General features: G+C 43.2%; 1 protein-coding gene across 1 annotated transcript; it reads left to right on the top strand.

Moving 5' to 3' along the window:
• The first annotated feature begins 49,496 nt into the window (after positions 1–49,496).
• LOC309559466 (cytochrome P450 2G1-like) lies at positions 49,497–126,002 on the top strand. The gene is made up of 9 exons (XM_082262738.1): positions 49,497–49,738; positions 74,790–74,952; positions 79,440–79,589; positions 96,254–96,414; positions 104,057–104,233; positions 111,241–111,382; positions 116,481–116,668; positions 122,214–122,355; positions 125,726–126,002. The coding sequence occupies exons 1-9, from the start codon at positions 49,559–49,561 to the stop codon at positions 125,905–125,907; spliced, it is 1,485 nt and encodes a 494-aa protein (XP_082118864.1). The 5' UTR covers positions 49,497–49,558; the 3' UTR covers positions 125,908–126,002.
• The last annotated feature ends 18,177 nt before the right edge of the window (positions 126,003–144,179 follow it).

Here is a 144,179-nt window from a genome sequence, read left to right as displayed (position 1 = left end):
ATTAATGTCATTTCTGCAGTGACACCAATGCCACCAGGGGAAGATCCCACAATATCAAAATAAATCAAAGTATTCTGCCCCAAATATAACAAAAAAGGTCTTATATTATATAATAGTAATACAATACCACATAAAATAGTAACTAATTACACTGCTATATTAAACATGTACCTTTATAAATATGTATCTTTATAATAAATATGTATCTGTATAAAATACAAAATATATCAAATGTATCACATATGTGATACATGTATTTCATGTCATGTATTTAATAATACAAACCTAAGTCAAAACATGTTCACTTTTTTTTTTTATTCACTTTTTTTAACCTACCCAGAATCATAGGATGCTCTCCAAATATCACCATTATCACAGAATGAATGAACAGGTAAATCTCTGTACAGACGTCCTATTTATTCACAAACTGAAGCATAGTAAACACAGTTTATTTAACATTCAGTTACACATGAACAGAGTAGTGATCACTCACTGTGTTCATTCAGAAAAAGAAGGGGCCATATGACCTGTTAGTGATTGGGTCAATCCCATCCTCACTATAGTTAAGTCTAATCTGTTCTATGTAAGAGAGGAGCCTCCGGGAGTGTCCTTTGCCACTGGAATAAATCAAGTAGTCTGCGTGTGGTACAAAGGACTTCTCGTCTGTTTATATATGGGTATATAGAGAGTTTTTACTCTCTATATAGAGGTGGAACGCAAGCCGGAAGTGAGTTGCTGTAGCGTTCGCTCCGCGAGGAAGACAAGCAACTCGCACCGCTAGACCACCAGTGATGCTGTAATTTTAATTTACTTTTGGAGAAATAAAGACTCTTAAAAAAACGTACTTCACTATTTGGAGCCTTTTCTTCTCTCCTTTACACTGAATGTGGATCTGAGTACCCCGGAGCAGAGAGACACCCCAGGATCTTGGAGGACTGCATAGAGGGGGAACTTCCTTTAAGCCCAGAGTGCTTTACAAGCCTGAAAGGTTCTGGTGCCATACGGCATACAGAACCCACTGCATTTGGTAAGTGATTTAATTCACTCATTTATAAAGAAATATTTACGCTTTGGAAGTGAGGATACATCTGCCATTAAGGACAGTTTCACTCTTATCATTTGGAGCACAGGAATTATCGTATCACTTATTTGGAGCACAGCAGTCACTTTACACCTTGATGGACTCCTTTTTATGATCATATAATAATTTTTGAAACTGAAGCACAAAAGTCACTTTAACACTTTTTTATATGTTAAATTAATTAATTGTTAGTAGTGTTGAGCGAACACGGACTGTATTATTCGTGTTCGTACCGAATAATTGGATTTTTTGTACCCGAACACGGACACGGACACTTTACTGTATGTTCGGGTAAAAATCCGTGTTCGGTCGTTTTATTTCCGGGTTTTGCATGCTTTGGCGCTCTTTTCATGGCGGGCTTTCAACAGCCAATCAACAATCGTTTAACTGGTGTGCCTTAAGCCATCCCAGCCATGCCTGCAAATGTCTCAGTAGCTGTGATTGGCCGTCTGAAGCATGTGACCAAGTCTTTATAAGTTCGAGGCAGCCGCAGCGGCGTCATTATGCTGCTTAGATTCAGGGACAGAGCACACATCAACGTGCTGGCTGCTGATTAGGGAAAGATAGGCAGGAAAAAACCATTTGTGTCCGGATAGAATTGAGGGACAGGTCGGAGTGTTTAGGCAGGGCGAGTTGTAGGCATTTTAGGGATAGAGTCTGCTGAATTATAGGGTCAGTGTCTTCTACAAACTACAATCGATATTGCTGTGTGGGGGGTGGGGTCTGCACTCAATCCTGATCTACGATCTCTTCTCAATCCTGTTAGGGACAGAGTCTGCTGAATTTTAGGGAAACTTTGTTCTACAAACTACAATCGATATTGCTGTGTGGTGTGGGATTGGAGATAGGCAGGTGTCAGTGATCCACATCCATTTTTCTGTGTGTGAGCTGCAGTGAACACAATCTTTTTGGGCTGCAGTGAACACAATCTTTTTGGGCTGCAGTGAACACAATCTTTTTGGGCTGCAGTGAACACAATCTTTTTGGGCTGCAGTGAACACAATCTTTTTGGGCTGCAGTGAACACAATCTTTTTGGGGTGCAGTGAACAAAATCTTTTTGGGGTGCAGTGAACACAATCCTTTTTGGTGTGCAGTGAACACAATCTTTGTGGGGTGCAGTGAACAAAATCCTTTGTGGGGTGCAGTGAACACAATCTTTTTGGGGTGCAGTGAACAAAATCCTTTTTGGGGTGCAGTGAACAACATCCTTTTTGGGGTGCAGTGAACACAATCTTTTTGGGGTGCAGTGAACAAAATCCTTTGTGGGGTGCAGTGAACACAATCTTTTTGGGGTGCAGTGAACACAATCTTTTTGGGGTGGAGTGAACAACATCCTTTTTGGGGTGCAGTGAACAAAATCATTTTTGGGGTGCAGTGAACACAATCTTTTTGGGGTGCAGTGAACACAATCTTTGTGGGGTGCAGTGAACACAATCTTTTTGGGGTGGAGTGAACAACATCCTTTTTGGGGTGCAGTGAACAACATCCTTTTTGGGGTGCAGTGAACACAATCTTTTTGGGGTGCAGTGAACACAATCTTTGTGGGGTACAGTGAACAGAATCTTTGTGGGGTGCAGTGAACACAATCTTTGGGGGGTACAGTGAACACAATCTTTGTGAGGTGCAGTGAACACAATCTTTGTGGGGTGCAGTGAACACAATCATTGTGGGGTGCAGTGAACTCAATCTTTGTGGGGTACAGTGAACACAATCTCATACTTCTGAAGGTTTGAGGGTGCTGCCTGTTCCATACTCCCCCTACTCCTCATCTAGCCTTTTAGGGGTACAAACAATAGTAATTGGGGCCTAGTGTGGTTGTGTACGTGTGATATACATACACTTTTTTGGGATCATATTTTCTATTCCGCTATTTAATCAAAAACCTTTGGGGATCAGTTAAATTGGGGGATAGTCTGTGTTGGTACGTGTGAGAGAGATCCACCTTTCCAAGTTGTTGGGGTTCATCTCATACTTCTGAAGGTTTGAGGGTGCTGCCTGTTCCATACTCCCCCTACTCCTAGCCTTTTAGGGGTACAAACAATAGTAATTGGGGCCTAGTGTGGTTGTGTACGTGTGATATACATACACTTTTTTGGGATCATATTTTCTATTCCGCTATTTAATCAAAAACCTTTGGGGATCAGTTAAATTGAGGGATAGTCTGTGTTGGTACGTATGAGAGAGATCCACCTTTCCAAGTTGTTGGGGTTCATCTCATACTTCTGAAGGTTTGAGGGTGCTGCCTGTTCCATACTCCCCCTACTCCTAGCCTTTTAGGGGTACAAACAATAGTAATTGGGGCCTAGTGTGGTTGTGTACGTGTGATATACATACACTTTTTTTGGATCATATTTTCTATTCCGCTATTTAATCAAAAACCTTTGGGGATCAGTTAAATTGGGGGATAGTCTGTGTTGGTACGTGTGAGAGAGATCCACCTTTCCAAGTTGTTGGGGTTCATCTCATACTTCTGAAGGTTTGAGGGTGCTGCCTGTTCCATACTCCCCCTACTCCTAGCCTTTTAGGGGTACAAACAATAGTAATTGGGGCCTAGTGTGGTTGTGTACGTGTGATATACATACACTTTTTTGGGATCATATTTTCTATTCCGCTATTTAATCAAAAACCTTTGGGGATCAGTTAAATTGGGGGATAGTCTGTGTTGGTACGTGTGAGAGAGATCCACCTTTCCAAGTTGTTGGGGTTCATCTCATACTTCTGAAGGTTTGAGGGTGCTGCCTGTTCCATACTCCCCCTACTCCTAGCCTTTTAGGGGTACAAACAATAGTAATTGGGGCCTAGTGTGGTTGTGTACGTGTGATATACATACACTTTTTTGGGATCATATTTTCTATTCCGCTATTTAATCAAAAACCTTTGGGGATCAGTTAAATTGGGGGATAGTCTGTGTTGGTACGTGTGAGAGAGATCCACCTTTCCAAGTTGTTGGGGTTCATCTCATACTTCTGAAGGTTTGAGGGTGCTGCCTGTTCCATACTCCCCCTACTCCTAGCCTTTTAGGGGTACAAACAATAGTAATTGGGGCCTAGTGTGGTTGTGTACGTGTGATATACATACACTTTTTTGGGATCATATTTTCTATTCCGCTATTTAATCAAAAACCTTTGGGGATCAGTTAAATTGGGGGATAGTCTGTGTTGGTACGTGTGAGAGAGATCCACCTTTCCAAGTTGTTGGGGTTCATCTCATACTTCTGAAGGTTTGAGGGTGCTGCCTGTTCCATACTCCCCCTACTCCTAGCCTTTTAGGGGTACAAACAATAGTAATTGGGGCCTAGTGTGGTTGTGTACGTGTGATATACATACACTTTTTTGGGATCATATTTTCTATTCCGCTATTTAATCAAAAACCTTTGGGGATCAGTTAAATTGGGGGATAGTCTGTGTTGGTACGTGTGAGAGAGATCCACCTTTCCAAGTTGTTGGGGTTCATCTCATACTTCTGAAGGTTTGAGGGTGCTGCCTGTTCCATACTCCCCCTACTCCTAGCCTTTTAGGGGTACAAACAATAGTAATTGGGGCCTAGTGTGGTTGTGTACGTGTGATATACATACACTTTTTTGGGATCATATTTTCTATTCCGCTATTTAATCAAAAACCTTTGGGGATCAGTTAAATTGGGGGATAGTCTGTGTTGGTACGTGTGAGAGAGATCCACCTTTCCAAGTTGTTGGGGTTCATCTCATACTTCTGAAGGTTTGAGGGTGCTGCCTGTTCCATACTCCCCCTACTCCTAGCCTTTTAGGGGTACAAACAATAGTAATTGGGGCCTAGTGTGGTTGTGTACGTGTGATATACATACACTTTTTTGGGATCATATTTTCTATTCCGCTATTTAATCAAAAACCTTTGGGGATCAGTTAAATTGGGGGATAGTCTGTGTTGGTACGTGTGAGAGAGATCCACCTTTCCAAGTTGTTGGGGTTCATCTCATACTTCTGAAGGTTTGAGGGTGCTGCCTGTTCCATACTCCCCCTACTCCTAGCCTTTTAGGGGTACAAACAATAGTAATTGGGGCCTAGTGTGGTTGTGTACGTGTGATATACATACACTTTTTTGGGATCATATTTTCTATTCCGCTATTTAATCAAAAACCTTTGGGGATCAGTTAAATTGGGGGATAGTCTGTGTTGGTACGTGTGAGAGAGATCCACCTTTCCAAGTTGTTGGGGTTCATCTCATACTTCTGAAGGTTTGAGGGTGCTGCCTGTTCCATACTCCCCCTACTCCTAGCCTTTTAGGGGTACAAACAATAGTAATTGGGGCCTAGTGTGGTTGTGTACGTGTGATATACATACACTTTTTTTGGATCATATTTTCTATTCCGCTATTTAATCAAAAACCTTTGGGGATCAGTTAAATTGGGGGATAGTCTGTGTCGGTACGTGTGAGAGAGATCCACCTTTCCAAGTTGTTGGGGTTCATCTCATACTTCTGAAGGTTTGAGGGTGCTGCCTGTTCCATACTCCCCCTACTCCTCATCTAGCCTTTTAGGGGTACAAACAATAGTAATTGGGGCCTAGTGTGGTTGTGTACGTGCGAGATACATACACTTTTTTTGATCATATTTCCTATTCCGCTATTCAATAAAAACCTTTGAGGATCAATTGAATTGCGGGATAGTCTGTGTCGGTACGTGTGAGAGAGATCCACCTTTCCAAGTTGTTGGGGTTCATCTCATACTTCTGAAGGTTTGAGGGTGCTGCCTGTTCCATACTCCCCCTACTCCTCATCTAGCCTTTTAGGGGTACAAACAATAGTAATTGGGGCCTAGTGTGGTTGTGTACGTGTGATATACATACACTTTTTTGGGATCATATTTTCTATTCCGCTATTTAATCAAAAACCTTTGGGGATCAGTTAAATTGGGGGATAGTCTGTGTTGGTACGTGTGAGAGAGATCCACCTTTCCAAGTTGTTGGGGTTCATCTCATACTTCTGAAGGTTTGAGGGTGCTGCCTGTTCCATACTCCCCCTACTCCTAGCCTTTTAGGGGTACAAACAATAGTAATTGGGGCCTAGTGTGGTTGTGTACGTGTGATATACATACACTTTTTTTGGATCATATTTTCTATTCCGCTATTTAATCAAAAACCTTTGGGGATCAGTTAAATTGGGGGATAGTCTGTGTCGGTACGTGTGAGAGAGATCCACCTTTCCAAGTTGTTGGGGTTCATCTCATACTTCTGAAGGTTTGAGGGTGCTGCCTGTTCCATACCCCCCCTACTCCTCATCTAGCCTTTTAGGGGTACAAACAATAGTAATTGGGGCCTAGTGTGGTTGTGTACGTGCGAGATACATACACTTTTTTTGATCATATTTCCTATTCCGCTATTCAATAAAAACCTTTGAGGATCAATTGAATTGCGGGATAGTCTGTGTCGGTACGTGTGAGAGAGATCCACCTTTCCAAGTTGTTGGGGTTCATCTCATACTTCTGAAGGTTTGAGGGTGCTGCCTGTTCCATACTCCCCCTACTCCTCATCTAGCCTTTTAGGGGTACAAACAATAGTAATTGGGGCCCAGTGTGGTTGTGTACGTGTGATATACATACACTTTTTTTGGATCATATTTTCTATTCCGCTATTTAATTTAACTGGGCCTCCATGCGAGACCTGTGTGCCTTGTTGCGCTGTTTTGAGTACTCCACCAACATGGCCAGTGGCAATGACGCCGTTCTCAGCTTAACTATCCCACTTCTATGCCTCCTTGAAAAAACAATTCGGGCGATGATGGAAGAGGATGTGGCACAGGATGAGGAGGAGGAGGAGGATGAAGAGGTAACATTTCCAAGGCTTTCAGGGCAGTCATTCGCAAGGGGCTCCGAGGGTGGGTTCCTGCACACGCAAACGCCAGGGACGCAATTGTCCAGCAGGGGCACAGTTCTGGAGGATGAGGAGGATGAGGAGGAGGAGGAGCTGGAGGAGGAGATGGAACCATGTTCACAGCAGGGTGGCACCCAGGCCAGCTCATGGCCATCACTGGTGCGTGGCTGGGGGGATACAGAGGACACGGACGATACACCTCCCACAGAGGACAGCCTTTCGTTGCCTCTGGGCAGCCTGGCACACATGAGCGATTACATGCTGCAGTGTCTCCACAACGACCGCCGAGTTGCCCACATTCTAACTTGTGCTGATTACTGGGTGGCCACGCTGCTGGATCCCCGTTACAAGGACAACGTACCGTCCTTAATTCACTCACTGGAGCGCGATCGCAAGATGCGCGAGTACAAGCGCACGCTGGTAGACGCCATGCTGCTGGCATTCCCATCTGACAGCGGGGCCACAGTGGAAGCACAAGGCAGAGGAGAAGGAGGAGGAGGTCGCCAACGCAACCAGGGCACCGCCAGCACCGCAGAAGGCAGGGTTAGCATGGCCGAAATGTGGAAAAGCTTTGTCAGCACGCCACAACAAACAGCAGCACCAGCAGCTCAGATGGAACGTCTTAGCAGGAGGCAGCATTTTACCAACATGGTGGAGCAGTATGTGTGCACACGCCTACATGTAGTGAATGACGGGTCTGCCCCCTTCAACTTCTGGGTCTCCAAATTGGGCACATGGCTTGAGCTTGCCCTTTACGCCTTGGAGGTGCTGGCGTGCCCTGCAGCCAGTGTATTATCTGAACGGGTATTTAGCATGGCTGGGGGCGTTATAACAGACAAGCGCAGCCGCCTGTCCAGAGACAATGTGGACAAGCTCACGTTCATTAAAATGAACCAGGCATGGATCCCACGGGACTTTTCCGTACCTTATGCAGAATAGCAATGGATACCGACCTTACCCACCCATTGTTCCATTTTTGCTCTTTCTCACTCTTTTGGGGTGTACCCTCATTTAAAATTTTTGAAAAGAAGCAGTGTTGGCTACCTCGTCCTCCTCCTCAGGGCCAGATTAATGTAGGGGCTATTGGAGCTGCAGCTCCAGGCCCCTACCTTTTATATAGGCCCCGGGTTGGCCATATTCACTGTTACCGCTCTTCTGTCACTTGTAAACACAGAAGTCTGGCTTCTATGCTCGCTTCCCCAGGCAGCACCCTCAGAACCTCCCCACACAGCGTGAAGGCCGGACAAGGAGGGACAGTTGGCGATGCATGGATGTGTTTATGGGCTTCAGAGACAGCATCCCATGTTGAATTAGGCATGCATGGCTGCACCCTTCCTCCTCTGGGTGCATGGCAAGGCACGGCCCTTAAGGCCCTTCAAAATCCTCAGCACCAAGCCCATGATGCTGTTAATCCGGCCCTGGTCCTCCTCCACCGCCGCTTCCACCTACACCGCCCATAGGTGTGCGCAGCCTATTGCATTAAGGTGTGCACCCCAAAGTTGAAATACACATGCATGTGTTTGCCAGCAGGGAGAGTAATGTATCGGGGCCATGTACCTGTAGGCAAGGAGAAATAGAGCAGAGCAGATCCCAGGGAGATCTTTCCCATCTCCTCACTGGCAATGCTATGTGCCCTAGGTGATTAGGGTGTGCCCAGGCACACCCAGCACACCCTGTGCGCACGCCTATGTCACCGCCACATCCACCACCATCTCAACCTCCCTCCTACTCCATATGGGCCTCGTCCTTCAGAGATGAAGAAGAACATTGTTTTATTTTTCTGTTTTTTTTTTGTTGTTTTAAGTTATTTCCCTATCCACATTTGTTTGCAGAGCACTTGCCATGTTCTTAATTACGTTTTGCTGCCATTTGCAGCACTCTAGCCCTTTCCTTTGGTGTTTTAGAGCCATTTTAGTGCCTTAAAGTTCGGGTCCCCATTGACTTCAATGGGGTTCGGTGTCCGGGAAAAGTTCGGTAAAAGTCCGGGACACGGACCCGGACTTTTTTTTAAAGTTCGGCCGAACCCGTCGAACACGGACATCTAGGTGTTCGCTCAACCCTAATTGTTAGCACAGCAGTCATTTTTTATAAATTGTGGACTTTTATCTGCTATTTATATTTATAGAGCGGCATTTATTACATATCACATGTTTTTACTCTCTATATAGTGAATGAATTCAGAGGTTTAAGCAAGCGCTGTATTTGATCTTTTCTTGAGATCATAAACAATTCAACCACTCCCCATATATACAGCGGCTGCTATTTCTATTAACTTAAATTTTATAAAAATTATTTTAACCAGAGTCTATTTTATATTAAATTTAATTATACAAAACTCCTTGGTGCGTGGAATATACTCTGTATATAATTTTCTAGCCTTGTATAAGTCGCTCAAATCCTTAGGCTTGCACATTTTTCTACACATCAACTTAGGGGACAACATGTTCACCCAACATAGACCCAACTTCAGATGCCATTTTGATGAGATAATTAATAATATTCATTTACCTGTCAGTGGTTATGGCTGATCGGTGCATATTAAATTTTAGATTTTTGGTTTAATATCGCTTTACCCACTTACTTTTATTGTATCAAATATACAGTATATGTGTCACGTACCTTGTGGCATAGCCTGACATGTAGAGAGGGGGCTCTCGTACAGCCCTGGCTCTGAGACCACTAACAGAGGCTGCAATAGGTCAGCAAGGTATGAGTGCCTTTAAGATGTCCATCAGCTGCGGCAGTGGGTTGCAGGTGCGTCGCTAGAGTCAGGTCAGATCGCTAGAACAGCAGATGGCAGCAGAGACAGCAGATCCCATATTGGGCAGACAACAGGCAGCAAGTGCTTGACAGGTAACTGGCAGGTAGCAGGTGCAGAACCAGCAGGGTTCAGGGAGTCTGCAAAGCAGGACAGGTGAATAACTGGATGCAAGGTCAGATAAGCCAGGTCAGCAACAGATGGTCCGATACAGGAATAAACGGCAGGCAGAGAATGCTTAGGATACAAGCAACGTAGAATCAGGCATATGAGCAGAAGTCAGAGCAAATCTAGAGATAGGCCAAGGTCAGGGCGGGGCAGGTATCTCATCCCAACACAGGAATAGATACAGGAACATGGGTACATGGGAACATGAGCTGTAGATCACACAGCACTGGCTAATAGAAATTCTGCAGTTTAAATAGTCCCATTGGCACCAACATTAACGACAGGTTCATATGCATTCACAAAAAAGAAAGGAGGGTGCACCGACCTAGTGCATTATCATTAAAACCATTTATTAAAATATTAAAAAGTGTACAGAATACTCACAAAACTGGTGTGGTATTACACACATCAACAAATCATGTACAATCTCCAAGGTAGCCAAGGTCCCCAAAATAGCGAATAGGCATGCAGATGGTCGTATGGGGCTGCTGTGGCTAGGATGACGCGTTTCAGGGGCGAACCGCCTTCCTCAGAGCCAGAGAAATGCTGCTGAGTCACACTCCGGACGGCCAAAGGATAAATGGGAGCTGGCCCCACCTCTTCCTGCTCCGCCCCAATCCCAAGAGTGGGGCAGGGGAGATGGGAGGAGGGGAAAAGGGAGGAGGAGGGGGAAGGAAAAATGGAAAGGATTGAATAAGAAAGAGGAAAAGGGAGGGGGAGGAGAGAGAAAGGGGAGGGAGCATGGAAGAGGGAGGCGGAGACACATGTCCCACCTGGACCAAAAAATCCCACACTCCGAGGCCAAACCAGACTGTGTAATCAGTGACATAAAAAAACAGCAAATGAAACACTTGATCAAAACACAGAGGGGAGAATAAAAGCCAAGTACAACAAATAATTATGCATTGCAGGAGAAAAGTTCACATTCAATACCATAAATGCCTGTCAGTTCAAAGGAATGCTCTAAAACTTCACCTACATACTTTCAATGTAACAGCAAGCATGTCGGTGTCCATAACTCCTGACCAGCCGTGCTGCGGAGACTACACTGTCCATAACAATGGGACATTGAGAGACAGTCAGTACGGTGTAGTGTATGGGGACCCTAGTGGGATCTATGTATGGCGATACCCGAATCCTCTATGGGCGAGGAGCTGTGGTGGGTCCACTAACCGGGACCAGAGTGATGTGGTGTATTGCCGGTCCTTCCCCCTACTCAGACGACCGTGTCGTTCCTTTGGAATGCACGCCAACCCGCACCCGGAAGTGAAAAACCGGAAGTGCGGGTGGATGCGTTCCACTGCGTCTTTCATCACTTCCGCTGTTTCGCTACGGGGCGCTACATGGTCCAACTACCCGCAGACCACTGGCACCGCAAATCTACAGAGAAGATGGGCTGAACGGCACTCGCCCGGACCCGTCCACCTCCCTGAACCCGTGTATTGAATACAAACGTCTATACTCCGCAGCACAACGGCTCAGGATCATGAGCAATGATGACACTGATAGTAATAGGCATATAAGTATATAAATAAAAAAAAAAAAAAAAAAAGGGGAAGAGATAATAAAAATAAAAATTAGATAAATATAAAACATGATATTCATAAAGCATATATATATATATATTTTTGCATCTCGCAAGATCACCAATGGTAGCAATCATTCAATGGCGAAAGCACAGGATGGTCGTTGTATCATTATTATCCACATGAGACCAAAAAAGGGGGGAGGGGGGAAAAGAAGGGGAGGGGGGGCGGCCATCAACAAAGGGTGGAGGTATTAGACTTACATGACTGGCCTGTGTGCATATGCACACATGAACAGACCGCAAATTAACCATGAAGGTAGAGAAGTCACTATACAAACGTGTATAATATGGGAAATTGTATTTATATAGCCAATACCAACTCTTTTTTGCAAAGAGGTATACATATACTGATGGCCAAAGACGACCTAAGAGAACAAAAGAGCACACTAGGGAGTAACTAGCACAGCTACCCAACTCGGATAACTGGACAACAGAAAAAAAAAAAAAAAGGGCGGGGGGGGGAGATTCATACAACCGTGTGAAGCTCAATCTCCTCATTCAAGCTCTTGGGGGCAAGGGACCCCAGGGTAAAAATCCAATAGGCCTCTCTGGTACAGAGCCTTTGATACTTTAGGCCACCATCCAAATCTTTGTTTATGGCCTCTATCCCAAAGACCCTCAAGCCCTCAATGCTACTATTGTGTGCATCCAAAAAGTGCCAGGGAACAGAGTATTTATCTTTCTGGAGGGTAATGCCACTCTTATGCTCGCCAATCCTTACCCTCAAAGGTCTGGTGGTACGGCCAACATAAAGGAGGCCGCAGGGACACAAAATCCCATACACCACATGGGTGGTGCTGCAGTTGATGAACTGATTGATCTTGTAGATTTTTCCATCAATAGCTGCAACATCTTTTTTCCTGTGACACATGTGTGCACACGTGCCACAGTTGTTAACACCACACCTGTAGCACCCCTTTTGATCAAAGACTTGGCCCCAAGCCCCAATTAACCCATTTGTCTTTTTGTCCCTTCTAACCCTACTAGGGGCCACCATGCTTCTAAGGTCCCTGGGTTTCCTAAATATGAGATTCGGGTGTGGGGGTAAATGATCTTTCAAAACAGGGTCTTGTTGAAGAATTTTCCAATTCTTCCTCAGGACCTTCTGTATTACAGGGGTTTGATTATTGAACCTGGTACATAATCTGACCTGCATTTCCCTTTCTGCTCCAGAGTCCTTCCCCGCTTTCACTAAACCTGTGCCAGCCGGAGAAATGTCATATAAGGACAAATATTTTTCGTAGGCCTCTTTTACATGATCAGCCTTATACCCCTTCTCCTCAAACTTCTTACTCAATATTGCTCCTTGTTCCTCATAATCCATTTTACGTGTGCACGTCCGCCTAAGCCTGCAGAACTGGCCGAAAGGGACATTTCTGATCCACTTGGGGTAATGATGACTGCGTGCATGTAGAAACGAGTTCCCAGCACTAGGCTTGAAGTGTGTTTTTGAATAGATCAGGCCTTCATCATCAACCCGAAGCTCAAGATCAAGAAATATAAGGCAATTATCCGAACAGTACGACAGAAATTGTCTCAACTGTTCATCGGATCCATCCCAAATCACCAAAATATCATCTATATAGCGTGCAAACAGGACCAGGTTTGCCCCAAAGGGATTATTGGCCCAGATGAATATTTTTTAATATTTTAATAAATCATATGCATTCACGACTGACGGTTATGCACTCACAAACGGCTGACCACACATCAGCGTCTGCGCACCCGTGTACAAGTTGAGGTTTTATCTGTACTATAGCTAGTGCCTTCCTGACATTATGTATATGTGATTTTCATTTGTGCCTTTAAAATAAAATGTGGCTCTATCAGAAATCTCTGACTCCATTATTACTGTCAATATACTGTATTTCTTCTCTGTTATGTCTCATTTACACACATACAGTCTATGTTCTCTGCCGACAAGAATTGGCACTTTACATTCCCTATTCAACACTACCACAATACTATGTAAGTCATCTCTAAATCTATTTAACCACTTCTGGACCGGATGATTTTCCCCCTTAACCACTTAAGCCCCAGAAGATTTTACCCCCTTCCTGACCAGGGCCTATTTTGCGATTCGGCACTGCATGATTTTAACGGACAATTGCGCGGTGGTGCGATGCTGTACCTAAACGAATTTGACGTCCTTTTTTTCCCACAAATAGAGCTTTCTTTTGGTGGTATTTGATCACCTGTGCGATTTTTTGATCATGCGCTATAAACAAAAAAAGAGCGTCAATTTTGCAAAAATAACATAAATATTAAATAAAATAAATAACAAATAATAAATATTTTTCACATTTTTTTATATGAAATTCCCCAAAAAAATGTAAAAATCAAAATTTTTTAACATTTTCAGCCAATTTGTTTTATGCTACATATGTTTGGTAAACAAAATCGCAAAAAGCGTATTTTGATTGGTTTGCGCAAAAGTTATCGCGTTTACTAACAAAGGGAAAGATTTTTGTCATTTTTGTTGGTTTTTTTTTAACGCGTAATGGCGGCGATCATTATGATCATGACATTTCTACAGTAATCGGTGCTATACATATGCACTGTTACTGTAAAATTACACTGGCAGTGAAGGGGTTAACTTTTTTTTGAGAGGGAGGGGTTATGTGTGTCCCTAGGGGCGTGATTCTAACTGTGATTGGCTCAACGGTCCTACATAGTAGAACCGTATGATCACTATTCCTACACAGGGGAGAATGACAGGCGGCTTGTTTACATTCAGGCGGCGCGCGCTCGCTCCCCAGAGCCTCACAGGCTAGTGACGTATATATATGTCACTTTGCCTGTGAGGGGCTGACCGCCGCAGTATATGTACTTGCGGCGGTCGGCAAGTGGTTAATGACCAGGCCATATTTTGTGATTCGGCACTGTGTTATATTTAAGGGACAATTGCCGGTCATGCGACGCTGTACCTAAATAAAATTGATGTCTGTTTTTTTCCCCACAAATAGAGCTTTCTTTTGGTGGTATTTGATCACCTGTGCGATTTTTATTTTTTACGGTATAAACAAAAAAATAGCAACATTTCTGAAAAAAAATATATATATTTTTCACATTCTGCTATATAAAATTCTCAAAAAAAACATTTAAATTCAAAATGTAACCTTTTAGGCCAATTTGTTTTCTGCTACATATTTTTGGTTAAAAAAAATTGCAATAAGCGTATTTTGATTGGTTTGCCCAAAAGTTATCGTGTCTACTAACTACTGGAAAGATTTGTCATTTTTATTTATTTATTTATTTTTTTACTGGTAATGGCGGCGATCTGCGATTTTTAGCAGGACTGCGACATTGCGACGGACAGATCGGACCCCTAACTGACATTTTTGACACTTTTGGGGGGACCAGTGACATTACTACAGTAATCAGTGCTAAAAATATGCACTGTTACTGTAATAATGACACTGGCAGGAAAGGGATTAACATTGTGGGTGATCAAGGGGTTAAATGTGAGCCTAGGGGAGTGATTCTAACTGTGGGGGGTGTGGCTTGTGAAATGATCATAGAGACCTATGATCCTATATAGAAGGATCATGGCGGCTCTGTGATCATTCCAGGGAGAACGGTCGGCTGTATTTACAACAGCTGACCGTTCTTCTCTCTCAGAGGGGAATGATCGCGGATGGCAGGTGGCAATCAGAGCCGCCTGACCCATGCATTGGCTTCCCCGCTCATGAGTGTGGGCGGGAGCGTGCCACCAGCAGCGCGCACTCGCCCCCTAGCTGCCGGCGCATGACTGACATAGGTCTATGTCGGTTTGCGCAGGAGAGCCACACTGCTGCAGTAAAAAGGCGGCGTGTGGTCAGCAACAAGTTAACCACACCCATTTAAGCCACGCACCAATATTTCATACAGTGTAAACTCAGCGTGCACATTTTCTTTTTCTCTATATCCAGGGCCTAACATTTGATCATGCACACAGGCCCACCGATTTCATAAAACTCCCCTGATGAAGAGCTTTTGGATATTATTTTTATACAGGATTTATATAGTGCCAATAGTTTGCTCAGCTATTTACACAATAAAAGAAGACTGAATAGTTACAAAACAATTCAGCACAAGAATGTTCAGACGGCTCTGCTTGTAATAGCTTACAATCCTAAAGTGAGGTGCAAGAGACACAAAATATAATAATTGTGATGAGATGAGCTGATGGAGAATGTAAAAGTACAGTTTTTTTAGGTGGAGGTGGGATAGGAGAGGTGTGTTTTTAGAGATTACCTATATGCGTACAGACTAGGAGATTTCAGACAGGTTGGGGTAAGGAGTTGCAGAGGATGGGAGAGACTCTGGAGAAATCCTAGAGATGAACATGGGAGAAGTTTACAAAAGAGTCAGGGAGCAGGAGGTCTTGGAAAGAGCAAAGAGGATGGTTAGGGTGATACTTCGACATGAGATTGAAGATGTAGCTGGGGCAGAGTTGTGGATGTTGTTATGAGCAATTTCATTTTATTCATTGGACTTGCAGAAGCTTGTGGAGTTATTGGCAGAGGGGGGGGGGGGGGGGGGAGGCCACTGAGTGGTTACTAAGGTGGATGAGTCTGGCAGCAGCATTTATAAAACTGAAGAGGGAATAGCCTGTGTAAAGGTAAGCCAATAAGAAGGGAGTTGAAATTGTCAAGGTGAGAAATGTTGTGGTGTTGTTGGTTAAGAAGGGGCATATTTTGGAAATGTTATACAAGTTAAGGCAGCAAGATTAGGTAACTGTTCAGATTTGCGAATATAAGAAGAGCTCAGAGTTCTAAATTACACCAAAGCCCGTCATGAGGGGAGAGACTGATAGCTGTGCCGTTGACATTGACTGGAAGACATGGGAGGAGGATATGGGGGTTAAAATGGTTGTAAACCCTTACATATACTCATAAATGACTGGCCTACTCAGATGAAACAAATCCTTCTACATAAATTGTACCTTTTTATCTGCAGTCCTGTCTTCTCTACATTTGTTCAAAGTCCAGAACTTACAAGGTTTGTCTGAGTGTTCAGAAAAAGGGGACGGAGAGCTGCAGTTATACTTCGCAAATCTTAGTGAGGAGAGCTCTAAGATCACCCACCTTCACACGGCACACAGGAACAGAGCTGAGGCTGTCAATTAGCGGGAGATCTCTCCCCTGTCACCTTTTCTTTCTTAGTGTCAAGAAAACGTGTCAGAAGTGACTCATGCAGATTGCAGAGGAATGAAGCAGCAGACAGAAATTGCACTTAGTGCTCTTAATAGAGAAGAGTACACATTACAAAAGAATATGCTTTGTTTATATTTTATGTCTGGGATTTACAACCACTTTAATATGGCTCACTCCCGGTCCTCTCCTGTGACGGGAGATTGGTGACTGGCAATTGCTGATAATTGGGCCTGCACTGTCACATGGGAGCAGAGTCCTAAGCTCTGTGGAAGTTCTAACTGGGATGAACTTGAAGCTTATACAGGCATTTTTCTCCTCACTTTGAGTGGCAAGGAGGGGGGGATGAAGGAAGGTACGCCTAGCAGGTTGGCTTTACCTGCTTGCCGACCACCCTATACCATATTTACTGCTACAGGGCGGCCGCGCTGTGCAGGATCATGTATATATACGTGATCCTGCACTTCTGGGTATCGGGCACGAGTGTGCGCCACCAGCGGCTCGCTCCTGCTGTGATTCTACACAGTGGGAGCTGATCAGTGGGTCTCACAGACCCGATGTCCACTAGCACCCACTAACCGTTCTGTACACAGGCATAACGGTAATCTGCAAACAAGGCAGATTGCCATTCAGTCAGTACAGAAGGCATGGATCCTGTGTTCCTGTAAAGGAGGAACACGGATCCATGCCTTTCACTAGTAAAAGTACCTCCTCCATGATACTGAAACATTAGCTAGGCACACAGTTAACCCTTTGATCGCCCCTGATGTTAACCCCTTCCCTGCCAGTTGCATTAGTACAGTGCATATTTTTAGCACTGATCATTGTATTAGTGTCACTGGTCCCAAAAAAAGTGTCAAAAGTGTCAGTTAGGTGTCCGATTTGTCTGCCTGCAATTAGTCGCTTATCGTCGCCAAAATAAATAGATCAATTAATCCATAAATATATCCCATAGTGTGTGGACGCTATAAAATTTGTGCAAACCAATCAATATATGCTTATTGGGATTTTTTTTTAACCAAACATATGTAGCAGAATACATATTGGTTTAAATTTAGGAAGAAATTAGATATTATAAATTTTTTTATTAGATGTGTTTTAGAGCAGAAAGCAAAAATAGTGTTTTTTTTTTTTAAATTGACATTTGTTTTTTGTTTATAGAGCAAAAAATAAAAAAATGCAGAGGTGATAAAATACCACCAGAAGAAAGCTCTATTTGTGGGAAAATAAAGACATACATTTTATTTGGGTACAGTGTTGCAGTTAAAGTAACGCAGTGCCGTACCACAAAAAAATGGCCTGGTCAGGAAGGGGGGTAAAGTGGTTAAAGTAACATTAAACTTTCATTTTTTTTTCCTTTAAAATAACAAACATGTCATACTTACCTGCTCTATGTAATGGTTTTGCACAGAGCAGCCCTTATCCTCCTCTTCTGGGATCCCCTGCCAGCACTCCTGGCTACTCCTCTTCGGCGAGTGTCCCCATAGGAAGCCATTTCCCATGTGGGCTCGCTCCTAAGCCACCTTGTTTGCGTCCACTGACACAGACAGGGCAACTCAGCCCATCCTCTGCTCGCTCAACACAGAATTTGATTGTCAGTAGTGGGAGCCAATAGTGTCTGCTGCTGTCAATCTGTGCAGTGAGCAGGGACAGAGCCAGGAGAGCCTCGGCTCTCATACACATAGCTAGATAAGGCTTGGGTAAGTATGGTGGGGGGCTGGGGGGACACATGCAACACAGAAGGTTTTTTACCTTAATGCATAGAATGGATTAAATTGATTGTAAAGTCTCGTTTTTCTCCCTATAGAAATAATAAATATGTTATACTCACCTGCTCTTTTGCAGTGGATTTGCACAGAGCAGCCCGGATCCTGCACTTCACGGGTCCCTCTTAAGCTCCCTTGGCCCTTCCCTCCTGTTGAGTGCCCCCACAGCAAGCAGCTTCCTATGGGGACACCTGAGCTGAGTCAGAGCTCCCTGTGTCCATTCAGACACAGAGCCCAGACCTGGCCCCACCCCCTTTCTCCCCTGATTGGCTAGTTGACTTTGATTGACAGCAAAAAGATAATATGCGGGCAGATAGTAATTTTATTAGAGTAAGCACGTCCTCCCCTGAATAGAAGAATTCAAAAAGAAAGGGGGAGCAAAAGAAACGTGATTACTGCGGTGCAAAGAGGTCCACCACAAAATATTCTTTGGTTAAAATATAAAGCATTTTAATATTATTAAATTTAAAATATACCGTATAAGAAGACAATGGCACAAGGCAACAATTGCCATAGCATTATTATCAACAGATAATAAAGAAATTATGTACAAACATAAAAATGGACAACCATGCAATTAAGTCAAAATTGCAGAAAGACGGTGCTCCGAATCATCCCAACATGTTTCGCCTGAGACGGCTTCTTCAAGGGACTTCAAAGTTAGCACCAATCATCCAAAAACTAGTAAACAAAAAACACAAATATAAAAGACAATCATATACTCCGGGGAAACCCAGTATGGTACCAATGCTATGTCAAAATAATAATTTATTGGCATTCAATGTGTTCACCCCCATATATAAGACTCACCCCAATGCTGTTGAACAAAAGGCACCTGAGTAGCATCCACAAAAAGCCTCCTAAATAAACCAATAGCCAAACCCAGCCTAGGTGAGGGAAACAGACTGGAAAACTCTGCAATTGCAGAAGGCCTAAAAGGCACACCGGGCTGCAAATGAACAATGAATTATAAGGAATTACAACTAGTAGTAGGTATATTAGTAAATAAAAAGACAGTAAGTGGTTAAGTAGTAATACACTTACACTTCTTACTAAAAAGATTAAATCACATGAGGGAGCCTGGCTTGTAGCAAAGAAATTCTTGCATAGCAGAATAATCTAGAATTTGAGGTAAATAAAGAGGATAATTAGCCATATAAAATGGAGGAATAGTATAAACAAGACACCAAAAGTATATAGTCATCTGAAATGAAAAAGAAAAAGGACAGTGATGTATAGTTGAAAAGATAGAGTGGATAAGAATATTAATAGAATTTAGCTAAATCATAAAGGATTGACAACTCTTTTAAGGTAAAAACCCCTATGCCTTTACAACCATTTAAATGGGACAGGCATACCTGTAGATGTATCAGTAGTTGGGACATTCTGTTCTAAAACACACATTTTTAAGATAAAAAAGTTGTGCAATCAAGGCAGAGAGTAAATATTTTAGTGAGAGATGAGTGTTTTACTGGTAAGCTCTTATTCCACTGTTTACATACAGTACCTCTCTATATCTGTCAGCTACTGGGCTCCTCTCCAAGTAACGATGATGCCAAAAATGGTACATTCTATGATTCTAACACAAACACAAGGAGAGTATCATGAGGAGGTTGTAGGAAACATTGAAGTCTATAGAGAGATGTGAATTATATTTATTACCATCAAATACTGTGCAGAAAAGTAATGAAACCATTTTCTGTGAGACTGTGTCCAGATAGGATGCGTGGTAAGGGGAGGAGCCTGCATGACGTGGGCATGAACACCGGGAACAGCTGTGGTGCCCACTACCATGGGATGGCAGAGCTCCGTGCCCTAGCTGCACCCAAGTCGCCCTGCCTGGTAGTCCCCTGTGCCTTACCCTCAAACAGACTGTCAGGTGGCCGCATTGCCGTGGATCCCGGGCTCTTTGGACCATTATTAGACAGAGCGGAGAGAATGGTCACACTCGATCGGCTCGTCAGCAGGAGCTGAGGGTTTGAGGGGTGCTGGACGGCCTGGGAGGGGGGAGTTCACCACACCACCGGCCTGCCCCAGGGGATTCATGGCAGGCTTGAACTGGAAGAGACAGCCGACCCTGTAGAGTGGAAACTGGTTGCTGCAGGAGAGCTACACAGAGTTGAAGGACAGGACCAGTGTTGAACCCTGACAGCCATTCCCCTACCACTGATCTAAGCTACAGCATGGTGAGATCTTTTCTTTCTTTTTTTTTTTGTATGGTCTAATTTTTGCTTCTTTTCCCCATCAAACTTATCCTCTCCTCCTTTTTCTGGGGGAAACTATTACCATCTAAGTACTACATCCAATACATCTCTTGCAATAAATATGAACATAAATGACTATTGTGCTGTCATCCAATAAACGCATTTTATACATCTCATGCAACAAATCCGGATATAAATGATCATCTTTCTAAAATCTAAAATGATCTAGAGAGGTGATAGAGCTAAAAACGGAAAACAGAAGTCTTGCCTACAAAATGGAGGATCAAGAAAACATGAATTGGAGGAAGAATTTGAGAATTTGTGGATTACCAGAACAGATTCAAGGTGAAGACTTATTACAGTGATGGCGAACCTTCGTACCCCAGATGTTTTGGAACTGCATTTCCCATGATGCGCAACTACATTGCAGAGTGCATGAGCATCATGGGAAATGTAGGGAAATATAGTTCCAAAACATCTGGGGTGCCAAGGTTCACCATCACTGATTCGATAAAATAATATTTTGTTTTAACCCGCTCTTAGAAAGAGAGGAAGCAGATCAGATAATGATTGAGAGAGTACACCGGCTTAGAAGACCAAAAAACATCCCTGTGGATATCCCCAGAGATGGTGTTATAAGATTCCAGAGTTATTCAGATAAGGCCCAGATCTAAGAGAATCTGAAAAGGAAATCACCCATAAACTATAAAAGTAAAAATATTCAGATTTTCACAAACCTATTCGGGGGCCACGCTAAGAAGAAGGAGGTTACTGAGACCACTTGTGGAATCGATGCAAAAACAGGGAATACGGTATAACTGGGGCTTTCCAGCCTGTTTAATCTGCAGAAGAGATGGCTGTACAGCAAGACTAAGATTCCCTGAGGAAACTCAGGATTTTTGTGGAAAACTGGACATCTCTATACCAAAAGAGGCAACACAAGAGAAACAGTGGCGTTAGCCTCAAAGAAAAAAAACTGAATCTTCTGGAACTGAGGTGCTGGAGGAAGAGGGGGTTTGGGGGGTGAGTTGGCCCGGGGCAGGAGGGGATGGAAGAGGGTAGGACTCTGGAGTGCCCCTTGATTTTTTTCACCTGAGAGGGAGAGAAGGAAGTTCACGAGCGGGCAAGCAGAGCAAAGAAGTAGAAGGTGGGGAGAGCCAATGGGTAAATCTTCCAACTACTTCAAGACCATAAAACGGTCAGATCAACATCATGTCAAGGGCAAGGGGGGGGATTGGGGGGAGGGGTTGGGAGAATTGAAATGGGAGGGGAAAGGGAAAACAAAGTGGTGCTAAGCCCACGGCATTACTAGTTGCTGTAGCCAAACTTACTGAACTTAGTCATATACCCTCGCAGAGGTTTTGTAGTGGAAGCCCCCATTCCTTCATGTGGCCTAGGCTAGGTGAGGGAAGGGGGCAATAAACTGCAGGAGGTGAGAGGGGTAGGGAAGACGATATGAATCTCTTGAAAAGACTGTCATATAATGTCAGAGGATTAAATACCCCTATTAAAAGACATAAAGTACTAGAAAAGCTTAGATGTAATTCTGTTGATATAGTTTTTTTTACAGAAGACATACAGTGGGGATCGAAAGTTTGGGCACCCCAAGTAAAAATTTGTATTAATGTGCATAAAGAAGCCAAGATGGAAAAATCTCCACAAGGCATCAAATTACAGATTAGCCATTCTTATAATATGTCAACAAAAGTTAGATTTTATTTCCATCATTGACACCTTCAAAATTACAGAAAACAAAAAAAAGGTGCCTGCAAAAGTTTGGGCACCCTGCAGAATTTATAGCATGCACTGCCCCCTTTGCAAGGCTGAGACCTGCCAGACTGCCAGTGTCATGGATTGTTCTCAATCATCGTCTGGGAAGACCAGGTGATGTCAATCTCAAAGGTTTTAAATGCCCAGACTCATCTGACCCTGCCCCAACAATCAGCACCATGAGATCTTCTAAGCAGTTGTCTAGAAAACTGAAACTGAAAATAGTTGACGCTCACAAAGCTGGGGAAGGCTATAAGAAGATAGCAAAGCATTTTCAGATGTCAATGATGGAATGTAATTAAGAAATGACAGTCATCAGGAACAGTGGAAGTTAAAGCAAGATCTGGAAGACTAAGAAAAATATCAGACAGGACAGCTTGCAGGATTGTGAGAAAAACAATTCAAAACCCACGTTTGACTGCACGATCCCTCCAAAAAAACCTGGCAGACACTGGAGTTGTAGCACACTATTCCACTATAAAGAGATACTAGTACAAATATGGTCTTCATGGAAGAGTCATCAGAAGAAAACCTCTTCTACGTCCTCACCACAAAAATCAGCGTTTGAACTTTGCAAATGAACATATAGACAAGCCTGATGCATTTTGGAAACAAGTTCTGTGGACCAACGAGGTTAAAATTGAACTTTTTGGCCGGAATGAGCAAAGGTACATTTGGAGAAGAAGGGGCACAGAATTTAATGAAAAGAACCTCTGTCAACTGTTAAGCATGGGGGTGGATCAATCATGCTTTGGGGTTGTATTTCAGCCAGTGGCACAGGGAACATCTCACGAGTAGAAGGAAAAATGGATTCAATAAAATTTTAGATGGTAACTTGATGCCATCTGTGAAAAAGCTGAAGTTAAAGAGAGGATGGCTTCTACAAATGGATTATGATCCTAAACACACCTCTAAATCCACGGGGGATTACATCAAGAGGCGTAAACTGAAAATTTTGCCATGGCCTTCACAATCTCTTGACCTTAACATAATTAAAAATCTATGGATAGACCTTAAAAGAGCAGTTCGTGACAGACAGCCCAAAATTTCAAAGAACTGGAAGACTTTTGTAGGGAAGAATGGGCAAAGATATCTCAAACAAGAATTTAAAGACTCTTGGCTGGCTACAAAAAGCATTTACAAGCTGTGATACTTGCCAAAGCGGGCAGTACAAGATATTAACTCTGCAGGGTAGCAGACGCCATTTTTTTTGTTTTCTGTTATTTTGAAAGCATAAATGATGGAAATAAAATCTAACTTTTGTTGACATATTATAAGAATGTCTATTCTGTAATTTCATGGCTTTTGGAGATTATTCCATCGTTCCTTGGCTTCTTTATGCACATTAATACAAATTTTTACCTGGGGTGCCCAAACTTTCTATCCCCACTGTATATTGCACAAGATACAAATGTGAAAATATATTCAAAACATTATTCAATATGGTATTATGGGGACTTACTAATTAAGAGGGCAAAGGGGGTGACATCTGACTTTGCCAAGGATGTAAGGCTCTCCCTTGAGGGGGGATTGGTCGACCCAAATGGTCGATATATTCTCCTGAAGGGACAACTGCACGGTATTGAATACACCTCGGCAAACATTTATTGTCCAAACAAACCTCCAAAAGGGTACTTAAGAAAAGTAATAGAAAAACTGATCTCCTTTCAAAAAGGTAATTTGTTCTTAGCAGGGGATTTTAATTTCCGCATGGATCCGCCTCTGGATTGTACATCAAGCACGCTGGGGCGATGGGAGGACTTCAACTCAGGAAGGTAAGGAAAAAGCTTTTCCGCTGCCAGTTGGTGGATGTTTGGAGAACCCAACATCCTGGGAAGAGAGATTATTCTTTCTATTCCCCCGTGTTCTCGATGTACTAAAGATTGGATTATTTAATGATAGAACATAGGTTTCTAGAAGCAGTGGTTAGTACATCAACAGTGAGAATGACCATATCAGACCATATGCCCCAATTGTTATGGAAATAAAACTCTCAGGGTCCCATAGAAAAACAAATATCTGGAGATTAAATGAAGAACTGTAACTGGATGAGGAAGTTGGAAGAAGGGGAGAAAAAGAACTGGACCAATATTTCCTTGTGAATGAAACCCCAGATATCTCCTCAGCCACAATTTGGAAGGCTCATAAAGCATATATCAGAGGAATTTTTATCTCAATAGGTTCCATGAAAAGGAAGGAAAGAACTAATAATATAAACAGATTAATAATAGAAATACACAAATTAGAACAGAAACATAAAGGGAACATGGAAGATGGGATACAAAAAGCCCCAGTATTAAAAAGAGATAAATTGAGGGAGCTGTTGGAGGAAGAGACTAGACAAAGCTTTAACAGTCGCTAAGGATAGATATAAATGGAGAAATAAACCAGGAAAATATCTAGCAAGATTAATAAAAAGTAAAAAATCAAATAATTACATAGAAAAAATAAAAAACAGCAAGGGAGAAATGGTTTATTCAACAACAGAAATAGCTAAATCATTCCAAAACTACTATAAAACTTTATACACTGTCCGTCCAAAGGAAACATTTGAAGTAGAACAGTACAGAAAAGATACATGAATATATAAAAGAATCAAAACTGCCCAAAGTAGAAATAGATAAATTATTAGCATTAGAGACACCAATCTCTCAAAAGGAGATAAGGGAGGCCCTAAAGAATTCTTCAACAGGGAGAATCCCTGGCCCGGACGGGTATACTCACCTTTATTACAGTAGATTCAAGGAAATATTGTCCCAAAACTTTGCTTATATATGAATGAGATAGGAGAAAAAGGGGAGATGAGAGTAGAATCACTGCATATAACTAGGGTTGAGCGAACCCGAACTATAAAGTTCGAGTTCGTACCGGACTTTAGGGTTTTTGGTACCGGACCCGAACCCGAACATCAAACTTTATGTTCGTTATCGAGTGCTGTGCGGCAATTTAATGGAGCGTAAAAAAAGATGCAGGGCAGCCAATCCACAAGTGTTTAATGGGCGTGCCCTTAGAAGCCATCACAGCCATGCCTACTAATGGCATGGCTGTGATTGGCCAGTGCAGCATGTGACCCAGCCTCTATATAAGCTGGAGTCACATAGCACTGCACGTCACTCTGCTCTATCTAGTGTACGGAAAGCATGCAGCTGCTGCTTTGAGGGAGAGAATAGGAGTAGGACAGAATCTTTAATCAGAACTTCAACTCAGCGATCCTTCTACATAGATTTTGTTGTGTACTAGGGCACTGCTGCTGCTTTGAGGGAGAGAATATAGGTGGAAGACATAATCTTTATTCTTTAATCAGAACTTCAACTCAGCGATCTACATAGATTTTGTTGTGTGGGTGCAGTGCACAATCTTTTTACCCTGCCCTGATCCCAGTGACAAAAAAAATACTTTTATCCGTCTGTTAGTTAGGTGGGCGGCGAGGGGGCATTTTATGCAAGCTCAGAGCACCAGCATATTCAGTGTGCATTTAAAGCTACATATAGCTATAATTTTCTGGGTTTTTAAAAACACCCTTTTTGGGCTAAAATCCGCAATTTTATAGCCCTTGCTTGCTGCATCTGTACGTGTAGAATTCAAGCTGCTGTCCTACTGTGTTAGTCAAAAAATACCCTTTTTGGGATAAAATCTGCAATTTTATAGCCCTTGCTTGCTGCATCTGTACCTGTAGAATTAAAGCGTTATATCCTGCTGTCATATTGTGTTAGTAAAAAAACACCCTTTTTGGGCAAAATACACAACATACTGTTGTTCTATTCTGCTATTCAAAATACACCCATTTAGGGCAAATAAATTAAATTGCAGCGTTTGCTGCATATGTTACTGTGAGATACACCCTTTAGATACTGTTGTTCTATTTTGCTACTCAAAAAAACACCCATTGAGGGCAAGATCCTAAATTTGAGAAATATGAGGAGAACATCAAATAAGGGACGTGGCCCCGGTTGTGGTGCTACTGGTGGAGCTCCTGTTGCAAGGAGAGGACGTGGTCGATCTGTGCCAGCTACACGCACAAGTGAAACACCTTCCTTAGGTGTGAGTAGGCGACAGAACCTGCAGCAGTATTTGGTCAGGCCTAATGCAGCTCTACGAATGTTGAGGCCAGAACAAGTACAGGCGATAGTAGATTGGGTTGCTGACAGTGCCTCCAGTGCCGTCACATTGCCTCCCACCCAGTCTACTGCTGAAAGATCAGAGTTGGCACTTGCAGCCAATGTCCATCAGTCTTTCACCTCACCCCCTTGCAAATCAGCCAAGCAGTCTGAGGCCCAAGTCATGCAGCAGTCTCTTCTGCTTTTTGATGACTCTGTTAGCATAGTTTCCCAGGGCCATTCACCTAGCCCTGCCCCAGAAGTGGACGAGAATGAGTTCACCGATGCCCAACCACTTATGTTTGAAGATGCGTACATGGGAGGACCATCGCAGCACATCTCGGATGATGACGAAACACAGGTGCCAACTGCTGCGGCTTTCGGAATTGTGCAGATCGACAAGGAGGGCATGGGTGAAGACTAGGTTGAAGATGATGTGGAGGACGATGAGGTCCTCGACCCCACATGGAATCAACGTCATGCAGGTGACCTGTGAAGTTCGGAGGAAGAGGCGGTGGTTGCACAGAGCCACCAGCACAGCAGAAGAGGGAGCAGGATGCAAAAGCAGAGTGTCCGTCCCCTAGAAAGTACGCCTGCTACTGCCCAACGCAGCAAGGGACCAAGCACACCAAAGCCAGCTCTAAGGAGTTGTCTGGCATGGCAGTTCTTCAGACAATGTGCTGATGACAAGACATGAGTGGTTTTCACGCTGTGCAATCAGAGCCTGAAGCGAGGCATAAACGTTCTCAACCTGAGCACAACCTGCATGACCAGGCATCTAAGTGCAAAGCACAAGCTGCAGTAGAGTAGACACTTAAAAAAACAAGAAAGGTCTCTGGCTCCTCCTGCTTCCTCTTCTGCTGCAGTCTCGGCCTCTTCATCCACCTCTGTAGTGACAGTGGCACCTGCCACCTCGCAAACAGAAGGTCAGCCAGCAACACCATCTGGGTGTAACGCTCCTGCGTTTTCTGAAACAAGATGGATTTGCAGCTGCAGAAAAACTCCACTCAGCAGTCATGTAGAGATACGTTGAAATACCAATTCCAACTCCCAAGACTCATCACTGTGGTCTGTCTGATTCAGCATACAAATATACACACTCAATAAGATGTTCCTGGAGTGATAGATGTATATAGCAGTATAGTGGTGATGAGCTGAAGAGACAGGTATGAACAGTGACAATAGGTGAACAGCAGTTGAGAGAAATGTTCATGAGAGTATAGATGGTAACAGGTAGGATGCAGATAGGTTAGCAATTATGTATGGTAGTAGGTGGTAGGATAGCAGATGACATACAGGAGAGACTAACCCAGTGCAAGGATAGATGTTAGTAGGCTCAAGAGCTAGCAATCTAAATAATAGTGCAGATGATAGTAACAGTCCTTAATATGCAGAGCTAGATAGTGTAAGCTTAGTAGGAAGGTAATGGAGGATTCCCCTGCGGGGTACTTATCACTAATAGCAAGCAGTAGTAGAGAGGTTCGGTATGAGCGAGTGATCCGGTAGCGGGATACAGGGATCAGTAGCGAGGTTCCGACAGCGAGGTACGCTTGTAAGCATATGAGCTTCAAGGCAGGTTGAACGAACATGTGAGTGAGAACGCCAGCGGTTGAAATAGCCGCTCTGCGGCGCTCAGTGATGACAGCATCTGTCTTAAAGGTGTATGCGCACCTACCAGAAGAGAATGGTGGGACGCATACACTGAACTGGAAAGTGGAATAAGGGTACCAGAGGTACCAGAACATTACAGTACCCCCCCCTTAAGGCCGGCTCCGGAAGGCCTCTAGAACTGTTTTTTCCGGGTATTTTGCGTGAAAATTGCGAATCAGCCTAGGGGCATGTATATCAGAGGTATCCGGCCAGGTGTCGTCTTGGGGCCCATAGTTCTTCCATCGTACTAGATATTGGAGTCTTCTTCTGTGGATACGAGAATCCAGAATCTCCTTTATCTCATATTCTTCTCCGCCTTCAACTTGTACAGGAGGTGGAGGTGGGATGGTAGGCCTTATTCCTTGGTCATGAACATGGGGCTTCAGTAGCGACACATGGAAGATGGGATGTATCTTGAGGTCTGTTGGTAATGTGAGCTGCACTGCAGCTTTTCCAATAAGTTTCCTGATTGGGAAGGGTCCCAAGAATAGAGGCCCAAGCTTTTTGCTAGGGATCTTTAATCTTAAGTTTTTTGTTGATAGCCAAACGAGGTCCCCAATAGCATACTGAGGAGAAGGTCTTCTACGAAGGTTATAGTACTTTTTTTGTTGACTATGAGCGTGTGAGATGGTAGTATTAAGTAAACCCAGAGAGTCTTTTATTTGGGTAAGATAGTCTGAGGCTACTGGGTTACTTGATGGAAGGATGCGTGGAAGAATAGTGGGATGAAACCCATAGTTCAAGTAGAACGGACTCTGTTTGGTCGTACTGTGGGTTGCGTTGTTGTAGGCAAATTCTGCCAGAGGGAGGAGATCCACCCAATCATCCTGTAGGTATGATGTGTAGCAACGTAAATATTGCTTGATGCACTGGTTGACTCTTTCAGTCTGTCCGTTGGTCTGAGGATGGTAGGGAGAAGTGAGCTTTCGCTCAATTCGTAGTATGTGACATAGTTCTTGCCAAAACTTGGAGATGAATTGTGATCCACGGTCAGACAAAAGAGTTTTTGGAATTCCATGTAACTTAAAGACATGTTTCATCAGTAGTTCCGCTGTTTGTTTGGACGAAGGTAGTCTGCGAATAGCAACGAAATGTGCCATCTTTGTCAGATGGTCCACTGACACTAAAATGGTATTAAATCCTTTGGAAGGTGGTAGTTCTACTATAAAGTCCAAGGACACAACTTCCCATGGAGTCTGGGGTATTGGTAGACTGCATAGTAGACCGGATGGTTTTGTAGTGTCAATTTTGGACCTGGCACAGACGTTGCATGAAGAGACAAATTTTTGTATAGATGTCTTCATATCAGGCCACCAAAACTGCCTGGTAAGCAAATTAAGGTTCTTTGTCATACCCATATGTCCTGCCATAGGCACATCATGTGACAATTCCAAGATCTTGGTGCGCATAGTAGGGGGTATGTAGAGTTTATCGTTGTAGTAGAGGAAGCCTTCTGCATCAGCACTTAGTTGTGGTGGAGGTGAATCCAAACCTATACTGTGCAGAATCTCTTCCTTCAAGGAACGGACAACCCCAATAATACGCTTGTAGGGTATTATAGGAACGGAAGGGATTTCGGAGCAATTATCTTCAGTTAATCGTGATAGCGCATCCGCTTTTTTATTCTTGTCTGCAGGTGTGTAGGTCACTAGGAAGTTAAATCTTAGGAAGAATAGTGACCATCGTACCTGCCGGTGGGAGAGGATTTTGTTAGTCTGAAGATATTGAAGATTTTTATGATCTGTATATATGAGTATTGGTAATCGGGTGCCTTCAAGTAGATGTCGCCAATTCTCCAGAGCCAGTTTTATAGCAAGCAGTTCCTTTTCACCCACTGGGTAATTCACCTCTGGGCTGCTTAGAGATTTAGAGAAGAAGGCGACTGGATGGAGTGGTGAAGTATTCGTTGGTCGTTGGGAGAGTACTGCTCCTACTGCCATATTTGACGCATCTACTTCCAGAATGTATTGGAGGCATGGGTCTGGATGGCGTAGTATGGGAGCAGAGGTAAAGCTTGTTTTTAACAAGCGAAAAGCTTCATTTGCTTCATCTGACCATTTAAATGGTTTCTTAATACTTGTGAGTTGTGTGAGAGGTCTCACAATGGCAGAGAAGTTCTTGATGAACTTCCTATAGAAGTTTGAAAATCCAAGGAATCGCTGTAGTGCTTTGCGGGTGGTTGGTATAGGCCAATCCTGAATACAGGATATCTTACTCATATCCATCTTGATTCCTGTTTTGGATATGATGTATCCTAGGAATAATACTTCTTCTTTATGAAATAAGCATTTTTTTAGTTTCACGTATAGATTGTGTGTGAGTAATCTGGATAACACAAGTCTTACATGTTTTATATGTTCAGACAAGGATCGTGAATAAATAAGTATATCGTCCAGATATACCACAACACAGACATCAAGTAAGTCTCTAAAGATATCGTTTATGAATCGTTGGAAGTCTGCGGGAGCGTTACATAGCCCAAATGGCATTACAAGATATTCGAACAATCCGTATCTGGTTCTGAATGCTGTCTTCCACTCATCTCCATCACGGATTCGGATTAGATTGTATGCCCCTTTCAGGTCCAATTTTTAAAAGTAGGTAGCTCCACGCACTTGTTCAATGAGTTCAGGGATAAGCGGCAAAGAATAGCGATCTTTTACTGTAATGGCGTTCAATTGCCTATAGTCGATAATAGGCCTGAGACTTGAGTCTTTATTGCAGACAAAAAAAAGTCCTGCAGCTGTGGAAGAAGTGGAAGGTCTAATAAAACCTTTTGTCAAATTCTCATCCAAGTATTCCTTGAGATGGGAAAGTTCATCCTGCGAAAGAGGATAAACATGACCAAAAGGCAATTTACTATTTGGGAGTAGATCAATAGTGCAATCATAATCCCTATGGGGAGGCAGTACTTGAGCATTTTTCTCAAGAAAAACTTCAGACAGATCCTGATAGCATAGTGGTGCAATCTCATCTGACACCACAGACAGGATCTTTCCATAAGACGGGAGGTTACACGTACTCTCGCAATAGTAAGAGAGGAAGGTTAGGGTCCGTTTCTTCCAATCTATGGTTGGTTGATGTGTGTGTAATCAGGGAAGTCCCAAAACAATGGGAAAGTGGGGCGAAGATAATAGGTCGAAGGTAGTGGTCTCCGTATGAGACTCGTTAGTGGTGACTAGGAGTGCTTGTGTCTGATTAGTGATTGGGCCAGAAGATAACGGAATACCGTTAATAAGACTCACAGAGACAGGCTTAGGTTTTGAAATAATAGGTACTTTATTTAAAGTAGCAAAACGTATATCGATATAATTTCCGCAAGATCCTGTGTCGATCATGGCCTTAGTGGTAATCCTAGTCTGGTCCCACTGCAATGTCAAACGAACAAAAAGATAAGGGTTAGTAAATTAAGTTGTCAATCCCCCTAGGAGGACATGTGAACACTCACCCTCTTTTTTGCGGACAAGGGGACAGACGCTTATCATGTGATCCGGGGATGCGCAGTACAAGCAAAGATTACTGGATCGTCTCCTGGCTCTTTCAGTAGTTGATAAAGGTGGGCGTATGGTTCCTACCTCCATAGGAGTAGGGTCAACGGCCGAAATCCGAGAAGGACTGGACAATGGCATTCCCATTTTTTCAGCCTTTCTTTCTCGCAGCCTCCTGTCTATGTTGATACTGAGCTGTATCAAAGCATCCAGGGTGTCTGGTAAATCCGCTCGGGCGAGCTCGTCTTTAACGGCTTCTGATAGGCCGAGTCTAAATTGAGTTCTCAGAGATGTATCATTCCACCCTGAATCAAGGGTCCATCTTTTGAACTCTGCTACAAAGTCTTCTACAGGTCTCCTACCTTGTTTCAAGGACCTCAATTGAATATCGGCAGTACTCTGCCTATTGGGGTCATCATATAGACTAGCGAGTTCCGCTAGGAATAAAGCATAGGAGTTGAGAAGCTGATCATTTTTCTCAAAGAGAGAGTCTGCCCAGGCCCGTGGATCACCCGTTAGGTATGAAATAATAGTACAGACTTTGATATGATCAGTAAGGTAGGTACGAGGTTTTAGCAAGAAAAGTAACTGACAGGCGTTTTTGAATTCACAAAATTTTTTGCGATCACCTGTAAACACTAGAGGAGGATTTATTTTGGGTTCAGGGGGCTGAGCAGCGGCAAGTTGTGATAGACGGGTTACCTGCTGCTTCAGAGCCTGATTGTCTTCTTTTAATTCAGAGCGAGTATTAACGCAGTCACTTGTTGTTTTAATTGTGTCACTTGAGTGGGTAAATCTGCTGAATCCATTTTAGGTTCGTTCAATCTGTAACGCTCCTGCGTTTTCTGAAACAAGATGGATTTGCAGCTGCAGAAAAACTCCACTCAGCAGTCATGTAGAGATATGTTGAAATACCAATTCCAACTCCCAAGACTCATCACTGTGGTCTGTCTGATTCAGCATACAAATATACACACTCAATAAGATGTTCCTGGAGTGATAGATGTATATAGCAGTATAGTGGTGATGAGCTGAAGAGACAGGTATGAACAGTGACAATAGGTGAACAGCAGTTGAGAGAAATGTTCATGAGAGTATAGATGGTAACAGGTAGGATGCAGATAGGTTAGCAATCATGTATGGTAGTAGGTGGTAGGATAGCAGATGACATACAGGAGAGACTAACCCAGTGCAAGGATAGATGTTAGTAGGCTCAAGAGCTAGCAATCTAAATAATAGTGCAGATGATAGTAACAGTCCTTAATATGCAGAGCTAGATAGTGTAAGCTTAGTAGGAAGGTTATGGAGGATTCCCCTGCGGGGTACTTATCACTAATAGCAAGCAGTAGTAGAGAGGTTCGGTATGAGCGAGTGATCCGGTAGCGGGATACAGGGATCAGTAGCGAGGTTCCGACAGCGAGGTACGCTTGTAAGCATATGAGCTTCAAGGCAGGTTGAACGAACATGTGAGTGAGAACGCCGGCGGTTGAAATAGCCGCTCTGCGGCGCTCAGTGATGACAGCATCGGTCTTAAAGGTGTATACGCACTTACCAGAAGAGAATGGTGGGACGCATACACTGAACTGGAAAGTGGAATAAGGGTACCAGAGGTACCAGAACATTACACTGGGTCACCAACCATCTCCACAATGTCCCATGCATGGAAGCATTCAGCTCTCTATCTCCCAAACACTGGAGGAAGTACCCCCCTACCCACCCGCAATCCCTGGTCCTTAATGCCAGCATTTCAAAATTCCTGGCCTCTGAAATTCTGTCATTCCGTCTGGTAGAGTTTTAAAAGCATTATGGCGGTGGCTGTCCCACAGTACGTCGTGCCCAGCCGCCACTACTTTTCCAGGCGAGCCATTCCCTTCCCTGCACAACCAAGTGGCAGACAAAATCAGGTGTTTTCTGCGCAACGCTATCTGTGGCAAGGTCCGCCTAACTACGGATACATGGACCAGTAAGCACGGTCAAGGATGTTATGTCTCCCTAACCGCACACTGGGTAAATGCAGTGGTGGCTGGGCCTGAGGCAAATAGCAGTTTGGCGCATGTCCTTCCACCACTAAGGATACAAGCCCGGCCTGGTGGTGTGTGATAATGGGCGAAATCTCATAGCAGCTCTGGGCATAGCCGATTTGACGCACATCCCTTGCCTGGAGCATGTGCTGAATTTGGTGGTGCAGAGGTTCCTTAAAAATTACACCGATATGTCAGAGCTGCTGCAGAAAGTGCGGGCCGTCTGTGCGCACTTTCTGCGTTCTCACCCTGCTGCTGCTCGCCTGTCAGCGCTGCAGCGTAACTTCGGCCTTCCCACTCACCGCCTCATATGTGACGTGCCCACAATGTGGAACTCCACCTTGCACATGCTGGCCAGACTGTGCGAGCAGCAGCAGGCCATAGTGGAGTCTCAGCTGCAGCACGCACGCGTGAGTCGCTCTGCGGAACAGCACCACTTCACCACTAATAACTAGGCCACCATGCGAGACCTGTGTGCCTTGTTGCGCTGTTTCGAGTACTCCACCAACATGGCCAGTGCCGATGACGCCGTTCTCAGCGTTACTATGCCACTTCTATGCCTCCTTGATAAAACTATTCGGGCGATGATGGAAAAGGATGTGGCACAGAAGGAGGAGGAAGAGGGATCATTTCTAAGGCTTTCAGGGCAGTCATTCACAAGTGGCTCCAAGGGTGGGTTCCTGCACCCACAAACGGTAGGTACACAGTTCTGGAGGATGCCGAGGTGGAGGATGAGGAGATGGAGGAGGAGGAACCATGTTCACAGCAGGGTGGATCCCAGAGCAGCTCATAGCCATCACTGGTGCATGGCTGGGGGAATACAGAGGACACAGACGATACACCTCCCACAGAGGACAGCTTTTCGTTGCTTCTGGGCAGCCTGACACACATGAGCGATTACATGCTGCAGTGTCTCTGCAACAACCGCCGATTTTCCCAAATTATAACTTGTGCTGATTACTGGGTGGACACACTGCTGGATCCCCGTTACAAGGACAACATACTCTCCTTAATTCCCTCACTGGAGCGTGATCGTAAGATGCGTGAGTACAAACGCACGCTGGTAGACACGCTGCTGGTGTCATTTCCACCTGACAGTGGGGGCACAGTGGAAGCACAAGGCAAAGGCAGAGGAGGAGGAAGAGGTAGCCAACGCAGCAGGGGAACCGCCAGCACCTCAGAAGGCAGGGTTAGCATGGCCGAAATGTGGAAAAGCTTTGTCAACATGCCTCAACAACCAGCACCACCAGCTGATATGGAACGTCTTAGCAGGAGGCAGCATTTCACCAACATGGTGGAGCAGTATGTGTGCACTCGCCTAGACATACTGAATGACGGGTCTGCCCCCTTCAACTTCTGGGTCTCCGAATTGGCCATATGGCCTGAGCTTGCCCTTTACGCCTTGGAAGTGCTGGCCTGCCCAACAGCCAGTGTATTATCTGAACGTGTATTTAGCATGGCAGGGGGCGTTACCACAGACAAGTGCAGCCGCCTGTCCAGAGCAAATGTGGACAAGCTCACGTTCATTTAAATGAACCAGGCATGAATCCCACAGGACTTGTCCGTACCTTGTGCAGAATTGACATATATACCGACCTTACCCAGCCATTGTTGTATTTTTGATCTTTCTCACTCTTTTGGGGTATACCCTAATTTAAAAATAAAGAAAAATTAAAAACCAAAACCAGTGTTGGCTACCTTATCCTCCTCCACCGCCGCTTCCACCTACTGCGCCACATCCACCTCCACCTCAACCTCCTACTCCATATGGATCTCGTCCTCCTACATCAAGATTATTATTTTTTATTTTTATGTATTTTATGTTATTTTAAGTTATTTCCCTATCCACATTTGTTTGCAGAGCACTTGCCATGCTCTTAACAACATTTTGCTGCCATTTGCAGCCCTCTAGCCCTTTCCATTACTTTTTTAGAGCCATTTTAGTGCTCAAAATTTCGGGTCCCCATTGACTTCAATGGGGTTCGGGGTCAAGTTCGGCTCAAGTTCGGGTCCCGAACTCAAACTTTTTTGCAAAGTTCGGCCGAACCCGTCAAACCCAGGTGTCCGCTCAACTCTACATATAACAGTATTACCTAAAGATGGGAAAGATGCAACTCTATGTTCTAGCTACAGGGCAATAGCGTTATTAAATGCAGATACAAAATTATATGCAAAAATATTGGCAACTCGATTAAAAGAATTAATGGCAGAATGGATCAATGCAGACCAGACAGGCTTTTTCCCAGGAAGAGAAGGAAAAGACAATGGGATAAGAACACAACTGCTATTACATAAGTTCAGAGACCATGACATCCCAGCCCTTCTGCTGTCAATTGATGCTGAGAAAGCATTTGACAGGGTGGACTGGGAGTTTATGGTCAAAACAATAAAGAACCAATGATGATTCAGTGGATAGGAGCACTGTATAGAAACCCATCATCAATGGTAAAAGTAAAAGTGAACGGCAGCATATCATCTCAGTTGGTAATGTGCAACAGGAGGAGACAGGAATGCCCTGTTGTTTATCAGGCAGGAAGGTCAGGCAGGAAGAACACACAATTGCAGCATACGCAGATGACGTCCTGTTTTCTATTAGTAATCCTAGAACAACCCTTCCAAATGTCATTAAGGAGCTGAAGAGCTATGGGGAATAGTCAAACTTTAAGTTAACCCAATAAGGTCACAAATCCTGAATATAGGGCTAAGTAAAAAAGAAAGGCAGGCTTTGCAGAGGGATTTTCCATTTACTTACCATCATTGGAAAACCTGTATCAGGCTAATTACATACCCATGTTAAATGAGAAAAAATCAGACATCAGAAAAACATTGAAAAAATATTGAGCCGCCCATTCTCATGGTTGGGTATAATAAATGTATTTAAGATGATAATATTGCCCAACATACTATATAGATTTCAAATGTTACCAATTGCCATCCCACCAGCTTATTTTAAAACAATAAGAACAATGTTGTTAACTACTACCGGTCCGCGCTATAGCCAAAAGACGGCTACAGCGCGGACTCGAATTTCCGGGAGGCCGTCTTTAAATGGCCTTCCAGTAACAGGCTCCCCGCGCACTTGCGCGCTCGCGCGAGCGCGCATCGGGGAAAATCTGTGTTGGCCGTGTCCCTTGGACACAGTCAATCACAGATCGTGGCGAATGGCCAATCACAGCGGCCTTTCGTCACTTGATCGAGGCATCCAATGAGAGATGATCTCGAATGTAAACATATGAGATCATCTCTCATTGCCAGCTCTCCTTCCTCACATACAGACTGCAGTGTGAGGAGAGGAGAGATCCGTGAGTTTACAGTGTGTGATCTGAGTTGCCCACAGTGTCCACCAGTGTGCCCATCAGTGCCCATCAGTGTGCCCACAGTTCCCATCTGTGCCCACAGTGCATATCAGTGTGCCCACAGTGCCCATCAGTGTGCTCACAGTGCCAGTGTGCCCATCACAGTGCCCATCAGTGTGCCAATCAGTGTCACAGTGCCCATCAGTCTCACAGTGCCCATCAGTGTGCCAATCAGTGTCACAGTGCCCATCAGTGTCACCGTGCACCATCAGTCATCAGTGCCACCAGTGTCACGTATCACCGTGTCAAAAGGGCCTACAGTTCAGTGTCATCAGTGCCATTAGTGTCACTGTGCCAGTGTGTAGGATCACCAACGATGGCAAAGAAATTTTTTTTCAGCCGAGGAGGCCTTCAATATCCTGAGTGTGGACGACGAGATCAACAGGGAGCTCTCTGCTTCGGAATCTTCTTCGGATTCAGAGTCTGACTACGAAGTAAATTACGAGCCGGTCATAAGCAGTGGGACGCAGACAGACTCCGACGAGGAAGAATATTGCGTGCCTACCAAACAAAGGCGTTCTGGTGAGAAGAAGGCAGTGCCATCCACCAGCTCCGCAGTGCCATCCACCAGCTCCGCAGTGCCATCCACCAGCACCACCGTGCCATCCACCAGCACCACAGTGCCTCGGCAAGAAAGGCCAAGTTCAAGTGGGGTGTCACCTCGCCCCCAAAGGGTTAGGACCAACGCCAGCCTTCCCTATGCCCTTCAGAACCCCTTGTGGCTTCCTCCTAACTCAGGAGAAGCCATCATCCCCCCTTTCACTGCTCAGCCAGGAGTCAAGGTTAACACTGAGAACTTTGCCCCCATAGATTTCTTCAGTTTAATTTTTACGGAGGACCTGCTGACGTCAATTGTGGCCCAGTGTAACCTGTATGCACAACAATTTATTCGGAGTAACCCCACGTCATTTTATTCCTGTCCCTTTGAGTGGAGAGACCTAACGGTGGAGGACTTCAAGATCTTTTTAGGCCTCACCTTCAATATGGGACTCAATAAAAAAAATGAATTGCGTGCATATTGGTCAACCAAACCTATCTACCATATGCCCATCTACTCTGCAGTAATGCCCAGGGCCAGATATTTGATGATAATGAGGTTCCTCCATTATAATGACAATACCCAGTGCCCTCCCCGAAATTCCCCAACATTTGACAAGCTTTATAAAATTCGGCCACTTCTAAATTATTTTTCGGAAATATTCCCTCAATTATTTACCCCAGACCAACATGTATGTGTGGATGAGTCCCTTGTTAAATTTACCGGCAGGCTGGGCATCAAACAATTTATTCCCAGCAAACGGGCCCGCTATGGGGTGAAGGTGTATAAATTATGTGACCGAGCCACAGGGTACACATATGCCTTCAAGGTGTACGAAGGGAAGGACACCCAGCTGCATCCCCCTGAATGTCCAGACTACTTGGGATCAAGCGGGAAAGTTGTTTGGGACCTCATTTACCCTCTCCTAGAAAAAGGCTACCACCTTTATGTAGATAACTTCTACATAAGTTTGCCCCTGTTCCGCAACCTTCACAGGAAGAAGACTCCTGCATGTGGCACGGTCAGAAAAAACAGGAAAGGCTTTCCTCAAAAGCTCGTAAACACCAAGCTGAGAAGAGGGGAGACGGCGAGTTTGCGAAATGAGGAAGTTCTGGCTGTGAAGTGGAGGGATAGAAGAGACGTGTACATGCTGTCTTCAATCCACAATGACAACTACGTGGAAGTCCGAAGAAGGAATGGCCCAATCCGAAAGCCAATGTTTGTACATGAGTACAACTTGTTCATGGGGGGAGTGGACTTCAACGACCAAATGATCGAACCCTATCTACCCACAAGACGAACATATCATTGGTACAAAAAAGTCTCAATTTATCTTTTTCATTTGGCCACATACAATTCGTACATAATATACCGCAAGTCCACCGAAAGCCCCCAACCCTTCCTTTATTACCTGGAGGAAATCTTCACTGCCCTTATATTTCCAAACGGCCCACCAGAAAACATGTGATCTGACGTAATAAGTAGACTTTCTGAATGCCATTTTCCCAGTAAAATCCCTCCCACACAAACAGACAAAAGACGGCAGAAAAAATGTAGGGTGTGTACCAAGGCAGGAGTTAGAAAAGACATCCGTTATTATTGTCCCCAGTGTCCTTCCAAAAGGCCTCTGTATAGAAGACTGTTTCCGCCGTTACCATACTTGTCTAAATTATTAGTGAAGTATGGTAAACATAGTCCTCCACCTTCACCCCTTATGCCACTATATGCTCCTGAAATGACCCTGGCCTGTTATTCAATGACGCCTTTGCCTGCTGATTTTGTACATATGTCTGCCTGATCCGGAACTGACCCTGGCCTGTTTTTTGACCATGCTTCTGCCTGCTGATTCTGTTCATACCTCTGCCTGATCTGGAACTGACCCTGGACTGTTATTTGACCACGCCTTTGCCTGCTGATTTTGTACATACCTCTGCCTGCTCTGGAACTGACCCTGGACTGTTTGACCACGATTTTTGCCTGCCTCTTGGAGTAGTGGGATTCATACCACAGGGGTCTCGCATATGTGAGGGGACCAGAATTGTTTTTCTGAATGAAGAAAACACATTTTTTTGTTTTTCTTCTTCTCAGATTAGGGTCTGGATCCCGGAGGCTTCAAAGCGATTTGGGTGGGAGAAGCCTCTACCCCTGTCCCCATTCTATCCCGACAGAGGCCCTACTTCTGCCTGCAGGACTTACTACCATCATGCCTCTGCCTGCCACATGAACTGACCACACCAGCACTGCTCACAATATCTCAGCCTGCACTGACACTGGACTGGTATCCTTGCCTGGAGAATTGCATGCACTGTTGCTGACCAAGTCCCTGCCTGCTGCCTGGACTCAACTCCTGTGGACAACTGCGCTTCTAAAACTACAGGTAAGCTTTTGTTTACCATTTGCTCAGCAAAATGTATTTTGGGGTGTAATTCATGGTAATTCATGGTATGTGCATGCTATGTGTCCCTAGAACACCTGATGGTGTTCTTTGAATTTTGGGCCTCTGTATGTGACCTGACTGCGTAAAAGTCTCACACATGTGGTATCGCCATACTCAGGAGGAGTAGCAGAATGTATTTTGGGGTGTCATTTTTGCTATTTACATGCTATGTGTTGGAAATATCCTATAAATGGACAACTTTGTGTAAAAAAAAAATGCGTTTTCATTTATTTCCACATTTTCCAAAAACATCTGGAAAAAAATGACATGTTCAAAAGACTCATTATGCCTCATAGATTATACGTTGGGGTGTTTGCTTTCCAAAATGGGGAGATTTAGTGGGCTTTTCCATTGTGTTGGTGCTCCAGGGCCTTCAAAAGTGTAATAGGTAGTTAAGAAATGAAAAGTGTATTTTATGCTCCTAGAACGCCTGGAAGTGCTACTTCAATGTTGGACCTCTGTATGTGGCCTGGCTGTAAAAAAATCTCACACATGTGGTATCGCCATACTCAGGAGGAGTAGCAGAATGTAGTTTGGGGTGTCATTTTTTATATGTACATGCTATGTGTTGGAAATATCTTATAAATGGACAACTTTGTGTAAAAAAAATGCGTTTTCATTTTTTTTCCACATTTTCCAAAAACTTCTGGAAATAAATGACATGTTCAAAAGACTCATTATGCCTCATAGATTATACGTTGGGGTGTTTGCTTTCCAAAATGGGGTCATTTAGTGGGCCTTTCCATTGTCCTGGTGCTCCAGGGCCTTCAAAAGTGTAACAGGTGGTCAACAAGTAAGATGTGTAGTTTATGCTTCTAGAATGCCTGATGGTGCTCCTTGCATGTTGGGCCTCTCTATATGAGTAGACTGTAAAAAAGTCTCACAAGTGTTGTATCGCCATACTCAGGAGGAGTAGCAGAATGTATTTTGGGGTGTCATTTTTGCTATGTACATGCTATGTGTTGGAAATATCTTATATATTAAAAAAGAATAGCGCGCAAATGCAAAAGAAATAACTACCAAATCTGAAGACAATCCATAAATAAAAATGGGGGTTTGGTCCCACCATATGGCCATATCGTGCTCAAGCCCACTACTGCGTCAAAGTACCCCATTATCAGTGGGTCCTACACTCTCCATGAAAAAGAGATGAATCCAGCCTAACCCTTGGAGATAATACTCCTTGCTGGGAAGGATGTGCAAATGCACTACAGGGGACTCCTCCTATATCAACTTGATGGTGGACACTGATTGAGTACAGGTGTATGTGGGGGGGTGGGGAGGGTTGCTCAACCTCGATAGTCTGGTCAGATCGAATACATAATAAACAGGCAAAAAATTTGGGGGAGCATACCCATGTATTTCTAAAGCTGCTGCAGCTATGAACCAAAAGACATGTATATTAAAAAAGAATAGCGCGCAAATGCAAAAGAAATAACTACCAAATCTGAAGACAATCCATAAATAAAAATGGGGGTTTGGTCTTATCTTATAAATGGACAACTTTGTGTAAAAAAAATGCGTTTTCATTTTTTTCCACATTTTCCAAAAACTTCTGGAAAAATATGACATGTTCAAAAGACTCATTATGCCTAATAGATTATACGTTAGGGTGTTTGCTTTCCAAAATGGGGTCATTTAGTGGGCTTTTCCATTGTGTTGGTGCTCCAGGGCCTTCAAAAGTGTAACAGGTGGTCAACAAGTAAGATGTGTAGTTTATGCTCCTAGAATGCCTGATGGTGCTCCTCTATATGAGTAGACTGTAAAAAAGTCTCACACATGTGGTATTGCCATACTCAGGAGGAGTAGCAGAACATGTTTTGGGGTGTAGTTGTAAGTATGCATATGCCATGTGAAAGAAATAACCTGTTGAATATGACAATTTTGTAAAAAAAAAAAAATAATAATAATTTTGCAAAGAATTGTGGGAAAAAATGACAACTTCAAAAAACTCACCATGCCTCTTATTAAATACCTTGGAATGTCTACTTTCCAAAAAGGGGTCATTTGGGGGTCATTTGTACTTTCCTGGCTTGTTAGGGTCTCAAGAAATGAGATAGGCTGTCAGTACATTAGGTGTGATCAATTTTCAATGATTAGCATAATAGCTTGTAGACTCTCTAACTTTCACGCAGACCAAATAATATACACATATTTGGGTTATTTTTACCAAAGATATGTAGAAGTATAAATTTTGGCCAAAATTTATGAAGAAAAATTACTAATTTGCAAAATTTTATAACAGAAACTAAAAAAAAAACGTTTTTTTTTTAAATTTTCGGTCTTTTTTCATTTATAGCGCACAAAATAAAAAGCCCAGTGGTGATTAAATACCATCAAAAGAAAGCTCTATTTCTATGGAAAAAAAAGGACGAAAAATTCCTATCGGTTCAGTGTTGCATGACCAAGCAATTGTCATTCAAACTGTGAGAGCACTGAAAGCTAAAAATTGGTCTGGATGGGAAGGGGGTTTAAGTGCACAGTAGGCAAGTGGTTAAATTTCATCTGCCACGGGAAAACACCTAAAGTGCAGTATGTGGCTCTCAGTAGAGATAACTTACAGGGGGGGACTAGGAGCACAAGATATTAAAAGATATTACAGGGCAGCTGTGATTTCACGTATGATAAAGTGGACAAAAAAAAAAATATGGACTAAAGATGGGTCAAGAGTGAAATCACAATAAGCGGAACACAACTGGATAGGAATATATGGATTCCACCAAAGTATAGGGAAATACACGAAGATACACATGAAATGACGAGAGTTGTATACAAAACTGGGAAATGATCCACAGACAAACTAAATGGGAATACAACTCTCCGTTATTATCACTAGAAGGCATAAAATATTTTGCACCGGGATTTGAGAAACAATATGGTATTTGGGTAAAGAATTTGCAGTTAAAAGATATAACACAAAGCGGGAAGATTAGGCCAAATCATAAACTTAACACTAGAGGAGGGAACATTATATTAAACGAATGGAGATATTTACAATTAAACCATTTTGTAGGATCCTTACCTCAGCCCATTCGATCAGAAAAAGAGCTGAAACTTGTAGAAAAGCTCTGCAATCCATTAACAAAAATAAAACATAGTGTGTCTCAGATATAGAGTACAAGATGTTAATGGAGATGGTGGATATAAGGAAAGCTAATTTATAGTAACATCGGAAAAAGAAATAGAAATACACTTAAAATAGCACAAAGTGAATGAATGCTGTGCTAAGAGCCGTACACCGCACCACTTTAGATGTGAATACTATCAAAATGAATTATAAATGCCTATCGAGATGGTATATAACACCGGTAAAAGCCCATAAATGTCACCCAGAGAAATAGAACATGTGTTGGAGGGGTTATAATGTGCAAGGCACAATGCTACATATCTGGTGGGAATGCCCTAAGATCAGGGAATACTGGTTGAAATTACAACATCTCATCAGAAAAATTACAGGTGTGAATATTACAGATGACCCATGGACATGCCTATTCCATAGAACAGATAGATCTTTAAAGCAGTATAGAAATATGATCGCCCCCAAATCTGTTAAATGCAGCAAAAGGGACAATCCCCAAAAAATGGTTAGAGACAGAAAGCCCTACTGTAAGGGATTGGTGTTGTAGAGTTGAATATATATATAACATGTAAAATATGAGTAGCAGAGATGAAGAACAAGCAGATAGTTTTTCTAATAAATGGAGAAAATGGACATATTTCAAAAAGACTAGTGACTATATAGAAATATGGATGGATCAGGGGGGCGCCTAAAGACTGGAGTCTGGTAAACACATATAGTGACATGGGTGAAGGAGCGCTATATAGGGATAAGAAGGGGGGGTCAGGGTAGTGGGAAGTAGGGAGAATTAAGGTGAGTCTGTAACTTGTGGAGCTTTTTATAACTGTTTGTAAAATTGAATTGAAAATCAATTTAAAAAAAAAATAATTTTCTGTTAGGACTTCCATACAATCCATATTCATTTTGGCATTATAATGACACTATATAAACCCCCAAAAATATGTGCTTAGACCAAAATATAAAAAACAGTCAAAAGCTGCTAGCATAGGTTAGTAGATAATAACCAATACAATATGTTCTAAAAAGCAAAGTGAAGCACTAAAAGATTAAATTGAATAAACATATAAGTGATTAAGCAAAGTCCATGTACGGAGGGATTTCCTCTTCACCCATACATCTATATACACTTATAACGTGGTACACGTCTTTTAGCCATGCCCCTGATGACGTCAAACATATGACGAAACGCATTGGGTGGTACCACGCTTAGCGGTCGCTGGCCTGAAATATCGTATGGCCGAAAATGTGGATTTGCTGCAGCCGAATATCTATTCAAGCACATGTTTTCATCATACATGATATGAGTGCATTTTTTAAGTTTTAAATAAACTGTTACCATTAGATATTACACTATGAGGTGTTTACATTTATATGCCTCCTGATACCGTGAGGGGATATGAAGAACCAAGGGTGACCAAGGTCGCCATTATCTATGTGGATGTGTTTGGGATATATTCCCCAAAAGAGTTTTTTGCCCTTTTCATTCATTTGAAAGCCACCATCCTTCAATAAGCTGCCACCTTTACTGCTTTCTTCTCTGGATGATCTGGGGATCTTTTTCTGCCTGCATGTCCCGCTGTACCTTGTGGAGCATTTTGGGAATATCAATATAATGACACCACCAAATAAAAGCACAATCAAAATTTTGCAGGTATCGGGCACACCTTCTGTCAGCAACATCCAATTGTCGGGTGACAGCTGGGAGGTCACCCTCATCACCTGCATCCCAGAAGCAGTTGCACAGCACCGCGTAGTGATGAGGGGGTCAAGCACGGTCCCTTGAGCCCAGATTCTGCAGAAGCCTACTGTAGAATGCCCACGCCATTTCTCTTGAGCAGGATATCACTGGGATTGGTGAACGGGCACTAGCCCATCTTCTTTGGACCAAAGGGCACTGCATGTAGACACCTTTGGCCTATTCACTTTACTAAGCCCTGTAAGGAGACACTTACAACTATTTGTTGCTACATTGAGGGAATGTTGCATTCACCAAACTTGCCAAGTCACATTGGGCCCCTTTAAAAAGAGCTAGCTAAAGACACAAGACCTCTACCTCAAAGGACTACTTTAAATCCCCCCTCACAAGGGGCAGGAACCTTTGGTGCCTAACTAGGCCTGTAACAACCAGGAACTCTCTCTTTTGGAAAACAGAGTCAAAGACTCAAGAAGTTACTTCTTTGAATTGCATCTAGTGCTTGTGATATTACTAAGCTGTGGCGTCGGGAGGCTAAAGGGAGTAGTCTGACTCGAGCTTGGTCATTTTCCTACTCTTTTCGGGCCTGCAATCATAGACCCTGTATTGGTTGAACTCTGTTGGTTACATACCAAAAGGGATTTCAGTTGGCTATCCATTTAATTGTTCTTAACAAAGAGTAGCAATAACCATATCCCTTTACCTGATGCATTTTCTTTACTGTTGACCTTATTTACTGCGGAGCTTTAAGTAAACAAATCCAACTTGTTTACTGTGAATTATCGTGTGTTTGCATTCAAGTTTTTTACCTACAAAAAATGTCTGAACCCAGAGTGTCAGAGTTGTCGAAAGACTTGCAAGGTCAAAGCAACTATTGGGGTGCAGCATTTTTCAGCGGCCCTCACAGGGGTAGCGCTACATATTCAAGAAAGCGAGAAATAGTAAGGGGTACTAGGTGAGGGGTACTAACACCCTAATCAGTCACAGTGCACCAACCCCATGCCATGGAATAGACTCCCCCCTTAGTGGTCCTGCAAATGGAGTAACCAGATTGATTGCAAAGGTATTATATGGGCAATGCCCTAACAAACAAAAATGATAAATTAAAACTTTTTAGAAACGTAATACTGCGGGTAACCCAGAGTGCTATACAATTTAACACTAATCTAACTATGGAAGTACTGCTTCATTCCAGCATGGTTGTGCTGTATAGTTGTATATAAGGCACACCAAAGAGGGCAGGGAGAGAAAAGCGCAAAACCAATCAACAGAGGTAAGGGCTGTGTACATTTGGAACTGCTGTCACTGTGGAGCCGAAGGCGAAGATGGAAACCAGAGCCTTGGAATAGGAACCACCTAGCGTCACTTGTAAATCCAAGAGCTGGGACAGAAATGCATTTCAAAGCAGCCTTGCCTCTTCTTCAACCTGCCACAACTGGGCTACCTAGTGGCCAAAGCAAGGCTCCCTGGTTGCCCCCCTGTTCACTCCCACTCCAGAGGCTGCCTGTTTATCATGCTGAGCAACATTTTAACAATTGTAAGTGCAACTATTATTTTTTTATGTAGCGCTACCCCCTGAATGACCCCTAGATTTTAGGGTGCCCCTATTCCTGCACAGCCAGGCAACATACATTTCTTAACATCTACAGAGAGTCAGAAAACAGTCCATGGGCTTGTTTTTATTGTTTTATTGAGGGAAAACAACTTGGATGGGGATGAGGGAATGTGGGATGCCCAACTTGACACAGAAGAACAACTTGAGGACAAACTTTATTCTCTATGTACACAAAAATGGATCCTGGACTGCACACCCTCCTGAATAATGCCAGTTTTTAGAGGATCAATTGCAGGGTTCCTCTTTCAGAAGCTGTATGTCCCCTTGGTGGAATATAGCAAAGTTCCAAACTGGAAGGAGCTCAATGTCCCCTTGAAAAAAATTCACAAAGTCCCAACACTCACAGAAAGTACCAGCCCACCTGGCTGCCTTGTGTCCCAGAATAGTGTCCCAGAGCAAGGGATTTAGGTTAGCTGTAACACTGTCCCAATAAAAGCATGCTGGATATTGCCTCCTGCTGTGCAGGTCTTCCCATGCTAGACAGAGTGTCTCCTGGATGAGACTAAAGAGTAGTAAAGGTCCTTCTCTTCAGCTTCCTTTCCTTCCTTCCTCAGCTCCAGCCTGGAGGCAGAGCCCCCCCCCCAGCCCCAGGATCCCCTCCCAGGCCTTATGATCCGCAGCACTCCATCTTCCACCTGACAAGGACAACCCTGCTGGCCAGGCTATTCAATATGTATGGCCTGTCTTACTACCCTGCCAGGCCTCCTGCCTGGGGATTGGTCAAACTCCCATAAATATTTATATCCTTGCCTCTGTACCTCGGCCCACTAGTTTCTAGATGTTTCTATGGAGCTCCAGAACCAGGGGGAGGTGCTAGATGTCTGGTCTTCAACGCCTTCCAGCCCTAGTCTGTAATATAGAGGGTGCTATATTAATACATTTGTTTTTTACAGGCTGCATTATGGATTTTGTGCTTCTCTCTCCCTGCCCTCTTGTGTTTATACAGCCATACAGTACACCCATGTTAGAATGAAGCAGCACTTCTATAGTTAGTTTAGTGTTAAATTGTACAGCACTCTGGGCTACCCGCACTATTAAGTTATTAGAAAGTTTTTATTTGTTATCATTTTTGTTTATTAGGGCATTGTCCATCTAATACCTTTGCAATCAATCTGGTTCCTCCACCTGCAGGACCACTGGGGGTGGGGTCTATTCCATAAGGTTGGTGCGCTGTGACTGATCAGGGTGTTAGTGTGGGTGTTAGTACTCCTCATCTATTTTTACTGTTTTCTTGAAAAAAAAAAAAAAACATCCAAATGCCCATTTTACTTATTTGAAGCCACTTTCATGTGACAGTCCTTCTCTTTTCTGTTTACTTCTAGGGTCCTTCTTCAGGTATTCACATCACTGCATGATGTGAACATCTCCTTTTGGTAGAGGTGACATTTCCATCAGCCAGGTCCTCCCTCCAAGCTTCCAGAGGCAGGCGAAGGCATGGGGGCAGCGAGGTGATTAGTGCCCAAGAAGATATCAACCAGGGAAAATGTTTGACCCCCAGGGAACAAAGCGGAAACTTTGACTTTGATCCGTTTCACTGCAGGAAGATTTAGAAAGAGGTGTTTGCTAAAAAATACTATGAAATAAGGTACTTGATGGAAATCAAACCATTAAAATGTTATTTTTAAATAACTGGGCTTAAATATTCAGTGTGCTGTCTTGGACGGGGTTTGCTGGGGCCATTTCAGATTTCCTTTTGCCCAGCCATAGTGTCAGCCGATTTCTGGCCAATTCCAAGTTTCTAGACCCAATGGTAGATGTTTTGCCTACAGAGTACTCTATTTAGCTTTGGGTAGGTGGGCACATCTGAAAGCATTCCAGTATAATGTTCTACAAAGATTCCACAATGATAGACTGGCTATATAACCAATAATTATCTACATAACATTTATTGCAACATAATAAATAACGCAGTTTGTCAAATGTACTTTTACACATTTAAAGTCAATGTATAAGTAAAGTGTACGTTTAAAGTCAAATCCCAATTATGGCAGAGGACCTTTTTCTGTTATCTGAAAATGAAGCCTCTTTTTTAGGAGCAAACATCTCACATGCCTTCTCCTCTTTGGCAAAAACATTCTTTCAAGTCTATGAAATTAAAAGCAAGATATCTCTTGCATATATGTTATATAAAATGTCTAGACACATCCAAATGAGACAGACTATTTGGGTTTCACAATAGTGCTCACCAATTTTAACTCATAGGGCAAATAATGAAGTCTACATACTATATTTCACACTTTGAGCAACCAACCTATCATGCAATTGAAAAGACAAGAACTCACTGCTCAAGGTGGTGGGATTGCCTGATAACTCACACCGGTGCATGCCCCGGCTCGCCTCCGTGAAAACTTGATAAGGGAAAAGGAACTGGCAGCACTCCAGGTTGAGTCAAAATCCAGATTTATTGACTGGACATCGAAATATGACAATCGTGACAAGGTAGATGCGTTTCACACACTGACTGTGTGCTTAATCATGTAATGATTAAGCACACAGTCAGTGTTTGAAACGCATCTGCCTTGTCACGATTGTCATATTTGGATGTCCAGTCAATAAATCTGGATTTTGACTCAACCTGGAGTGCTGCCAATTCCTTTTCCTTTATCAACCTATCATGCAGACAACATTATTTATGCTGCAATTCATATACTGTTTAATGGGGAAAACTTTACCTTCTGTCACCTGATGACCTCCTGTGTTCTAACATGACTCCACTATAGTGGATAAGTAGATCACGGATGCAAGGCACAGGCTCCTGCAGTCAATTTATCCAGCCACTGGTCTGTACCACGGTGCTAACCTTCAGTTATTAGGCTAGAGGTAGTATCAATGGAGCTCCATTAAGAATTACGAGTCACTCTGCCATGATGGCAGATGGGACTTTTAGACTTTCCATTCACAGACCATTAAGCAGTTATGACTAAGGCTGGGTAAGGTTGATACCAAGGTGTACAGTAATATAAAACTCTTTAGACTTAATGTGAACATAGGAATTAGTGGTGTGTTGTCCTATATGTTTTATTGAAGCTAGATGCAAAAACTGTTTGTACTTTAATGCTCGAATTACCTTTTATCTGAGCAGAAATAAAGGCTGTTGACTGTTCTCTTTATGAACTATTGTCTTGCTGGCTGCTGATAATCATTTTATTTTTTCAGTCACTGACTGAACTATGATACAGTAGAACAGATCTTGGCATATGCCCAGTGCACTCCGTGATAAAAACACTAGAACTTCAAGAACTGAGCCACTGCTGAAGGTGGCTCCGACATGGAAATAACAGTGTTGGCAACCCTGGTCCTCATTTTGCTTATCTCTTTTATGTTTATTTATTCAACATGGGATAAAATGTATAGGAAGCGCAATTTGCCCCCCGGACCAACCCCCCTGCCAGTGATTGGGAACTTGCTGCATATAAAGAGAGGAGAAATGGTGAAGTCCTTGAATCAGGTGAGTTTTCATTATATTGTAGAAATGTTGGATTAGTACTTAAGTGAAGGGAATGAAATAAACATATGCAAACCTATGTTAGGTAGAGAACTTTAAGATTTCAGACACACTCATGCATCATTACCCTTTCATAAACTTTATTGTAGAACCAATGAAACTCAGATTTATTCCATGCTTATGAACTAAATGATTGCTTTATTGATATATTAGATCAAAGGGGGAGGGGGGGGGGTTATTTTCCTTGCACAAGATTGGGCATTCTTTGCAAAGTGAAATTTCACCTGATTCACTAAGCCCTGGGGAAAATGCCCATGCAAAGTGTAACTTACCTTGCAAAGTGAAAAGCCTATGTGCCTTTAGTAAATTAAACCCAAAATGTAAAAGCATAAAACACGTACGAGTTTCATCTGTTCTATAATAACATTTGAGAAAGATTAAAGTGTTTGTAAAGTCACATTGCGGATTATGGATTATGCAGTTATTAAAAAAAAAAAAAACCCTGCAAGACAAAGGCATAAGGAGCTAGTATGCATCGCATACTAGCTACTAGTTCATTATGAAATACTTACCTTAAAACGAAGCCCCGACATGGACCCCTGGACACCGCTGTGGGAAGCTGACATGCTCCCTCGGCGTCTCCGGAGCTGTGAGTGGCCGGAGCCGCGATGACGTCACTCCCACGCACGCGCGCAGGATTAATTTTCCGGCAAGTGCCCGGCATGGAACTCTGAAGGTCCGCCGGACCTTCAGAGCGCATGCCCCGCTAGCGTCAGCGGCTGCATGCAGGGCAAATTTCTCCTAAACCGTACAGGTTAAGGAGATATTAATTGTACCTACATTGTACCTTATTATAGGCTTACATATAGGTAAAAGTCACAAAAATTAGTATACTTCCGTTTTAACTTAAATATCTTTTCTCACACCGCAGCTGTGTGGTCATGTGATCCCCCTCCTCTCTCCTTCCCCGATCTATGGAGAGCAGCGGGAGGGGCTGATGTCCGTCAGCAAGCAGAGGGAAGTCACATGACCGCACTGTGGCGATCATTGTGTGTCATTTAAAAAAAAAAACAAACATACTAAATGCATAATCCAGAGGAGATACACGTATTTTTGCTGCATTTTGCAGTGGAATAGTGGCGGGAGGAGCAGGAAGGAGATCGCCTCTGGTCAGCACACACAGGGGGACACAGGAACAGGCAGGATCAACCAGGTATATTACAACATAGAAAGGGACACATTAGATGGCACAAGCACTGTGCTATAGATCATGCCTTAAAGAAACAGGATCCTTTTTTTTTTTAGGGTTTAGGGTTACAACTACTTTAATGACAGTTAGTGACTGAACACTTTATTTTATTACACTTATTAGGGGGATTGCTTGGAGAGGCTTTTCTGATATGCAAGAGAGATGTTTAGGGGGAATCAGGTTTGCATCTCTATGCAATAATAACTTTCTGTAATGGTATTACAGAAATGTATTTCTTCTAATTAATTGCCTCAAGCTATATGTGCATTAAAGTGATATTAAAGGCTGTTGTTTTGTTTTATTTAGCTTTTTATTCTTTTAATAATACATATGTTATACTTACCTGCTCTGTAAAAAAGTTTTGCACACAGCAGCCCGATCCTCCTCTTCTTGGGTTCCCCCTTTGGCGCTCCTGGCCCCTCCAACTTGCCGAGCCCCCCATAGCAAGCCACTTACTATAGGGACACTCGTGCGCGTTTGCTCCTGAGCCGCCTCTGTGTGACCGTAAGACACACAGAGCGAAACTTGGCCACGCCCCCCTCATCACTGGCTGTGATTGACAGCAGCAGGAGCCAATGGCTCCTTCTTCTGTTTCTAAGCCAATAGACAGAGACCCGGAGTGCCACTGCTCTCGCGCACATCACTGGATCTAAATGGGGCTCAGATAAGTATTAGGGGGTTTGGGGGAATGCTGCACACAGTAGGTTTTTTTACCTTCATGCATAGAGTACATGAAGGTAAAAAAACATTCAGTCTTTACAAACACTTTAAGCACATTTTCTTCCATAGGTTAATTAGCTATCTGTGGAGCAAATACACTGAAAAAGATTCCATATTAGACTTCCAACCCTTTTTAACAAAAAGCATTCCTCCACATATTACTGGGGAGACAATAGTAAAATTAAATCAGGTTGGTTACAAAGCAATAATATCACAAGATATTGTACTTTGAATATATATTGCATTGTAATATATATTAAAATTCTACAAAGGAATATATTATACACTATAGATTATGGACCCATAATTTGGCTTTATCTTCAGCTTTGAGTCCGTCTAATCTATGTATCTTGTCATGATCATAAACCTTTTTTAAAGTGTAACTAAATGCTCTTAACCATCAATAATGTTTTTTTTTTTTTTTGTTTTTTTTTACTCCTTATGCTCCTTGCATTAGTAAATAGACAGGAAGGTATATTATATTGGTTTGTTTTAATTGTATTTTTTTTTTTTTACTTCAGTTGCTTCCTGATTTTTGGTAGGCCAAAGTGATATCACAGACACCATCATGGGTCTTTTTTATTTCATGTGGAGGAGGGGTTTTCTCAGCTAAGCACACCCTCCTGCCTGCATGCCTGAGCTAAGGGCAGATTGATTCCAGGAAGTAAATGTTACATGGAACATCTTCCCTTACTCAAGATGGCCATGGCTAGGAAAACCGGGGAGGGTGGGGTTTCAAAGTAACCCCTCAACAAAATAAAGCATGGATACATTGATGGATGGATGAGATTTCTTTGAACATTACAAAAAGTGTTTTCTGTTTATGGTGCTCAGATACTGTTTAGTTCTACTTTAAAGTGGTACTGAAATAATAAAAAATCTCCCCACACTTTCCTCCCTTGCCTCCCTCAATATGGACCAGTAAATAAATGGCAGATCTTGGAGCAAACCATGGCAGTCTTGCTAGTTCTGTCTGGCCAAGGCCTACAGTGAGGGAAAAAGTATTTGATCCTCTGCTGATTTTGTACGTTTGCCCACTGAAGAAATGATCAGTCTAAAATTTTAATGGTAGGTTTATTTTAACAGTGAAAGAACAACGAACAAATCCAGAAAAACGCATTTTAAAAAAGTTAAAAAAATTGATTTGCATTTTAACCACTTGCCGACCGCTCACAGTAATATTACTGCGGCAGTGGAGCACCCCTGGTTCCAGCGACGTAGAACTACGTCGCTGGACTCCTAGTGGTCGGGCCAAAAGGAGGAGAGGCGGCGATCCTCACCTCTCTTCCCCGATTGTCAGGGAAAGTGTAGAAGATCCACCAACTTGTGTAAACAAAGCAGGCGGATCTTCTCTGTGACAGACAGGGAAAGATCACAGGATTTAGCATAGCTGAACCTGCGATCTGTGTCTGTGTCACAGAACCCCTCCCCCCCCACACATCAGTAAGCATGAGGCGTACATTTAACCCCTTGATCACCAACAGTGTTAACCCCTTCCCTGCCAGTGTCATTATTACAGTAACAGTGCAGAAGATTGACACAATTCGTAAGGAAATTGTTGCTGTTCAGATACCTTCCTCCATGCCTTATGCTTCACGCCCACAAGTGCGATCATTACTTCCCTCATTCAACCCCGCCACTACAGCCGAGGTTGCTAAACTACTTGCTAACGTCCACTTAACAACCTGCCCTCTGGATCCTGTTCCCTCGCAAATGCTACGTTCACCTTCTGGCCCTATTCTACACTCTCTAACCCACATCTTCAATCTCTCCCTCTCTTCTGGCATCTTCCCCAACTCTCTAAAACATGCACTAGTCAGCCCCATACTTAAAAAGCCCTCACTGGACCCAACCGATCTGAACAACCTACGCCCTATTTCCTTGCTCCCCTTTTCATCCAAACTCCTCGAACGTCTAGTCTACAACCGACTGTGCGACCACCTTGCCGAGAATAGCCTCCTTGATCCTCTTCAGTCTGGATTTCGGCCTCAACACTCCACTGAAACTGCACTCCTAAAGCTGACAAACGATCTGCTAACGGCCAAAACCAATGGACACTATTCTGTACTCCTACTTCTGGACCTTTCTGCTGCCTTTGATACGGTTGACCATCCCCTCCTCCTCAAAAAACTCCATGCCTTTGGTCTCCGTGACTGTACTCTTCACTGGTTATCTTCTTACTTATCCAACCGCACCTTTAGCGTTTCTTACAATTCTACTTCCTCCTCTCCTCTTCCCTTCTCTGTTGGAGTCCCCCAAGGCTCTGTTCTTGGACCCCTCCTATTTTCAATCTACACCTCCTCTCTAGGTCAGTTGATAGCCTCCCACGGCTTCCAATACCACCTCTACGCTGACGATACCCAAATCTACCTATCCACTCCTCAGCTCTCTCCCTCAGTCTCCTCACGCATCACTAATTTACTATCAGATATATCAGTCTGGATGTCTCACCACTTCCTCAAACTAAATCCATCCAAAACCGAACTTATAATTTTTCCTCCACCGCGTGCCCCTTCCCCTGATTTCTCCGTCAATATCAATGGCATTACCATCAGCCCATCCCCACATGCCAAGGTCTTAGGTGTTGTCCTGGACTCTGAACTCTCCTTCAAACCCCACATCCAATCGCTGTCCAAATCTTGCCGCCTCAGCCTCCGCAACATCTCCAAAATACGCCCCTTTCTAACCAAAGACACAACAAAACTCCTAGTTCACTCCCTGGTCATCTCGCGCCTCGACTACTGCAATTCCCTTCTCATTGGCTTACCTCTACACAGGCTATCCCCCCTTCAATCCATCATGAATGCTGCCGCCAGACTCGTCCACCTCACCAATCGCTCAGTGTCCGCCGCTCCTCTCTGTCAAGCCCTCCACTGGCTTCCGCTCACCCAACGAATTAAATTCAAAATACTTACAACATCTTACAAAGCAATCCACAGCCTAGCCCCCAGCTACATCACCAGCCTCATCTCAAAATACCAACCTAATCGCTCTCTTCGTTCTTCTCAAAACCTCCTGCTCTCTAGCTCACTCATCACCTCCTCCCATGCTCGCCTCCAGGACTTTTCCAGAGCCTCTCCAATCCTATGGAACTCCTTACCCTTATCTGTCCGATTATCCCCCACTCTATTAGCTTTTAGGCGATCTCTGAAAACCCTCCTCTTCAGAGAAGCCTATCCTACCAACCCTTAACAAATGTACCTCCTTTTCTCCATCAACCCATCCCCCACAGTTATTGCCTTTTGTTTCACTTGACCCTCCCTTCTAGATTGTAAGCTCTAACGAGCAGGGCCCTCTAGTTCCTCCTGTTTTGAACTGTATTGTAACTGTATTGTCTTCCTTCACATTGTAAAGCGCTGCGCAAACTGTTGGCGCTATATAAATCCTGTATAATAATAATAATAATAATATTTATAGCACTAATTACTGTAGTAATGTCACTGGTCCCTCCAAAAGTATCAAAAATGTCAGTCAGGGGTCTGATCTGTCCGTCGCAATGTCGCAGTCCCGCAAAAAATTGCAGATTACTAGAAAAAAAACAAAAGAAAACAATAAAAATGACATAAATCTTTCCCATAGTTAGTAAACGCGATAACTTTTGCGCAAACCAATTAAAATATGCTTATTGCATTTTTTTTTACCAAAATATGTAGTAGAAAACAAAATGTTAAAAAAAAATAGATTTTTACATTTTTTTTTGGGGGGGGGGGGGGGAATGTTATATATCAGAATGTGAAAAATATATATATATTTTTTTTTAATTGTCGCTCTTTTTTTCAAAAATTAAAAATCGCACAGGTGATGGTGATCAATAACCACCAAAAGAAAGCTCTATTTGTGGGAAAAAAAGGACATGAATTTTGTTTGGTTACATCATCGCACGACTACGCAATTGTCCGTTAAAATAATGCAGTGCCAAATCGCAACATAAGGCCTGGTCAGGAAGGGGGTAAAATCTTCCGGTCTTAAAGTGGAAAAAAATACACTCATTGACAATTTTTTGGTCAAAGAAGTGTAGCTAAATACATTTTGGCCTAAATATATGACAAAAATTGAATATATTTGATATTTTTTAACAGTCAAAGTAGAAAATGTAAATTTTTCGCAAAATTTTCGCTCTTTTTTTATTAATATCGCAAAAAAATAAAAAGCGCAGAGGTGATCAAATACCACCAAAAGAAAGCTCTGTTTGTGGGGAAAAAAAGGACATAAATGTTGTTTGGGTACAGCTTTGCATGACTGCGCAATTGTCAGTAAAATTCGCACAGTGCCAAGTTGAAAAAAGTGGCCTGGTCATTGAGCAGCAAAATCGTTTCTTGTAGTTGGCCTTTAGGTTTGCACACAATAAGGTTTTGAGGCTGACGTTTGGTAACTCGAACCTTCAGCTCCCTCCACATGTTTTCTATGGGATTAAGGTCTGGAGACTGGCTAGGCCACTCCAGGACCTTAATGTGCTTCTTCTCGAGCCACTTATTTGTTGCCTTGGCCATGTGTTTTGGGTCATTTTCATGCTGGAAGCCCCATTCACGACACATTTTCAATGCTCTGTCTGAGGGAAGGAGGTTCTCACCAAAGATTTGACAGTACATGGCCCTGTCCATTGTCCCTTTGATGCAGTGAAGTTGTCCTGTCCCCTTAGCAGAAAAAACACCCCCAAAGCATAATGTTTCCACATCCATGTATGACGGTGGGGATGGTGTTCTTGGGGTCAAAGGCAGCATTTCTCCTCCTCCAAACACGGCAAGTTGAGTTGATGCCAAAAAGCTTGATGTGGGTCTTATCTGACCACAACACTTTCACCCAGTTCTCTTCTGAATCATTTAGATGTTCATTAGCAAGCTTCAAATAAGCCTGTACATGTGCTTTCTTGAGCAGGGGGATCTTCGGGCCGCTGCAGGGTTTCAGTCCTTCATGGTGTAGTGGGTTACCATTTGTTTTCTTGTTGACTATGGTCCCAGCTGCTTTGAGATCATTGACAAGATTCTCCTGTGTAGTTCTGGACTGATTCCTCACCGTTCTCATGATCATTGAAACTCCACAAGGTGAGATCTTGCATGGAGCCCCAGACCAAGGGAGATTGACAGTTTTTTTGTGTTTCTTCCATTTGTGTTTCTTCCAAGCTGACTGCCTTGTGTAGGTCTACAATCTTGTCCCTGACATCCTTGAATAGCTCTTTGGTCTTAGCCATGGTGGAGAGACTGGAATCTGATTGATTGATTTCTTCTGTGGACAGGTGTCTTTTATACAGGTAACAAGCTGAGATAAAGGGGAAAACCCTTTATCAGAGTGCTCCTAATCTCAGCTCATTACCTGTATAGAAGACAGCTGGGAGCCAGAAATCTTGCTGATTGATGACGGATTAAATACTTATTTAACTCATTAAAATTCAATACAATTTATAACTTTTTTGAAATGTGTTTTTCTGGATATTTATGTTGTAATTCTGTCTCTCGCTGTTAAAATAAGCCTACAATTAAAATTATAGACTGATCATTTCTTTGTCAGTGGTCAAACGTACAAAATCAGCAGGGGATCAAATACTTTTTTCCCTCACCGAACATATATAGTATACTGTCATTGAAGGTTGTCTGGTGGATCTCGTGACGTCACATACAGTAGGTGAATAGATACAGTACGCAACTCACAGTGACTGCATTGTATTTCTTCTGGCACTGAATTTATAATGGTGGATTACATAAGAAATGTAGAACAATAGCATTCTTCAGCTGATAAAATCATTATGATGTATAAGTCATACATTGGCATATGACAATCTTTATGATACATTCATAGGCGTGCGCAGGGAGTGTGCCAGGTGTGCCTGGGCACACCCTAATCAACCCTCATGCGGCGAAGATTCCTAATGCTTTCTGAGCCCATGTCATTTACCGGTCACTTCTTTTTCTGAATGAGCACAGTAAGTGATTGGTACAGATCACTCACTGTGTTCATTCATAATTTATAATTAAAAAAAAAAACAAAAGTTTATAAATCTATCCCCTAGTTTGTAGACACTATAACGTGTGCAAATCAATCAATAGAGGCTTATTGGGATTTTTTTTTTTACCAAAAACATGTAGCTGGAGCTGAATACATAGTGGCCTAAAGTGATAAAGAAATTTGATTTTTTTTTTTTTTTTTAAAGTGTAAAACGCTTTCTGGGTTTTATAGCAGATAGTAAAAAATATATTGTTTTTTTCAAAATTGCCTTTTTTTTTTTTATATAGATAATAGTGTAGCGCAGTCCAGTATCAGAATAAATTATGACAAATTAAAGTACATCCTTAAAAAGCCACAAACATCATTTAAAAACCATATGGTAGTAAACAAGTTCATAAGGTGAAGATATAGATGGTAAGAAGACACACAGTCCACTGGTGATCCGGTGAAATAAATAATAAGTGTGACTTGAGTGCTCATAAAATCCCATCACCCGGCATTCTCTGCCTCTCACCTTCAGAACTTGACCCCACAGGGTCTAAAAGCATGAATCAATCTCCATGATGATCAGCCAAAACGATATCAATAGGACCAGACAAATGCCTCCAGCATAACGATATCACAAAGCCACAGAGGATACTCTTTCCCAAAAAGCTCCAAAACATATGGATAAAAGAGGAAACAATCTAGTGCTCTCTGTTGCAGTAATAACATTTTATTGCTCAAAAAATGATGTTGCACTTACATTGTGTCCCAGTTCAATGGGCATATAGATGGCAGAGCATGCAGCGTGCTGTGAGGTGTCTGGCTTCCGTGTTGTATGGCCGACGGACCGAGCGTCTGGTGGGCGTAGACTTCTTCAGCGGGGAACTGCTCATTTTTTTCCTGCTTTGGATCTATCATGTAGATCATGTAGTGCATGTTCCTTCCTAGTTGGATGTGCTTTGATTGGATTGTTTAGGTAAGCCTCCACAAAAGTTTTGGTAAGTCCAAAGGAGAATGTACAAAGATTGTGCAATCAGTTTGCAATGTGCATGAGCAGATTCAGTAAAGCTATTTTTTTTTTTTTTAGCACTCCTTGGCAGGGCCGCTGATAGGGGGGATCACCAGCCCTCTTGTAGGGGGCCCGAGCACACAGGGGGGGCCCACACAGAGAGGGGGATTAGTGATGGACAACAATTACAGAAATCTTCCTCCAGCACCTGAATCTGATCTGTCCCTCTCCCTGCTATCAGCTTTTATCTGTTGAGAAAGAGACAGTTGTCCCTCACTAATCCCCCTCCCTGTGTGGGCCCCGCTCCCAGCACTTATCTCTGCTCAGGAGTTTATTTGTAAATTGTAACTTTGTTTCTCTCTCTCTGTCTCTATGATCACTGAGCTCCAACCGCCCAGCCTGTATATTTTTCTCATCTCATCTTTAGTGTTGAGCGAACACGGACTGTATTATTCGTGTTCGTACCGAATAATTGGATTTTTTGTACCCGAACACGGACACGGACACTTTACTGTATGTTCGGGTAAAAATCCGTGTTCGGTCGTTTTATTTCCGGGTTTTGTATGCTTTGGCGCTCTTTTCATGGCGGGCTTTCAACAGCCAATCAACAATCGTTTAACTGGTGTGCCTTAAGCCATCCCAGCCATGCCTGCAAATGTCTCAGTAGCTGTGATTGGCCGTCTGAAGGATGTGACCAAGTCTTTATAAGTTCCAGGCAGCCGCAGCGTCTTCATTCTGCTGCTTAGATCAGGGACAGAGCACACATCAACGTGCTGGCTGCTGATTAGGGAAAGACAGGCAGGAAAAAAACATTTGTGTCCAGATAGAATTGAGGGACAGGTCGGAGTGTTTAGGCAGGGCGAGTTGTAGGCATTTTAGGGATAGAGTCTGCTGAATTATAGGGTCAGTGTCTTCTACAAAGTACAATCGATATTGCTGTGTGGGGGGTGGGGTGACTCTGCACTCAATCCTGATCTACGATCTCTTCTCAATCCTGTTAGGGAGAGGCTGCTGCTGAATTTTAGGGAAACTGTGTTCTACAAACTACAATCGATATTGCTGTGTGGTGTGGGATAGGAGATAGGCAGGTGTCAGTGATCCACATCCATTTTTCTGTGTGTGAGCTGCAGTGAACACAATCTTTTTGGGGTGCAGTGAACACAATCTTTTTGGGGTGCAGTGAACAACGTCCTTTTTTTGGGGTGCAGTGAACAAAATCTTTTTGGGGTGCAGTGAACAAAATCCTTTTTGGGGTGCAGTGAACAACATCCTTTTTGGGGTGCAGTGAACACAATCTTTTGGGGTGCAGTGAACAAAATCCTTTGTGGGGTGCAGTGAACACAATCTTTGTGGGGTGCAGTGAACACAATCTTTTTGGGGTGCAGTGAACAACATCCTTTTTGGGGTGCAGTGAACAAAATCCTTTTTGGGGTGCAGTGAACACAATCTTTTTGGGGTGCAGTGAACACAATCTTTGTGGGGTGCAGTGAACAAAATCCTTTTTGGGGTGCAGTGAACAACATCCTTTTTGGGGTGCAGTGAACAAAATCCTTTTAGGGTGCAGTGAACACAATCTTTGTGGGGTACAGTGAACAGAATCTTTGTGGGGTGCAGTGAACACAATCTTTGGGGGGTACAGTGAACACAATCTTTTTGGGGTGCAGTGAACAAAATCCTTTGTGGGGTGCAGTGAACACAATCTTTGTGGGGTGCAGTGAACACAATCTTTTTGGGGTGCAGTGAACAAAATCCTTTGTGGGGTGCAGTGAACACAATCTTTGTGGGGTGCAGTGAACAAAATCCTTTTTGGGGTGCAGTGAACACAATCTTTGTGGGGTGCAGTGAACACAATCTTTTTGGGGTGGAGTGAACAAAATCCTTTTTGGGGTGCAGTGAACAACATCCTTTTTGGGGTGCAGTGAACAAAATCCTTTTTGGGGTGCAGTGAACACAATCTTTTTGGGGTGCAGTGAACAAAATCCTTTGTGGGGTGCAGTGAACACAATCTTTGTGGGGTGCAGTGAACACAATCTTTTTGGGGTGCAGTGAACAAAATCCTTTTTGGGGTGCAGTGAACAACATCCTTTTTAGGGTGCAGTGAAAAACATCCTTTTTGGGTTGCAGTGAACACAATCTTTTTGGGGTGCAGTGAGCAAAATCCTTTGTGAGGTGCAGTGAACACAATCTTTGTGGGGTACAGGGAACAGAATCTTTGTGGGGTGCAGTGAACACAATCTTTGGGGGGTACAGTGAACACAATCTTTTTGGGGTGCAGTGAACAAAATCCTTTTAGGGTGCAGTGAACACAGTCTTTGTGGGGTGCAGTGAACAAAATCCTTTTTGAGGTGCAGTGAACACAATCTTTGTGGGGTACAGTGAACACAATCTTTGTGGGGTACAGTGAACACAATCTCATACTTCTGAACATTTGAGGGTGCTGCCTGTTCCATACTCCTCCTCCTACTGCTCAACCATCCTTTTAGGGGTACAAACAATAGTAATTGGGGCCTAGTGTGGTGGTGTACGTGTGAGATACATACACTTTCTTTTTGATCATATTTTCTATTCCGCTATTCAATTAAAACCTTTGGGGATCAATTAAATTGCGTGATAGTCTGTGTCGGTACGTGTGAGATCCACCTTTCCAAGTTTTTGGGGTTCATCTCATACTTCTGAAGATTTGAGGGTGCTGCCTGTTCCATACTCCTCCTCCTACTGCTCAACCATCCTTTTAGGGGTACAAACAATAGTAATTGGGGCCTAGTGTGGTGGTGTACGTGTGAGATACATACACTTTTTTTTTGATCATATTTTCTATTCCGCTATTCAATTAAAACCTTTGGGGATCAATTAAATTGCGTGATAGTCTGTGTCGGTACGTGTGAGATCCACCTTTCCAAGTTTTTGGGGTTCATCTCATACTTCTGAAGATTTGAGGGTGCTGCCTGTTCCATACTCCTCCTCCTACTCCTCAACCATCCTTTTAGGGGTACAAACAATAGTAATTGGGGCCTAGTGTGGTGGTGTACGTGTGAGATACATACACTTTCTTTTTGATCATATTTTCTATTCCGCTATTCAATTAAATCCTTTGGGGATCAATTAAATTGCGTGATAGTCTGTGTCGGTACGTGTGAGATCCACCTTTCCAAGTTTTTGGGGCTCATCTCATACTTCTGAAGATTTGAGGGTGCTGCCTGTTCCATACTCCTCCTCCTACTGCTCAACCATCCTTTTAGGGGTACAAACAATAGTAATTGGGGCCTAGTGTGGTGGTGTACGTGTGAGATACATACACTTTCTTTTTGATCATATTTTCTATTCCGCTATTCAATTAAAACCTTTGGGGATCAATTAAATTGCGTGATAGTCTGTGTCGGTACGTGTGAGATCCACCTTTCCAAGTTTTTGGGGTTCATCTCATACTTCTGAAGATTTGAGGGTGCTGCCTGTTCCATACTCCTCCTCCTACTCCTCAACCATCCTTTTAGGGGTACAAACAATAGTAATTGGGGCCTAGTGTGGTGGTGTACGTGTGAGATACATACACTTTCTTTTTGATCATATTTTCTATTCCGCTATTCAATTAAAACCTTTGGGGATCAATTAAATTGCGTGATAGTCTGTGTCGGTACGTGTGAGATCCACCTTTCCAAGTTTTTGGGGTTCATCTCATACTTCTGAAGATTTGAGGGTGCTGCCTGTTCCATACTCCTCCTCCTACTGCTCAACCATCCTTTTAGGGGTACAAACAATAGTAATTGGGGCCTAGTGTGGTGTTGTACGTGTGAGATACATACACTTTCTTTTTGATCATATTTTCTATTCCGCTATTCAATTAAAACCTTTGGGGATCAATTAAATTGCGTGATAGTCTGTGTCGGTACGTGTGAGATCCACCTTTCCAAGTTTTTGGGGTTCATCTCATACTTCTGAAGATTTGAGGGTGCTGCCTGTTCCATACTCCTCCTCCTACTCCTCAACCATCCTTTTAGGGGTACAAACAATAGTAATTGGGGCCTAGTGTGGTGGTGTACGTGTGAGATACATACACTTTCTTTTTGATCATATTTTCTATTCCGCTATTCAATTAAAACCTTTGGGGATCAATTAAATTGCGTGATAGTCTGTGTCGGTACGTGTGAGATCCACCTTTCCAAGTTTTTGGGGTTCATCTCATTATTCTGAAAAATTGAGGGTGCTGCCTGTTCCATTCTCCTCCTCCTACTGCTCAACCATCCTTTTAGGGGTACAAACAATAGTAATTGGGGCCTAGTGTGGTGGTGTACGTGTGAGATACATACACTTTCTTTTTGATCATATTTTCTATTCCGCTATTCAATTAAAACCTTTGGGGATCAATTAAATTGCGTGATAGTCTGTGTCGGTATGTGTGAGATCCACCTTTCCAAGTTTTTGGGGTTCATCTCATACTTCTGAAGATTTGAGGGTGCTGCCTGTTCCATACTCCTCCTCCTACTCCTCAACCATCCTTTTAGGGGTACAAACAATAGTAATTGGGGCCTAGTGTGGTGGTGTACGTGTGAGATACATACACTTTCTTTTTGATCATATTTTCTATTCCGCTATTCAATTAAAACCTTTGGGGATCAATTAAATTGCGTGATAGTCTGTGTCGGTACGTGTGAGATCCACCTTTCCAAGTTTTTGGGGTTCATCTCATACTTCTGAAGATTTGAGGGTGCTGCCTGTTCCATACTCCTCCTCCTACTGCTCAACCATCCTTTTAGGGGTACAAACAATAGTAATTGGGGCCTGGTGTGGTGGTGTACGTGTGAGATACATACATTTTCTTTTTGATCATATTTTCTATTCCGCTATTCAATTAAAACCTTTGGGGATCAATTAAATTGCGTGATAGTCTGTGTCGGTACGTGTGAGATCCACCTTTCCAAGTTTTTGGGGTTCATCTCATACTTCTGAAGATTTGAGGGTGCTGCCTGTTCCATACTCCTCCTCCTACTGCTCAACCATCCTTTTAGGGGTACAAACAATAGTAATTGGGGCCTAGTGTGGTGGTGTACGTGTGAGATACATACACTTTCTTTTTGATCATATTTTCTATTCCGTTATTCAATTAAAACCTTTGGGGATCAATTAAATTGTGTGATAGTCTGTGTCGGTACGTGTGAGATCCACCTTTCCAAGTTTTTGGGGTTCATCTCATACTTCTGAAGATTTGAGGGTGCTGCCTGTTCCATACTCCTCCTCCTACTGCTCAACCATCCTTTTAGGGGTACAAACAATAGTAATTGGGGCCTAGTGTGGTGGTGTACGTGTGAGATACATACACTTTCTTTTTGATCATATTTTCTATTCCGCTATTCAATTAAAACCTTTGGGGATCAATTAAATTGCGTGATAGTCTGTGTCGGTACGTGTGAGATCCACCTTTCCAAGTTTTTGGGGTTCATCTCATTATTCTGAAGATTTGAGGGTGCTGCCTGTTCCATTCTCCTCCTCCTACTGCTCAACCATCCTTTTAGGGGTACAAACAATAGTAATTGGGGCCTAGTGTGGTGGTGTACGTGTGAGATACATACACTTTCTTTTTGATCATATTTTCTATTCCGCTATTCAATTAAAACCTTTGGGGATCAATTAAATTGCGTGATAGTCTGTGTCGGTATGTGTGAGATCCACCTTTCCAAGTTTTTGGGGTTCATCTCATACTTCTGAAGATTTGAGGGTGCTGCCTGTTCCATACTCCTCCTCCTACTGCTCAACCATCCTTTTAGGGGTACAAACAATAGTAATTGGGGCCTAGTGTGGTGGTGTACGTGTGAGATACATACACTTTCTTTTTGATCATATTTTCTATTCCGCTATTCAATTAAAACCTTTGGGATTCAATTAAATTGCGTGATAGTCTGTGTCGGTACGTGTGAGATCCACCTTTCCAAGTTTTTGGGGTTCATCTCATACTTCTGAAGATTTGAGGGTGCTGCCTGTTCCATACTCCTCCTCCTACTGCTCAACCATCCTTTTAGGGGTACAAACAATAGTAATTGGGGCCTGGTGTGGTGGTGTACGTGTGAGATACATACATTTTCTTTTTGATCATATTTTCTATTCCGCTATTCAATTAAAACCTTTGGGGATCAATTAAATTGCGTGATAGTCTGTGTCGGTACGTGTGAGATCCACCTTTCCAAGTTTTTGGGGTTCATCTCATACTTCTGAAGATTTGAGGGTGCTGCCTGTTCCATACTCCTCCTCCTACTGCTCAACCATCCTTTTAGGGGTACAAACAATAGTAATTGGGGCCTAGTGTGGTGGTGTACGTGTGAGATACATACACTTTCTTTTTGATCATATTTTCTATTCCGTTATTCAATTAAAACCTTTGGGGATCAATTAAATTGTGTGATAGTCTGTGTCGGTACGTGTGAGATCCACCTTTCCAAGTTTTTGGGGTTCATCTCATACTTCTGAAGATTTGAGGGTGCTGCCTGTTCCATACTCCTCCTCCTACTGCTCAACCATCCTTTTAGGGGTACAAACAATAGTAATTGGGGCCTAGTGTGGTGGTGTACGTGTGAGATACATACACTTTCTTTTTGATCATATTTTCTATTCCGCTATTCAATTAAAACCTTTGGGGATCAATTAAATTGTGTGATAGTCTGTGTCGGTACGTGTGAGATCCACCTTTCCAAGTTTTTGGGGTTCATCTCATACTTCTGAAGATTTGAGGGTGCTGCCTGTTCCATACTCCTCCTCCTACTGCTCAACCATCCTTTTAGGGGTACAAACAATAGTAATTGGGGCCTAGTGTGGTGGTGTACGTGCGAGATACATACACTTTTTTTGATCATATTTCCTATTCCGCTATTCAATAAAAACCTTTGAGGATCAATTGAATTGCGGGATAGTCTGTGTCGGTACGTGTGAGATCCACCTTTCCAAGTTTTTGAGGTTCATCTCATACTTCTGAAGATTTGAGGGTGCTGTCTGTTCCATACTCCTCCTACTCCTCATCCATCCTTTTAGGGGAAGAAACAATAGTAATTGGGGCCTAGTGTGGTTTTGTACGTGCGAGATACATACACTTTTTTGGATCATATTTCCTATTCCGCTATTCAATAAAAACCTTTCTAGGGCAAGATCTTAAATTACAGAAATATGAGGAGACCGTCAAATAAGGGCCGTGGCCTGGGTCGTGGTGCTGCTGGTAGAGCTCCTGTTGCAAGGAGAGGACGTGGTCGATCTGTGCCAGCTACACGCACAAGTGAAACACCTTCCTCAAGTGTGAGTAGGCGACAGAACCTGCATCAGTATTTGGTAGGGCATCATACGCCCCTAGAAGTGATGAGGCCAGAACAAGTGGAGGCGATAGTAGATTGGTTTGCTGCTGACAGTGCCTCCAGTTCCTTCACATTGTCTCCCACCCAGTCTACTGCAGAAAGGTCACAGTTGGCACCTGCAGCTGATGTCCAACCGTCTTTCACCTCACCCCCTTGCAAATCAGGCAAGCAGTCTGAGCCCCAAGCCATACAGCAGTCTCTTCTTCTTTTTGATGACTCTGTCAGCAGGGTTTCCCAGGGCCATCCACCTAGCCCTGCCCCAGAAGTGGAAGAGATTGAGTGCAGCGATGCCCAACCACTTATTTCTCAAGATGAGTACATGCAAGGATCATCGCAGCACGTCTCCGATGATGACGAAACGCAGGTGCCAACTGCTGCGGCGTTTAGCATTGTGGAGACCAACAAGGAGGGCAGGGGTGAAGACTGGGTGGAAGATGATGTGGAGGACGATGAGGTCCTCGACCCCACATGGAATGAACGTCATGCAGGTGACCTGAGTAGTTTGGAGGAAGAGGCGGTGGTCGCACAGAGCCACCAGCACAGCAGAAGAGGGAGCAGGGTGCAGAAGTGGAGCGGCCGTGCCCTAGACACTACGCCCGCTACTGCCCAACGCAGCAAGGGAACGAGCGCACCAAAGTCAGCTCAAAGGAGTTCTCTAGCGTGGAAGTTCTTTAGAAAATGTGCTGATGACAGGACACGAGTGGTTTGCACCCTGTGCAATCAGAGCTTGAAGCGAGGCATAAACCTTCTCAACCTGAGCACAACCTGCATGATCAGGCATCTAAGTGCAAAGCACGAGCTGCAGTGGAGTACACACCTTCAAAACCAAGAAACGTCTCTGGCTCATCCTGCTTCCTCTTCTGCTGCAGTCTCGGCCGCTCCAGCCACATCTGTAGTGATAACGGCACCTGCCACCCCGCAAACAGACGATCTGTCAGGAACACCACCACCTGGGTCACCAACAACCATCTCCACAATGTCCCGTGGAAGCGTTCAGCTTTCCATCTCCCAAACACTTGAGAGGAAGAGGAAGTATCCCCCTACCCACCCGCGATCCCTGGCCCTTAATGCCAGCATTTCAAAATTATTGGCCTTTGAAATGCTGTCATTCCGTCTGGTGGAGACACACAGTTTTAAAAACCTTATGTCGGTGGCTGTCCCACAGTACGTCGTGCCCAGCCGCCACTACTTTTCCAGGCAAGCCATCCCTTCCCTGCACAACCAAGTGGGAGAAAAAATCAGGTGTGCACTGCGCAACGCCATCTGTGCCAAGGTCCACCTAACTACCGATACGTGGACCAGTAAGCACGGTCAGGGGCGTTATATCTCCCTAACGGCACACTGGGTAAATGCAGTGGCGGATGGGCCTGAGGCGGATAGCAATTTGGCGCATGTCCATCCACCACCGAGGATTGCAGGGCGCTTCAGTTTGCCTCCTGTTCCTAACTCCTCCTACTCCGCTTCCTCATCCTCTACCGCCTCCTCATCCGGACAGCGTAACACCTTCACCACCAACTTCAGCACGGCCAGGGGTAAACGACAGCAGGCAGTTTTACAACTTGCCTGTTTGGGGGACAAACCACACACCGCGCAGGAGTTGTGTCAGGAGCATGGAACAGCAGACAAATGAGTGGTTGCTGCCAGCGAGCCTCAAGCCCGGCCTGGTGGTGTGCGATAACGGGCGAAATCTCATAGCAGCTCTGGGCCTAGCCGGTTTGACGCACATCCCTTGCCTGGCGCATGTGCTGAATTTGGTGGTGCAGAGGTTCCTTAAAAACTACCCCGATATGTCAGAGCTGCTGCAGAAAGTGCGGGCCGTTTGTGCGCACTTTCGGCGTTCTCACCCTGTTGCTCCTCTCCTGGCATCGCTGCAGCGTAACTTCGGCCTTCCCGCTCACCGCCTCATATGTGACGTGCCCACAAGGTGGAACTCCACCTTGCACATGCTGGAAAGACTGTGCGAGCAGCAGCAGGCCATAGTGGAGCTTCAGCTGCAGCACGCACGCGTGAGTCTCTCTGCGGAACAGCACCACTTCACCACCAATAACTGGGCCTCCATGCGAGACCTGTGTGCCTTGTTGCGCTGTTTTGAGTACTCCACCAACATGGCCAGTGGCAATGACGCCGTTCTCAGCTTAACTATCCCACTTCTATGCCTCCTTGAAAAAACAATTCGGGCGATGATGGAAGAGGATGTGGCACAGGATGAGGAGGAGGATGAAGAGGTAACATTTCCAAGGCTTTCAGGGCAGTCATTCGCAAGGGTCTCCGAGGGTGGGTTCCTGCACACACAAACGCCAGGGACACAATTGTCCAGCAGGGGCACAGTTCTGGAGGATGAGGAGGATGAGGAGGATGAGGAGGAGGAGGAGCTGGAGGAGGAGATGGAACCATGTTCACAGCAGGGTGGCACCCAGGCCAGCTCATGGCCATCACTGGTGCGTGGCTGGGGGGATACAGAGGACACGGACGATACACCTCCCACAGAGGACAGCCTTTCGTTGCCTCTGGGCAGCCTGGCACACATGAGCGATTACATGCTGCAGTGTCTCCACAACGACCGCCGAGTTGCCCACATTCTAACTTGTGCTGATTACTGGGTGGCCACGCTGCTGGATCCCCGTTACAAGGACAACGTACCGTCCTTAATTCACTCACTGGAGCGCGATCGCAAGATGCGCGAGTACAAGCGCACGCTGGTAGACGCCATGCTGCTGGCATTCCCATCTGACAGCGGGGCCGCAGTGGAAGCACAAGGCAGAGGAGGAGGAGGAGGAGGAGGAGGTCGCCAACGCAACCAGGGCACCGCCAGCACCTCAGAAGGCAGGGTTAGCATGGCCGAAATGTGGAAAAGCTTTGTCAGCACGCCACAACAAACAGCAGCACCAGCAGCTCAGATGGAACGTCTTAGCAGGAGGCAGCATTTTACCAACATGGTGGAGCAGTATGTGTGCACACGCCTACATGTAGTGAATGAGGGGTCTGCCCCCTTCAACTTCTGGGTCTCCAAATTGGGCACATGGCCTGAGCTTGCCCTTTACGCCTTGGAGGTGCTGGCGTGCCCTGCAGCCAGTGTATTATCTGAACGGGTATTTAGCACGGCTGGGGGCGTTATAACAGACAAGCGCAGCCGCCTGTCCAGAGACAATGTGGACAAGCTCACGTTCATTAAAATGAACCAGGCATAGATCCCACGGGACTTTTCCGTACCTTATGCAGAATAGCAATGGATACCGACCTTACCCACCCATTGTTCCATTTTTGCTCTTTCTCACTCTTTTGGGGTGTACCCTCATTTAAAATTTGTGAAAAGAAGCAGTGTTGGCTACCTCGTCCTCCTCCTCAGGGCCAGATTAACGTAGGGGCTATTGGAGCTGCAGCTCCAGGCCCCTACCTTTTATATAGGCCCCGGGTTGGCCATATTCACTGTTACCGCTCTTCTGTCACTTGTAAACACAGAAGTCTGGCTTCTATGCTTGCTTCCCCAGGCAGCACCCTCAGAACCTCCCCACACAGCGCGAAGGCCGGACAAGGAGGGACAGTTGCCGATGCATGGATGTGTTTATGGGCTTCAGAGACAGCATCCCATGTTGAATTAGGCATGCATGGCTGCACCCTTCCTCCTCTGGGTGCATGGCAAGGCACGGCCCTTAAGGCCCTTCAAAATCCTCAGCACCAAGCCCATGATGCTCTTAATCCGGCCCTGGTCCTCCTCCACCGCCGCTTCCACCTACACCGCCCATAGGTGTGCGCAGCCTATTGCATTAAGGTGTGCACCCCAAAGTTGAAATACACATGCATGTGTTTGCCAGCAGGGAGAGTAATGTATCGGGGCCATGTACCTGTAGGCAAAGAGAAATAGAGCAGAGCAGGTCCGAGGGAGATCTTTCCCATCTCCTCACTGGCAATGCTATGTGCCCTAGGTGATTAGGGTGTGCCCAGGCACACCCGGCACACCCTGTGCGCATGCCTATGTCACCGCCACATCCACCACCACCTCAACCTCCCTCCTACTCCATATGGGCCTCGTCCTTCAGAGATGAAGAAGAAATTTTTTTTATTTTTCTGTTTTTTTTTGTTGTTTTAAGTTATTTCCCTATCCACATTTGTTTGCAGAGCACTTGCCATGCTCTTAATTATGTTTTGCTGCCATTTGCAGCACTCTAGCCCTTTCCTTTGGTGTTTTAGAGCCATTTTAGTGCCTTAAAGTTCGGGTCCCCATTGACTTCAATGGGGTTCGGTGTCCGGGAAAAGTTCGGTAAAAGTCCGGGACACGGACCCGGGCTTTTTTTTAAAGTTCGGCCGAACCCGTCGAACACGGACATCTAGGTGTCCGCTCAACCCTACTCATCTTCTTTTTTATTTAACATAGTTTTTTTCTTTAGATTTAGCAGGAATTATGCCAGTTATGTTATATTTGTGTCTGCTAATAGTGATTTTGTTGTAATTTTAGCTAAATATATCTTTCATATTTTCTTGAGGGGGCCCTCCCAGTCTGTATGGGGCCCCGCGATTTCTAACAGCAGCCCTGCTCCTTGGCAATCTGTGGTAATCTAATACACTTATTTGTACCTTATAAACTGTGTTGGTTAACTACTTAAGAACCAAGCCTACATCTGACATTTGTTGCTTACAAGGTAAAATTAGTATTTTTTGCTAGAAAATAACTTAGAACATTAAATATATATATTTTTTAGTAAAAACTCTGGAGAATAAAATGGCGACCGTTGCAATATTTTATGTCACACGGTATTTGCGCGGCGGTCTTTCAAACCCAATTTTATTTTAAAAAATACACTTCACTAAATCTTAAAAACAACTAAACAGTAAAGTTATCCCATATTTTTAATTTTTTTGTATATTGTCAAACATAATGTTAGGGCGAGTAAATAGATACCTGATATGTTACGGTTTAAAATTGCGCACACTGGTGGAATGGCGACAGACTACGGTACTTAAAAATCTCCATAAGCAACGATTTAAACTTTTTTTTAACCGTTACCAGTTAAAAGTTACAGAGGAGGCAGAATTATTGCTCTCGCTCTGGCGATCGCGGCGGTACCTCACATGTGTGATTTGAACACTGTTTATATTTGCAGGCACAACTTACATATACGTTTTCTTTAGTGCGCAAACACGCAGGGACAGGGGCACTTTAGATTTTTATTTCTTATTTTTTTTTTTTAAACTGTCCCCTTTAAAAAAAAAAATAATAAAAATCTGATCACTTTTATTGCTGCCACAAGGAATGTAAAAATCCCTTCTGACAGTAATAGGCAGTGACAGGTACTCTTTATGGAGGGATCTGACCCCAAACCCGTCCACTGCACTTCAAAGTATTCAAAACACCAAAATCTGCATTTTTGAATACATTGGATTTTTCTAAATCTGCGCCGTTGGCAGCCGATTAAACCGGAAGTGAAGTTGCTTCCAGATTATTACATCGGAGACCCGATAAAAGCTTATTCCGGCTTTGTTTTAGAGTCCGACCAGCCAGTGGACATGCCAGCTGCTCGCTCGGGTCTCCCGGTGGGACAGAAGACCCCAGGCGGAGTGGCTGAAGGTCTCCCCGCTTCTTGTGATAATGGCAAAGCCTCGTACACACGTACCGATTGTTGGCCGTGAATTTTCGGCTGCAGCCTGATCGGCCGATTATCGGCTTGTTAGTATGATGCTACCGACTGCGACTTTTCGGCCGAACAAAATCTGGTGTGCATGCTATAAAATTTTTGTTGGCCGTCAACAGAACGGCTGATTGCTCCTCAGTCAGTACAGATTTCGGCAGACAAAAATCAGTTGAGCAAGACTGGGCATGCTCAGAGAAGAAAAAACACACGAAAAGTAGACCAGAACATGACATCACTTCTGCAGTTGGTTGTTGTTGGCCGACAAAATTCGTGTGCAGTCTAGAGCACATTTCAACCGACACAACAACACTGGACAAAAGACGGCCTCGCGGTCGGCCAACAATCGGTGCGTGTGTACGAGGCTTAAGTGGTTACTTAGCCGCATTGATTGTTATCACCTGAAAGCTGACCGTCCGCTGTAAAAAACTTTACTTGGGTGAAGCCTGCAGCTGCATGTCCACAGGCTGGTCGGACTCTAAAACAAAGCCAGAATCAGCTTTGATCAGCTGCAGGCATCACCTCGTTATAACCACTTCAACGAAGTGACTAAGGCTTCTTTCACACGGTCCGCCTTCGCAGGCGGATCCGTGTTGCTCAGCGGGGATCGATCCGCGATCCCCGCTGAGCCGGGCGGATGACAGCTCCGTCTCCGCTTGCAGAGCGGAGAGGGAGGTGTCTCAGCACCCGCTGCCCTCTATGGGGGATGGGAGGAGAGCGGACCGCTTGTCCGCTCTCATCAGATCTGCTCCGCTCCGATTACTGAATGGATGGAAAAATAGGGTTTCCATCCGTCCAGATTTCAGCACAGGATCGGATGCGGATGGCAGCGGGTGTCAGCGGAGGTGACCTCCGCTGACACCCGCTGCCCCATAGAGCTGCATAGAGGATCCGATCAGATCCGCCTAAAAAACTGACAGGCGGATCTGATCGGACCGCCCGTGTGAAAGAGCCCTTACAGGTATGTAGTTTTGTGGAAAGTGGTTAACCACTTGCCAACTGCCCGCCGCTAATATACTGCGGAAGGCTGGCTCGGCTGCCCAAATCACCGTACCTGTACAGCGATCCGAGGGAGTGCTTATGGGGGTAAGCTCCTGCACCCACTAGGCAACTGGGATGCTGATCCATGGGGCCGGCGGCCGTGAGTGCTGCTGGAAACCTGCGATTGCTCTGCGCTCAGAGAAAACAACGGTCAGCTGTTGTAAACACAGCTGACCGTTGTTCTCTCTGAAATGATCACTGAGCGCTTGTGATCCTTCTATATAGGAACACAGGTCTCTATGATCATTTCACAAGTCCCTCCCCCCACAGTTAGAAAACACTCCCCTAGGCTCACACTTAACCCTTTAATCACCCCTAGGTTAACCCCTTCCCTGCCAGTGTCATTATAATAGTAACAGTGCATATTGTAAGCACTGATTAATGTAGTAATGTCACTGGTCCCCATAAAAGTGTTAAAAATGTCAGTTAGGTGTCCGATCTGCCCGCTGCAATGTCGCAGTCCCGCTAAAATTTGCAGATTGCCGCCATTACTAGTAAAAAAATAATGAAATAAAAATGACATAAATCTTTCCCCTAGTTTGTAGACAGGATAACTTTTGCGCTTACCAATCAAAATACGCTTATTGCGATTTTGTTTACCAAAAATATGTAGCAGAATACAAATTGGCCTAAATGGATGAACAAATTAGATTTTTACATTTTTTTTTATTGAGAATGTTCGATAGCAGAAAGTAAAAAATATTGTTTTTTTTCTCCCCCAGAATTGTCGCTCTTTTTTTATTTATAGTGCAAAAAATAAAAATCACAGTGGTGATCAAATACCAGCAAAAAAAAAAAATTCTATTTGTGGCGAAAAAAAGTACATTAATTTTATTTGGGTACAGCATCGCACGACCACGCAATTGTCCGTTAAAATAACGCAGTGCCGAATAGCCGAAAATGGCCTGGTCATTAAGGGGGCAAATCCTTCCGGTCCAGAAGTGGTTATTTGTCATCATATTCTTTTACAACTACACCAGTCACTTGCTGCAAATAACTACATTAAAGTGGTTGTAAAGGTAGAAGGTTTTTTTACATTAATGCATTAGGGTAAAAAACCTTCTGTTTGTAGTCCCCCCCCCCGCCAGCCCCCCATTATGCTTACCTGAGCCCATTCTCGATCCAGCACAGTGCCCAAGAGCAGCAGCTCTCTCTGCTCTCTCCCTCCTCACAGAGCTAAATTGATAGCAGTGAGACCCACTGGTTCCTGCTGCTGTCAATCAATTCTTGTGACAAGAGCAGGGACAGAGTTGTATAAAGTACTCGGAACCCATACTTGAGTAAAAGTACAAGTGCTCGATCAAAAAGTGACTTGAGTAGAAGTGGAAGTGCTCGATCAAAAAGTGACTTGAGTAGAAGTATTAAAGTATTCAACATTTTTTGTACTTAAGTATTGCAAGTAGTTTTTTTTTTTAAATTTTGCTACTCAAGTACTGAAAGTAAAAGTACCAGTAGTTTTGAAAAAAAAATTGCTACTCAAGTACTGAAAGTAAAAGTACAAGTACTGTGTTATGTAGTTATTAAAGAAAGAAGTCAAAAGTTTGAACATGATATTGTTTTTTATTATTTCAAGTGCAGCTTTATTTATACATACAGTAGCTTTTATTTTCGTATGCGCTGATAATACACATGTTTTGAGCTTCATGAAACCTGCCATCTACTGTTCTGGCAGTGGTCATTTTTATAACAGTAACGAGTAACTATGCAGCACAAAAAAAAAATATCGGAGTAGAAGTATTGAAATCATTGAAAAAATGTAGTGAAGTAAAAGTGGAAGTAGGAGAAAAAAATTCTACTCTAGGAAAGTACAGATACCGCCTTTCAGTACTTAAGTACAGTAGTGAAGTAGTTCTACTTAGTTACTATACATCTCTGAGCAGGGACAAGCCGCTCTGTCTCTCCAAACAGGTGCAGACAACACAGCACAGAATCAAGTCTGCAGGTGTGCCACACTAGGAAGTGGATTCCTATGGTGGCATACCAAGAAGAGAAGGAGCCAGGAGCGCTGATTGGTGCCCGAGAAGAGGAGGATCGGGGCTGCTCTGTGCATAATCATTACACAGAGGAGGTAAGTATAACATTTTGGTTATTTGAAAAAAAATACTTCACAATCACTTTTAGTTTAAAACAGATTTTTTTTCTGTCTGTATAATTTCAGCTAAAAGAGAAATACGGCTCAATATATACTCTGTATTTTGGATCGCGCCCAGTAGTAATCCTCTGCAGCTACCAAATGGTGAAAGAGGTTCTTATTGACCATGGAGATGAATTCAGCAACCGCGGCCATATGCCAACAGTGGACAGATTCTTCAATGCATACGGTAACTCCTGGTTTAACTTTTATGCTTTTCTAGCAACTTCCAGTATAGCCTGCTTTTATTTTCCTCATAGAGAGAAAATGTTGATTCAAATGTTGGTTCAAATTGATGAACTACCATAACAAATGCATTATGGTCCCCTTGGATTTCCAACCTCTGTCTTCTAGCTTATGATTTTCATTGCATACATTTTATTACAAATCCTTAATATTGGGGGTTTACTATGACCCTTCCCATGCCCCATACAGGGCAAGATAAAAAGGTCCATTAAAGAGGAACTGCAGTCTGCTCACATGATTCGTAATAAAAACATCTTTGCCATTCTGAAGCTTCCTTCCAACCACTTTGCCTTTATTTTACATGTTCTGTGATTCTGTGCTTGACAAATATGCTACAGAAAACTCCCTTCACTAAAGCCCCATACACACGTACCGATTGTCGGCCGTAAATATTTGGCCGACGACCGATCCGCCGATTGTAGGCTTGTTAGTATGATGCTTCCGACAGCCGACAGCGCACTTTCGGCCGAAAAGAATCTGTCGTGTAGACATTAAAATTTTTGTTGGCCAACACCAGAACGGCCGATTGTCAGTCAGTACAGATTTCGGCCGACAGACAGCAGATTTGCAAGACTGGGCATGCTCAGAAAAGAAAAAAGACAAGGAAAGTTAACCATCACATGACATCACTTCTGCAGTCGGCTGTTGTTGGCCGACAAAATTCGTGTGCAGTCTTTTGCAGTTTTCAACAGACACAACAGCCCTGGACAAAAGACGGCCGATCGTTCGGCCGACAATCGGTACGTGTGTACGGGGCTTTAGTCTGGCTGCCTGTTCCCTTCCTGGATTTACACAAACACTATATATATATATGTGTGTGTCTGTGTAAATCCAGGAAGGGGGCAGGCAAGCAGTAGTATTAGTGTGTTTGTTTGTGTATATATATATATATATATAGTCAGGTCCATTAATATTGGGACATCAACACAATTCTAATCTTTTTGGCTCTATACACCACCACAATGGATTTGAAATGAAACAAACAAGATGTCCTTTAACTGCAGACTTTCAGCTTTAATTTGAGGGTATTTACATCAAAATCAGGTGAAATTTGTAGGAATTACAACAGTTTGTATCTGTGCCTCCCACTTTTTAAGGGACCAAAAGTAATGGGACGATTGGCTGCTCAGCTGTTCCATGGCCAGGTGTGTGTTATTCCCTCATTATCCCATTTACAAGGAGCAGATAAAAGGTCCAAAGTTCATTTCAAGTGTGCTGTTTTCATTTGGAATCTGTTGATCTGTCAACTCTCAATATGAGATCCAAAGAACTGTCACTATCGGTGAAGCAAGCCATCATTAGGCTGAAAAAAAACAAAACAAACCCATCAGAGAGATAGCAAAAACATTAGGTGTGGCCAAATCAACTGTTTGGAACATCCTTAAAAAGAAAGAATGCACCGGTGAGCTCAGCAACACCAAAAGACCCGGAAGACCACGGAAAACAACTGTGGTGGATGACCGAATAATTTTTTCCCTGATGAAGAAAACACCCTTCACAACAGTTGGCCAGATCAAGAACACTCTCCAGGAGCAGTGTTGGGGGTAACTAGTTACAAAGTAACTAATTACAGTAACTACATTACTTTTTTTGGTAACTAAGTAAAGTAACTAGTTACAATACTAATATTGGTAACTACACTACTTTACTAGACTATAGGAACGCGCTTTCCTGCGTTACCCAAGCCGTGCGATACAATCGTTATTTCGAAGAATAGAGAGGGATGAAGTTTATGACTTTTTATTGCACTTTATGTTTTATTCTGTTTTTTCAGGTTTTGTTCTCATCTTTCCCAAAGCCTGTGTTTATACAATAAACTCTATGCAGAAAGAGTGTCATGTATCTTCTTCTACACGGTCAATTAAGAAAGAGGAAAGTAAAGTAATAAGTAGTGAAGTTACTTTTCAAATGCAGTAACTAGTAAAGTAATCTCATTACAATTTACAGAAGTAACTAGTAACTAGTTACATTTTTTGAGTAACTACCCCAACACTGTCCAGGAGGTAGGTGTATGCATGTCAAAGTCAACAATCAAGAGAAGACTTCACCAGAGTGAATGCAGAGGGTTCACCACAAGATGTAAACCATTGGTGAGCCTCAAAAACAGGAAGGCCAGATTAGAGTTTGCCAAACAACATCTAAAAAAGCCTTCACAGTTCTGGAACAACATCCTATGGACAGATGAGACCAAGATGAACTTGTACCAGAGTGATGGGAAGAGAAGAGTATGGAGAAGAAAAGGAACAGTTCATGATCCAAAGCATACCACCTCATCAGTGAAGCATGGTGGTGGTAGTGTCATGGCGTGGGCATGTATGGCTGCCAATGGAACTGGTTCTCTTGTATTTATTGATGATGTGACTGCTGACAAAAGCAGCAGGATGAATTCTGAAGTGTTTCGGGCAATATAATCTGCTCATATTCAGCCAAATGCTTCAGAACTCATTGGACGGCGCTTCACAGTGCAGATGGACAATGATCCGAAGCATACTGCGAAAGCATCCAAAGAGTTTTTTAAGGGAAAGAAGTGGAGTGTTATACAATGGCCAAGTCAATCACCTGACCTGAATCCGATTGAGCATGCATTTCACTTGCTGAAGACAAAACTAAAGGGAAAATGCCCCAAGAACAAGCAGGAACTGAAGACAGTTGCAGTAGATGCCTGGCAGAGCATCACCAGGGATGAAACCCAGCGTCTGGTGATGTCTATGCATTCAAGACTTCAGGTTGTAATTGACTGCAAAGGATTTGCAACCAAGTATTAAAAAGTGAAAGTTTGATTTATGATTGTTAATCTGTCCTATTACTTTTGGTCCCTTAAAAAGTGGGAGGCCCATATACAAAGTGTTGTAATTCCTACACCGTTCACCTGATGTGGATGTAAATATGTAAATACCCTCAAATTAAAGCTGAAACTCTGCAGTTAAAGCACATTTTGTTTCATTTCAAATCCATTGTGGTGGTGTATAGAGTAGGGATGATTGAACTTTTCAAAAGTTCGGTTCGGCCAGAACATCCAAACTTCCCGAAAGTTCGGCCCGGATTTCAGAACCCCATTGAAATCAATGGGACCCGAACTTCGGTAATCAAAAAACACCATTTTGAGGCCCTAAAACCCAATAAATGCCCCCAAAAAGTGCCTAGGGTTCTGGGTCATGCCCCAGGGACTATTAATCACACAAAAAAGTTCTTAAAAATTGTCATTTTTGATAGAGAGACAATTATTGAAAAAAAAAAAAGAGATTTTTTGATTTTGACTTTGGATTTAGTATCTGGGGGGGTCTAAAAAGTGTACCTGTTCTTTGGGTTCTTTGGAGGCAGGCAAAACATCTGAACTTCTGTATAGGGGTATATATATACACACACACTGATGTGTATTTTACACTTACACATATATAGGTGTGTTAGGAGCGTAGCCATATTAGTGCAAATTATTTAATTAGCAAAAGTATAGTGTTCTGCTACTTTCACACCTATATATGTGTAGGTGTGTATATATACCCTTATACAGAAGTTCAGATGTCATGCCTGCCTCCAAAGAACCCCAAAAAAACGCCTGCAAGAACAAACCTGGGCATTTTTTTTTTGGCGCTGGCATTTTTTTGGCACTGGCATTTTTTTTGGCATTTTTTTGGGTTCTTTGGAGGCAGGCAAAACATCTGAACTTCTGTATAGGGGTATATAAAAACACACACTTATATGTATATATACCCATACACATATATAGGTGTGAAAGGAGCAGAACAGTATACTTTTGCTAATGAAATAATTTGCACTAATATGGCTCCGCTCCCAACACACCTATATATGTGTAAATGTAAAATACATATAAGTGTGTGTGTGTATATATACCCCTATACAGAAGTTCAGATGTTTTGCCTGCCTCCAAAGAACCCAAAAAAATGCCAAAAAAAATGCCAGCGCCAAAAAAAAAATGCCCAGGTTTGTTCTTGCAGGCATTTTTTTGGGTTCTTTGGAGGCAGGCAAAACATCTGAACTTCTGTATATGGGTATATATACACACACACTTATATGTATATTACACTTACACATATATAGGTGTGTTGGGAGCGTAGCCATATTAGTGCAAATTATTTCATTAGCAAAAGTATAGTGTTCTGCTCCTTTCACACCTATATATGTGTATGGGTATATATACATATAAGTGTGTGTTTTTATATACCCCTATACAGAAGTTCAGATGTTTTGCCTGCCTCCAAAGAACCCAAAAAAATGCCCCAAAAAAATGCCCAGGTTTGTTCTTGCAGGCATTTTTTTGGGTTCTTTGGAGGCAGGCAAAACATCTGAACTTCTGTATAGGGGTATATATACACACCTACACATATATAGGTGTGAAAGTAGCACTTTATATCTGTAGAAAACCATTTTTATATCTTTATAATAATGTCAACGCTTTCTTTTGGTCCAAAGGGGTAATCCTGAGCAATGGAGAACGATGGAAACAGCTACGTCGATTCACATTGATGACACTGAGGAATTTTGGGATGGGAAAAAGAAGCATTGAAGAGAGAATCCAAGAAGAGGCTCATTTTTTAATAGAGGAGCTCAGGAACCACAAACGTATGACTTTCTTATTCTTTTTACTAAAGATGATGTTAATATCGTTTATTGTTTCAGACAAAACTCAGAATTCTCTGATGCATGTCTCTTGGAAATGCTCCAAGAATAGGCTCTTTGTAAGCTAAAAAGTACCCTAGATTGGAGCCCAGGTCTGGTGTTCTCGATCTCTTAGCTGAGGGGAAATATTTCCAGTGTGATGTCTGTGTTTTCTGAATGTATGACACATTGGAGGTTGGAATGAGCCAAGGAAAAAACAGGCAGCTGACCTAGAACAGGACAATAGTTTTTCACCAATATAATTTTTCATTATTCCACATGACTGGATCTACTATATCTGCTTCTACCTGATCCAGATTGTATGTATTTGAAGAACACTGAATTGTAGATAAAAATGTGATCTAGGATTGCCACATGAAGTAAATCTGTGATGACAGAAATTCCTGCACTCCCTTCACTATCTAACACCCAGACAATACTGATTCTTTATACTACAATTAATACCACTTAGGCCTGGTTTACACCTATGCATTTTTTAGTGCGTTTACAGTTTTGCAGAAACATACTACAGTCCATTTAACATGGTTTCCTATGGGTCTTATTCACATCTATACATTTTATGGAAAGGGCCAGGGACTTTTTTCTGGTATTTGGTTCCATAGACTTCAATGGATCAAAAACATGTATGGAAAAAGGCAAAATGCACCTGGAATATGCAAACTGCAACCTTCATAGGTGTGAACCAAGCCTTACAGTACCTGGGAAGTCCCTAATTTGGAACAATTGTGTATGTTAAGAGTTCAAACGCAACACTAATTTCAAGTCATTGACTCTTCAAGTAGTTTAGCTGAAAGGTGACCCTGGTAGCCTAGAAATATAGCAAATTGTAAAAGATGAAGGCAACGGCAATACCTATATTTATGGAAATTAAACAAGAAAATCTAATTTAGCTATTAATTGAAAATCCCCACCTTAGCAGAACTTCTTCCCTCCTTTTAAGTGTGTTTTTTCAATTGGTATAGAGCACATAGTTCCAAATGAATAGTGAAACAATGGGGTGTTATATGGGTAGTGTGTTAACTGATCGATGTAGGTTTTAGCATGCTACAAGCCATTTCATAGAAAATACTAATAATAGACTCCATTATACAGGATGTCTGCAGATTTGTGGATTCTGTATGCTTTTGTTATTTTGACGCTCATATAGAAGCTATAGGGCACAATTGTTCAGTGTTATTTGTTTGTGTAAATGTATAGCATGGTATGGTATTGTAAGGTGGGGACATACTAAAACATTTAATGTGAAAATGGCTTAATGTAGCTTAATGTGTAATAAAGTGCCTAAACCATAACCAATTGCCCTGAAACTTTGCACAGACTAAGTTTTTAACTGTTCTAATATATCCTAGAAGTTTCATGTAGTTTGGTCTTCCAGGAGGCAAACTGGGGACATTAAGCTTGTTTTTTGGGGAGCTTAATGTGGCTTAACGTACAAAAAAGAGCTTAGATGTTAACCAATTTCCCCCAAACTTCACACAATAGAAGACTCTATTTGTGCTAAGATAGTCTGAAAATTTTAGCTCATTTGGTAAATCACACCAAAAGTTATTCACATTAAGCTATTTTTGTACAATACTAAAACGTTTAATGTCCTTAGCTTAATGTGAAAAGAGCTTAATGTACCAAAATGTGCCTTAACCTCAACCAATTATCCTGAAACTTTGCACAGCCCAAGTTCTGCACTTCCCAAAGCTATCCTGGAGGTTTCATCGATTTTGGTCTCCCACGTGGAAAACTGGGGACATTAAGCTCTTTTTTTGGGGTGCTTAATGTGGCTTAACGTACAAAAAAGAGCCTAGATGTGAACCAATTTCCCCCAAACTTGGCACAATAGAAGAGTCTATCCATTACAACATATTCTGAAAATTTCAGATCATTTGGTAAATCACACCAAAAGTTATTCACATTAAGCTCTTTTTAGCAATCATAAAAACGCATGGCTTAATGTGAAAAGAGCTTAACGTACCAAAATGTGCCTAAACCTCAACCAATTGTCTTGAAACTTTGCACAGCCCAAGTTCTGCACTTCCCAAAGCTATCCTGGAGGTTTCATCGATTTTGGTCTCCCACACGGAAAACTGGGGACATTAAGCTCTTTTTTTGGGGCGCTTAATGTGGCTTAACGTACAAAAAAGAGCCTAGATGTGAACCAATTTCCCCCAAACTTGGCACAATAGAAGAGTCTATCCATTACAACATATTCTGAAAATTTCAGATCATTTGGTAAATCACACCAAAAGTTATTCACATTAAGCTCTATTTTGCAATCATAAAAACGCATAGCTTAATGTGAAAAGACCTTAACGTACCAAAATGTGCCTAAACCTCAACCAATTGTCTTGAAACTTTGCACAGCCCAAGTTCTGCACTTCCCTCAGCTATCCTGGAGGTTTCATCGATTTTGGTCTCCCACACGGAAAACTGGGGACATTAAGCTCTTTTTTTGGTGCGCTTAATGTGGCTTAACGTACAAAAAGAGCTTAGATGTAAACCAATTTCCCCCAAACTTGGCACAATAGAAGAGCCTATCAATTCCAACATATTCTGAAAATTTCAGATCATTTGGTAAATAACACCAAAAGTTATTCACATTAAGCTCTATTTTGCAATCATAAAAACGCATAGCTTAATGTGAAAAGACCTTAACGTACCAAAATGTGCCTAAACCTCAACCAATTGTCTTGAAACTTTGCACAGCCCAAGTTCTGCACTTCCCTCAGCTATCCTGGAGGTTTCATCGATTTTGGTCTCCCACACGGAAAACTGGGGACATTAAGCTCTTTTTTTGGTGCGCTTAATGTGGCTTAACGTACAAAAAGAGCTTAGATGTAAACCAATTTCCCCCAAACTTGGCACAATAGAAGAGCCTATCAATTCCAACATATTCTGAAAATTTCAGATCATTTGGTAAATCACACCAAAAGTTATTCACATTAAGCTCTCTTTAGCAATCATAAAAACGCATAGCTTAATGTGAAAAGAGCTTAATGTACCAAAATGTGCCTAAACCTCAACCAATTGTCTTGAAACTTTGCACAGTTCAAGTTCTGCACTTCCCAAAGCTATCCTGGAGGTTTCATCGATTTTGGTCTCCCACACGGAAAACTGGGGACATTAAGCTCTTTTTTTGGGGAGCTTAATGTGGCTTAACGTACAAAAAAGAGCCTATATGTGAACCAATTTCCCCCAAACTTGGCACAATAGAAGAGTCTATATATTCCAACATATTCTGAAAATTTCAGATCATTTGGTAAATCACACCAAAAGTTATTCACATTAAACTCTTTTTAGCAATCATAAAAACGCATGGCTTAATGTGAAAAGAGCTTAACCACTTGCCTACAGTGCACTTTCACCCCCTTCCTGCCCAGACCGATTTTCAGCTTTCAGCGCTCTCACACTTTGACTGAGAATTACTCAGTCATGCAACACTGTACCCATACAAAAATTGTGTCCTTTTTTTCACACAAATAGAGCTTTCTTTTGATGGTATTTGATCAATACTGGGTTTTTTATTTTTTGTGCTATAAATAAAAAAAGACTGAAAATATCGTGAAAAAAACGCATTTTTCTTTGTTTCTGTCATAAAATTTTGCAAATTAGTCATTTTTCTTCACAAATTTTGGCCAAAATTTATACTGCTACTTATCTTTGGTAAAAAAAAAACAAATAAGTGTATATTATTTGGTCTTTGTGAAAGTTATAGAGTCCACAAGTTATGGTGCTATTCATTGAAAATTGATCACACTTGATCACACCTGATGTACTGAAGGCCTATCTCATTTCTTGAGACACTAAAAGGTCAAGAAAGTACAAATACCCCCCAAATGATCCCTTTTTGGAAAGTAGACATTCCAAGGTATTTAATAAGGGGCATGATGAGTTTTTTGAAGTTGTAATTTTTTCCCACAATGCTTTGCAAAATGAAGATTTATTTTTTTTTATTTTTTATTTTTTACAAATTGCCGTATTAACAGGTTATTTCTCTCACACAGCACATGTATACTTGCAACTACACCCCAAAACACATTCTACTACTCCTCCTGAGTATGGCGATACCACATGTGTGAGACTTTTTCACAGCCTGGCCACATACAGAGGCCTAACATCCGAGTAGCAGCGTCCGGCATTCTAGGAGCACAAATTACACATATCATTTCCTAACAACCTATCGCACTTTTGAAGGCCCTGGAGCACCAGGACAATGGAAACCCCCATAAAATGACCCCATTTTGGAAAGCAAACAGCCCAACGTATAATTTTTGAGGCATAATGAGTCTTTTGAATATGTCATTTTTTTCCACAAGTTTTTGGAAAATGTGGAAAGAAAATGAAAACACATTTTTTTTTACACAAAGCTGTCCATTTATGCAATATTTCTAACACATCGCATGTACATAGCAAAACTTGCACCCCAAAATACATTCTGCTATTCCTCCTGAGTATGGCGATACCACATGTGTAACACTTTTTCACAGCCTGGCCACATACATAGGCCTAACATCCAAGTAGCGCTTTACACAAAGTTGTCCATTTATCCACTTTAAGACTGGGCCTATTTTTGACACTTGGTGTTTACAAGCTAAAATCATTTTTTTTGCTAGAAAACTACTTTGAACCCCCAAACATTATATATTTTTTTTTAGCAGAGACCCTAGAGAATAAAATGGAGATCGTTGCAATATTTTTTATCACACCATATTTGCGCAGCAGTCTTCCAAATGCGATTTTTTTGAAAAAAATTCACTTTTTTTAACTAAAAAATAAGAAAACAGTAAATTTAGCCCAATTTTTTTCCATAATGTGAAAGATAATGTTACGCTGAGTAATTAGATACCCAACATGTCATGCTTCAAAATTGCGCATGCTCACAGAATGGCGCCAAACATTGGTACTTAAAAATCCCCATAGGCAACATTTTAAAAATTTCTGCAGGTTACTAGCTTAGAGTTACAGAGGAGGTCTAGGGCTCAAATTATTGCACTCGCTCTAACGATCGCGGCGATACCTCACATGTATGGTTTGAACACCGTTTACATATGTGGGCGGGACTTGCGTATGCATTTGCTTCTGCGCGCGAGCTAACGGGGACAGGGCGCTTTAATTTTTTTTTTTTTTTTTTTTTCCTATTTATTTTATTTATTATTTTTTTATTTTTACACAGTTTAAAAAAAAAAATGTTTTGATCATTTTTATTCCTATTACAAGGAATGTAAACATCCCTTGTAATAGAAATAGGCATGACAGGTCCTCTTTATTGTGAGATCTGGGGTCAAAAAGACCTCACACCTCACAACTACACTAATAAAGGAAAAAAAAAAAAAAAATTGTTGAAAGAGGAAAAAAAAAAAGCAAAAAAAAAAAGCGGCCCTTTAATCCGGTTGCTAGGCAACGTCTTTTGACGTAGCTCCGGTCCTCCAAGACCATAGAGTTGAGTGAGGGCCATCTTGCCCTCACTCGACTTCCTGTCTCTGAGGATCCGGGACCGGATAGTTTTCCCCGCTGCCGGCGGGTCCGGTAAGCTGGGAAAACGTCTGGGACGCGGCAGGAGGGGGGGGGCACCTCTTCCCCTGCACCGTAAGGGTAATTCCGCGGCGAATCCGCCACTGGGACCACCCTTATCTGAAAGCCGACCGCCCGCCGTTTCAAAAAATACCGGGGTTATGGGGGCTATCTGCTGCCATAACCCCAGTATTTAGCTTTTAATGGCCGACGCATATAGTCGTTAGGCGGTCAGTAAGTGATTGCATGTATATGGCAAACAGGTGACGATGACTGACGGGGTGACAGGTGACGATGACTGATGGGGTGACAGGTGACGATGACTGATGGGGTGACAGGTGACGATGAGGTGACAGGTGATGATGATTGATGAGGTGACAGGTGACGATGATTGATGGGGTGACAGGTGACGATGATTGATGGGGTGACAGATGACAGTCACTGACGGGGTGACATATGACGATGATTGATGGGGTGACAAGTGACGATGACTGATGGGGTGACAGGTGACGATGACTGATGGGGTGACAGGTGACGGTGATTGATGGGGTGACAGGTGACGGGCGATGGTCACTGATGGGTGACAGGTGACGGCGATGGTGCACGGCGGTACTGATGGCAGTCTCTGGTGACCGGTGAACTTTAGGCTATGTTCACATGTGAGCATAGCGATCACGGGCAGAATCACTGCGATTCCGCCCGTGATCCAGAAATCATTGCAAATTGCGGGGCGCCTGTGTGTTGCCCGTGATTTGCAATAGCACCCCAAATGCTGTGCGATGTTGCTGCGATTTCCGCCTGCCGAATCGCGGCAACATCGCGCAAACAACGCATGACGCTCCAAATAAAAACTCTTGTACCTTTTTTGGGCGTCATGCGATGTTTGCGCAATGTTACCGCGATTCGGCAGGCGGAAATGGCGGCAACATCGCACAGCGTTTGGGGTGCTATTGCAAATCAGGGGCAACGCACAGGCGTCCCGCGATTTGCAATGATTTCCGGATCGCGGGCAGAATCGCAGTGATTCTGCCCGCGATCGCTGCGCTCACATGTGAACGTTATGGGTGTCAATTTCTGGGCACTGATGAGGTGACTGTTGGGTGACAGGTGACATTGGGGGGGGCTGAGGACTGTGTGGGGACATTTATTAGTGTGATTTTACTTTTTGCAGGTACACAGAGCAGTAACTCACTATTTCTAGCTCTTCTCCCCTCATACTGGAAACTGTATGAGGAGAGAAGAGCTAGTAACAGTGAGTTACTGCTCTTTGTTTACATTTTGTGATCGGCTGTGAATGGATTCACAGCCGATCACATAGTAAACAGTCACTGTCAAGTGACTGTTTACTACCGCCGGTGACAGCTGTGTTCCTACGGAACACAGTGCCACCGACATGACCGCGCTGCGCGCTCCCGATCGCGCATGAGCGGTCATCTGATGGGCGCCTTCATTGTGATCGGCTGTGTCATTGGAACACAGCCGATCACGTGGGAAACAGCCACGCCCATTGGCTGTTTCCCCCCTGCCGGTGACGGGGGGTGTCCCGGGGACACCCCGACACCGGCAGTGCAGGGCGGCGCGCACGCGATCGCGCGCCTGCCCTGCTTAAAGTGCCGCCGTCATATGACGGCGGCCCAGGATAATGGTCGCTCCGCTCCGCCGTCATATGACGGCGGGCGGGCGGCAAGCGGTTAACGTACCAAAATGTGCCTAAACCTCAACCAATTGTCTTGAAACTTTGCACAGCCCAAGTTCTGCACTTCCCAAAGCTATCCTGGAGGTTTCATCGATTTTGGTCTCCCACACGGAAAACTGGGGACATTAAGCTCTTTTTTTGGGGCGCTTAATGTGGCTTAACGTACAAAAAAGAGCCTAGATGTGAACCAATTTCCCCCAAACTTGGCACAATAGAAGAGTCTATCCATTACAACATATTCTGAAAATTTCAGATCATTTGGTAAATCACACCAAAAGTTATTCACATTAAGCTCTATTTTGCAATCATAAAAAAGCATAGCTTAATGTGAAAAGACCTTAACGTACCAAAATGTGCCTAAACCTCAACCAATTGTCTTGAAACTTTGCACAGCCCAAGTTCTGCACTTCCCTCAGCTATCCTGGAGGTTTCATCGATTTTGGTCTCCCACACGGAAAACTGGGGACATTAAGCTCTTTTTTTGGTGCGCTTAATGTGGCTTAACGTACAAAAAGAGCTTAGATGTAAACCAATTTCCCCCAAACTTGGCACAATAGAAGAGCCTATCAATTCCAACATATTCTGAAAATTTCAGATCATTTGGTAAATCACACCAAAAGTTATTCACATTAAGCTCTCTTTAGCAATCATAAAAACGCATAGCTTAATGTGAAAAGAGCTTAATGTACCAAAATGTGCCTAAACCTCAACCAATTGTCTTGAAACTTTGCACAGTTCAAGTTCTGCACTTCCCAAAGCTATCCTGGAGGTTTCATCGATTTTGGTCTCCCACACGGAAAACTGGGGACATTAAGCTCTTTTTTTGGGGAGCTTAATGTGGCTTAACGTACAAAAAAGAGCCTATATGTGAACCAATTTCCCCCAAACTTGGCACAATAGAAGAGTCTATATATTCCAACATATTCTGAAAATTTCAGATCATTTGGTAAATCACACCAAAAGTTATTCACATTAAGCTCTTTTTAGCAATCATAAAAACGCATGGCTTAATGTGAAAAGAGCTTAACGTACCAAAATGTGCCTAAACCTCAACCAATTGTCTTGAAACTTTGCACAGCCCAAGTTCTGCACTTCCCAAAGCTATCCTGGAGGTTTCATCGATTTTGGTCTCCCACGTGGAAAACTGGGGACATTAAGCTCTTTTTTTGGGGAGCTTAATGTGGCTTAACGTACAAAAAAGAGCCTATATGTGAACCAATTTCCCCCAAACTTGGCACAATAGAAGAGCCTATCAATTCCAACATATTCTGAAAATTTCAGATCATTTGGTAAATCACACCAAAAGTTATTCACATTAAGCTCTCTTTAGCAATCATAAAAACGCATAGCTTAATGTGAAAAGAGCTTAACGTACTAAAATGTGCCTAAACCTCAACCAATTGTCTTGAAACTTTGCACAGCCCAAGTTCTGCACTTCACAAAGCTATCCTGGAGGTTTCATCGATTTTGGGCTCCCACACGGAAAACTGGGGACATTAAGCTCTTTTTTTGGGGCGCTTAATGTGGCTTAACGTACAAAAAAGAGCCTATATGTGAACCAATTTCCCCCAAACTTGGCACAATAGAAAAGTCTATCAATTCCAACATATTCTGAAAATTTCAGATCATTTGGTAAATCACACCAAAAGTTATTCACATTAAGCTCTTTTTAGCAATCATAAAAACGCATGGCTTAATGTGAAAAGAGCTTAACGTACCAAAATGTGCCTAAACCTCAACCAATTGTCTTGAAACTTTGCACAGCCCAAGTTCTGCACTTCCCAAAGCTATCCTGGAGGTTTCATCGATTTTGGTCTCCCACGTGGAAAACTGGGGACATTAAGCTCTTTTTTTGGGGAGCTTAATGTGGCTTAACGTACAAAAAAGAGCCTATATGTGAACCAATTTCCCCCAAACTTGGCACAATAGAAGAGCCTATCAATTCCAACATATTCTGAAAATTTCAGATCATTTGGTAAATCACACCAAAAGTTATTCACATTAAGCTCTCTTTAGCAATCATAAAAACGCATAGCTTAATGTGAAAAGAGCTTAACGTACTAAAATGTGCCTAAACCTCAACCAATTGTCTTGAAACTTTGCACAGCCCAAGTTCTGCACTTCACAAAGCTATCCTGGAGGTTTCATCGATTTTGGGCTCCCACACGGAAAACTGGGGACATTAAGCTCTTTTTTTGGGGCGCTTAATGTGGCTTAACGTACAAAAAAGAGCCTATATGTGAACCAATTTCCCCCAAACTTGGCACAATAGAAAAGTCTATCAATTCCAACATATTCTGAAAATTTCAGATCATTTGGTAAATCACACCAAAAGTTATTCACATTAAGCTCTTTTTAGCAATCATAAAAACGCATAGCTTAATGTGAAAAGAGCTTAACGTACTAAAATGTGCCTAAACCTCAACCAATTGTCTTGAAACTTTGCACAGTCCAAGTTCTGCACTTCCCTCAGCTATCCTGGAGGTTTCATCGATTTTGGTCTCCCACGTGGAAAACTGGGGACATTAAGCTCTTTTTTTGGGGCGCTTAATGTGGCTTAACGTACAAAAAAGAGCTTAGATGTGAACCAATTTCCCCCAAACTTGGCACAATAGAAGAGCCTATCAATTCCAACATATTCTGAAATTTTCAGAATATGTTGAAATGGATAGGCTCTTCTATTGTGCCAAGTTTGGGGGAAATTGGTTCACATCTAGGCTCTTTTTTGTACGTTAAGCCACATTAAGCGCCCCAAAAAAAGAGCTTAATGTCCCCAGTTTTCCACGTGGAAGACCAAAATCGATGAAACCTCCAGGATAGCTTTGGGAAGTGCAGAACTTGGGCTGTGCAAAGTTTCAAGACAATTGGTTGAGGTTTAGGCACATTTTGGTACGTTAAGCTCTTTTCACATTAAGCTATGCGTTTTTATGATTGCTAAAAAGAGCTTAATGTGAATAACTTTTGGTGTGATTTACCAAATGATCTGAAATTTTCAGAATATGTTGGAATTGATAGACTCTTCTATTGTGCCAAGTTTGGGGGAAATTGGTTCACATATAGGCTCTTTTTTGTACGTTAAGCCACATTAAGCGCCCCAAAAAAAGAGCTTAATGTCCCCAGTTTTCCATGTGGGAGCCCAAAATCGATGAAACCTCCAGGATAGCTTTGGGAAGTGCAGAACTTGGGCTGTGCAAAGTTTCAAGACAATTGGTTGAGGTTTAGGCACATTTTGGTACGTTAAGCTCTTTTCACATTAAGCTATGCGTTTTTATGATTGCAAAAGAGAGCTTAATGTGAATAACTTTTGGTGTGATTTACCAAATGATCTGAAATTTTCAGAATATGTTGGAATTGATAGACTCTTCTATTGTGCCAAGTTTGAGGGAAATTGGTTCACATATAGGCTCTTTTTTGTACGTTAAGCCACATTAAACGCCCCAAAAAAAGAGCTTAATGTCCCCAGTTTTCCACGTGGGAGACCAAAATCGATGAAACCTCCAGGATAGCTTTGGGAAGTGCAGAACTTGGGCTGTGCAAAGTTTCAAGACAATTAGTTGAGGTTTAGGCACATTTTGGTACGTTAAGCTCTTTTCACATTAAGCTATGCGTTTTTATGATTGCAAAAGAGAGCTTAATGTGAATAACTTTTGGTGTGATTTACCAAATGATCTGAAATTTTCAGAATATGTTGGAATTGATAGGCTCTTCTATTGTGCCAAGTTTGGGGGAAATTGGTTCACATATAGGCTCTTTTTTGTACGTTAAGCCACATTAAGCGCCCCAAAAAAAGAGCTTAATGTCCCCAGTTTTCCACGTGGAAGACCAAAATCGATGAAACCTCCAGGATAGCTTTGGGAAGTGCAGAACTTGGGCTGTGCAAAGTTTCAAGACAATTGGTTGAGGTTTAGGCACATTTTGGTACGTTAAGCTCTTTTCACATTAAGCTATGCGTTTTTATGATTGCTAAAAAGAGCTTAATGTGAATAACTTTTGGTGTGATTTACCAAATGATCTGAAATTTTCAGAATATGTTGGAATTGATAGACTCTTCTATTGTGCCAAGTTTGGGGGAAATTGGTTCACATATAGGCTCTTTTTTGTACGTTAAGCCACATTAAGCGCCCCAAAAAAAGAGCTTAATGTCCCCAGTTTTCCATGTGGGAGCCCAAAATCGATGAAACCTCCAGGATAGCTTTGGTAAGTGCAGAACTTGGGCTGTGCAAAGTTTCAAGACAATTGGTTGAGGTTTAGGCACATTTTGGTACGTTAAGCTCTTTTCACATTAAGCTATGCGTTTTTATGATTGCAAAAGAGAGCTTAATGTGAATAACTTTTGGTGTGATTTACCAAATGATCTGAAATTTTCAGAATATGTTGGAATTGATAGACTCTTCTATTGTGCCAAGTTTGAGGGAAATTGGTTCACATATAGGCTCTTTTTTGTACGTTAAGCCACATTAAACGCCCCAAAAAAAGAGCTTAATGTCCCCAGTTTTCCACGTGGGAGACCAAAATCGATGAAACCTCCAGGATAGCTTTGGGAAGTGCAGAACTTGGGCTGTGCAAAGTTTCAAGACAATTAGTTGAGGTTTAGGCACATTTTGGTACGTTAAGCTCTTTTAACATTAAGCTATGCGTTTTTATGATTGCAAAAGAGAGCTTAATGTGAATAACTTTTGGTGTGATTTACCAAATGATCTGAAATTTTCAGAATATGTTGGAATTGATAGGCTCTTCTATTGTGCCAAGTTTGGGGGAAATTGGTTCACATCTAAGCTCTTTTTTGTACGTTAAGCCACATTAAGCGCCTCAAAAAAAGAGCTTAATGTCCCCAGTTTTCTACGTGGGAGACCAAAATCGATGAAACCTCCAGGATAGCTTTGGGAAGTGCAGAACTTGGGCTGTGCAAAGTTTCAAGACAATTGGTTGAGGTTTAGGCACATTTTGGTACGTTAAGCTCTTTTCACATTAAGCTATGCGTTTTTATGATTGCAAAAGAGAGCTTAATGTGAATAACTTTTGGTGTGATTTACCAAATGATCTGAAATTTTCAGAATATGTTGGAATAGACAGACTCTTCTATTGTTCCAAGTTTGAGGGAAATTGGTTCACATATAGGCTCTTTTTTGTACGTTAAGCCACATTAAGCGCCCCAAAAAAAGAGCTTAATGTCCCCAGTTTTCCGTGTGGGAGCCCAAAATCGATGAAACCTTCAGGATAGCTTTGGGAAGTGCAGAACTTGGGCTGTGCAAAGTTTCAGGACAATTGGTTGAGGTTTAGGCACATTTTGGTACATTAAGCTCTTTTTACATTAAGCCGTGGACATTAAACGTTTTAGTATTGTAAAAAAATAGCTTAATGTGAATAACTTTTGGTGTGATTTACCAAATGAGCTAAAATTTTCAGACTATCTTAGCATCAATAGAGTCTTCTATTGTGCCAAGTTTGGGGGAAATTGGTTAACATCTAAGCTCTTTTTTGTACGTTAAGCCACATTAAGCTCCCCAAAAAACAAGCTTAATGTCCCTTGTTTGCCTCCTGGAAGACCAAACTATATGAAACTTCTACGATATATTAGGAAAGTTAAAAACTTAGTCTGTGCAAAGTTTCAGGGCAATTGGTTATGGTTTAGGCACTTTATTACACATTAAGCTACATTAAGCCATTTTCACATTAAATGTTTTAGTATGTCCCTGTAAGGTGTCTCTTCATAAAAGATTACTTTTAAAATCAGGGATGTATGACAGAACACAATACCTAGCTGGTTACACTATAAGAATAATATCTTGGCATAAACATTATCTACTATAATACATAAGGGATTGGCCTCTGTAAACATACCTTGTGAGTTCTTCAGACCATAAAAAATGCTCAGTAAATATTTGACTCCCATGACAGAATAAGAAGGTATTTCTTGGATCCAATACAAGCTACAAGTGAAATTTAAAGTCCGAGAACAAATAATCCACCTTTATCCAATCACTGTACTTATACAAAGAACAAAATATTGTTTTTTTATTGGCAAACGAATAAATCATATATCATTTAAAGTATACCTAAACCCTCAGGCCCCGTTCACATACAAGCGACGCTACTTCGCACCACGACCTCCGAGGTCGCGGTGCGACCAGCGCGCCGCGACCTCGGAGCGGCCGCCACGGACTTCATAACATTGAACTCTATGGCGGTCGCCTCCAGGTCGCCCCAAAGAAGCTCCGGACCCTTTTTCTAAGTCGTAGCGACTTGTGTCGCTCCTATTAGAACGGGTCCGCAGCTTCCCTCACAGGTCGCCTTAGTGTGAACGGGGACTCAATCTACACTATATTGTCAAAAGTATTGGGACACCTGCCTTTACACACACATGAACTTTAATGGCATCTCAGTCTTAGTCCGTAGGGTTCAATATTGAGTTGGCCCACCCTTTACAGCTATAGAATATTCAATTCTTCTGGGAAGCCTGTCCACAAGGTTTAGGAGTGTTGGAATTTTTGACCATTCTTCCATAAGTACATTTGTGAGGTCATATACTGGTGTGAATGAGAAGGCCTGACTCGCAGACTCCACTCTGGTGTTCTATCAGGTTGAGGTCAGGACTCTGTTCAGGCCAGTCAAGTTCCTCCACCCCAAAATGGCTCATCCATGTCTTTTACGGACCTTGCTTTTTTGCACTGGTGCGCAATCATGTTAGAACAGTAAGGGCCATCCCCAAACTGTTCGCGCAAAGTTGGAAATATGAAATTGTCCAAAATGTTTTGGTATGCTGATGCCTTAAGAGTTCCCTTCACTGGAACTGAGGGGCCAAGCTCATCCCCTGGAAATACAACCCCACACCATAATCCCCTTTCCACCAAATGATTTGGACCAGTGCACAAAGCAAGGTCCATAAAGACATGGATTGGGGTGAAGGAACTTGACTGGCCTGCACATAGTCCTGACTTTAATCCAATAGAACACCACCGGATGAATTAGAGTGGAGACTGCAAGCCAGGCCTTCTCCTCCAACATCATTGCTTGATCTCACAAACGCGCTTCTGGAAAAATGGTCAAACATTTCCATAGACAATCAACGGTTAATGTATTCCTATGTTGTACCTCGTTTTTATTTTGCTCATCTTTACTTTTGTCCATTGCGAACACAGCACTGTACCTTTGTTTGTAACTTGCTTTTGAAACTAATAAAAACATTTCTGTTAAAAAAAAAAAAATGAAAAACATTTCCATAGACACACTCCTAAACCTTGTAGACAGCTTTCCCAGAAGAGTTGAAGCTGTTATAGCTGCAAAGGATGGGCCAAGTCAATATTAAACCCTACATACTAAGACTGGGATGTCATTAAAGTTCATGTGAGTGTAAAAAGGCAGGTGTCCCAATACTTTTGACAATATAATGGATTTTTCAGTATGTTTGTCATCACTCTGTAGGGTTTTGTTAAAAGAAAATCCCGAACAAATGTTGTCTCTAGGACTTAAACTTCAAAAAAATGGAGTCCCAATGGTGTATAGAAAGATATCCAAACTAAACAAAGAATTTGAAGTAGAAGCTCAACAACCATATTCCATAATTTAACACTAAAGTTATCAAAAGAAAAAGGAAATCTGCAGACCCTATTCACAAAAAAAATGTAGTTTACTTATAAAGAACACATATTTATGACATATTTAAAAACCATGGTGTAAATTTAAAATATCCCGCATCGCAGATGTATTCCACCAATCTATAATGCAATATCACCGAAGATAGATTGCACGGTTTATAAGAAGCACATTTGCTATAAATATATATACATTACTGATTTAAAAATCTAAATATTCACAGATGTGTGCATCAATGAATCCATTTCCAACAGAAAAAAAACTCATAAATGCCCAACAATTAGAGCCAAAGTTTGGGTGCAATGTAAACATATTTAGAAAAACTATTACCAGAAGACAGTACAAGATTCACCATGGGTGAGTATCTGCCAAAGAGCGTCCTTGTATGACTCTGTTCGTTAAAGGCTCTAGTCAAATAACCATTTGGAAGTGATGACATTAAAAATGTAAAGTGGTATGGCAAATAATACTAATATAACTATGTACAATATATTAGTAATTACTCAATTTTACTATGCATTTTGCATTTAAAGTGGTTGTAAACCCTCACATATACCCAATAAAGTGACTGGCCTCAGTTGATACACAGAGATGAAACAAATTTTCCTACATAAGTTGTACCTATTTATCTGTAGTCTTCTCGTTTCTATATCCATTCAAAGTCAAGAATGAGAGTTCAGAAAGCAAGGGGTGGAGAGCTGAAATTACACACTGCAGAACTCAGTGAAGAGAGCTCTGATAGCTGATTGGAGGGAAGGGACACACCCCCTTCACACAGCACACTCAAACAGAGCTGAGGCTTTCAATCAGCTGGAGATCCCTCCCAGTCACCATTTTTCCCTTGGTGTCAGGAAAATTTGTCAGAAGTGACTCATGAAGATAGCAGAAGGTGACAAAAAAGGACAAGAAGAGCGCCTCTAAGCGCAGTAATTTTAATAATGGATAAAAGCACAATAGTACACTGACATGAGATAATGGATAACAAGCTTGTCAGTGCAGTGTATAGTAGTTCCGTGATGTGGTGTGTCTGAGGATCCAACACTGGAGCTGGGATGGTGGTTGGCAGTGAAGAGAGTGCCTGCACTCTTGGTTTTCTGGGTCTAGAGTTCCCCCTTGCCCGCTGGTGACGTCATGCGTTGTTACGCTGAGGTCCAAGCTGGTCAGGATCAGGCGACCCGGAAGACCTTGAGTGCAGGCACTCTCTTCACTGCCAACCACCATCCCAGCTCCAGCGTTGGATCCTCAGACACACCGCATCATGGAACTAATATACACCACACTGACAGACAAGCTTTTTATCCATTACCTCATGTGAGTGTACTATTGTGCTTTTATCCATTATTAAAATTACTGCACTTAGAGGCGCTCTTCTTGTCCTTCTTGGTCACCTTGATCTACAGAGTTCACTTCGCTCCTGTGAAGAGCCTGCCCTTGCTGCATGTAATCGTTTACATCCATCTAAAGCCCATTTATTTCTCTTCATGGACTCACCGAGTCACCTACCCATTGACTTATGGACTATATACAATAGTCTATATATATATATATATATATATATATATATATAGACATTATATAATTTATGTTTTTACTGCTCCTTCATGAGAAAGTTACCTTGAGCGCCATCTATTTTTATTTCCATGAAGATAGCAGAGGAATGAGGCAGCAGACACAAATGACAGTGCTCTGAATAGAGACAAGTACACACTATAGAGGGATATGCTTTGTTCATATTTCATGTCGATATTTACAACCACTTTAAACCCCCACACCAACGTTTAATGTCACTAAACTGTCACTAAATCTTCCCTTTTAGAATCACCGATAAATCCCACCAATCGTCTGGTCCAGTCTGTGTCCAATGTCATCTGCTCTGTAGTATTTGGAAGCAGGTTTGAGTATGAAGATATGAGGTTTCTGAGACTTCTCAATATGTTCAATGAAACATTCAAGCTCATGGGATCCACCTGGGGACAGGTAACTAAAGATTTTGTTTGGCAGAGGATTAGGACTCTATAGCAGAAATGCTGTCCTTGACTTCATAATGTCTTTACCTTATGGAGGAAATAGGAGGTAAAAAAATGTTTTCAACAAGTATCAATTAATTAAAAGTAGAATACCCAGAAAGCACCAGCTTGTAACTTTGCCTCTAAAATTCCAGGCATCTGCTCCTTCGAATAGGTTTACTGTGCAAAAGTTGCTAATACTGTTGTTAACCACTTTACCACCGGAGGATTTTACTGTCGGGGCCACTTTTTGCGATTCGGCACTGTGCGACTTTAACTGACAATTGCGCGGACGTGTGACGCTGTACCCAAACAAAATTGACGTCCTTTTTTCCCACAAACAGAGCTCTATTTTGGTGGTATTTGATCACCTGTGCGATTTTTACTTTTTGCGCTATAAACTAAAAAAGAGCGTAAATTTTGAAAAAATTCTATTTTTCACATTTTTTATATGAAATTCCCCCCAAAAAATGTAAAAATCAAAATTTTTTTTACATTTTTGGCCAATTTGTTTTCTGCTACCTATGTTTGGTAAAAAAAATCGCAATAAGCATATTTTGATTGGTTTGCGCAAAAGTTATTGCGTTTACTAACAAAGGGAAAGATTTTTGTTGTTTTTTTTTTAACGCATAATGGCGGCGATCTGCGATTTTCTTTGTGGGACTCCGACATTGGGGCGGACAGATCGGACCCTTGACTGACATTTTTGACACTTTTGGGGTTACTTACCAGTGACATTACTACAGTAATCAGTGCTATACATATGCACTGTTACTGTAAAAATGACACTGGCAGTGAAGGAGTTAACTGTATTGGAGAGGGAGGGGTTAAGTGTGTCCTAAGGGTGTGTTTCTAACTGTGATTGGCTGTGGCTTGCAGTGTAGGAACAGTGATCAACGGTCCTACATAGTAGAACCGTTTGATAACCATTCATACACAGGGAGAACTGAAAGGCGGCTTTATTTACACTAGCCGCCTGCCTTTCTCCCGCTGTCACGGACAATCGCGAGTGCCCGGCGGACATCGGGTCCACCGGGCACACGTGCGGGGGGGGTCCGTGACCGAGCGAGAGTGGGAGCGAGGTCGCTCCCAAAACCCTTACAGGCTAGCGACGTAGCCCTACGTCGCTCTGCCTGTGAGGGGCTGACTGCCGACGTAAATAGTCGTGCGGCAGTCGGCAAGTGGTTAAAGGAGATCAGTATCCACAGCATACACTTCAATTTTATAACATCAGCATATCAATAAAAACAATATTTATTTTTGATAACCCAATATAAGCTTACTTGGAACATCTCCTTTTATGTTGTAAATTCTGCCTGTCTGCTGGCCATCTCTTTCCACCACGTCCTGGATTTCCTGCATACTTTCCAGCTTCCCCTCTATTTATAAGGTCTACATATCTGTCAGCAACAGGTGTGACCAGAAATGTGTGGACTGACACAGAGAACATTAGACATAATTAAGGTGTAAAGAATATAATTTATTTAAAAATAAGTGAATAACACAAATGTAAACGCACCTCCAGAAAACTATAACTGTGTAAATCCAATCAGATACCCAAACAATAGTGACACACAGGAAACAACTGCTCAAACCAAATATATACAAAACAGGATAAATGAATAGTAATAGTAACAGAGCCGGGTCATACACGGGAGATCAAGCAGAGGGAGCTGGGAGCAAGACAGAACAGAGAGAGGGTTGCAGGAGACAGAGTAAGCAAACAGGAAGGAAGGAATCAGGCTGCAGGGTCAGGGTCAGGATCAGAGTCCAGGATCAGGATACAGGGACACAGGCATGCAGGTCAGGCGCACATGGAGACAATACCAAGGCAGTGAGAAGAAGCATACACAGGGTTTAAATATACTTCCTGCAACCAGCATCAGGTGATGACTGATTGCATAAGATATTCGCTTCTGACTACTGAGAGACACCCGCTGGTGGACACTGGAACTGCAGCTTATGGATCTGGGAGCTACAGTGCCACCAGCAGGTGAGCTTTTTCCTGACAGTACCCCCCCTCTAAGGAGCGGCCTCAGGACGCTCCAAAAAACCCTAGCTAAACCAGTCCATAAAAGACAGTCATTTGCTGCACAAATCCAGAGCAAAAGTTCCTTGTAGGCTGAAGAAGTGCCGGGTTCCAAGCGAGATGCCCCATTGCCAAGATCCAACAATAGGCAAAGTGTCCCACCGCCTGGGTCAGGTGACTGACTGGGTATCCCACCGCTGAGGTCAAGCAACTGGCTGGGTGTCCTGCTGGCCAGATCCTCTGACATGTACAGAATTTGATACTTCAAGTCCCTCAGAACAGCAGGTACCCCATTGCTGGGGTCCCACGAGTTGCCTGCAGACTTAGCCATGGGGTCATGTGACAATACCAGAACTCTGACACAGAAGTGTCTCGCCATAACCAAGTAGCTTGCCTGGTTTCCAGGACTTACTCTGCACTTCAAAAGCCACCTAGGTATCTCTGAGGCACTGGTTACCTGACCCGGGTCCCCTAGTGCACCCAAAGCTGGGGCAAGCGCATCCGGATCATGGAGAGGCACAGATAGTACCCCTCCATTCCCCAGGAGCTTACCATGACCAGGGCCATGAAGGCAAATGCAGCTACTAGTTACCATGGGCATGTCCGGACCACCAGGCTTTGGAGCCATAGGAACAACACTCTGCCAGAGGGACTCAACCGAGGCAACCGACAAACGAATTTCAGGCCAAGCAGGTAACCCATATAAAGCATGCGAGGACTCAGAGCTTTCAAACCCATTAGCAGGTGAACACTTTGTTTTTGCATGACAGTCCAACCGAGCAGCTGGTATTGAGTCAGTAGAACCCGGCTGGGTGGTAAGTAGAAGAGAAGTAAGATCAGGCTGGTCAATGGTAAAAGGATCATCAGACGCATGCTGGACATCAAGCATGGGATCATCAGGCTGGACATCTGTCACCGGATCAGAGGCAGAAGAAGGCAGGTTGTCAGACAGCAGATCCCTAGGGGTAGACGTGTCATCGAGCAGCAGACCATCAGAGGCAGGCAGGTTGTTAGGGACAGGATGTCCAGAGACAGGCTGGGCATTGGGCACCTGCCCCTTTGGCTGGGCAACAGGGACCGAAACTTCAAGCTGGGCAACAGGGACCGAAACTTCAAGCTGGGCAACAGGGACCGGAACTTCAAGCTGGGCAACAGGGACCGGAACTTCAAGCTGGGCAACAGGGACCGGAACTTCAAGCTGGGCAACAGGGACCGGAACTTCAAGCTGGGCAGCAGGGACCAGAACTTCAAGCTGGGCAGCAGGGACCAGAACTTCAAGCTGGGCAGCAGGGACCGGAACTTCAAGCTGGGCAGCAGGGACCGGAACTTCAAGCTGGGCAGCAGGGACCGGAACTTCAAGCTGGGCAGCAGGGACCATAACTTCATGCTGGGCAGCAGGGACCATAACTTCATGCTGGGCAGCAGGGACCGGAACTTCAAGCTGGGCAGCAGGGACCGGAACTTTAAGCTGGGCAGCAGGGACCGGAACTTCAAGCTGGGCAGCAGGGACCGGAACTTCAAGCTGGGCAAAAGGGACCGGAACTTCAAGCTGGGCAAAAGGGACCGGAACTTCAAGCTGGGCAAAAGGGACCGGAACTTCAAGCTGGGCAAAAGGGACCGGAACTTCAGGCTGGGCAAAAGGGACCGGAACTTCAGGCTGGGCAAAAGGGACTGGAACTTCAGGCTGGGCAAAAGGGACCAGAACTTCAGGCTGGGCAAAAGGGACCAGAACTTCAGGCTGGACAAAAGGGACCAGAACTTCAGGCTGGACAAAAGGGACCAGAACTTCAGGCTGGAGCAGTTCGGCTGGCGTGGAAGTAGGCTGGAGCAGATCGGCTGGCGTGGAAGCAAGCTGGAGCAGATCAGCTGGCATGGAAGCAAGCTGGAGCAGATCGGCTGGCGTGGAAGCAGGCTGGAGCAGATCGGCTGGCGTGGAAGCAGGCTGGAGCAGATCGGCTGGCGTGGAAGCAAGCTGGAGCAGATCGGCTGGCGTGGATGCAGGCAGATCGGCTGGTGTGGATGCAGGCTGGAGCAGATCGGCTGGCGTGGATGCAGGCTGGAGCAGATCGGCTGGCGTGGATGCAGGCTGGAGCAGATTGGCTGGCGTGGAAGCAGGCAGATCCGCTGGCGTGGAAGCAGGCAGATCCGCTGGCGTGGATGCAGGATGGAGCAGATCCGCTGGCGTGGATGCAGGCAGATCGGCTAGTGTGGAAGCAAGCTGAAGCAGATCGGCTGGCGTGGAAGCAGGCTGGGGTAGATCCGCTGGCGTGGAAGCAGGCATGGATGCAGGCTGGAGCAGATCCGCTGGTGTGGATGCACAATTGGATAGTGGCAAGATTTTGCAAGTTGGGAAAAACTTTTGTTTCTTTTTGGGTTTTGCCACTGAGGTTCTGCATGTGAACACAGGGCTGTGAGTAGGGGGAGCAGCTGGTAGCAAAGAAAAGCTGGGGGGTTTTGAAAAAGAGGGAGCAGTAACTAAGGAGGATTTCTGAAGGATTGGTGCAGACAGTGGAGAAGAGGTAAGCTTCAAGGAGTTAAAGGCAGGGTAGGTGCAGCAAGTGGGAACAGGGTACTGACATATGGTTGGTAGAAGGGTAAACTGGGCTGCAACTGTGGTTGCTGTGGGTGATGGAGAGAGAGATGTTTGAGCAGGCAGGTGTCTAGCAGTAGGAAGGGGTTGTTGCAAACTGACTGAAGCTGAGTGCAATATATCTGACCATGCTTGTAATAACGGTTGAACAAGATTCAGTTTACACTCTGCCTGTCTGACAAGAGACTGCACTGCATTAATACAATCTACTAGCACCTGTTGGGAACATGCTGAATAGTGCTCAAAGAAATAAGAGGAGTCATCCTCCAATAACCATACCAGTGATTCTACCTGAGCCATACTAAAGGGGGGAGAAAAGTCATCACTTTCTTTAGGAATACTGGACAAAGCCAACTCTGCACAAACTTGAATCAATGGCTGAACATCATCAAACAGCATCCTGCCCTGATCAACTAGGGAATGAGCAAGACGAATGCATTCTAACAGCTGGTCCCTGGCCCACTCCTTTAATATCTGGCAGCAGTATTCCTTTTCCTCTGTCACCAGCAAAGAAAAGTAAATTACCTCCTCAAGATGCATCTTGCCACAAACAACAGAGCTAAGATGGCTTCTCTGTGCAGCCACTTCTGGTCAGGACTGGCCTTGGTATTCTGTCAGCAACAGGTGTGACCAGAAATGTGTGGACTGACACAGAGAACATTAGACATAATTAAGGTGTAAAGAATATAATTTATTTAAAAATAAGTGAATAACACAAATGTAAACGCACCTCCAGAAAACTATAACTGTGTAAATCCAATCAGATACCCAAACAATAGTGACACACAGGAAACAACTGCTCAAACCAAATATATACAAAACAGGATAAATGAATAGTAATAGTAACAGAGCCGGGTCATACACGGGAGATCAAGCAGAGGGAGCTGGGAGCAAGACAGAACAGAGAGAGGGTTGCAGGAGACGGAGTAAGCAAACAGGAAGGAAGGAATCAGGCTGCAGGGTCAGGGTCAGGATCAGAGTCCAGGATCAGGATACAGGGACACAGGCATGCAGGTCAGGCGCACATGGAGACAATACCAAGGCAGTGAGAAGAAGCATACACAGGGTTTAAATATACTTCCTGCAACCAGCATCAGGTGATGACTGATTGCATAAGATATTCGCTTCTGACTACTGAGAGACACCCGCTGGTGGACACTGGAACTGCAGCTTATGGATCTGGGAGCTACAGTGCCACCAGCAGGTGAGCTTTTTCCTGACAATATCCCATGGTACATTGCTGCCTGCAAGCAGTGATTCCTGTACTGACTCCGCCTCCTGAAACTCCTCCTCTCAGTTCCTCTGTAGTTCAGAAGGCAGGCTCTGTGAAATGTGTAACACAGCAGTGCCTATCCACAGGCCATAGTGAATATGTATAATAAAATTCAATGAAATAAATGTGGGTGATCTTCACAAAGAAAGTTTATAAACTTCAAGATTCTTCAGATTAATGGATGCGGGCTGAAAATAATTTAAATACAGTGTTAGTTATTGTATGATTTTATATTTTGACCATAGATAGCTTTAAAAAACTAAACTCCAGGCTGGTAAAAAAAAGAAGACACAAATTAACACAGGCTTGTAATCCCTATTAATGTATTGATAAATTGGAATTAGGAAAACTGCAAGTAACATAGAAGACAACCCCAATACCCACATCTGTATAGGTATGGAAACAATAGAAAAAGAAACAGGCCTCACCATGTAAATGTAGATAAGGACCAAATGGCCACAGTGGGTCTGATGTTGTCGGACTTTAAAGGGTATGGGTTGGCTTGAATGAGCACACATGAAAATAAAATTAAAAACTTTTATTAAATCTTTGGTAAAAACATCAAACTGACTGTCATGAAAATGTACAGACTGTAGATGTCATGATGAAACAACATCCTATATAGTTCAACGCGTTTCGAAATTGAAAAAGAAATGGCTTCTTCAGGAACCATTATAGTGATGTTCCTTCCATATAACAGACAGTCTACTTTTGGCACATGTTTATCCAGTTGATCCAGCCAGCCTGCCAAAGAGGCACCCCTTCCAAATGTTCCCCAAAGTTGGTGTGGATCCACCTAAACCAAGGAGATGTTGCAGATCGGACCAAGCTTTCTCAGAACCAGAGCCGTGGTGTAAAGGATAGGGAAATTTGGAAAATAAATAATGACATGAATGTGGGCCTCTCAGATGGAAGATGGGGACCACCAAATGTCTTCAGCGGTATCGGACGCGCTTCCTGATTGGCCAGGAGGAGGATCGGTGTGACAATAGCAAATTTTTATTCGCTATTGTTACACAATGGGTGGGCTCGGAACGCACTGCTCTGCACCCTGGGTCCACCCTTTGCATCGCCCTATTAGAGCCTCTGGCTCTAATCAGGTGATGCCAAAAAAAAAATCCCCATTGAACTCCATGCGTCCGGTGCCCCTGCATGCAGATTAGGGGGTCGGGAGCATGGATGGGGGGCGGCTCCCCTGCGCCCTAAGTACATCGGCCGCCACTGGTTCACCTACTAATATACTGGAAAGTGACCACTGCACACATACGGTATCACAGACCTAGCTATCTGGCACTGTGCATGTGAGATAGAAACTATTAGACAGAAACTCATCAGTCAATAGGATTCAGAAATACACTCAATAAGTTGTAGATAGCTGTAGTTAAGTTATTCAAACTATTGGAACATAGGAATACTTGCATAATAATCTTTGCTTAGGGAGAACATACAGCAGCAGTAGCAGCCCGGCCCCTGTGTGTATAAGGCTATGTAACTAAGTTCTTTATCTCTCTCTTTGATATCTCCTTCTGGGGTTTTCAAAGCCCTTTGCCAAGACAAGAAGTGTTAATACATCAATTTAGTTGACACTGTGATAATAGCAGCTAACATAGAGGGAAGCAGATTCTTACAATGATCTTTTTATGTAAAACATAAAAAAGCCCTGATATTGTGGCATCACCCTGATCAGATATAAAAATTGGATTATTTTGTCAATTTTCCAGCTGCATGACATGATTCCTGAGATAATGGACTATGTTCCTGGACCCCACCAAAGGATTAACACAATGCTGCAAAAGCTATTAGACTTTGTGTCTGAGAGGGTGAAGATCAATCAGGAAACCTTGGACCCCTTAAACCCCCGGGATTACATAGACTGCTTCCTCATCAAGATGAATCAGGTAAACTTTTACATTTATATAAATAATAATTCTTCTCTTCCAACACCAGAGGGTGTCCCTGAGCTATCTCTTTGTCTACACTAAGCACTGTCCCTAGCAAGCAGATATCATTTTCCTAACCTGCCACTCCCTCAAAGCATATCCAAATGATATAGGATAAATAATTAGGATCCCCTATTTAAAGGCTTCCTTGCTAAAATGTCCACCTGAATTCTCACAGGAACTTGGCATCACATCAAACACCTACAGTACCTTCCCAGAGAAGACTAGCAGAATCCATAACTGGACAATTTCCGTTATCAGACTCCTCTCCCCTTGTAGCATTGGCACAGTACCACGTTTTGCACTACTTGAATTGTATGTCAAGCCAAAAACTTTTTTTTTATAGTTTTGGACAGCGTGGGGTAGGGTTCAAAACCCATCTGCATTGTAAAATGATCTGTGGCTCTGTTAGAGAGATTTCCCTCACTCTCTGTGCTGTTGAGAACAGAAAAATACCAAAAAACTGGCCTTTTGTGTACATAGAAAAAGCCTTACATCTTTGAGTTCAGCCCATGAAAAATGGGGGTAAAAACAAGTGTTGTGTTTATAATTTTGTTCAGTATGTATACAGTAGATGAATTTAATAAAATTAGAATATCATCAAAAAGTTGATTTCAGTAATTCAATTCAAAAGGTAAAACTGTCATCAGAGAAGGACTAATAAGGCAGCAACAAAGATTTGTCAAAAGGAGGTAGGTAATGTGTCACCAAAGGTTGCCATAGTTTCTTTTATTTAAAAATTTTATCTTGGCTGATAGCTTCCATTTTGGCATAAGAGCCGGTTCACACTGCCGCGACCTCTAAGTCGCCTCATAAGGGGCGACTTGTTAGCGCGACTTCAGCGCGACCTTGCACGTATTCAGCGTGACTTGTATGATAGACGACTTTGTACGACTTTGTATTTGGCCAATCAGAATATGATGGTTCTGGGTCATGCTCAATCACACAAAAAAGTTCTTAAAAATTGTCGTTTTTGATAGAGAGCCAATTATTGAAAAAATTATTTAAAAAAAAAATGAGATGTCTTTGGATTTAGTGTCATGCTACAGAGCTGAAACTTCACAGGTACACTTTCTAGACTTTTTCCAAAAAAAGTCATGTCTGCCTCCAAAAATGCCCGAAAAACACCCAGGTGGAGAGAAGCCATATGCCTGTACTACTAAAAATTATAAGATAAATAATCTTTTTTCTCTGGTTCTGGAAATGCTACAGAGCTGAAACTTCACAGGTACACTTTTTAGACCCCCCAGACACTAAATCCAAAAAAAGTAATGCCTGCCTCCACAAATGCCTTATAAATGCCTGCAACAAAAATGCCCAGGTGGAGAGAAGCCATATGCCTGTGCTACTAAAAGTTATAAGAAAAATTATCTTTTTTTCTGGTTCTGGACATGCTACAGAGCTGAAACTTCACAGGTACACTTTCTAGACCCCCCCAGACACTAAATCCAAAAACAGTCATGCCTGCTTCCAAAAAATGCCCGATAAATGCCTGCAAGAAAAACGCCCAGGTGGAGAGAAGCCATATGCCTGTGCTACTAAAAATTATAAGAAAAATGATCTTTTTTTCTGGTTCTGTACATGCTACAGAGCTGAAACTTCACAGGTACACTTTTTAGACCCCCCAGACACTAAATCCAAAAAAAGTCATGCCTGCCTCCAAAAATGCACGATAAATGCCTGCAAGAAAAACGCCCAGGTGGAGAGAAGCCATATGCCTGTGCTACTAAAAATTATAAGAAAAAATATCTTTTTTTTCTGGTTCTGGACATGCTACAGAGCTGAAACTTCACAGGTACACTTTTTAGACCCCCCAGACACTAAATCCAAAAAAAGTAATGCCTGCCTCTAAAAATGCCTTATAAATGCCTGCAACAAAAATGCCCAGGTGGAGAGAAGCCATATGCCTGTGCTACTAAAAATTATGAGAAAAAATATCTTTTTTTCTGGTTCTGGACATGCTACAGAGCTGAAACTTCACAGGTACACTTTCTAGACCCCCCCCCCCCCCAGACACTAAATAAAAAAAAGTCATGCCTGCTTCCAAAAAATGCCCGATAAATGCCTGCAAGAAAAACGCCCAGGTGGAGAGAAGCCATATTGAAAGCAAAGAAACAAAAAAGGGCACACGTATACATATTTTTAGCATTGTTTTGTTTCTGCATGATCGATTTATGTCACTGTGTACCACTAATAATGAGGTCATGAGAGGGAGAACTGTAGTGCTCTAGCCACTCCCCCGGGGGAAGAGACACTCCCACCTGGGGGTAGGGACTGGATCAGTACATCACTACTTAAACCAAGGAGATAGCCATGACACAGTGGCTCTGAGGAAGAGGCTGGGCCTCGAAATGCGTCAGCCGTCATCTCATCAGTTATGAACGATTGTATGGACTACACCCGGACGTTTGAGCAATTGAGCTTGATATGATTTACTTTATCTACGTCTGTGAGTAGCCATTTTTTAATGTTACTTTAATAAAGCCTTCTATTGAGGATAATGCGCTAGGTCGGTGCGCCCTTTTTTGTTTCTTTGCTTTCAGTACCGGTGGACTACCCCAGTCCGATATGGGCAGCAAGACCTAAGCCATCTGAGAAGCCAGTTGTGAGTCCCGTGAGGAGTGTGGTCGAGGGGTTTGGATACCAAGTGCAGGAGGAGGGTGGTCACACCTTATTGTTTTTTGGATTGAAGCCATATACCTGTGCTACTAAAAATTATAAGAAAAATTATCTTTTTTTCTGGTTCTGTACATGCTACAGAGCTGAAACTTCACAGGTACACTTTTTAGACCCCCCCAGACACTAAATCCAAAAAAAAAATCATGCCTGCCTCCAAAAATGCCTGATAAATACCTGCAAGAAAAACACCCAGGTGGAGAGAAGCCATATGCCTGTGCTACTAAAAATTATAAGAAAAATTATCTTTTTTTTCTGGTTCTGGACATGCTACAGAGCTGAAACTTCACAGATAAACTTTTTAGACCCCCCAGACACTAAATCCAAAAAAAGTCATGCCTGCCTCCAAAAATGCCGATAAATGCCTGCAACAAAAACGCCCAGGTGGAGAGAAGCCCTATGCCTGTGCTACTAAAAATTCTAAGAAAAATGCTCTTTTTTTCTTGTTCAGGACCATTTTAATGGAAAGTCGAATCACAAGTCACTTCAAATAAGATAAGGAGGCGACTCCCATTGAAGTCTATGGGACAAGTCGGATACAAGTCGCCTCAAAGTAGTACAGGACCCTTTTCAGAAGTCGGAGTGACTTCAGTAGTGCCAATTAAGACGGCACTCATTGATTAACATTGCTTTTGTTATGTCAAGCGAATTGGGGCGACTTGAGGGCATACAAGTCGCCTCACAAGTCGAGGCAGTGTGAATGTACCGAATCATGGCTTGGTTAATTCTATTTTTGGTTTCAGCTAAAATATGAGCTGGGGACTTCCAGGATTTTGTGATAGTTTATTTTGAAGCTTTAGTGATCTAAAACAAATGTTTAAATTGGTGATGTGATAGACTTGCCGGTCTGGAGTTAAGAAGTGCTACAGAAGGGTCTGGAGGAATAGTAACATCAAATAATTTCGAGATCATAACAAATAAAGCCTTCCAAAATCACTAAATATAATGATGTGTACCTAAATCAGTACAGCTTTGAAAGCAAGACTGAAAAAAACTAGGGTCATACTTCACAGTAGTGCCTATTGAAGGAATTAAGTGCAAAAGTTGGGTTGTGGCACTGCTCTGTATGCACTATAGTGATCAGTGTGCTTGTACAATAAAATCAAAAATCTCAATGCCTATTATTAAATCAAACATGTGCAACATATGCAAATTTTGTGCAAAAACTGTTCCTGTTGTGCAAAAAATAACGTATTGTAGATTATTGTGCAAACTTTGCAAAGGGTGAAAATAAAACTAATGTGCAAAATCCGCCAAAAAAACAAAAAATGAATAACAATAAAAATAATATTAGTTTAGAATATCAGTGGAGCCAGAAGCATATACATTTCCTGGATGTTGACATCTTTGGACATGAGGATAAGTTATTCACTACTATTATATACTTCAAACCCACTGATCGTAACAGTTACTTGCCAATAAATATCGGTCAACACCTCTTTTGGCTAAAAAATATACCTAAGGGGCAGATGATGAGAGTAAGGCGAAACTGTAGTAGGGAGTCCGATTTCTTAGTTCAATCTCAATTAATCAAAGAACGTTTTGCCCAAAAAAGTATATAATAAACACCAGTTAGATAGGACAATACAGGAAGTTTTGAATATACTGAGGTCCGAGTGCCTACAGAATAATAGGACATCAATTTTGAATAATAAAGAACAGTGGGGTTTTATTTCAAATTTTCATACCCACTATAGAGAAGTAGAGGCCATTTTTAAATGTCACTGGCACATTTTAAAAATAGATAAAATACTGGGACTTTTATTGCCTCAGACTCCATCATTTACTTACGCAAAGGCTCCTAACTTTGGGGATCAGGTGGTTAAGAAAATGAGAGACCCCCCCTAGGAAACAGGAAATGTCCTGGGACAGGAAAGCTTTTTTTGCTTGTTGGAAGTGCAATGCTTGTAAGCAAGTGAAGAACAAAATAAGGGGATAATAACAGAACATATAAAATATCGTCATTTTTTTTACCTCCAATACTACACATGTAGTTTATGCTCTGGGTGCCCTTGTGGATCCTTGTGGAGTTTTTATATTAAAAGCAAACGTGTGCACTATGACTGAGATATGAGAGCTGCCATTACTGGCTTCTAGATGAAAATGCTATTTTATACTTCTGAGTCACAGAACAACATAGAACAAATAGAACTCACAGAAAAATCAGAATTCCATATCTCTGTACTTGTTCTACTGAGTCAGGGAAACACTGAAGCCATACGACAGCCAACGAACTAGCATTTTCAAATGAAAAATTTATAGTGCCAGCTCATATATACAGTATTTTTCCTATGACAGGTATACTTTATTCTTTCATTGTTTATTGTGTTCTATGTGTAGTGCTACCTCTGTAGCAGCCACTCCTTAGAATGGGTCAACTATTCTTTGCCTAAACCGCTTTATGAACTTCAGTCTTTAAAGCACACTAGGTGGAGTGTAAACAGCATGCAATATCACAGAAAATCACTGAAAGTAATACTTAGTACCCATTAGTAGTAATACATCAAAGAAAACAAGCACTAAACCAGTTCGTAAAGACAAACTTAATATATTGTCACCTGACATGCTTTATAACAAATTAAGCATAGAAATGGATGAACAACTGTAATAATACAATTTAGCATACAGGGTCATTAGTAATAAGAACTAGAAATAAAATGACACGGAGTGTCTAGATCAGTAAAAAGAGTATCAAGGTCACATAAAGTGCAGCAGTGGGCAGTAAAGAAGCTTGATTTATTGAACACAGAAACTATACTGCCAAAGTGCCTTAGTGGCCCTATGCTAGGCCTAGACCGACTGGATGTGAATTGTCCATAGAAATTAAGGAAACGGGAGAGAGGGACAGAGTGGGCTTGTAGTATGGTTTTAATTTAGGGGCAGTCCTTATGTTGTTCTTCTGCCAGCTATAGTTGGGGCCTTTTAAGAAGCGTTGGTGCACATAACAACAGTTTTAGTAAACCAGCATGTAGTAAAGATGCAGTAATGGTGCAGCATAGGTGCAGTGATTCTACAGTAAAGGTTCAATTTCAATGTACTTTATGTCATGCCTCCAGTAACACAGTCCCTTTTAGTGGTGTAAACATTGGGCAGTGCCATCAAACTAGTCCCTGTAGTGCAGCTGTTAACTCTTACAGTGTCTCGACAGAATTCCTCTGGAGATTTAGCAGTGGGAGGTAGAGGGTGAGAGGGTGCACTAGTCTCCTTGTGGCAATGCTGCAGACGCAATCGCTGCGGTCTATGCTGCCTCGAGTGCCTGCGTTGGTTTGGCCTATCAGCAGTCTGGTCAGTATCTCATCACTTCCCTCAGTGCAGAGAGGGAGAAGTTTTTAGAGCAGTCTGGTAAAAGCTATTCTACCACTCCCCTTCCTCTTCAATATCTTATGGGAACTGTATTGTAAAGGTCCTATTCATTGATTCATGTTTCAAACTACAATTCGCATGATCCTTAGCATTCTGCATAGAAGGCCATAGGCTTTCCTGACTATAGTTCACCCTCTGCTAACTGGAGTAGATAGTGCAACACAACATTCAACCTCAGGGCCGGGACAAGGGGTGGGCAGGAGATGCAGCTGCCCGGGGGAATGTGGTATCATGTGAGGTGGGGGACACCACAAAGAGATTGGGAGGGAGAGATTTGTGTTGGAAGGGGCAATTTGGGGTGTGGCAAGGGGCAAGTTTTGTTCTAGAAGAGAAAATTTGGGGGAGGGCGTGCTAAGAGTTGTGATTTAGGAGAATTTGTGTTAGGAGGGGATGGGGGGAGAAGATTTTTGCTAGAAGTGGGGATTTTAGTGTTAGGAGGGGGGGGTTTGAAGTGGGGGGAGCAGATGTGTACTAGGAGGGGACATTTTAGGGGAAGAGTATTTCTGTAAGGAGGGGATGAATTTTTTTTTAGGGGGGAGGGCATTTGAGCTGGGAGGATTTGGGGAAAGGGGGGGGCAAAAATGTGTGCTGAGAGGGGGGTATTTCAGCAGGGGGCGGATTTGTACTGGGGGGGGGATTTATGCTTAGGGGGTAAGCATGCAGATTAGTGCTTAATTTTTTTGGGGGAGTGGAGATTTTTGCTGACACATAATGATCACATATCTGGGGGGCGCACTTTGATATGTTCGTCCTGGGCTCTAGATGACCTAATCCTGGCACTGTTCAACCTAACAGCAGAAAATGAAAGTAAACTAATTGTAAAGAGTGAGATGTCTCCTTCTCCATGTTTCTTTAGTCCAGCACCTACATATAACTGTTCTATGCAGTAATTTATAATGTGTCTTAAATTAACTCTGTATTTCCAGGAAAGGCAAAATCCATCTTCAGAATTTAACACGAAGAACCTGTTATTGACCGTCCTCCAGCTGTTTTTTGCAGGAACAGAAACAGTGTCTAGCACCCTCCGTCACGGTCTTCTTATCCTTGTTCACTACCCTGAAATACAAGGTAAAATGTGATCATAGCATTACAGGTCTGAACCTGGCTTTATATAAAGTGTACAGTCTAGGCATGATACTTATAGCATAGTTATATTGGTCCAGCTTGGATCAAGATATGCACATTTCATACCTCTGATACTACTGTAATCGCTGCAATCCTCTAGGTCTTGTGATGAGTCGACTCCCGACTCCCTTCTGCATAGTGACAACAAGAGGTCACCCTGCACTGCTATCATTCATAGAATTTATTTTTTATTATTTTTTAAATACCATTTTTCTGATTAAACAAGGTAGAGAGTGATGTCACAAACTTTACCACATCCAATCAAAGAACATCTTGTATTCATTGACAAAATGCAAGGCGTTCTGTGAATGACGGCAGTGCTTAGCGAGCAGCCACCTGTGGCCGTGTGCAGAAGGGAAGCTGCTAAGCACAGAACCTGAAAATGCTACAGCGGATGGCATCTTGGCAGTAAATCAGCAATCATCTTTCACTGCTCTAAACTTTTTAAAGCACAAACCTTAAAGGGTAACTCCACTTTTGTTGAGAAAAAATCATTCCCCTCTGGGTGATATATGTACATTGCAAGGATTTTACCAACCTTTGTTGCAGATTCCTACCTTTTGTTATTCTGAAGAAATCACTGTTTGTTCCTCTGTGCTTCTGTGATGAGTGAGTCTAATGGGAGTGGTTTCATAATTATCATTCAGCTGTGGCAGCTGCAGAGCTCTAATGAGAAAAGCTGCTGGGTCTGCATCCCTTTAGACGTGTTCCTGTTGGGAGGATCTCACCAAAAATTACATTTTTGTTACAGGAAATGCCTAAAATCTGACTTGTATCTTAGTGCAGACTTCTGGGAAAATCAGTGAGCCAATCACACAAATAGGAAATGATGTTTCTGGGGTGTGGTCAGTATACACTCTGTGTACAGAACAGCTCTAAGCAGTCATATTGCATTGCATTTTCAGAAAATTAAAACAGCTGCAGATTGAAAACGAAAGGTCATTTTTTAATAACATTCAATTACAATATGATTTGTGTCACAATTGTATACACTATATTGTTTTTTCTTGTTTTGCTATTTTTTTCCCCATGAAAGTGGAGTTTCCCTTTGCAGTTGAAGTTTAGGTATGATTGTTATAGCGTAGTTTCTTCAGTCCAGCTTGCAGCAATGCAAGTATGCATACTTCATACCTGAACGATCCCTGTGGAAGCTAAAAAATCACTGTAGTAGTCAACACTACCACAGTGATAGCAGCAGTCTTCTGCATCCAGTATCAAGCAGTTGCCTTTCTGCATAATAACCATAGGAAGGAGGGGTCCTCCATTCTGCACTGCCCCTATTCAAAGAAAGCCTTGCATTTTTTTCAGTGAACACAAAAAGTTTTCTGATTGGATGAGGGGCAAAAGCAGGGCAGTGATGTCAGCATCTAATGGAGTCTTTAGGACCTTGTAAGGATACTGCTAATGAGCGTAAAGTGAATGGCAGTGCCCACTTTATCCAGCAGCTATGTGGGCTTCTAAAGAAAGACCCTCCCTCTCTACAGCAAAGAAGACTTGGACCCTGGTGCATGGTATGACTGCCAATTCAGTTAAAGTATAACTCAATTCAGAGGCATAACTACAGGGGTTGCAATTGCAACCGGGCCCCATGCTCCAGGGGGCCTGTGCGGCTCCCCTGTACACCTGGATAGGAGGAGTGGCAGGGGCAGCATGTAGAGAAATCACTGTCCTCCCTTTTCCTCCTGCAGGAGGAAAATGGAGGAGATTGGTTCCTCTGTATGCTGCCCACTGCCACTCCTCCTATCCAGTTCACTTGTGTTCTTCTGTCTCTGGGCCCCTTTGTGCTCCCCTGACCCCCCCCCCCCCACTGTGCTCCCCCCTCTCCTGCCAGCTGCTGCAGGGGATGTGTCACAAAAGAGAACCAGGAAGGGGTCGATAAATATGTAATTTACCAGCTCCTTCCTTTTCTGAATGGACAGAGTCATAGTCAGTGACATTGTAAAAAAATAAAATAAAATGATAGAAAATAATACAATTAAAATACCAAAAAATAAAAACTACTGACACCAGTGGGTGAACTTCCAGGATCGCAAAGTTCACACTTGTAATTGGGCCCTGGCATTCCACCATCGTGGGGAGGCCCCAAGATGGCAGGAAGGGGGCCCCCTGCAGAACTTGTGAAAGGGTCTCGGTGCGGGACCATAATAAAGGGCCCCGCAATGAGAGTAAAGGGCCCCAAGATTCAGTGGGAAGAGCCCCAGGCTTGAAGGGAAGGGCCCCGACCAGGGGTCCGGGGGGCCCTTCATGGTTTCTTGTACCGGGGCCCTGGAGGTTCCAGTTATGCCTCTGACTCAATTTTTTTCTATTGGTCCAGGTACCCACAAATAAATAAAAAAATATTGCCAATGGTTGATAACCCCCTTCATGCTCAAGCGCTGTCCCTGACTTCCTCCTCGGTCAAGTGCCAGAGGTCCTCTTCTAGGCAGAATGACACTCTTACATTTTGCTTGTTGTTCAAAAGGAGCAAAAACTCATCTTTTTCAAACTAGTTGAATATCCCCCTGATGGCCCCTCTAAGGACTTAGGACCAGGGCTCCTGAGGCACTGAGAGCAACCAGCCCTATCCTGCATGGAGACAGGGACAGGAATATTCTCTACTTCCACTAGTGTACTAGGAAGGTTGCATGTCACATGGTACAGCACACACAAGGAATATGAAATGTTGGGTTGAGATACTCTTTAAGAAAAAGTAAAGGTGTGTGTGTGTGTATATATATACATATATATATATATATATATATATATATATATATATATATATATACATATATGTAGCAAGGTTTCCAGGCCTATGGCCTGATGTGGGTCTGCCATTAGTACCGGTAACCTCTCCAGCCCATGTGAGCTGTGACCCTGGGTGTGATAACTGAAGCAGCGACAACTCTGGCATCTTTGTTTGTGGTTTTTTATTGGAATTAAGGGATGGGAGAAGGGAATGAGTGGGATACTCCTTGAGGCTTAAACTAATTACAATTGGGACTTTACTTCTGAAAATGCCTGTTGGTGCTTCCTTGATGCCAGCCGGGGCCAGCCAAATGCTCACTGACACTGAGAATACTCTGTAGAACAGAAGAAGTGCTGAATCCTCAACTTATAGTCCAGAAGATCCAAGACTGAGAACTCCTGACACTGTGAAAGTCACTGAATACTTTCCCCCGCCTGGCCCAGCTTGAAGTAGTATGTAGTAGAATTCTATATAGCTGTAACTGTAACTGGCACACTGTACAATTCAGGACCCAAACTGCAGGTGCCCCCTTTAGCCTTGAACTCTTCAGGGTCCACTGACTATGTACCCCCTCTGTAGCTTCAGGGTCCTCAACCTAGGTACCCCCTTTACAGCTAGCTGATACTGGATCCCAGAACCTCTTCCCGGAGTGGTCCCCTCTAACTTCAGGCAGACCCCCAGGGGCAATCCTCAGTACTCATGACCTGTGTAGGCTTTCCTGTGACTGGACCCCTCTCTCTCCGCATGCTCTCGGCACACCGGATCCCCTCAGCTCAACTGAGCACTCTCTGGACACTCAGGAGGCCCCCCCGAGACATCCGCCTTCCTCAGACAGCAGGAGAGACAGCCACACTCTCCTTCCTGGGATTCTGCTCCCACCAAAGACACCGTGCCACGCACTTCCCCCCAAACTTATACCCACTCCCAGAATCCTTTGCAGCATAATCTGCCTTCTGGGGTAGTTACAAGATGGGATGTGTCCCCTGATTGGGCTTCCCACATTGTCCTATGAGAAGACTTTCACAGGAGCCAGTGGGGAGACTTCTCCCCTCAGCAGGCACATCTGGAAGCCCTGACACCCTAGCTTATTATCATTATTATTTTTTTAATTACCAGCGTGTACTTTGGAGTGCTCAGGGTCTAGGTGAAAAACTGAATTTCCATTTGAAGCATTTGGGATATTTAGTTTAGCTTTTTTTTTAAAAACAAAATATAACAATTAGGAGGTTTAGGTGGGGGTGGTGTAGCTTAGTTAGGTGTAACACTGGCTGCCTATAAAGGTCCCTATATTTCAAATAAAGCCAAACAAATAACTTGAGGATGCTATAGTACTGACAGCATGCATTCTGCAGCTGTTCTTTTGTCTAGGACTGCTTCACCATCCATTTTGCAGCACTGTCCAACTTTAAGCCAGCTCCTACTATTCCTAGACCCAGGCCCCTATGAGACAGTTGACACTTTAAAAGTACCCTTGCAGAATGTAGTGCTTACACCTGGAAGGGGCTGCTGAGAATATTGCAAGTTCTGCCACAGTAGTTCAGAGGCTGCCAGTAACACATAGGGTTCCATGCACAATGACAGTACAGGCTCAGTCTAGGGGATGTATTGCTGCATAACCTGAACAGGAGAGGTTTGGGGACACAGAATACTCCAAAACAATTATAGCACTCAATGAAAGGACAAACATGTTAGTGGAAAAATCCTTTCAGGATTAGGTACACACTACAGTCCCAAATCAGGTCTTACGCTCAATGTTTCAGAAGCTGTCTGCCACCTACCATATACAGGTAGATGATAAAACATCCTTCTCCAAACCAAGACTTCAGGACAGTGCCCTCCATCTTTTAGCATTCTTCTCCAGGCCCTTAGCCCAGCTCCTGCGGAGGCCCAGACTGCAATTCCTGGTCCCAGTAGCTATCTCCCAGGGGATTCAGCCCCAGGAGAACTGGAACCCTTCCTGGAGGAAAGAACACTCTGTAAAGACCTCCTAAACATGTATCATCTTCTGAGCCACATTCTGGATGTCTCCTTCTAGGGATTGGCTGGAGAATGAAAAATATTAATGCTAGTCAATTGACTCTCCCTGCCCTATATTTTTGGAAGATTCTTCCAAAAGCAGGTGAAAGAAATCAAACACCCCAGCTTGGAAACCCTAACCAGACAAAAACAATCAATTAGTGCACCACTCATTATAGCGAGGCCAAAAACTACATTTACCCTGGCAGCCTTATTAGAAGAGGGTGCTATAAAAGTAAGCAAGAAACATAGAAAAATATCTACGAAAATAACGAGGTTCTATGCCCCTTTGCCTTACAGACAAATTGCATCAAGAGATTGATAAAGTAATTGGAGTGAACCGTAGTCCTAACATTGAGGACCGAAGCAAAATGCCTTACATGGATGCTGTGATTCATGAAATCCAGAGGTTCAGTGATGTTCTGCCACTCAATCTTCCACATGCTCCACAACAAGATATTAAAATGAATGGCTACACCATACCAAAGGTAATTTCAGTTTTTTTTTTTAATTTGAGAACAAAAGAGCATTTACATGTGAGGGGGTTTGCTCAGCAGCGGGTGTGTGTATCCCCCTGCGTGAGTTCACACAACAAAATTAGGCACAGCAAACAGCATTGCAGGTGAAAAAGACAAAGGTGTGGATTATTTACACTATATACAAGGTAAATAAAATGGCAACAAAACAAAAAGAAACATGGAATCAAATCCTTGCCAATTTGGCAACTTACTACACACAGGTGCCCTGGCTATCAACTAGGTGCAGCCTTGTGCTGCCCCCAGCACCTATCTCCCTGTTTAAGAGGATTTCCACACAGGCTACGTCTCACTGCACAGGACAAATCTTTTGTCTCACCACACAGGAAGGTATCAAGCTCCCCCAGTCTACACAGGCACAAAACTGGTTCCCGGGATGGAGTAACTCTCTAAGCAGGCTGGGAGTTTTTGTAGAGGCCCTAATGAGCCAACTTACTTCAGCTGGGCTCATTACCTCTACCACTGAAGGACTCTTAGCACTTCCCCTAGCCTAAATCCAGGACACACATATCTACCATCCTGGATGCAACCGGGCGATTTTATTTGCCTGCTGTCACAGTATATATAGCACTACCCCAGGAGGCCCCATGACGTGGTTTTGGTCCTACTGCCCTGCCAAGTGATGACCAGCCATGTTCCTGGACCCGAGTGATCACGGACACATTTGAAACTGTATAAATGGCCTTTTTTAAAATAAAACTAAAAGCACAACTTTTTTTTTTTTTCATTTTGGGAGGGTTATAGCCCTTGTCATTTTTTTTGCCATCAGTTTCCCATTGGGGAGATTTCCCTTCACTTTCTGTCCCATAGCCAAGCAGGAAGAGAACAGAAATCCATCTAAAGTGAGGGAATCCCTGTGTGTCACCAGGGTCACCATAACGAGTCTACCTGTTGGAAGGTTTCCCCTCCATTTCTGTTCTGGTCTTAACTTAAAATTTGAGATTTTCTTTTTTTTTTCACTTTCTGTGATAACAGTAAACAGGAAAAATAGAGAGGGTGAATTTCCCTAACGGAGGCACAGCAATAAAAACAAGAGTTTATCCCTCTGCACTCTATTCAAAACCAGAAAAAATGTTTTGCTTTTCGGTATACTTTAACGGTGGGTTAAAATATAGTGTATTCATAAGATATACAACAGTTCATGCTGCAGAAAGCATCACGGTAAACAGTGACATGTGGCTGGGCCCAGGAGGTTGGTACCCAATTTGGAAGAACAACATACAGAGTCCAGAAAAAGGGTTGAACAATTCATGTATTTTAGAGTTGTAAGTAAACTGTTAACAAGGCAATTAGGAATCTGCTATCACTAGTACAATGGCTATAGCAACTGTGGGACACTCTGGTGGGAACAGTTCCAGAAACTCTTGTACTTGCAACTCAGTAACACTGGCGATACAAGAACAATACAGTAATGTTGGTGGCCCACAGTATCTCTCACTACTGCTATGTCACACAGGTATGGCCTACGTTACTGGGTGCTGCATCTGCAAGTGGGGTGGCTGACTGGCGAAGTGGCGGCACAAACTGCTCTTGAGGAAAATTAGTGAAGCCTAAGTAGAGAGTCTCACAGCCTATGGGCAGCAGAGCATACATAAATGTCCCTACACTTTTTGCCTCTACATGCAGGAACCTTTCCCTGAGGCTAAGTCACTGTGCCTGACAAGCATAGTTTTTCTACCTACAGCAGCCACTTGCAGAATGCCTGCCAACCCCAAAAGGGCACTGCTGTTTATTACTAAAGATGGCCACCAGGGTCACTCAGGGCAGCAGTGTCCAATCGAACCCTGGCCTCCTAATGGTATCTACAGGGTCTGTGGAAGGATTCTACCTACTCCACGCCAGTGGGGTTAAACTCTGTCTTTGTAAGTAGAAAAGAAAGTGGCACTTCCAGACCCAGGAACTTGGAAACTTGAGTTTTATTCTTCAAATCAAAGGTACAACATCAGACAGGAACACAAGACAAACTGGACAGCAGACGCGTTTCACACCTTGTGCTTATTCATTGCTGATGAATAAGCACAAGGTGTGAAACGCGTCTGCTGTCCAGTTTGTCTTGTGTTCCTGTCTGATGTTGTACCTTTGATTTGAAGAATAGAACTCAAGTTTCCAAGTTCCAGGGTCTGGAAGTGCCACTTTCTTTTCTACTTACATGGACTTCTCAGGTTGCAGACCTTGGTGAGCACCCATTCCTGCAGGACTGCCACAGTTGCTCGGGATCCATCCGGCTCAGCTGGCTGCTTTCAGAGCTGTGATTTGTTTCTTTTTAAACTCTGTCTTTGCCACTGTTGGGATCCAAATTCCTTTGTTGGAGCTCTCTGTTAAAGTACATTAAAATCAGGAGACCTCTCACTAGAGAAGTTGGTTCTTGGTCTGAAGTGGCCCCTTGTAGACCAGGTAAGAGGAACAAGGCGCCCCCCCCCCCCCCAATAAAACTAGCAATAGATAATACTTCAGCCTACTCCCTGTAGCTCTAGTATCTTTTGAAGCACTCTTTTACACTTAGGCAAGCCATACCAATTTTCTTTCCATGGGTTGAAGGAAAGGAAATTGCTTGATCCCCACATCAACACAGTCAGAGCTTTTGTATCCTGACAGTGGGAGGTTTCCTAGCTGTCAGAATACAATGATCACTGCTAGCGGGTTCAGCTGCTGGCAGTTATCAAATGAAAAAAAACACGACAGGCTGGTTATACTGAAGTCAATTGATAGATGGACTTCAGTACAACCAGCCTGCCCATACATAGATAGAAATGTGTCCAGTTTCTGTTGAACTGGACAAATTTTCATCCATCTATGGCCAGCTTTAGGGTCACTAGTAGCAGGCTCTCAGCACTGCAACAGCAGATCCTTTGGCAGCAGCCTCAGGGTCCTGTAGCTCAACACACTAAGCCCAGTTCTGCAGTATGTGGTCCAGCAAAAAAGTCCTCTCCTCTCCTCTCTAGGGAATCAGCACCACTAGAAAGCCCCTGCACACAGACTCTCAGCTACTCAGCTTGCCCAGTCAGCAGCCCTTTACAGAGGATCCTGGCAGCTGAAAGTCTCTTGCCTCCTCAAGCCCTGTTCCTGGGCTCATTGAATACACCTGGTCATTCTGCTCTCCCTGCGGGAGCCATCTCTCAGCTCCGAGGTGGTGGTGGGGGGAGAGGGGTAATTCATATAGCCTCAGTGGTCCGTTGGAGCCATGAAGAGTACTCCAAAGTCCTGCCCTCCTCTCCTTGAGCTTTACAGCTTGATTTACAACTTTTTATTTTTATTAATTATAAAATAAGAAATCAAATTAATAATCATTCAATCAGTTATAAAGGGGCCTAATGAGTAACTTTTGCTGACACAAAAGCAATCCTCTCATAGTCAGTTACTCACAGTGATTTCAAATATCCTTGCAAAGACCTGCTTGCTGCCATTTGTATTGGATATTACTCACATCTTATTTTCTGCAGCCACCTCCTACTTCCTGAGCACTCAGGAGAAGGGTTGGCAGGAGGTACCACAGTACGTGGTTCAGGAAGCAGGTATCTGGAAAAAATGTGTTCTTTGAGAATGGACAATCCAGCTTTATTCTCTACAATTCGAATGTGTAAATGCAAAAAGTACCGCATTATGGCCACATGATGGCCATGGTGCTGCCTATTGCAGAAAAATAGGTATGCTCTTCAGAGCCATCTCGTGGTCATAATACTAGATTTTCCACATTCACACATTCGAATTGCAGAGAATATAGTGAGAGAACTTTAAATTCTGCCCCATTCGCACAGAACAAATTTATATGAAGTTTTAAGGGATGAACAACAAATAAAAATAATTATTCTTATACTATAAATACACCCTAAAAGTGTCTTTGTTTGCTGGAAATTTTTGTTTTGATTGTTTTTATCAGCAAAAGAGTCACTAAAAAATGTGAACACCTATATGTATGTCACCAACTTCAACCACATTCCTGACTTTAATACCTACTTTTCTACCACCTACGCCCCTCTGGGACACTGACTTGTAGGCAGGTGCAGCCTGTACACCCCATTGCCAGAGGCACTTGACCGAAGCTAAAATGCAGAAGGGGAAGGAAGTTGTGAGGAACTTGGTTCCTCTATGACTTCCTGCAGTTACAAGGAGACTGTCCGATTAGACGCTGGCACCCCATGTTACTTGGGTCAGGGAGTCAGTGTATTTAAGATTCTTGCTCCCGGGTTTGGCGCGCTTTATGTGAGTGGCTAATGTAGGGACAGGTTTCATGTCTGGCAGGGACAGTGCTAACAGATAAGGAAAAGTTCCGTAGGAGTGGGGACAGTGCAGGGACCTGCCTCATTTCAGGAAGCCTCAACTTTGGGCGTGGAGTAGCCAGGCCGCATTGTGATCCTTGTTGCAGATTCTGTCAGCATCTTTCAACCCTGCAGACCACTGTTACAGTTCTTAAGTGGCTTGGGAAGGTAGTGCCTACCCACTGGGCCTAGTTGAGTTGTGTTGGACCTTTCTACACTATATTGCTATTGTGGAGAAGGCTGTACAAGGTGGACATTACTGAGGGGGAGTGCTATCTGGCCTATTGAGCCTAGTTGGAGAAGGGTCTATCCACACTTGATTGTACAGGGTGGCCTTCTGATTGGAGCTGTTCACATCAAAGTAGGATATCCCTGTTTATCGCCATTCGAGTGAAAATCAGTGCCCAACAACTCCATCATCTTCTCCTTTTCTGGATGGATGCATATATACCAATGCCTTTACTGACCCACTAGGTGTATGTCAAACTGGGCCCACATATTCTGGTAAGCCCACGCCTGTTGTCGGTGGTGGTCACTTTATCCACTGTGTTTTTAAGATTCACCTGGACCATATTTTGAAGACTCACTTTTTCATGTCACTTTGGACTTTATCTTTATTTCTTTATTTTATTTTTGCATCATTTATGTTCATTCATATGTAATTATTGTCACTTATATAAGGTTTAGTGCAGCACATTTTCTACCACTATACTGCTATTGCCCAACTAGTTCTCAAAGCGTTTACTACCCGCCACCAGGAGTGGCTGGTCCATAAGGGGTGCAAAAGCAAAGCCACCCCCCCCCCCCCCCCAGTTTGCATGCATGAGTTTTTTTTTCCAACCCACAATAGAGCCTGAGGCTCTAATTGGCTTGAAAAAGGTTGGGCTTGGAACCCACTCACTTGTGACACAAGCGAATCAATATTCCCTATTGTCTGCCAGGTTTATACTCCCGGCAAATCAGGACAGGAGGCAGATCGGGTTAGCTGGGAGGAGAAGGGGCTGAGTGCAGGGGGGCTGTGGATAGGTGAGTGCGGAGGACCATGGAGGGCTGAGTGCGGGGGGGCCGTGGAGGGCTGAGTGCGGGGGGACTGTGGAGGGGTGAGTGTGTTTGCTGCACCCCCAAAAACGTTTAGCACCAATCACCACTGCCTGTACCTTGCTACCTTGAGTGTTCAGCAAAAAAAAACTAATTTTGTTAGTATTGACCTACATAAAGCTCCCAATTTATTTTTTAAACAGGGTACTGATGTATATCCAATGCTCTTTTGTGCTCTGAGAGATCCCAGCCATTTTGAGACTCCACTTAAGTTCAACCCTGGGCATTTCCTGAATGAGAACGGCAGCTTCAAGAAACAGGATGCCTTCATTCCTTTTTCCACAGGTATACAATTTTCATATAGACCTGTATAGATATAGTACATACTGCTGTACATCGATCAAAGAAAGACCTATAGTAGAACTATTAGCAAATATAAATGTATGTACTGTATATGATTTAGTGTGTAACTAAGACCTTTTTTTTTTTTTTTGTGACCCCTAGTAATGTTTTATTATCTGTTCACATTGCTGTTAAATCCTTCAAATTAAAGCTTAACCTAGTGTACAGTTTTTAAGCAGTTACCAGCAAGTTTATGGGGTCTCTACTTGGGTGATTTCCTATCAAGACATGGGGGAGAGTTTTTAATAGTCTCTACAGGTTCCTGTTCAGGGGGAACCACCCATTTCTTCTATGGGCAAAATGCAATAGACTGCAGAAAAATCTCACATTGTGAAAATAAACATGAGAAAATTGCTTTTTGTAATCTTTTTGGTCAGTTCACCAGGGGAAGGCAACTGCGGCCCTACAGCTGTTGTGAATCTTCAAGTCTCATCCTACCTTTGAATGTAGGAGTAACTGTCAGTCTTCCCATCGTGCCTCTGTCATACTTGTAACTGTAAGTCTTGTAAGGCCTTATGGGACATGTAGTATCACAACAGCTGGAGGGCCATTGCCCACCACCTAGGGCTTTCAGATGTATTATTATTATTATTATTATACAGGATTTATATAGCGCCAACAGTTTGCACAGCCCTTTACAACACGAGGACAGACAGTACAGTTACAATACAATTCAATACAGGAGGAATCAGAGGGCCCTGCTCAATAGAACTTGCAATCTAAAAGTATTATGGAGGATTAATGTTTCCAGGCCTCCTCCTAATTTGTCCAGACAGTGTAGGACACCTGATAACATCAAAATCATCCAAAGATGCATCAGGAAGACCAAAGAAACTTTTGGAATTGAAGTTTTAAGCTGGCCATAAACTGTTTGAATTTCATCCCTTTCCTGATGAACTAACCAATATTAGTTTAGTGAGTGGTCCTCTCAACCCTTTTCCTGCCCAATATCTTTTGATTAAAAAATTGAAAGAGCTAGGCTAAAAATTGTTGGCCAAACAATAGCTGCATTTATTGCCTATAGACATAATGATTAAATATCTATGCGTGTATGGCCATCCATAGTGATCACATTTCTTACTTTTTTTTTTCACAATTTAAGATTTTTTTTTGCCCTGTTGTATTTTTTGTCTTTTTTTTTGTTGGGCTGCTCAGGTGGTGCATAGTTTAATTTTAGACCTTGGGTTGTTCAAGAGAGTTGAAACATAGGAATTTCCATTGCTTAAAGCCGAGTTCTGGGCACAAAATCGATCTTTTTTTTTATTTGTGCCCGTCCGCTTTTTCTTATTCACCTGAAAAGGAATTGGATAGTTAGGTTTTTTTTTTTTTTATTTACTCACCTTGTAATTGGAGATCGAATATACTCACCTATTCTTCACTTCCTCCCTCTGCGCCGCGGCTCCGAAGTCACTTCCTGGCTTGCACTGATTCCTGGGAGCTGAACGTCATCGCTCCCAGGAATCAATGCAACGGCACCGGCCCCGCTCGTCACTTCCGGGGCGACGCCGCATTCCCTGCTAAACAGCTTCTGGGCATGCCCAGAAGCTGTGGAGGAATGCAGTGCCGCACCGGAAGTGACGAGAGGGGCCGGTGCAGGCGCATTCGGGGACAAGAGGACACGGAAGAAGACGCAGAAGAGGATCGCGCCGGCTTCAGCTGCCCACAAGAGAGATGGCAACGCTGTGGAAGAAATTTTATAAGTGAGTATTTCTTCTGGCAGGTAAGAGCGAACCGGGATAGATCAGAGGCTAGCCATTGTGGAATGTACTAGCCCTGACTGTCCCGGGGGTATGTTCACTGAAATTTTTTTTCTGTGCCCGGAACTCCGCTTTAAATTTTTTGAAACTCCAAATTCCATAATCAACTCCAAACTTCATAATCATTGTGCTTCTCTATTGCTTAAGCCAGGGATCCTCAAACTACGGCCCTCCAGCTGTTGCGGGACTACACATACCATGAGGCATTGGAAAACTCTGACATTCACAGACATGACTAGACATGATGGGAATTGTAGTTCCTGAACAATTGGAGGGCCAAAGTTTGAAGACCCCTGGCTTAAAGCGTTTGTTACCCCAACACTTCATATTTCGGTTATGTGTCTGCTATACCATGTACTTGGAAGATATGTAAAAACTGCGCTAAACCCAGTACCAAAGGGCATTGACGCCCTGCTAATAATAAGTGTCTGTGTAAAAAATAGTTTGTAATGCAACACAGACACTTATTATTAGCAGGGCGTCAATGCCCTTTAGTACTGGGTTTAGTGCAGTTTTTACATATCTTTCAATTTTATATTTACCTTCTGAGGTACTTTTTGGAACTAGCTGTTCACCCTCCCATTGCAATTAGGTAAACTCCAGTGGCGCGAGTGGTGCACCAATATCACTATACCATGTACTTGTATGCGAAAATATTCTGTTATCTTTGTATTGCTTCCTTTGTGTGAAATCCCTGGTGTTCCTGCCAGTCCCTCTACTTTCCTATTAAAAACTGACCACACTAAGCAGAGAACATATCGTGGTCAGTTATCTAGCTATGCTGGGAGCTCAGTGTGCTCTCCTCTAATGATCAGATTTGTCCTGACATGCCCCCCCTGCACAGCCATTCACTGGCAAACTCAGTGTGCTGTTGCTTCTCCTCCCCCCAGCCCTTATGCAGCTGAGAACAGAGGGAATGTGATCACTTATAAAAAATAGGAAAAAAGGTATTTATAATGTGTACAAAAATGTTTTGCCTTTCTTTTCTATTTTATACTGAATGGGTTGTTTAACAAGGTGATCGTTTACAACCACTTTACGTCTTTTAAACTGGCCATAGACATTTATTTTTTTTCATTCAGCCAATAGGCTGAAAAAAAAAAAAATCAAACAGATTCCTCTATCCACACAAATGAGGTAGATGCAAGAATCACCCAGCTGGGACATTGTGTTCTGACAGCAGGTTGCAACCACTGATTAAAAAAAGTTTTATACTTTTCCCATTCAACAGAAGTTGATCTAACAATCCACTTCTGTCAAACAGGGAAGGCTACAAATTGATCAAAATTGCTAAACCTACCGAATTTTGACCCATCTATGGCCAGCTTTACCTGGAAAAGTTAGTCATAGTTCAGGAGTACAGACCTTTGAAACTTTACTAGCTGCATACTTGTTCCTAGGTAGTGAATCACAGATAAATATGATGTCCTTGAAACCAAAGTGATCAGTGATGGCACCCATTTCCCTGTCCTCACAGGTAGCTTCTAAAACAGAAAACTTTTTTTTTGTAGATCAACAAAGTTGAAGTGTTACTTTTTAACTTTTCATTTACCCAGGTAAACGGATCTGTGCTGGTGAGGGGCTGGCTAAGATGGAGCTCTTCCTGTTTTTCACCACCATCTTGCAGAACTTCAAGTTGACCTCAAAGATAAAATTTACTGATGCTGACATCAGTCCAAAGATGACCGGATTCTCCAACATTCCAATCGCTTACGAGATCTCGTTTGTCCCTCGTTAACTGAGAACATGGAGAATTTTTACAAGCTGCTGAAGATTGTTATCCTTATATTTTGTGTTGTAAAAATATTATGTGCAATTTAATACACAGTATGATTTATAAGAGAGTGACAAGAAAAAGTGGGTGATGGCGCTGCCCTATGATATCCCCAGTAATTTATAAACAAATATAGTATTAATGGGTAAGTATTTGCGACATTTTAAAAAATGAATAAGTCAGAAATCAATAGGTCATATGTGCAAAATCGCGAATCGATATGAACCTGTGCAAACCATTGATAGTGCAAAATATGCCAAAAAAGTGCAAGTGCCTAATTTCAAACTCACTTAGTGAATAACATCTATGAAATTCATACATTAGTAATGAAAAGAAAATATATATAGTTCATAAAATTAGATATAGTTCATAAAATAAGTTCTTAAATGAAATATGTGAAATCCTGTGAATAAAGAATATCCTTTTTAAAAAAAAAATCCACTTGTGATCTTGCTGCACCTTATGGTGCTACCGGCGGGATACTTTGATGTTGTAACACTCAGGTGGGACAGAGCCAAGCGTCATTGCGCCACTTCCGAATTCGTGGTTTGTGTCCGTGGAGCGCATGGCGTCCCGTACTTCCTGGATTTTATGGGAGCTGACTGATTATTTTATGTAAGTGCACTACTTTTATCAATAAACCTTGACTTTATGTTTTTACACTATGGTGGCTGCTCCAAGGTCTCCTTATGCTCCCCCCGTGTACAATGGTATAGTGGCATCCTCTCTTATGGGTCAATAGGATAATAAAGAAACAGCCCCCATAATCCAAGAAGTCCAGGACGCCGTGCGCTCCACGGACACAAACCACAAAACCCCAATTGGCACAATGAAGTGTTACAACATCACTCAAGGTATCCCACTGGTATCACCATAGGGTGCAGCAAGATCAAGAGTGTTTTTTCTTTTTTTTTTTAAAAGGACACTGTGCAAATTCTTTATTCACAGGATTTCACACTTTTCATTTAAGAACTTATTTTATGAACGATATCTAATTTTATGAACTATATATATTTTTTTTTCACCAATCATTTTTTCATTACTAATGTATGAATTTCATATATGTTATTCACTAAGTGAGCTTGAAATTTAGCACTTGCACTTTTTGGCATATTTTGCACTATCAATAAGTTGCACAGGTTTATATTGATTTGAGATTTTGCACATATGACATATTGATTTCTGATTTATTTCTTTTTTAAAATGTCATATATACTTACCCATTAATACTATATTTGTTTATTACTGGTAATATCATAGAGCAGCACCATCACCCACTTTTTCTTGTCACTCTCTTTCATAGACGCCACCTTTTTGGGGGTCAGTCACGGTGGGGGCAGCAGCCATATATAAACAAGATCTATTCTATAGCATGGAAACATATATATTTTTATTTAACAGTATGATTTATACCAGCCTTTTTCAACCAGCGAGCCAAGGCACACTTGGGTGCCTTCATGTTTCTTCAGGGATACCTTGGCAAAATTAATAAAATCGGCTAAAAATTGTATACAAGCCAGTGCGTGGATGGAGCCTGCCTTTAAGTTGCATAAAGCCACAGGTTTTCATTGTGCATCATTAGAACCTTATAGCCGGAAGCTTCCTAACAACCAATGACAACATTGGTTGATAAAGAGGGCGTTGGGAAGAGAAACATTGAAATACTATTCAATGCCAGTGTGCAAAGGTGAATTTGCTTTGGAAGAATAAATCACCTCTAATGTTGAGTGTCCTACATGTATGGATGTTGCTGTATTATGTAAAACTATAAGTTTAGTTTTTTTACATTTTAGAATGGGGTGCCTCAATATTGTGCATATTTTTAAAGGGACCCTTGACTAAAAAAATTTTGAGAAACACTGATTTATACAAATGAATAATAGGGGTGAAAAACTGAGACCACTTGGCAGTCTAAACGTTTTGGACTAAATAGTGAATTTTAGAGTGAATTGGCTGATTGGGTGGATCAAAGACTGCCTACAACTTGAGGGACTTCCCTGAATGTTTTCAATGTAGCTTGGTGAAGGGGAGAAAAATAATTGGAGTAGCCACCCCAGGGTATGTAATTACACCTGGATGCCAAAAAGACATACCGTATACAGGAGACAATTGATGAGTCTTTGAATCTTTAACTGAAAAAGCCAACATATTGCTACGACATAGGGTCCTCCATTCTTAGGGTTGTCCAATCAGAGAGTTGTCATCTGTTCAAAACATTCACAGTGGTCTGCTCTAGGCATCAAAAATTGATAAAAAAAATAATGGTTTCCTTTTTAGTGACCCTGTACCTGTGGGAAGAGAGTCAACAGCACAGTACTTCTGCTGCACTGAAATCCCAAGCAGTGTTTTTAGCCCTGCCTGGATTCTACCTGCTGGACTACAGAGCACCCCCCTTATGTTATGGAGATCATAAGAGGAGATATTCTGTAGCCTACATGTTGCTGCAATTCACAAGTGTGAATGGGCCCTTAATCCCTCAATGATGGAACCTGGCAGCCCTTTAATTGGGTTTTAATTCCTGGGCAGTGGACTCTGCTTCTGTATCAAGTGATCACAGAGTTTGACTCCCACAAGGGTCACATGATCAGGACCCCGTGTTGCTGGCTTCTGATTAGAAGCCTTGACTAAGAGATGTTTAAACTGGGAGAGTGCAGTAAATGTGCTCTCAGCACACAATCTCATGCCACGGCCACCATGGATGCATATGTTTGGCTGCTGGTCGATAAAGTCCACCTTTCTTGCCACTGCATATATGCGTTACACAATCAACAAGGGGTTAATCTTAAAAATAGAATATCATTTTTTTTGTGCTAACTAGTTAGGAAAATGTATTTTTGTTAAAACAGTGCCTATATATATATATTTAACTGTATATTTAGCTGCTCACGTGAAGCCTACATTTTTCTTTTTTTGGCAAATAAAAGTGGATTTTGTCCTCACTTTGTTCTGCTGTACCTATATTGGATAGAATAATTTGTTTAGCACAGAACGCGGTAGAAAAAGAACCAATTTACACAAATTGTTTAGATGTCTGATCAAGTGTCATTTTTTCATTTTATCATTAAAATATTTTATCCAATGTTACTCTATCATAAGATGAACATCTTAAAAAAAAATACTTAATTTTTGTTAAAATGGTACTGACATATATAATTACTAAATATACCATTCAATATTAAGATTTAGGCTGGGTTCGCGATGGTGTGAATTGGGTGTGGGTTTCTCCGCATCCAATTCACATGTCATGGAACTATGACTGGCTCTTAATTGAGCAGGTTCACACAGCTCCAGGATGGCTGCAGAGCCCACTACAGAAGGGTCCTGTGCATCTTCTGGTCCATTTCAGGTCTGAATTCAGCCAAAAATTCAGATCAAATTTGGACAGTGACACACAGGATCCCCTGCTGCGTGCCACTCCGCACACATTGAAGAAAAAATTACCATGTAAAGGCCCCTACCCCTGGTATATACAGAAACACAAAAAAGAAAAGATGGGGCTTTCCAGGCCGGTTGGGAGGAGGACGATCAAGAACATCGACCAATTGTATAAAAAAAATATTTATTTAATACATATTAAAAACATGTATGATATAAAGGCATGAATCCCATATAGATACAAAGAAAAATTAAAAAACACAAGTGCAGAAATACTTTCCCATATAGGGATGTCGAAACCCATTCAAGATGTTATAGGGTCTCTGGTGGAATACGGTCTAGGGGTCCCAGCAAGCCAACGCGTTTCACATGGGTCTTCCTCAGGGCCAGAGAAACCCTATAACATCTTGAATGGGTTTCGACATCCCTATATGGGAAAGTATTTCTGCACTTGTGTTTTTTTATTTTTCTTTGTATCTATATATGGGATTTATGCCCTTATGTCATACATGTTTTTAATATGTATTAAATAAATATTTTTTTTTATACAATTGGTTGATGTTCTTGATCGTCCTCCTACCAACCCCCAACCGGCCTGGAAAGCCCCATCTTTCCTTTTTTGTGTTTCCACTCCGCACACAATGTGAACCCAGCCTTAGACAACCTAAAATTAAGCAATCCTGTGACCTTGTAACTGCTTGTAATCCCTCTGCAGGACTTTAATTATTAACCTGGCTGCTCTATACAATTTTAATTTAAACAAATATTTCAGCAAAATTAGCAATGCTTCAATACACAAAATGAAGACTGTAGATCTCAGGGCCCTACTGGTTTTCCTACTGGCTAATAATTGCCACCCTTCACACTGTGTAGCCAATAAGGGGATGAGAATGGCAGGAAGGGTTAAACCATAATTCAGCCACAATATCTGCGGCCCTTATTTCCAGTGTAAAGTACAGCTGATTAGGAGTATACCAGGATTCTACTTGACTTAATGAATATTGTGTGCAGGTAGAGGGAAATACCATTATTAAAGCAACAGTAAACCCAAAAGCAAAAAACTATTTTATTGAAACTTATCAATTCTCAGATATGATGGCTACATTCATTTTCTTTTTTAGGCTTTCTTTCTTGTATTTTAATCATGATCCAGCCAGCATGTCTGTTTTCCAAAAGCTCAAGCCCTCCTGTAGAAAGTATCAGTTTACATGGATGTGACAAACCATCTACCACTGGCAGGGGTGCTTACAATGATCAACTTTTATTTATTCATGTAAAATGTTTATCCCCCCCCCAAAACTCTATTACCTTTATGGCTAGCTATGTTTTTTAATGGCTGTTAAAAAAACAAATTCCCCTTCCTTAATAGATGTCACATTTGCTCAAGTTGTGCTTTATTAAATGCTACTATCGACAACCCAACCCCCCCTCCCCCCTTTTCCCTTAAGAGCAGGCAGCCCCATTAATATTCCAGGGATCGTTCCTCTGACATGGTCCTAGGTGATACCTCTTCATAATGGGCATGTGTGCAAACATTTTCACTGGATAAACTATACTCCGACGCTGGAGGCTATCAATAGTACAGATGCCCATAATAACAGATGGGGCTAAAGCATGCAAATGTAAAATGAAGAGAAGCTATCATCAAGGACCATGTTAGAGGAAAGATTGCTGAAACAAGGACAAAGGTAATAATTGAACCCAATTGCCTTTACTCAAGGGGATAAGGGCATTTACTAAAGACAAAATTGCTAAAGGTAAAGTTGCCCTTTAAAACTATTGTAACTGTCTTTAGTTTGTAGACAGTTTCCTAGAATCCCTGCCCCCTGTTCATTTGCTTGCTGTCTCTTCCAAAAGTTTGCCCAAAGCTTGAGGTAAAGTTATAGGCAACCCAATTAAAAGGATATGGAATCTACAGCAAGACCTTTGGGTTTACTGTACTGGGAATCTCATCTAGTAATGTTAAGTATAGAGCTCCACCACACTCCAACTAAAGACACGTACACCCCATCAGAAAATCGTATGAAAAATGCTGCTTTTTAAGCGATCGTACGATAATCTGATCATTAGTACACAGCTTTTGAGTGACGATCACGACAATTCATGCAAAATTATCCAATGGGACAAGTACGAAAATGTTTTTCGTACAATACCAGATGGTAAGTTTTTTGTTTTATCAGTACAGTTGTCATCCGAAAATACAATACAGTTACAATACAATACATTACATCACTTCCGAATTTTTACTCTGTTGTACAAGAATTTTAGTAACCTCTTCTATTTTGGATATGAGACTAGCATGCAAAAAAAAAAAAAACACACGGCCCTTTGTCTGATAATCTCATTGTGTGTACCAGGCATAATAATGTAACAGATCTATCCTCTATATAATAAATGTAATGACTCCTATTTACAAAAAAGACCTAAGGGGGGGGGGGGGGGGTTACAGTGTTTATCACTAGGGTTGAGCGGACACCTAGATGTCCGTGTTCGACGGGTTCGGCCGAACTTTAAAAAAAAGTCCGGGTCCGTGTCCCGGACTTTTACCGAACTTTTCCCGGACACCGAACCCCATTGAAGTCAATGGGGACCCGAACTTTAAGGCACTAAAATGGCTCTAAAACACCAAAGGAAAGGGCTAGAGTGCTGCAAATGGCAGCAAAACGTAATTAAGAGCATGGCAAGTGCTCTGCAAACAAATGTGGATAGGGAAATAACTTAAAACAACAAAAAAAAACAGAAAAATAAAACAATGTTCTTCTTCATCTCTGAAGGACGAGGCCCATATGGAGTAGGAGGGAGGTTGAGGTGGTGGTGGATGTGGCGGTGACATAGGCGTGCGCACAGGGTGTGCTGGGTGTGCCTGGGCACACCCTAATCACCTAGGGCACATAGCATTGCCAGTGAGGAGATGGGAAAGATCTCCCTGGGACCTGCTCTGCTCTATTTCTCCTTGCCTACAGGTACATGGCCCCGATACATTACTCTCCCTGCTGGCAAACACATGCATGTGTATTTCAACTTTGGGGTGCACACCTTAATGCAATAGGCTGCGCACACCTATGGGCGGTGTAGGTGGAAGCGGCGGTGGAGGAGGACCAGGGCCGGATTAACAGCATCATGGGCTTGGTGCTGAGGATTTTGAAGGGCCTTAGGGCCGTGCCTTGCCATGCACCCAGAGGAGGAAGGGTGCAGCCATGCATGCCTAATTCAACATGGGATGCTGTCTCTGAAGCCCATAAACACATCCATGCATCGCCAACTGTCCCTCCTTGTCCGGCCTTCACGCTGTGTGGGGAGGTTCTGAGGGTGCTGCCTGGGGAAGCGAGCATAGAAGCCAGACTTCTGTGTTTACAAGTGACAGAAGAGCGGTAACAGTGAATATGGCCAACCCGGGGCCTATATAAAAGGTAGGGGCCTGGAGCTGCAGCTCCAATAGACCCTACATTAATCTGGCCCTGAGGAGGAGGACGAGGTAGCCAACACTGCTTCTTTTCACAAATTTTAAATGAGGGTACACCCCAAAAGAGTGAGAAAGAGCAAAAATGGAACAATGGGTGGGTAAGGTCGGTATCCATTGCTATTCTGCATAAGGTACGGAAAAGTCCCGTGGGATCCATGCCTGGTTCATTTTAATGAACGTGAGCTTGTCCACATTGTCTCTGGACAGGCGGCTGCGCTTGTCTGTTATAACGCCCCCAGCCGTGCTAAATACCCGTTCAGATAATACACTGGCTGCAGGGCACGCCAGCACCTCCAAGGCGTAAAGGGCAAGCTCAGGCCATGTGCCCAATTTGGAGACCCAGAAGTTGAAGGGGGCAGACCCGTCATTCACTACATGTAGGCGTGTGCACACATACTGCTCCACCATGTTGGTAAAATGCTGCCTCCTGCTAAGACGTTCCATCTGAGCTGCTGGTGCTGCTGTTTGTTGTGGCGTGCTGACAAAGCTTTTCCACATTTCGGCCATGCTAACCCTGCCTTCTGAGGTGCTGGCGGTGCCCTGGTTGCGTTGGCGACCTCCTCCTCCTCCTCCTCTGCCTTGTGCTTCCACTGTGGCCCCGCTGTCAGATGGGAATGCCAGCAGCATGGCGTCTACCAGCGTGCGCTTGTACTCGCGCATCTTGCGATCGCGCTCCAGTGAGTGAATTAAGGACGGTACGTTGTCCTTGTAACGGGGATCCAGCAGCGTGGCCACCCAGTAATCAGCACAAGTTAGAATGTGGGCAACTCGGCGGTCGTTGTGGAGACACTGCAGCATGTAATCGCTCATGTGTGCCAGGCTGCCCAGAGGCAACGAAAGGCTGTCCTCTGTGGGAGGTGTATGGTCCGTGTCCTCTGTATCCCCCCAGCCACGCACCAGTGATGGCCATGAGCTGGCCTGGGTGCCACCCTGCTGTGAACATGGTTCCATCTCCTCCTCCAGCTCCTCCTCCTCCTCATCCTCCTCATCCTCCAGAACTGTGCCCCTGCTGGACAATTGCGTCCCTGGCGTTTGCGTGTGCAGGAACCCACCCTCGGAGCCCCTTGCGAATGACTGCCCTGAAAGCCTTGGAAATGTTACCTCTTCATCCTCCTCCTCCTCCTCATCCTGTGCCACATCCTCTTCCATCATCGCCCGAATTGTTTTTTCAAGGAGGCATAGAAGTGGGATAGTTAAGCTGAGAACGGCGTCATTGCCACTGGCCATGTTGGTGGAGTACTCAAAACAGCGCAACAAGGCACACAGGTCTCGCATGGAGGCCCAGTTATTGGTGGTGAAGTGGTGCTGTTCCGCAGAGCGACTCACGCGTGCGTGCTGCAGCTGAAACTCCACTATGGCCTGCTGCTGCTCGCACAGTCTTTCCAGCATGTGCAAGGTGGAGTTCCACCTTGTGGGCACGTCACATATGAGGCGGTGAGCGGGAAGGCCGAAGTTACGCTGCAGCGCTGCCAGGCGAGCAGCAGCAGGGTGAGAACGCCGAAAGTGCGCACAAACGGCCCGCACTTTCTGCAGCAGCTCTGACATATCGGGGTAGTTTTTAAGGAACCTCTGCACCACCAAATTCAGCACATGCGCCAGGCAAGGGATGTGCGTCAAACCGGCTAGGCCCAGAGCTGCTATGAGATTTCGCCCGTTATCGCACACCACCAGGCCGGGCTTGAGGCTCGCTGGCAGCAACCACTCATTTGTCTGCTGTTCCATGCTCCTCCACAACTCCTGCGCGGTGTGTGGTTTGTCCCCCAAACAGGCAAGTTGTAAAACTGCCTGCTGTCGTTTACCCCTGGCCGTGCTGAAGTTGGTGGTGAAGGTGTTACGCTGTCCGGATGAGGAGGCGGTAGAGGATGAGGAAGCGGAGTAGGAGGAGTTAGGAACAGGAGGCAAACTGAAGCGCCCTGCAATCCTCGGTGGTGGAAGGACATGCGCCAAATTGCTATCCGCCTCAGGCCCATCCGCCACTGCATTTACCCAGTGTGCCGTTAGGGAGATATAACGCCCCTGACCGTGCTTACTGGTCCACGTATCCGTAGTTAGGTGGACCTTGGCACAGATGGCGTTGCGCAGTGCACACCTGATTTTTTCCCCCACTTGGTTGTGCAGGGAAGGGATGGCTTGCCTGGAAAAGTAGTGGCGGCTGGGCACGACGTACTGTGGGACAGCCACCGACATAAGGTTTTTAAAACTGTGCGTCTCCACCAGACGGAATGACAGCATTTCAAAGGCCAATAATTTTGAAATGCTGGCATTCAGGGCCAGGGATCGCGGGTGGGTAGGGGGGTACTTCCTCTTCCTCTCAAGTGTTTGGGAGATGGAAAGCTGAACGCTTCCACGGGACATTGTGGAGATGGTTGTTGGTGACCCAGGTGGTGGTGTTGCTGACAGATCGTCTGTTTGCGGGGTGGCAGGTGCCGGTATCACTACAGATGTGGCTGGAGCGGCCGAGACTGCAGCAGAAGAGGAAGCAGGATGAGCCAGAGACGTTTCTTGGTTTTGAAGGTGTGTACTCCACTGCAGCTCGTGCTTTGCACTTAGATGCCTGATCATGCAGGTTGTGCTCAGGTTGAGAAGGTTCATGCCTCGCTTCAAGCTCTGATTGCACAGGGTGCAAACCACTCGTGTCCTGTCATCAGCACATTTTCTAAAGAACTTCCACGCTAGAGAACTCCTTTGAGCTGACTTTGGTGCGCTCGTTCCCTTGCTGCGTTGGGCAGTAGCGGGCGTAGTGTCTAGGGCACGGCCGCTCCGCTTCTGCACCCTGCTCCCTCTTCTGCTGTGCTGGTGGCTCTGTGCGACCACCGCCTCTTCCTCCAAACTACTCAGTTCACCTGCATGACGTTCATTCCATGTGGGGTCGAGGACCTCATCGTCCTCCACATCATCTTCCACCCAGTCTTCACCCCTGCCCTCCTTGTCGGTCTCCACAATGCTGAACGCCGCAGCAGTTGGCACCTGCGTTTCGTCATCATCGGAGACGTGCTGCGATGATCCTTGCATGTACTCATCTTGAGGAATAAGTGGTTGGGCATCGCTGCACTCAATCTCTTCCACTTCTGGGGCAGGGCTAGGTGGATGGCCCTGGGAAACCCTGCTGACAGAGTCCTCAAAAAGAATAAGAGACTGCTGTATGGCTTGGGGCTCAGACTGCTGGCCTGATTTGCAAGGGGGTGAGGTGAAAGACGGTTGGACATTGGCTGCAGGTGCCAACTCTGACCTTTCTGCAGTAGACTGGGTGGGAGACAATGTGAAGGAACTGGAGGCACTGTCAGCAGCAAACCAATCTACTATCGCCTCAACTTGTTCTGGCCTCATCACTTCTAGGGGCGTTTGATGCCCTACCAAATACTGATGCAGGTTCTGTCGCCTACTCACACTTGAGGAAGGTGTTTCACTTGTGCGTGTAGCTGGCACAGATCGACCATGTCCTCTCCTTGCAACAGGAGCTCTACCAGCAGCACCACGACCCAGGCCACGGCCCTTATTTGACGGTCTCCTCATATTTCTGTAATTTAAGATCTTGCCCTAGAAAGGTTTTTATTGAATAGCGGAATAGAAAATATGATCCAAAAAAAGTGTATGTATATCACACGTACACAACCACACTAGGCCCCAATTACTATTGTTTGTACCCCTAAAAGGCTAGATGAGGAGTAGGGGGAGTATGGAACAGGCAGCACCCTCAAACCTTCAGAAGTATGAGATGAACCCCAACAACTTGGAAAGGTGGATCTCTCTCACATGTACCGACACAGACTATCCCGCAATTCAATTGATCCTCAAAGGTTTTTATTGAATAGCGGAATAGGAAATATGATCAAAAAAAGTGTATGTATCTCGCACGTACACAACCACACTAGGCCCCAATTACTATTGTTTGTACCCCTAAAAGGCTAGATGAGGAGTAGGGGGGGTATGGAACAGGCAGCACCCTCAAACCTTCAGAAGTATGAGATGAACCCCAACAACTTGGAAAGGTGGATCTCTCTCACACGTACCGACACAGACTATCCCGCAATTCAATTGATCCCCAAAGGTTTTTATTGAATAGCGGAATAGGAAATATGATCAAAAAAAGTGTATGTATCTCACACGTACAGAAACACACTAGGCCCCAATTACTATTGTTTGTACACCTAAAAGGATGGATGAGGAGGAGGAGGAGTATGGAACAGGCAGCACCCTCAAAGCTTCAGAAGTATGAGATGAACCCCAAAAACTTGGAAAGGTGGATCTCACACGTACCGACACAGACTATCCCGCAATTTAATTGATCCCCAAAGGTTTTTATTGAATAGCGGAATAGGAAATATGATCAAAAAATGTGTATGTATCTCACACGTACAGAAGCACACTAGGCCCCAATTACTATTGTTTGTACACCTAAAAGGATGGATGAGGAGGAGGAGGAGTGTGGAACAGGCAGCACCCTCAAAGCTTCAGAAGTATGAGATGAACCCCAAAAACTTGGAAAGGTGGATCTCACACGTACCGACACAGACTATCCCGCAATTTAATTGATCCCCAAAGGTTTTTATTAAATAGCGGAATAGGAAATATGATCAAAAAAAGTGTATGTATCTCGCACGTACAGAAACACACTAGGCCCCAATTACTATTGTTTGTACACCTAAAAGGATGGATGAGGAGGAGGAGGAGTATGGAACAGGCAGCACCCTCAAAGCTTCAGAAGTATGAGATGAACCCCAAAAACTTGGAAAGGTGGATCTCACACGTACCGACACAGACTATTCCGCAATTTAATTGATCCCCAAAGGTTTTTATTGAATAGCGGAATAGGAAATATGATCAAAAAATGTGTATGTATCTCACACGTACAGAAGCACACTAGGCCCCAATTACTATTGTTTGTACACCTAAAAGGATGGATGAGGAGGAGGAGGAGTATGGAACAGGCAGCACCCTCAAAGCTTCAGAAGTATGAGATGAACCCCAAAAACTTGGAAAGGTGGATCTCACACGTACCGACACAGACTATTCCGCAATTTAATTGATCCCCAAAGGTTTTTATTGAATAGCGGAATAGGAAATATGATCAAAAAATGTGTATGTATCTCACACGTACAGAAGCACACTAGGCCCCAATTACTATTGTTTGTACACCTAAAAGGATGGATGAGGAGGAGGAGGAGTATGGAACAGGCAGCACCCTCAAAGCTTCAGAAGTATGAGATGAACCCCAAAAACTTGGAAAGGTGGATCTCACACGTACCGACACAGACTATCCCGCAATTTAATTGATCCCCAAAGGTTTTTATTGAATAGCGGAATAGGAAATATGATCAAAAAAAGTGTATGTATCTCGCACGTACACAACCACACTAGGCCCCAATTACTATTGTTTGTACCCCTAAAAGGCTAGATGAGGAGTAGGGGGGGTATGGAACAGGCAGCACCCTCAAACCTTCAGAAGTATGAGATGAACCCCAACAACTTGGAAAGGTGGATCTCTCTCACACGTACCGACACAGACTATCCCGCAATTCAATTGATCCTCAAAGGTTTTTATTGAATAGCGGAATAGGAAATATGATCAAAAAAAGTGTATGTATCTCGCACGTACACAACCACACTAGGCCCCAATTACTATTGTTTGTACCCCTAAAAGGCTAGATGAGGAGTAGGGGGGGTATGGAACAGGCAGCACCCTCAAACCTTCAGAAGTATGAGATGAACCCCAACAACTTGGAAAGGTGGATCTCTCTCACACGTACCAACACAGACTATCCCCCAATTTAACTGATCCCCAAAGGTTTTTGATTAAATAGCGGAATAGAAAATATGATCCCAAAAAAGTGTATGTATATCACACGTACACAACCACACTAGGCCCCAATTACTATTGTTTGTACCCCTAAAAGGCTAGGAGTAGGGGGGAGTATGGAACAGGCAGCACCCTCAAACCTTCAGAAGTATGAGATGAACCCCAACAACTTGGAAAGGTGGATCTCTCTCACACGTACCAACACAGACTATCCCCCAATTTAACTGATCCCCAGAGGTTTTTGATTAAATAGCGGAATAGAAAATATGATCCCAAAAAAGTGTATGTATATCACACGTACACAACCACACTAGGCCCCAATTACTATTGTTTGTACCCCTAAAAGGCTAGGAGTAGGGGGAGTATGGAACAGGCAGCACCCTCAAACCTTCAGAAGTATGAGATGAACCCCAACAACTTGGAAAGGTGGATCTCTCTCACACGTACCAACACAGACTATCCCCCAATTTAACTGATCCCCAAAGGTTTTTGATTAAATAGCGGAATAGAAAATATGATCCCAAAAAAGTGTATGTATATCACACGTACACAACCACACTAGGCCCCAATTACTATTGTTTGTACCCCTAAAAGGCTAGGAGTAGGGGGAGTATGGAACAGGCAGCACCCTCAAACCTTCAGAAGTATGAGATGAACCCCAACAACTTGGAAAGGTGGATCTCTCTCACACGTACCAACACAGACTATCCCCCAATTTAACTGATCCCCAGAGGTTTTTGATTAAATAGCGGAATAGAAAATATGATCCCAAAAAAGTGTATGTATATCACACGTACACAACCACACTAGGCCCCAATTACTATTGTTTGTACCCCTAAAAGGCTAGGAGTAGGGGGAGTATGGAACAGGCAGCACCCTCAAACCTTCAGAAGTATGAGATGAACCCCAACAACTTGGAAAGGTGGATCTCTCTCACACGTACCAACACAGACTATCCCCCAATTTAACTGATCCCCAGAGGTTTTTGATTAAATAGCGGAATAGAAAATATGATCCCAAAAAAGTGTATGTATATCACACGTACACAACCACACTAGGCCCCAATTACTATTGTTTGTACCCCTAAAAGGCTAGGAGTAGGGGGAGTATGGAACAGGCAGCACCCTCAAACCTTCAGAAGTATGAGATGAACCCCAACAACTTGGAAAGGTGGATCTCTCTCACACGTACCAACACAGACTATCCCCCAATTTAACTGATCCCCAGAGGTTTTTGATTAAATAGCGGAATAGAAAATATGATCCCAAAAAAGTGTATGTATATCACACGTACACAACCACACTAGGCCCCAATTACTATTGTTTGTACCCCTAAAAGGCTAGGAGTAGGGGGAGTATGGAACAGGCAGCACCCTCAAACCTTCAGAAGTATGAGATGAACCCCAACAACTTGGAAAGGTGGATCTCTCTCACACGTACCAACACAGACTATCCCCCAATTTAACTGATCCCCAGAGGTTTTTGATTAAATAGCGGAATAGAAAATATGATCCCAAAAAAGTGTATGTATATCACACGTACACAACCACACTAGGCCCCAATTACTATTGTTTGTACCCCTAAAAGGCTAGGAGTAGGGGGGAGTATGGAACAGGCAGCACCCTCAAACCTTCAGAAGTATGAGATGAACCCCAACAACTTGGAAAGGTGGATCTCTCTCACACGTACCAACACAGACTATCCCCCAATTTAACTGATCCCCAGAGGTTTTTGATTAAATAGCGGAATAGAAAATATGATCCCAAAAAAGTGTATGTATATCACACGTACACAACCACACTAGGCCCCAATTACTATTGTTTGTACCCCTAAAAGGCTAGGAGTAGGGGGGAGTATGGAACAGGCAGCACCCTCAAACCTTCAGAAGTATGAGATGAACCCCAACAACTTGGAAAGGTGGATCTCTCTCACACGTACCAACACAGACTATCCCCCAATTTAACTGATCCCCAGAGGTTTTTGATTAAATAGCGGAATAGAAAATATGATCCCAAAAAAGTGTATGTATATCACACGTACACAACCACACTAGGCCCCAATTACTATTGTTTGTACCCCTAAAAGGCTAGGAGTAGGGGGAGTATGGAACAGGCAGCACCCTCAAACCTTCAGAAGTATGAGATGAACCCCAACAACTTGGAAAGGTGGATCTCTCTCACACGTACCAACACAGACTATCCCCCAATTTAACTGATCCCCAGAGGTTTTTGATTAAATAGCGGAATAGAAAATATGATCCCAAAAAAGTGTATGTATATCACACGTACACAACCACACTAGGCCCCAATTACTATTGTTTGTACCCCTAAAAGGCTAGGAGTAGGGGGAGTATGGAACAGGCAGCACCCTCAAACCTTCAGAAGTATGAGATGAACCCCAACAACTTGGAAAGGTGGATCTCTCTCACACGTACCAACACAGACTATCCCCCAATTTAACTGATCCCCAGAGGTTTTTGATTAAATAGCGGAATAGAAAATATGATCCCAAAAAAGTGTATGTATATCACACGTACACAACCACACTAGGCCCCAATTACTATTGTTTGTACCCCTAAAAGGCTAGGAGTAGGGGGAGTATGGAACAGGCAGCACCCTCAAACCTTCAGAAGTATGAGATGAACCCCAACAACTTGGAAAGGTGGATCTCTCTCACACGTACCAACACAGACTATCCCCCAATTTAACTGATCCCCAGAGGTTTTTGATTAAATAGCGGAATAGAAAATATGATCCCAAAAAAGTGTATGTATATCACACGTACACAACCACACTAGGCCCCAATTACTATTGTTTGTACCCCTAAAAGGCTAGGAGTAGGGGGAGTATGGAACAGGCAGCACCCTCAAACCTTCAGAAGTATGAGATGAACCCCAACAACTTGGAAAGGTGGATCTCTCTCACACGTACCAACACAGACTATCCCCCAATTTAACTGATCCCCAGAGGTTTTTGATTAAATAGGGGAATAGAAAATATGATCCCAAAAAAGTGTATGTATATCACACGTACACAACCACACTAGGCCCCAATTACTATTGTTTGTACCCCTAAAAGGCTAGGAGTAGGGGGGAGTATGGAACAGGCAGCACCCTCAAACCTTCAGAAGTATGAGATGAACCCCAACAACTTGGAAAGGTGGATCTCTCTCACACGTACCAACACAGACTATCCCCCAATTTAACTGATCCCCAGAGGTTTTTGATTAAATAGCGGAATAGAAAATATGATCCCAAAAAAGTGTATGTATATCACACGTACACAACCACACTAGGCCCCAATTACTATTGTTTGTACCCCTAAAAGGCTAGGAGTAGGGGGGAGTATGGAACAGGCAGCACCCTCAAACCTTCAGAAGTATGAGATGAACCCCAACAACTTGGAAAGGTGGATCTCTCTCACACGTACCAACACAGACTATCCCCCAATTTAACTGATCCCCAGAGGTTTTTGATTAAATAGCGGAATAGAAAATATGATCCCAAAAAAGTGTATGTATATCACACGTACACAACCACACTAGGCCCCAATTACTATTGTTTGTACCCCTAAAAGGCTAGGAGTAGGGGGAGTATGGAACAGGCAGCACCCTCAAACCTTCAGAAGTATGAGATGAACCCCAACAACTTGGAAAGGTGGATCTCTCTCACACGTACCAACACAGACTATCCCCCAATTTAACTGATCCCCAAAGGTTTTTGATTAAATAGCGGAATAGAAAATATGATCCCAAAAAAGTGTATGTATATCACACGTACACAACCACACTAGGCCCCAATTACTATTGTTTGTACCCCTAAAAGGCTAGGAGTAGGGGGAGTATGGAACAGGCAGCACCCTCAAACCTTCAGAAGTATGAGATGAACCCCAACAACTTGGAAAGGTGGATCTCTCTCACACGTACCAACACAGACTATCCCCCAATTTAACTGATCCCCAGAGGTTTTTGATTAAATAGCGGAATAGAAAATATGATCCCAAAAAAGTGTATGTATATCACACGTACACAACCACACTAGGCCCCAATTACTATTGTTTGTACCCCTAAAAGGCTAGGAGTAGGGGGAGTATGGAACAGGCAGCACCCTCAAACCTTCAGAAGTATGAGATGAACCCCAACAACTTGGAAAGGTGGATCTCTCTCACACGTACCAACACAGACTATCCCCCAATTTAACTGATCCCCAGAGGTTTTTGATTAAATAGCGGAATAGAAAATATGATCCCAAAAAAGTGTATGTATATCACACGTACACAACCACACTAGGCCCCAATTACTATTGTTTGTACCCCTAAAAGGCTAGGAGTAGGGGGGAGTATGGAACAGGCAGCACCCTCAAACCTTCAGAAGTATGAGATGAACCCCAACAACTTGGAAAGGTGGATCTCTCTCACACGTACCAACACAGACTATCCCCCAATTTAACTGATCCCCAAAGGTTTTTGATTAAATAGCGGAATAGAAAATATGATCCCAAAAAAGTGTATGTATATCACACGTACACAACCACACTAGGCCCCAATTACTATTGTTTGTACCCCTAAAAGGCTAGATGAGGAGTAGGGGGAGTATGGAACAGGCAGCACCCTCAAACCTTCAGTATGAGATTGTGTTCACTGTACCCCACAAAGATTGAGTTCACTGCACCCCACAATGATTGTGTTCACTGCACCCCACAAAGATTGTGTTCACTGCACCTCACAAAGATTGTGTTCACTGTACCCCCCAAAGATTGTGTTCACTGCACCCCACAAAGATTCTGTTCACTGTACCCCACAAAGATTGTGTTCACTGCACCCCAAAAAGATTGTGTTCACTGCACCCCAAAAAGGATGTTGTTCACTGCACCCCAAAAAGGATGTTGTTCACTCCACCCCAAAAAGATTGTGTTCACTGCACCCCACAAAGATTGTGTTCACTGCACCCCAAAAAGATTGTGTTCACTGCACCCCAAAAATGATTTTGTTCACTGCACCCCAAAAAGGATTTTGTTCACTGCACCCCAAAAAGGATGTTGTTCACTCCACCCCAAAAAGATTGTGTTCACTGCACCCCAAAAAGATTGTGTTCACTGCACCCCACAAAGGATTTTGTTCACTGCACCCCAAAAAGATTGTGTTCACTGCACCCCAAAAAGGATGTTGTTCACTGCACCCCAAAAAGGATTTTGTTCACTGCACCCCAAAAAGATTGTGTTCACTGCACCCCACAAAGGATTTTGTTCACTGCACCCCACAAAGATTGTGTTCACTGCACACCAAAAAGGATTGTGTTCACTGCACCCCAAAAAGATTTTGTTCACTGCACCCCAAAAAGATTGTGTTCACTGCAGCCCAAAAAGATTGTGTTCACTGCAGCCCAAAAAGATTGTGTTCACTGCAGCCCAAAAAGATTGTGTTCACTGCAGCCCAAAAAGATTGTGTTCACTGCAGCCCAAAAAGATTGTGTTCACTGCAGCTCACACACAGAAAAATGGATGTGGATCACTGACACCTGCCTATCTCCAATCCCACACCACACAGCAATATCGATTGTAGTTTGTAGAACACAGTTTCCCTAAAATTCAGCAGACTCTGTCCCT

The sequence above is a fragment of the Pelophylax lessonae genome (assembly GCF_965119305.1).
Source record: "Pelophylax lessonae genome assembly, chromosome: 7".
NCBI lineage: Eukaryota > Metazoa > Chordata > Amphibia > Anura > Ranidae > Pelophylax > Pelophylax lessonae.
The sequence above is the reverse complement of the archived record's forward strand: the minus strand, read 5'-3'. Positions and strand labels throughout refer to the sequence as shown.

Excerpts from the sequence above, each read along its gene's own strand:
- LOC309559466 (XM_082262738.1), top strand. The coding sequence starts at position 49,559 with ATGGAAATAACAGTGTTGGCAACCCTGGTCCTCATTTTGCTTATCTCT. Across the intron at positions 111,383-116,480 it reads TCACTACCCTGAAATACAAG|ACAAATTGCATCAAGAGATT; the intron begins GTAAAATGTGAT and ends TTTGCCTTACAG. Across the intron at positions 122,356-125,725 it reads CTTCATTCCTTTTTCCACAG|GTAAACGGATCTGTGCTGGT; the intron begins GTATACAATTTT and ends TCATTTACCCAG.